The 144,179-nt window shown below is 42.8% G+C and overlaps 3 protein-coding genes across 5 annotated transcripts in view; 1 reads left to right on the top strand and 2 right to left on the bottom strand.

Moving 5' to 3' along the window:
• ctnnal1 (catenin (cadherin-associated protein), alpha-like 1) overlaps positions 1–1,193 on the bottom strand; it is an 86,651-nt gene extending 85,458 nt beyond the window's left edge. For 2 of the 3 annotated variants that reach the window (XM_015973306.3, XM_070547657.1), the window contains exon 1: positions 751–1,189. In XM_015973306.3, the coding sequence (XP_015828792.1) occupies positions 751–846 (96 nt within the window). In that variant the 5' untranslated portion in view covers positions 847–1,189. Of the gene's footprint in view, positions 1–750 lie in introns of all 3 variants that reach the window. The other variant, XM_015973305.3, reaches the window with a different exon arrangement.
• A 22,604-nt stretch (positions 1,194–23,797) lies between these two features.
• Positions 23,798–83,422, top strand: elp2 (elongator acetyltransferase complex subunit 2). Its single transcript, XM_015973308.2, has 22 exons — positions 23,798–23,957; positions 24,066–24,144; positions 24,510–24,580; positions 24,793–24,937; positions 26,088–26,162; positions 26,308–26,372; positions 26,477–26,543; positions 32,005–32,151; positions 32,395–32,490; positions 33,976–34,076; positions 54,209–54,340; positions 59,190–59,339; positions 60,198–60,389; positions 60,509–60,578; positions 60,785–60,880; positions 62,013–62,070; positions 70,538–70,610; positions 70,783–70,975; positions 80,177–80,298; positions 80,403–80,533; positions 82,331–82,444; positions 82,750–83,422. The coding sequence occupies exons 1-22, from the start codon at positions 23,826–23,828 to the stop codon at positions 82,946–82,948; spliced, it is 2,508 nt and encodes an 835-aa protein (XP_015828794.1). The 5' UTR covers positions 23,798–23,825; the 3' UTR covers positions 82,949–83,422.
• Positions 83,423–94,239: 10,817 nt separating this feature from the next.
• The window catches only part of gabbr2 (gamma-aminobutyric acid (GABA) B receptor, 2), a 297,532-nt gene continuing 247,592 nt past the window's right edge, over positions 94,240–144,179 (bottom strand). The window contains exons 14-19 of the mRNA XM_054744978.2: positions 116,925–117,035; positions 115,897–116,121; positions 113,122–113,304; positions 108,911–109,040; positions 103,338–103,455; positions 94,240–97,806 (exon numbers count right to left, since the gene is read on the bottom strand). Coding sequence (XP_054600953.1) covers positions 97,641–97,806; positions 103,338–103,455; positions 108,911–109,040; positions 113,122–113,304; positions 115,897–116,121; positions 116,925–117,035 — 933 coding nt within the window. The 3' untranslated portion in view covers positions 94,240–97,640. The remainder of the gene's footprint in view (positions 97,807–103,337; positions 103,456–108,910; positions 109,041–113,121; positions 113,305–115,896; positions 116,122–116,924; positions 117,036–144,179) is intronic.

The raw sequence follows: 144,179 nt of genomic DNA, 5'->3' as shown, positions 1-144,179 counted from the left end.
AAGACACCAGGGCGTATTGAGATTGGGCCATAGTGATCAGGCTCGTCATGTGTCACGTTTAAAAAGGACCAGGCAGAAACAAACTCTTATCTGACATGTTCCAGTCCTTCTCAGTCCAACAATTTCAAGAGCCCATTATTACATAGAAATTCAACTATGTGTAATAGAACTATTTATCCCAATTAACTCATTGACTCAAGTTCCACACTTTAAAAGGCAGGCACGAGGTAAGAGTTGTTGAAAGTCGGCCTTAAGTAGGTATTTCATTTATTGTGTTTATTGTAAAACAAAGCACGTGGCTCGGGAAGGGAAGTGGGGGCCACAGCTCAGCTCAGCTCTGGACTGGCAGCTTCTGGGAAAATTTTTATGGCCTTTGAAATAGTTGGGTGTGGGGACTCCCATAGGAGAGGGGGATTTCATAAGCCTTCGTTGTGATTTAGAGGCTGTTTTTGGCACACTTCTTAATCTAAAGAGGTCCTCACATAACACAGGCTATGCATCATGTTTCAAAACATTAAAAAGTTATAAAATCCTACTTTATTCAACTTAAATGTAGCTCTAGAGCGGTGTTTTCTGCACTGTGGGTTAAGGAAATCGCTGTTTACATTTAAAAAAACAAAGCCAGCTGTTTTTGCCGCACGCGGGGATGATTTCAAACGAGGCACGTGAAGGAAAACAAACAGGTAAACATGAAGAGTTATCCACCTCGAACTCAGCTGTGGCGGAAGTTTAAACAGAGGGGGTACTCACCTGCGAAACTAGAGGAATAAGCGTCTGCTCCACCGAGCGAGTTTTGATTTCCAGCCCGGAATCAAAGTTCGTGTTCCCGCACGGAGACGAAGCCATTCCCGCCGAGCTCTCCTTTCCTTTCCGCTCCGGCTGGCTGACGCACTAAATCACGACGCACCGGCAGGTTTTAATCCGATGTTAAGCAGCTGTAAACTGGTGCAACGGACTTGTAATTACACACCGAGGCGTCTCACCGAGTCACACTGCCGGTAACCGAGCGGCTCTTTGGACACGCGATGGCTTTGAAGTCCTCCCGGTTCGGTGGGTCGGTGGATGTGGCTCGGCACCGCTAATATCCATGTAGTTCACTCAACTACGGCAGGAACGGACTGCAGCTCACCACCACGCTGTGGGCAACCACACACACACACACACACACACACACACACACACACACACACACACACACACCTTCTTTACTCGGTTACAGAAGCATCAGCTTGCATCTGTGAAGTCTAAAAGTGCATTTTCATGCTCCACTCCAACAACCTCTCAGTATTTATAACCCATAGTGTTGAGTCGGGACCCCACTGTGGGTCAAAGTCCTGATAAACAATCTGTCTAAAAAATATGTGTTTTTTGTTTATTTAATTGAACAATTTATTATCTAAGTTATTATAACATTAGAAAAACCAGTTTCATTTTATTATGTAATTATTTCACAAATAAGTAAACAAAATTGGCCCTTACCACCTGCTCCTTCTCCAGTAGAGGGCAGTAGATGTGTAGAACTGGTAAATTTTTGATGAAGGTATTAATCCTAAAATTCTAATTTATATTTGTCCATCAGCTCCGCAAGGGAGACACAGGCATCGACAGTTTTGCTCTCTGACTTTTCTGTCGGGAGTGTTGCAAAGCAATCCCCCTCCAGGACAACAGAGGGCGTAGTGCTATTCTGGGTATCCTGCCACAATACAGTCGCGTATCCAGTCCACGACAGACATTGTTTTAATGTATTTCAGCAACTTTTTAACACAAACAGACTTGTCCCCCATCCACCTCTTCATGGGGTCGGCACTTCTGAACTCACATTTATCGTCTTTTCCGTCCACCAATAAAGTGTCATTCTGACCAATCACAAGATTGCGGTCTCTGTCACTTTAAACTATTAGATAAAAATTGGGGCATGTCTGCATCACCCTCTGCAAGCCCGTTGGAAAGCTCTTGTACCGACACATTATGGCATTGCTTGCCTTTATACCGACGCATACTGAGAAGTATAAATAAGGCTTAATACTCTATCTATCTGAATGCTTTTCAGCAGTGGTGCCCCAGAACAGTTTTGTAGGGGTGGCCATGGGGCAAGTGAAATTGGATCTTGTAGTAACTCAAGGAAAGTTTAGCATGTAGTGATGCAAGAAATGCTCCTTTATTCATTTTCATAAATTTATGTTTTGTACGAACATTAATACAACCTATTAAAGAACACTGGTCTTACCTGGGTAGGTAGGGGCAGCGAGGTGGCCAGCAATTTTGTAGGGGTGGCCTTGGCCACCCCTTGGGGGCGCCACTGCTCTACAGGTGTCATAGAAAGAGGGTTTTACAATTGGAAACCATTCTTTGAGCTTCTACAGGTGAAACTCTAAAGAATAGAATATGGTACAAAAGTTTATTTATATTAGTAATTCAATTAAAAAGTGAAACTACTGCGTGAGATAGGCTCATTACATGCAAAGTAAGATATTTCAAGATTATATTTGTTATAGTTTTGAGGATTATGGCTAAATGACCCTGGGCCCCCTGACCCCTAACATTTATTTATTTATTTATTTATTTTCATGACGGCATGGTGGAGAGTGCTCCTTTGCTTTTGAAAACCCCAAATCCAAAATCTCGATGAGAATATCCTGGAAAATGTTCTATTTTCTAGGCTCAAAGCGTCACACTCTAATCAGCTAATGAATCCAAAACACCTGCAAAAGGTTCCGAGCCTTTAGATGGTCTCTCAGTCTAAATGGCATTACTGGAAAAAAAACACAGCCTGTATACTCTCATTTTTTGAGTTTTATCTGGATTTAGCGCGTGAAACTTTGTTGGGGCTCACAATGACCCAGGAGCCCTGATTAATGACCAAACACAACTATTCTTCTCTTGCATTGTACTCCCTGGGTGTATTTTCATTGGTCGATTGCAGACAAGAGTTGTAGGTTTTCAAGCACTGCTTCAAGTCTGTTGGAGTCTGACTTTGGTCGTGAAAGTTCTCAATAAGCTGTTGCAAAACCGGTCACACTGGACAGCCGCAGACTTCCACACCCTCACGTTCACCATTTTTGTCACGATTCTGTTCACGACAAGAGATTTGCCTAGGAAGACAAAAAAAATGCACAGTGAGGTCCAGGCTAAACACACCAGAGATGCTTTTCTTTGCCAGTGCTACCTTTAAGTGGTGTTCCTCCATCTGGTACCTGGAGGAGCTCCTGTTTCTTGTAGCTTTTGGTTTGATCTCGAATTCCAATCTCCGGGGAGAAAATGTGCTCATTGTCCTCCCTGAGCATGCAGACACCAAACAAATCCAGTGATAAAGTAGCAAACCTTCCTTTTTATTTGAAGGAAATGTTTTTGTTTTTATGATCTGGGGTCAAAACGTGGGTGAATGATTGTGTTCTCATATTCTTAGGTAAACAAAATACTTGGTTCCACATTTCTTCTTTGGGCTGAAACTAAAATGCTCAGAAACACCAAAGAGAAATATGATAGGGCAGCTGCTGTTGTCTGAACTGGCTGGAAGATCAAATGTGTCTAAATTCTTTGTGCTCAGACTGAGAGAAAATCTTCTCCCACGGGGGTTTTGGACAGTTTTCTGACAATCTGACGGGAGAAAGTCAGCATTAACCACACAGATCATTTCAGACAGAGTTGGATGAATGAAAATGTCTCCTTCACATCACTAAAGGGGGGAGGGTTTAAACAGAACCTGTAGTTTTATGGTCTCATTGGGTCATTTTTATTATGTTCCCATGTTTTGCGTTAGACTTAAGAAGTTATTATTGCCTACCGGTCTGCCATTGGCCTGATCATTTTCACGTTATTCCAATCACAGCGCTCTACTGGTTTAGTGCAATGAAGCAGAACAACAAAGATGGCGGCTTGTTTTAAGTGGCTGAATTTGGGTCTTCTTGGACAGCGTATGGTGAACCGCCCCACCGACTGAGATTTGTAGCTTTGAGTATGTCACGTTGTTCTTTGTCCAATAGCGCGAGGAGACAGTTTGAAAGGCAACCATAGCTGCCGCCCCAAGTCAGAGCTCTGTCTGTGGGTTGTGGCCAGACTTTATATTCACATATGTGGGATAACCTGCCACCCTAACACATGTACACGCTAAGAAATTGTGAATGATTTAATTCAGTTCAGTTTATTTATATAAAGCCAAATTACAACAAGTGTCATCTCAAGGCGTTTCACTAAGTAAACCTTGCAATTGAACCTGATTATCAGTGTACTGAGTCCAGTTCATTTTTCAGATTAGTTCAAATTGTCTTATTTAAGTAAACGCAGCAGATTACATCGAGTCACAACACAAGTTTGTATGCTAATAGTAAGGCTTTACATTCAAGCAATTAGATTTAAAGGTCAACCTCACTCATGTTTGTAATACATTTGCATTGGTCTATAGTAGGAATGAATGTCTCGTAAGACGTTCTCTGGGGGAAAAAAAGCTCTAGTGCGCCTGTTTGAGGACATAGAAGTCAGCTGGAGGAGAGAATGGCAGAGCGCGGCAGGATTTGGAGTCTGAAAACCAGATATTTGGACATCTCGCTTCTGATTGGCTAACAGCAACACGACTACCACTGACTGTTTGTTCTGCAACGTTGATGTTTTATTTCCACAAATACCACACCTGGAGGAGTTCTCCTGTGTGGTGGAGTTGCTAATGCTAACAGTTAGCTGTTTCCTGGATGCTTAACCAACAAGAGCCTTCCCCATCATGAGCCAAGATGGGTGAGTCCATGAATGTTAAGAGACAGTGTGACGTAGATCTGTCCGGCTTTTTTTTTTGCTATTTTATAGCAGAAGCTGATGCAGCAGATAGGTGTAGGAGACTATTTTCATGTTCAACCTGCATGACAATCTCAAAGTGGCCGATTATAATCAGAAACAATAATTAAAAAAATGGTTTTTCAGTGACGTTGGCCTTTCAGGGAACCAGCTGACAAAACATTTAACTTCTTAGAGTGTTCTGTTAAGTATCTCATGTCTATATGTGAGCCAATCGGAACATTTTCACTCACCTGTTTCTTTAAGTAGCTCTAAAATGATTTCATGACTAATAGATTTATTTTCCAAACAGTAGAGCACATATGGTTGGTGAGCACTGTGTCACTGACTGTTTTTGCAGCCTGCTTCATCATGAGCTCAAACGCTGTCAGCGGTAGACATAGTCACCACGAGTCTGCCTCTGCGCTGCTTTAAAGCTGTCTGACACTCTCAGACTCTATTAAAAACCCCACAGCCATGTTATAGTATAACCCTCCCTGTTTACATTGGCTCCCCACCATTCACACACACACACACACACACACACTTACACACACACACACACACACACTTGGAGTACATCATTATAAATGCATGCAAGCGGACCAGACTGTGTTCCACACTGATGAATGGCTCTACTACTAGATGAGATCTGGGTGTGTTTTTGGTTATCTGGACTCCGGCTCCCTCCCAAGTGATAAGTCGATAACAAACTTAACTCAGGCTACTTGCAACATGCTCTATTAACTTGTGCTGGCGCTGCCCTGACTAGATAAGGTCGACAAGGAAAAATAAGATAAGAGTCCTGCAAAACTGCTGCAGAGGACAGATCCGTGAACAACTTGACAAATGGCTTCCACAGCCTCGGATACACGCATTTATACAAGCTTGTATTTTTAATCAGCCTCTCATTTGTTCTGCAAGATTCAACGTTTGCTTCTCTGTAATCTCCTCTAAGCACATTGCATTTTGAATATTTGCCTCCGACTCCACACAAGCGGCGAGTCCCTTTGTGCATTCCCATCCACGCAGTCTGAGGGTATTGCTCATTAAACAAGAGATGCTCATGCACGCCGCAACGGTGGCTAACAGCTGCTACAGTCTCTCTTTGTGTTTTAGAAATGCTGACTTCTCGTCCCCTCTGGGTAACTCCTCCAGCTCCAGGGACAGGATCTGCTGAACCTAAAGAGAAAGTCATTTTTCATGTTGGAAGATGTTAAATGAAGACACTCAATCAGATGCTCCCTGTTGGATACGTAGACTGGAATGTGGAAAACAACGGCATCCATTTGAAAATGACTCATTTATTTAGTGGGAAATAGTTTATATATATATACAGCATACTATTATAGGGGCAGCGAGTTTTTTAGTTTTTTATATATATATATAGATATATATAGATAGATATATGCTTTACAGGAGAGAGAGAGAGAGAGAGAGAGAGAGAGAGAGAGAGAGAGAGAGAGAGAGAGAGAGAGAGAGAGAGAGAGAGAGAGAGAGAGAGAGAGAGAGAGAGATGACTTGCAAGTTTTTCAGTAAGTATGTTCATACCTGAAAAGTCGTAACTTTCAGATTTGGAGATATTTGCAAAAAAAGAAGTTTCTCAGAATGCCCGACAGACAGACAGACAGACTATCGTGGCCTTCCCTGAGACCTGCAGCTGAACTCAGCCTGTTAGCGCGAGACAGTGACCAGAGGAGGCCTCTGTGGAGAAGAGGGGTTCAAACTGAGGTGAGGTGTCCCTTCTGGATTTGCAAGGTTTTTACATCCTGATCCACCCCAAAAAACATCAATGATTAACCAGAGTATCTCATCCAGGTTTTTGAAAATCTAATCTTCTGTAAGCAGTGGCGCTCCCAGATAATTGTCACTGGGGGGCCCAGTGAAAGTTTTGGGGTGACTCACCAAATTGGTCTCTGTGGCAACTCTGGGAGGTGTTTAGCCTTAAGCCATGCATTATTCCTTCATTATGTTTTATTTAAAACATTATGCATCTAACAAGTTTGCCTCAAATTTGGGAAACACAAACATTTCAGGCAAAATATCACGTATCTCCTTTTTCTTTAGAATATTAAAACCTGTTTTCTTTTGAATAACAAAAAAGCCACAAATACTATTGGGATTCTTTTTCCTTTTTATTGTGAACACACACACACACACACACACACACACACACACACACACACACACACACACACACACACACACACACACACACACACACACACACACACACACACACACACACACACACATATAATGATGTATTTATGAAATTATCTATTGAAATTATGTTAGACCAAATTTATTTATTGGCTAACACTTTTCTCTAGATTAAAGATGAATGTTTAATTTTATGAACATCAATGTGATTTTTTTCAGGGGAGCGAGGAGGTGGTCTATTCTGGGGGGGCCAGTGGAGTGGCTAACTATTATATTGGGGTGGCCATGGTCCCCCTTGTCCACTCAATGGGTGTGCCTCAGTATTTATGTCAATGAATGATTAACAGGCTTCTGATAATTGTTAAATGTGATAAATTAACCACTAAATCTGATGTTGGGGTAAGAATGGCTCTGACAGGTTCCTGCTAAAAATAATTAAATACATTTAAAAGGTATTTAATTTAAAGATTTTTCTCAGCAAGACTCAGTCACCTTTATGTAGATGGTGGCCAAGACTTAGAAAAACACAAATTATGTGAATAACAAAATGTAAGAGAGGAGGAACATGAAATGAGACGTTTGAGGAAAAGCTTTGGAGCCGACCAGGAGCGGGTCATCTGTCTGCTCGTTTTAAGCTGTCCTCTTGTCGAGGGGGCACCCACAGGAACAAAGCTAATTTAATTACATGTAAACAAAAGGGCAGCACTAAAGTGCAAAGCAGACACTCTCCTCAGAAACATCAGCTTCTCCGTTTCATTCTCATTTTCATTCAGATTTTGTTTGTAAGATAGCCGCCTCAGTAAGAAATAACAGCACATGTGAGGATCATTACAACTAAAGGTCATCAGTCATATTTAATTGCCTTCAGGCAATAATATGTAAACATTTTTGAAGCGTCAAGATTTTTTTAACTATTTATCCTTACTAAAAGCAAACAAACCCGTTGCGTTCTTGCTGCAGAAGAAGTCTGAATCATGATAAAGGTGCAAAAAGCACAATGTTGCACTCACAGCAGCTCACAACAGTGGTAAAATAAAACGGGTTCGAGCGAATGACAGTGTTAAACCATCAGTGATTCTCTGAAAGTTCTGCTCATTCTCCATACCTACCAGTGGTGCCCCCAGAAGTTTTTTATGGCGGGGCCAGAGAAAAGTTTGGGGTGGCAAGCCTAGGCGGTCCCCAAAGTAATTCTGGGAGAGGTAAGCCAGCGGCGGTGTGTTGCCTTGCTCCTCCATTCCTTTTCGTTTAAAAACCAAAAACATTCCCCTCAAACTTGAGAAACAAACATTTCAGAAAAATACATTTCAAAACGTTATTAGAATTATGACTTCAGCATAATTTTTTTTTTAATTTTATTTTAGAAGACTTGAATACATGTTGCTGTCACGATCTGGGGAAACCCAGGATGACACGAGGCTGGGGAAGATGTAAAGTAAAATCCTTTATTTTAGGAGTAACCAAAAAACAAAAGTAATCCAAAAAGCTGGGAGCCAACAGTCCAAAAATCCAGACAGAGATCTGGAGATCCAAAAATACAAGAGGCACAAGAAGAACTTGACAGAATTACAACAAACAACAATGGACCGACCAGACACAGAGACGAGACAGGGCTTAAATACACTGGGGCATGATGGGAGGCAGATGAGCTGCAGGTGTGTGGGGGGAGGACCAGGTGAAAGCAATGACTAATCAGGGAGGGAACTCACATGACCTAAGAAAAAACCTAAAAACAAGAAAAGCAACCACATAACTAATATGCTAAAGGGAAGGAGAACTACAAAGACTGGTGGGACAAAACATATAAAATAGACTAATAAAACGAAAAGCTGAAACTATAAACACTGCAGAGGGATGACTGACTTATCTGACGCCATAGCAGCCTCTCAAGGCTGCCTCAACACACCCCCACAAAAGGAGGAATGCCGACAGATGCTGTGTCCCGACCTTCACCCTCTTCCTTCAGGCTGACATGTCTGCAGGGACCTCAATGTGCTCTCTGTTCCTTATCTCTCCCTCGCACCTGTTGTTCTGCAGCTGGTCAATGCGCCGCATTGGCAGCTCCCATTGGAGGCTTCAGGATCCCGCCCACCCCCACCTCCCCATCGGACTCTGATGTTGTATACGTGCTGTCTGTGCTTCCATGTCGGGTGTTTTTTTGTATTAGAGTGCTACACCCTGCTGGTGTAACCCTGTTAATGCCTTTTTTTTCCCCTCCCTGAACTTTCCTCATGTAACACCCTCTTCATCTAACTATTAAGGTAGCGCGACTCATGTTGCGAATGACCGCAGTCACCAATTCTTGTTATGTGTCTTACCCACGTATGTCTGATCTTCGAATTGTGTGTACTGAAACTGAATTTCATTTCTCTGTATGTCCTGCACATGTGGAGAATATGACAATAAATGACTTTGACTTTGACTTTGACTGGAGAAGACTAAAGGAACACGGGACCTGAGAGATATGGTGGGGAGACCAGAGAACATGAAGCAAACCAGGATGGAGCTGGGGACAAAAAGGCTGGAGCTACAAACAGAAGACACATAAGTGAGACACAGACAAAAGACACAAGAGGGCGCTATGAGACACAAAAGGGGAATCTAGAGAGGGATGGAGGACATCAGGAGACACATGAGGAAAGAGGCAGACACAGACCAGGACAGTTGCCATCTTCACAAAAACATCCTCATAAACTAGAGTTATGCATTTGTGTTGTACATGATGAGTGTCACGATGGTCGACTGGGTACGGGAGTTGAACTTGGTAAGGATGTTTGATGTCTGGATTATTCGGTAGAGAACTCTGATCAGGGGTTTCAATGAAACGATGACTGAGTGAAGAGCCGGTGCGGCGTCTTCCATATATAGGCTTGGATGTGACTGGGAGAATGCCGGGAGTTCCCGCGAGGAGCTTGCTGGGAAATGTGGTCCAAGATGGAGGCCGGTTAGCTGGGAGAGGCCGGTTTGGGGGCTTGGGTTCTGACAGGACCCCCCGGTCCAGGGACGGCTCCAGAAGTCCCAGGGCGACCTCGGCGGTCCCAGAAGTCAGAGACAAGGGCAGGGTCCAAGATGGAGCGGGCCGGCTCACAGGAGCGTTCCTCAGGGCCGTAGTCCGCCCAATCGACCAGATACTGCCAGCCCCGTCCCCTGCGGCGAGCGTCCAGGATGCGCCGGACGGTGTAGATGGGCTCACCGTCGAGGAAGCGGGCAGGCGGAGGCGCCGGAGCCGGAGGCGGAAGGAGGAAGGATTCCACGTAGGGCTTGAGCCGGGAGATATGGAAGGTGGGATGGATGCGGAGACTCGCAGGCAGCCGCAACCGGTACGTGACCGGGTTGATGACCCTTTGCACGGGGTAAGGCCCAAGGAACCGGGGAGAGAGCTTCCTGGACCCGGCACGGACACGGAGGTCTGCCGTGGACACCCAGACCTTATCCCCTGGAGAATATGAGGGACCAGGACGGTGTCGGCGGAGGTGTTGGTGAGAGTAACGGGCGTTAGCTCGGGTTATGGAGGCCCGCGCCTTTATCCAGGCGTTCCTGCAGCGCCTCACCAGGGATTGAGCGGCCGGCACCGCAACTTCGGGTTCCTGGTGGGCAAAGACCGGGGTCTGGTAGCCATAGCAGACTTCGAACGGGGACATCAGAGTGGCTGAGGAGGTGTGGAGATTGTGGGATAACTCAGCCCAGAGGAGGCACTTAGGCCACTGCGAGGGTTGGGCCGAGACAAAGCAGCGGAGGTACCGACCCAGTTGTTGGTTTGCCCGCTCCGTTTGGCCGTTGGTCTGCGGGTGATAGCCCGAAGATAGGCTGACTGATGCTCCCAACAGATGACAAAAAGCCCTCCAGAACCGGGCCGTGAACTGGGGACCACGATCCGAGACCACGTCGACAGGAAATCCATGGAGACGCACCACATTCTCCAGGAACAACTCAGCTGTGCGTCGGGCCGAGGGGAGGCCCGGAAGGGCGATGAAGTGAACAGCCTTAGAAAACCGGTCAGAGACCGTCATGATGGTATTAAGGTCGTTGACTGGTGGGAGCCCTGTGACGAAGTCCAACCCCACATGGGACCAGGGGCGGCTGGGTACCGGAAGAGGTCTGAGGGTACCAACCGAGGCCTGGTTGGATGTCTTGGAGCGGGCGCAGACGTCACAGGCACTCGTATAGTCCTTTACATCTCTCTCCATACGTGGCCACCAGAGAGCTCGTTTGAGGAACCTAAGAGTCCGTGAGAAGCCCGCGTGGCCAGACAGGCGTGATGAGTGGGCCCAGGACAATGCCTCGCTGCGACAGGCCGTGGGGACGTAGAGCCGACCCGCGGGGGTCTCTGGAGGTGCTGGATCGTCTCGGAGGGCATTTTGGATAGCCTCCTCCAGTGGCCACCTCAGGTGGGCCAAGAAACGGTGCTCGGGGAGGATAGGTGCCGGCTCGGACGTGGGCGTTGGATGTGTGAACTGGCGGGAAAGGGCGTCCGCCTTCTGGTTCTTTGTCCCTGGGCGGTAAGCGAGATGGAATTCATAGGGCTCAAAGAAGAGGGCCCAGCGGGCCTGGCGAGGATTGAGCTGCTTGGCTGATCTGATGTGGGTCAGGTTCTGGTGGTCCGTCCAGATGATGAACGGCTGAGTGGTGCCCAGTAGCCACTGCCTCCATTCCTCCAATGCCCACTTTATGGCCAGCAGCTCGCGATCCCCTACGCCGTACTTCTGCTGGGTGGTGGAAAACTTCCTGGAGAAGTAGGCGCAGGGATGAAGCCTGTCGTCGGGCCCGGCTTGGGACAAGATGGCACCGGCGCCAACATCCGAGGCGTCGACCTCGACGACAAAGGGGACTGCATGATCCGGATGGCAGAGGATAGGAGCCGACGTGAAACAGGCGACTAGGTGTTGGAAGGCCCGAACGGCGTCAGGAGTCAGCCGGAACGGTTGGCTCGGAGGGCTTGGTCGGGTGAGAGAAGTGAGGGGTGCCACAATGGTGTTAAAGTCCTTAATAAAACGGCGGTAAAAGTTGCAGAAACCCAGAAAACTCTGCAGTTGTTTCAGGCTTGTTGGGAGGGGCCAGTCTCTCACCGCCTGGACTTTCTGAGGGTCCATGGTTAGTCCTTTATCTGAAATCAGGTAGCCCAGGAATGATACGGACCGCTGGTGGAAGGAGCACTTCTCGGGCTTACAGAACAGGTTATTGTCCAGGAGCCGGGTTAGAACAGCGCGAACATGGTGGAGGTGTTCGGCCTCGGACTTGGAGTAGATCAGGATGTCGTCCAGGTAGGCAAACACCCACCACCCCAACATGTCGCGGAGGACATCGTTTATGAGGCGTTGAAAAACGGCGGGGCTATTGCACAGCCCGAAGGGCATTACCTGGTACTCCCAGTGACCGGTGGGTGTGATGAAAGCGGTCTTCCACTCATCTCCAGGTTTAATACGGACCAGATTGTAGGCGCTCCGGAGGTCCAGCTTGGTGAAGATCCGCGCCTGGGAGATGGCGTCCAGGGCAGATGTGAGGAGCGGCAGAGGATGACGGTCTTTGACTGTGATTTTGTTCAGACCTCGGTAATCGATACAGGGGCGGAGATCACCCTCCTTTTTCCTGACAAAGAAGAAGCCTGCGGCACCCGGGGAGGAGGAAGGTTGAATGAAACCCTGCTGGAGGGCCTGGTCAATATATTCCTCCATGGCTCTGGACTCGGCGGGAGAGAGAGAAAAAAGGCGCCCCCGGGGTGGACTGGTTCCTGGTTGCAGCTTGATTTCCATGTCGTACGGGCGGTGAGGCGGCAGTGTGGTGGCGCGCCGCTTGTCGAACACCGCAGCCAGGTCCCGGTAGGGCAGTGGCAGATTGGGCGATGTTTGGCCAGTGTCACCATCCGGGCGGTCTGGCATGGATGTAGGAGGAGAGAGGTGGGCCTGGCACTGGGTCCCCCATTCCAAAATGCGGCCCTGGGACCAGGAAATCCGGGGGTCGTGGAGACGGAGCCAGGGAAATCCCAGGATTAGAGGAGAGGAGGGAGCACATATGATCAGGAACTGGAGGGTCTCTCGGTGGCCTTGGACAATCATCTGGAGTGGCTGGGTTCGGTTTTGGATCGGATAGGGTTGGAGGGGCCTACCGTCCACCGAGGTCACAGGCACAACTCTCTCCAAGGGGGTCATGGGGATCCGTAGGCGCTTAGCCAGATCCATGTCCATAAAATTGTCAGCGGCCCCCGAGTCCAACAGCGCGTGCATCTGAAGTGAGGTCTCACCATGAAGGAGGGTAACATGAAGAAGGAGTCGATTTGAAGAGGCGGGGGCTGAAGGTGACCCAGGCTGAGCGACCCCGATACTCAGTGGGTTCCTTTGTTTCCCAAACGTAATGGACAGTTCAGGCGTCTGTGGTGGGAGGAGCCACAATAGGCACAGAGACCCTCGCGCCACCGTCGCTGTCTCTCCTCTGGAGGAAGGTGGCCTGATTGCATGGGCTCATCAGTAGAAGCGGGTCCGGGAGCAGGCGTGGGGGAACGAGGAAGAGGGCCAGGTGCCCTGGATGGCGAGTGAAGGGCTTGGGCCGAACCAGAACCCGCTGATCTATGCGCAGCGCCAAATCGACCACTTCATCCAGGGTCTGGGGCAGTTCCTTTCCCGCCATCTCATCACGGATGTAGGTCGCCAGTCCCTCCAAGAAGACGGCTCGGAGGGCAGAGTCATCCCACCGCAGCTTGGCGGAGATGGTGCGGAACTCCGACGCATAAGCGCACACCGTGCGCTCCCGCTGGCGGAGCTTTAGGAGTTGTGTTTCTGCTCCCACTTCGCTGCTGGGTGGAACAAAAGTCTTTCTGAGGGCGGACACAAAAGCAGCATAGTCATTGCAAGCCGGTGATTTGGAATTATAAAGCGCAGTGGCCCACTCAGCCGCGCGTCCGGAGAGCAGGGAGGTGAGATGCGCCACCCGAGAGCGCGCAGTGGGGAAGCGCCCTGGCTGGCACTCAAACTGCATGTCGAGGGTGGCGAGTAGACCGTCTGGGCTCCCCGTCTCTCCGTTCCACCTCTCTGGGAGACTAAAGTGCAGCCCCTCTGTTGGTGGAGCGAGGGCTTGCTGCTGGAGAGCATGGAGGGCTGTGGATAATTGTAGGATGAGATCGGTCTGGGAGTTTTGTTTGGTGTGGAGCCGATCGATCAGGGCGTGGAGCTGAATGAGTTCATTTTCCATTTGCTCCGTCTTTCTTTTCATGCGCTCGAACTCCGCTGGATCTACGGACTCAGTCATCCTGTCACGATGGTCGACTGGGTACGGGAGTTGAACTTGGTAAGGATGTTTGATGTCTGGATTATTCGGTAGAGAACTCTGATCAGGGGTTTCAATGAAACGATGACTGAGTGAAGAGCCGGTGCGGCGTCTTCCATATAGAGGCTTGGGTGTGACTGGGAGAATGCCGGGAGTTCCCGCGAGGAGCTTGCTGGGAAATGTGGTCCAAGATGGAGGCCGGTTAGCTGGGAGAGGCCGGTTTGGGGGCTTGGGTTCTGACAATGAGAAGCAGCTACTTATACAAGTGTTTACATAACGTTTAAATTATTTATTCATTAACATTATATACATATTTAAATAAATGTCTTGATTAATGAAGATTAAGTTATGGTCTGTGTTGTAGCGGTGAGGATTAGCTACATTTATTACATGACCAATAGGATGTAATATTCCATATAAATATGATTGATCAATCAGATTGGTCTTTGATTATTTTATTTAATATTATTCTAGGTTATTTGACTATTCAGGGAACACACACTTCATATAAATTCAGACAGAGTCAAGAATATAGTTATAAAAATGAATTTAATTCAATTTTTCTAAACTAGTGATTATACATGACAAAGTATGAATAAAATGAGGTTTGTGCAAGATAACAATGAATGAAATGATGGAATGTCAGCTAGATGTTGGAGCAAAACCTTGTAAGTATCTGAGATATCTTATGACGTCTGGGCTGTAAAATCAGTTTGGCTGTACGGTTTGATAAGCTAGAGGTTATTCATAAAACCATCCGGCATCATCGTGCAGAGTCTACGATACCCTTGTGTGACGGTAACTCTTGAGCGGTCCGGGGAGGAGGAAGCCCGAGTGGTGAGTTCACGGGACGTCGTGGCTACACGAGTCTCAAAGAGTGGCAGCTCCGTTTGAATTCAGATCACCGGCCAGAAGATTTAGACGTTCCACGTCTGAGGTGTTGGAGTGTCTGGTATCACTCGCAAGCGTTGCAGAGCGACCTTGGTCAAAAGAGAGGATGGTTCCAAATACTTGCTCACCCGATTGGCCTAATCGGGAGGCTGGCGAAGAACTGAGGAATCAGGAAGTGATCCCTGCATTTATCAACTTTTTTGTTGACAAATAAGACTTTGACGAGTTTAAAGGCGTTACCGAAGGCCTCAGAGAATCAATCCGTCACCCAGACACTTAGAGGTTAACTCTTAGTGTGAAGTGAAAATGTTATACCAGTTATGTGGAGCAAAATGTTAACATTAATAATAATATTATGATATTATTGTGTTTGTACTGATAGATTAAATCACAGGAATCGACAATTACTGATCTGGTGTAATTTAAGATCTGAAATGAATCATTACAGGAAAAGTATTCATCGTGACCCACAATGTGACTGTCATGTTCCTGGGCAGAGGTGAGTCACACCTTCTCCTCTCACCAGACTCTGAGCTAATTCTCCACAGGTGAGGAGCAGAGGGAGCAGCAGCTGCAGGAGATTTCCCAATCAGGGACGCGGGTTCAAAAGGAGGATGGAGACACATCACTTTGCCGGATGATTGCACCAGTTTAGGTAGCACCAGCCACTCGACTCTGAACTTTGATCTTGTTAATTCGTGTTTTGACTCGCCTTCGACTAGTGGATTTATGACCTTGGATTGTATTTTGGATTTGGAATTGGATTATCCCTTACGCCTGTTTTTGTCTCGCTCAGGATCATCTCATCATCTACTCACCCTCGCTGTCTTCGTTTTCTGGAACATACTCATCACGTCCCATCCTCCTCCGCCGTTCCTGTTTGGCTTTCCCTCTGCTATCTCACCCCTCCTGGATCTCTCATCCTCTGCCCAGCGTCCTCACTGGCTTCCCCTCCTCTCCTGATTAACCTGAGCACCTCAGAGACTCGAGCCGTATTGCTCATCCCACAGGACTTCCCTGTGCGGTTTCAGTTCCCGTTTTTATAATAAAGACATTTTACTTTACTGCTTTGGACTACGTGTGCTGATTCTGCATGTCTTGGGTTAGACACTTACCTCGAGCCATGACAGAATCATCCGGCCACACATCTAATCCAGCGGAGTCAGCACTCGCGGATCTGGCTACCCGGATGTCCCAACAAGAGCAGACACTTCCCGTCCTCATGGAGCAGCTGAATATCACCAACCAACGTTATCAACGTTTGGAGACCGTCCTGCAGCAGCTTCAGGAGCAGCTTTCCTCTACAGCCTCGGGTTCCGTCCCCGCTCCAGCGACAGCCGCCGCTCCGGCGTTCGGAACAGAACCACACGCACACGCCTCGGGAGGTGTGGTTTCACCTGGACCGGAGGCGCTCGGCTCTCCGGAAATCACCCACTTCCGTTCGGCTCCTCCTCGGCAATGTCCGACCTTCTCCGGTGAATTCGAGGATTGCTTTGGGTTTCTGCTACAGTGCCGCCTAGCGTTTGAAGACTCCCCGAGGTCTTTTCCTACTGACTCAATGAAGATCTCGTTTATTGTTGGACTACTTAGAGGCAAGGCGCTTCGGTGGGCGGAGGCTAAGAGCAGAAATCCTAATTTCCTGTCTGGTTCTTACCCAGACTTTCTGGAGGATTTTAAACTGACTTTTTGCAGTTCAGAGACCACCACTGACATCAGAAAAAGACTGTTGCACCTCTCGCAGGGAAGAAGGTCAGTGGCTGACATGTCTCTGGAGTTTAGGACCTTGGCTGCAATGACATCATGGGGAGACGATGCCCTTAAAGCAGCATTCATCGAAGCGCTGAACGATCGGGTAAGGAACCAGCTGGCTCTGTGCCCCGAGCCATCAACCCTGGACGGACTGATCTCATTATGCATCTCTATCGACAAGAGACACAGGGAGCTTCAGAAGATACCATTCAGGGATCTGTCACCACCTGTAGCACATCGTCCATCCCATAGGTCTCCTCCTCTGGACTCACCCGAGGAGCCCATGCAGGTGGGACGTACCCACCTTACTCCAGAGGAGCGCCAACATCGTTACAGTAAAGGGTTGTGCCTTTACTGTGGAAAACCAGGACACATGGTGCACACTTGCCCTGCGGCGTCAAAAGGGCGTGCCCACCAGTAGTTCCGGGAGTTCTGGTGGGCAGTCATTCAGGTAAAGAGACCTCCCGTTTTCTTATTGACTGTGCTTTGACTGTTAACAGTCGTCGCCACCGGACGACTGCTCTAGTAGACTCAGGATGTGAACAGTCTTTGGTGGACCCTCAACTGGTGCGGGATTGGGGACTGTCTACTGTTCCACTGCTGGAACCTTTAACAGTGTCCTCCCTGGATGGGAGGCCCCTGGCCACAATCACCCACCGGACCCAACCACTCCAGCTCCAGGTCTCAGGTAACCACACGGAGATGATCTCATTATTTGTGTTTCCCTCCCCGCAGAACCAAGTAGTTCTAGGCCATTCCTGGCTTAGGGTACACAACCCGTGTTTGGACTGGAGATCAAGCCGTGTGGAGACCTGGAGTCCGGAGTGTCATCTTACCTGCCTGACCTCTGCTTCCTCTGGATCCAAGGACTCTGAAAAGACTCTTGCGGAGCCGCCCGATCTCACCCAGGTACAAGTGAGTACCATGACTTGCAGCAAGTGTTCAGTAGAGATCAAGCAGCCACGTTGCCACCTCACCGTCCATTTGACATTGGAATAGACCTGTTGCCAGGAGCTCCGCTCCCAACCAGCCGCCTCTACAGTCTGTCCAAACCTGAACAGGACAGTATGAGGAAATACATTACAGAGGCCCTGGCCAATGGCATAATCAGGCCATCCACCTCCCCTCTGGGAGCTGGGTTTTTCTTCGTGGCCAAGAAGGACGGGTCGCTTCGCCCTTGTATTGATTACAGGGGTTTAAATCAAATAACGGTGAAGGACAAGTACCCGCTCCCTCTACTCTCATCAACCTTTGAACCTGTGCAAGATGCCACTGTTTTTACGCGGTTGGATCTCCGCAATGCATATCACCTGGTCAGAGTCCGCCAAGGTGACGAATGGAAGACAGCTTTTAAGACACCCCTGGGGCACTTTGAATATTTGGTGATGCCCTTTGGCCTCACTAATGCTCCAGCGGTGTTTCAGAGACTCGTGAACTCAGTGTTGGGGGACTACATTAATGACTTTGTATCTGTATATCTTGATGATATTTTGATTTTTTTCTAGGTCCATTGATCAACACCAGAAACATGTTCGGATGGTACTCCAACGGCTGTTGGAGAACAGACTATTTGTAAAAGCCGAGAAATGTGAATTTCATGTTTCAGTAGTTAAGTTTCTTGGTTTTGTTTTAGAAAGTGGACGGCTGAGGGCGGACCCAGACAAGGTCCAAGCAGTGACTGAGTGGCCTACCCCTGCCACCAGGAAACAACTGCAGCGGTTTCTTGGCTTTGCAAACTTTTACAGACGGTTTATCCGCAATTACAGCCAGACCGCAGCCCCTCTGACAGCTCTAACCTCTGTTGTTAAGCCCTTTTCCTGGTCTCCAGAAGCCGAAGCTGCATTTAGGACTCTGAAGAGGAGGTTCACCGAGGCCCCAGTCCTCTCCAGACCAGACCCCAAGCAGCAGTTCACTGTGGAGGTGGACGCCTCTGACACCGGGGTTGGCGCAGTCCTCTCTCAGGTATCCCCAGAAGACCACAAACTTCATCCGTGTGCCTTCTTCTCACGGCGCTTGACACCCACCGAGAGCAGGTATGACGTGGGGGACAGGGAGTTACTGGCAGTAAAACTGGCTTTGGAGGAGTGGAGACATTGGCTGGAGGGGGCTGAACTACCATTTATCATTTGGACTGATCATAAAAACCTGATCTATCTCAAGGAGGCAAAGAGACTGAACCCTCGACAGTATAGGTGGTCTTTGTTCTTCTCCCGCTTTAACTTTGTTTTGTCCTATAGACCAGGATCAAAGAACACAAAGCCTGACGCTCTGTCTCGCCAGCACTCCTCTGAAGATGAGACGGCTCCTAGCACCATCTTGCCTGCCTCCTGCATCGTTGCTGGAGTAACATGGCCCATAAGAGACCAGGTCCTGGAGGGCCTTAAGGTGGATCCTGGCCCAGGTAACGGACCCTCCAACAGACTGTTTGTTCCCCAGGCACTACGAGGAAAGGTTATTCACTGGGCTCACACCGGGAGGTTCTCAATCCACCCTGGAGTAGGACGTACTGTGGCTCTGGTCAGGCGATCTTTCTGGTGGCCCTCCCTCTACAGAGACGTGAAGGAGTATGTGTCGGCCTGCCACGTCTGTGCCCAACAAAAAGGTACCAATCAGTCTCCAGCAGGCCTACACTGTTCCCTACCAGTGCCGTCCCGTCCTTGGTCCCATATTGCCTTGGACTTTGTTTGTGGGTTGCCACCTTCGCATGGTTTTAGTGTCATTTTAACTGTTGTGGACAGGTTCTCCAAAGCCTGTCATCTGGTGCCGTTAAAGGCTCTCCCTACATCTGCCGTCACGGCCCAGCTTTTAATTAAACATGTCTTTCGTCTGCATGGGATCCCAACAGAGATCCTCTCTGACCGAGGCCCCCAGTTCGTGTCTCGTGTCTGGAGGGAGTTTGCCACCGCCTTGGGAGCCCAGGTGGCTCTGACCTCGGGGTTTCATCCGCAGACCAACGGACAATGCGAGCGGATGAACCAAGAGTTGGGTGCCATGCTTCGCTGCGTCTGCGCCACCAACCCATCCACCTGGAGTGAGCATTTGGCTTGGGTCGAATATGCCCATAATAGCCATGTCTCCTCCGCCACAGGTCAGTCTCCCTTCGAGTCCTCCCTCGGATATCAGCCCTCTCTGTTCCCCCTTCATACAGATGCCACCATCACCACTCCTCAGTTCCTTCGTCGGGCCCGCCGCACTTGGATCACCACGAGGTCGGCTCTTCAGCGGACCGCGGAAAGGAATCAGCGACTGGCTGACCGACACCGTCGTCCTGCTCCCACCTACTCTCCCGGTCAAATGGTCTGGTTGTCGTCCAAGGATGTCCCGCTGAAGGCGACCACCAGGAAGTTCTCTCCTAGGTTCCTTGGTCCCTTCAAGGTCGCGGCGGTCCCTAGTCCGACGACCGTGCGGTTGGAACTCCTGTCGTCTCTTCGGATCCATCCTGTGTTCCATGTCTCCCTGATCAAACCCGTCGTTTCCAGCCCTCTGTGCCCGGTTCCGGCTCCGCCTCCTCCTGCTCAGCTCTACAAAGGGGGGCTGGTATATAAGGTGCGGCGCATCCTCGACTCTCGCCCCCGTGGTCGGGGTCTTCAATATTTGGTGGACTGGGAGGGGTACGGCCCGGAGGAACGCTCCTGGATTCCCCGGTCCAACATCGAGGACCCCTCTCTCATCTCGGACTTCGAGGCCTCCAGATCCGGTGCTAGGACGCCGGGGGGCGTCCGTTGAGGGGGGGGGGGGGCACTGTCATGTTCCTGGGCAGAGGTGAGTCACACCTTCTCCTCTCACCAGACTCTGAGCTAATTCTCCACAGGTGAGGAGCAGGGGGAGCGGCAGCTGCAGAGATTTCCCAATCAGGGACGCGGGTTCAAAAGGAGGATGGAGACACATCACTTTGCCGGATGATTGCACCAGTTTAGGTAGCACCAGCCACTCGACTCTGAACTTTGATCTTGTTAATTCGTGTTTTGACTCGCCTTCGACTAGTGGATTTATGACCTTGGATTGTATTTTGGATTTGGAATTGGATTATCCCTTACGCCTGTTTTTGTCTCGCTCAGGATCATCTCATCATCTACTCACCCTCGCTGTCTTCGTTTTCTGGAACATACTCATCACGTCCCATCCTCCTCCGCCGTTCCTGTTTGGCTTTCCCTCTGCTACCTCACCCCTCCTGGATCTCTCATCCTCTGCCCAGCGTCCTCCCCGGCTTCCCCTCCTCTACTGATTAACCTGAGCACCTCAGAGACTCGAGCCGTATTGCTCATCCCACAGGACTTCCCTGTGCGGTTTCAGTTCCCGTTTTTATAATAAAGACATTTTACTTTACTGCTTTGGACTACGTGTGCTGATTCTGCATGTCTTGGGTTGGACACTTACCTCGAGCCATGACAGTGACGCATTATTCAAACACTTTGGATTTAAACAAGTTGTTCATTCAACTGAATTTGATTATATAAAGTTGTAAAGTCATTTATGTCAGAGAAGACAGACTTTATTCAGAGAGGAAAAGATGAGGAGTCCAGCATCTTTGCAGCTTTGAGGCTCATGACGCACGCAGGATGTGTTAAGAATATTAGCTCAAGTTCATCTCTTCATATCGGCACCCTGGCGTCAGACTGACCTGTATGAAAGTGTTTGTTCTGCAAGTTAAAAGTTTTTGATTGAAAACTTGATTTTGATTAAATAATTGGCCGTTTGGTAGCTACAGTTCAAAAATGAATATGATTTATTAAAAGAGAAGAATCTTCCCTGCAGTGGGCAGTGGGATGGGCAGCATTTTTCTAAGGCTGGCCATGGTCCCCCCTTGGCTGCCCCTTAGAAACACCACTGTAAACAACCCTTTTGCTCTTCGTTTAACTTATTAAAGAGCAAGTCACCCCCTACCAGAGTCTAACTCCACTCCCACTTCATGTTTGAAAAATGCTGTTGCCTGGCAGACCGAGAGGGCGGAGCCGCTTTCAAATACGCACACAATGCTTCAGAGCGACATTGTGACATCATATGGTACCAGCTAACATCATAGGTACCTCTTAGCCAATAGCGATGGCAGATTTAAATTCAAATGCAGTGCAGAGTTTTTACCTGATGAGGATGCAACACTGACAGTTTAGGTAAATTTGAACTAAGATGCACTAAATTGTCAAATTATTGACTTTGCACGATTTGACACTCATTTATTTAGTGTATCATCTAAAAAAAAGCTGATTTGGGGGTGACTTGCTCTTTAAGTACTCAGTGATAACACATGAAACAATTCAGAGTTACATTCAAGTACATAATTTAAAATATTAAATCTGAGACGCAGAGATTATAATCCTCACCATTTCTGTGCACTTTCATGACTGATGGAAATTATGTGCTTTTTGTTTATTAAAAGCAATAAATGGCTTTAATCTAAGATACAGGGTTAAAAATATGAATCTGAGATATGGTGCAACACACATAAAACAACACTAATCAAACTTTTTTATGCGAAAAAAGCCACGAGAATCTTAAATAAATGAATTCAATTAAGTTGTGTGTTACCTTGAGGGGAAAAAAAGAACAAATTGATTTTTCCACCCAAAAGAAGTCAATACAAAAACAGACATGGATTAGTAGCTATGCTGGATGCTCGTGTTTTGGCTTTAATGTAACAAGTGTCTTCAAATTAATTACTAAGTGTTTTTGAAGAAGAAATAAATAACTATTATTGTTATGAAAAGTTTATCTATAGTATTTTCTCGAATAAATGTGATTTTTCAGTAACTAAACCAATAAATGGACACGCTTGAATAGATTAATTCTACATCAGCAGCAGAGATTTCACCTCTGATGGATGATGAGTACATGTCTAAAGTGCTGCCTGGACGATAGAGATACTTCACAGGGCCATCTGTTTGGTTGTGTCCCAGCTCCAGAACCTTAGAGATGATAATGGATCGTCCAGGATGAGAACGTCTCGCTCTGTAGAGTCTGTCTGCGGCTTGTTTCAAAGACGGCGAGGGAAGAGGTCAGCGGCATGGCGAACAAAATCTATTTTCTACCCAGGAGCTGATGACAGTGTCAGTTTTGTCTTTGTCACAGCACACACACACACACACACACACACACACACACACACACACACACACACACACACACACACACACACACACACACACACGCACGCACGCACGCACGCACGCACGCACACACACACACACACTTTTTTTATATCTCTTGTCAAATACTTGCTTGCAACTTTTTAGTACAACTTCTACATTTGTGTTTCTTTATTGGTGATTTATTCATCTTTTTTTAAGTATGGCTGCAATCCTGTTTGTTTGGCAGCTAACTCAGATGCGACCATGTCAGCCTTAATCTGATCTTGGCATGGGAATTACACAGAATGACATGTGCATGTTTTTATATGTGTGTGTGTGCATGTGTGCGTGTGTTTGCGTGTGTTATCTGAGCTTGAATAAGATCAACTATTTTTATCATCATGCAAAATCTAATTTGTCATTTATCTCCACATATCGAAGTCTTTTATTGTAATATTATTTTAAAGTAATAATTTTGAGGAAATTATGCACAAAATAGGTTTAATACACAGATTAATCTTTAGTTCTTTCAGTACGTTTTAAATACTCATCAGATTTCCGTTTCATTTCAATTGTTTCCATTGAAATAACACCAAATTCATCACTGTTCGGGATTTTTGGTCCAATAGAAAAAAATAAATCTCTGGTCCTACTCACTCAGAATAAGCTTCTTCTGATTTTTTGATTCTTTTCCGCCATCTACTGGACATTATTTAGAAGTGTAGCTTACTTTAAACGTCATAACCAATGTTTTTACACAGTGAACACTGATTTTTAAAAATAAAATACATCAGAATAGATGTATTGAATCAACTGCATTCAAATGTTAAATTATGAAACGAATAAACAAAATTAAACACAGATTATTTAATAATCTCGGCTAGGTGCTGTTTACCTACGGACTCTTTTTACAGTTACACCACAACTTTAGCTTCCAAGATGGCAGCGTCCGTGATAGAAACATGCCATGTAGCTTGTAGCGCAAACAGGGCACCAAATGTGGTTTCTTGGGGTCGCGGTGGTCTTATAGCCTTCGGGTCGTGTAATTCAGTGTGTCTTTACGACCCACAGGTGAGTAAATATGATAATTATTTACTTAATTTTGGCTCGCATCGATGCTAATTATTGCTTTAAAATGTTCAAAACAAAGCGAGTGAACGTTGTTTTCTTTGAATACAGGAGGGAAGAGTCGTTGGGTTGCTGAACGGACACACGGGGAGAGTAAATGCGGTCCGGTGGGTTCACAGAACAGAGAACGGTGAGTCCGGAGTGGCAAAATGTTTATGTATTTAGCAAAATGTGGTGCTAGTTTAGCTAGTTTCAGCTATAACAACAGGAATTATGGGGCTCTTGTTCCTAAAACGTTCCATCTAGTAAATCTAAGATGTCCAAACAAGGGAAAGGTCTCCCATTTTACTGGCTTATTTAAACTATCTGTAGTTTGTTAATCAGCTTCTGCAGTTGACCCTGTTTTAAGAGTCTGGCTGCATTCAACCATCAGGGCTGATGGGGAACAGGGTCATGACTCCTGGAGAGGAGAGGTGGACCATTTACTCATGAGTGGTGATTAAATGAAGCTAATATGTTGTTTTAATACTGGCAGAGCTGTTTTTGTTGCCACAGCACCAGAGTGTCACCTTGTCTCAGGAGGTTCAGACAGTCGACTCATCCTCTGGGAAGCTCAGCATGGAAAGGTACCAGTTTCTGACTAAAATGTGACAATAATAATTATAATAATGATAATGATGAATTAGATGTATTTAGTGCATTAAAAGGCATCCAAGTCTTTTTGACAGAAAAAACTTCTTTATCGTGTTAGCTAACTAACTTGTACTGATGAAGTATTTGGATTAATTTGCTTTTATGTTAATGGAGTGAAATGAAAAAAGTGTGGTGTTGTCTCCAGTTCATCCAGTCGGTGGAGTGTAAGGGCCACACTGCTGCGGTGTGTGCCGTCGATGCCGTTTACACGGAAGACTCCAAGGTCCTGGTGGCCTCCTCTGCTTCAGACTCCACAGTTAGGTTGTGGCTCTGTAGCGACGACAAAGACGGTGAGGAACCAAAACGAAACAAACCGTTATGTTTAAGAATTAGCTCGTTGGAGATCATTATTTCTACTTCAGAATCATGGTGACTGATCAGGTTTCAGACGTTTAGATACAGATTTTTTGTGTTTTATGTTTGTTTTTACTCTTTACTTTTCATGCTTTTTGATTCCTAATCTGTGCAGAAATGTTTTAAGATTTCTTCATTCGATCATTCTGAGATAGCTACTGGTTACAACAATGAACAGAAATGTCTGAGGCAGAGAAGTCTGCAAATGTTTCAGTTGACTGAATTATTCATGCTTTGACCCAGAAAGTATGAATGAATCTGTGTTTTCATTTAATGAGTGTTTCATCTCTTTGCAGAAGAATTTTTCAGTAAAATACATTTTTAATTGCATAAATTGTGGTTTTAAAATTGTAATTTAGGATTTTTTAATTGAAATATTTAAGAGGGCTTTTAAACCTTACATGATGCACACGTTAAACAGCAAAAAGACTGAATTTATTAATATTATTAATTGAAACGCGACAGCTGAGAGTCCGTGACATTCAGTCCGTCTCCTGCGACATTTTTCTGATGCAGACATTTTTTGAGTCACTCGTTAAAATGGTAAATGGCCTGTATTTGATATAGCGCCTTCTAGAGTCCTGGAACCCCCCAAGGCGCTTTACAACAGAGTCATTCACCCATTCACACACACATTCACACACTGGTGGGGATGAGCTACGATGTAGCCACAGCTGCCCTGGGGCGCACTGACAGAGGTGAGGCTGCCGAGCACTGGCGCCACCGGTCCCTCCGACCACCACCAGCAGGCAATGTGGGTTAAGTGTCTTGCCCAAGGACACAACGACAGCGACAGACTGAGCGGGACTCGAACCTGCAACCTTCCGATTACGGGGCGAGCACTTAACTCCTGTGCCACCGTCGCCCCTCAACAAGTGTGTTAATGCACACAGGTTTTAACTTTATTTTACATCCTAAATAAAAACACAACCTGTTATTTATGCTGTCGTCTGCAGGAGGCAGTGACTTTAAGTGTCTAACGGGTGTGTTGTGGCAAAAAGATGCAAAACTATAATTTCATCTAATTAATGTTATTGTGAAAAATATTGCTGCAGAACTCAGATTTTTCTGTTTTTTGCTCGTCAGCTGAGTGTCTCCATATTGTGTCATTCGCTGGTTTCATGATGGCCGTGTCTCTAGCTCTGCTGCCAGGCACCAAAGGTAAGTTCAGTGCATTAGCTACAGTTAAGTTGCACACACACACACACACACACACACACACACACACACACACACACACACACACACACACACACACACACACACACACACACACACATGTTCCTGTGTGTGTTTCTCTGTGTAGTTCCTGTACTAGCCTGCGGTGGAGACGACTGTAAAGTGCATCTGTACGCGCAGGCGAACGGACAGGTAAGCTCCAATCATGACTCTTTCAGAAAATAATGAACTAAATTAAATATTTAACGTAGTTGGAAAGGAGACACTGATTCCTCCTTCGTGTTTTTCCACTGCAGCTCCAGAAGGTAATGACGCTGCAAGGACATGAAGACTGGGTCCGAGGAGTGGAGTGGACATCTGCAGGTGAGTTTTGAAATATCCATCAATCAATACTTTATTAATCCCAGAGGGAAATTAGAGTTTCAGTACACACAATTCAGAGATCAGACATACATGGGCAAGACACATGACAAGAATTGGTGACTGTGGTCATTCGCTACCCTGAGTCGTGCTACCTTAATAGAGATAAGAGGGTTTACATGAGGATTGGTTCAGGTGGAGGGAAAAAAAGACACTTCAGAGTTACCCTCCAACCAGGAGGGCAGCTTTGCTCTGCAAAACAAACACCTCAACAGATATGCAACAGACTTCAGACAACACAACACAACATGAGACTCCAATAGGAAGGCGGGGGGGGGGGATCCTGTTTCCCCCAGCGAGAGCAGCCATCTACGGCGCTCATCTACTGTACAGTCACAGGTGGGAGGGAGATCTTGGGAGAAGCGCAGAGCACATTGACTCCTGCAGGTTGATGACCTCGCCAGGCTGAAGTCCACCAATCTGAAGGCGGGGGGGGGGGGGGGGGGGGGGGTTCACAGCATCGGTCTGCATTCCTTTGTGGGGGTTTTAGTTGCTTGCCGCTCAAGGCTACCAGGGCGTCAGATTCAGATAACAAGAATTTGTTTGGGTCAGGCTGAGATCATTTTCCTCTCTGCCTTCAGTCTTTAAACTGATCATTCCAGTCCTTCAGTGAAGCCTATTTTGGGTTTTTAAACTTGTCCATATCGTCTGGTGACTCTCTCCGAGATGACATCCATTTTGCGCACTAATACCGGTATCGCAGCTGGAACATTGTCCAGCTTACGATTCACCTCGAGTAACGTCCCAGTCTGAGAAGTCTCCACACGGACGGTGCTTGCCGTGGGTGCGGGTCGCCCTCCAATCACTCCCGTCTTCCTAAATTTCCAGAAAACCAGATATCCTCCCACTCCAATCAGGAGAAATCCAGTGATCATCAGGCCAAACATCCACACATCTTCGACATCCTCAATGGACAGCTGGGAGAGGCATATGATCTTCCACTCCTTCCAGGAATCCAACATAGTATACCCCGCCGGGTGTGTCCCCTCTGGACATGTGGGAGCCTCCCTGCTCCGTTCTCATTGTTGAAAAAATCTTATCGATCGTGTTGAATGACCAGTTTATCAAATCCATGGTTAAAAATGAGGTTCTTCAGAAGAAATGCAGAGAAGCACTCTGTGGGCAGACAGGACAAAGAGCCTTGGGGAAAAAAAGATAAGGGAGCGAAAGAGAAGCGTCTGTACTCCTCGAGTGCCAAGAAGAAAAAAAAAGGAGGGGGGGGGTGGGGGGGACAAGGACATGAGGGTAGGAACGTAGATCGACCGGAAAATAGAGAGCTTCTGACTCAGCTCTCTCTTCACCACGACAGACCGGTACAACACCCGCATCCCTGCAGATGCAGCACCAATCCACCTATCGATCTCACACTCCATCTTTCCCTCACTCGTGAACAAGACCCTGAGATACCCAAACTCCTCCACTTGGGGCAGGACCTCCTCCCAGCTGCTTCACATTCAGCTGCGAACCGCTCCAGCGAAAGCCGGAGATCACATTCTGATGAAGCCAACAGGACCACATCATCTGCAGAAAGCAGAGACCCGATCCTCAGGCCACCAAAATAGATCCCCTCCACACCTTGGCTGCTCCTAGAAATCCTGTCCATAAAGGTTATGAACAGAATCGGTGATCAAGGGCAGCCTTGGTGGAGTCCAACTCTCACTGGGAACGAGCCCGACTTACTGCCTGAATGTGGTTGGTGTAGAAGTCAGGTGTGCCTGATGAAGGGAGGGATGTCAGCACGGCGTTAGGCGGTGGTCCTGAGTCCAGGAAGTCCATCCTTCCACCATCAGGGACCAATGAAAAAAGAAACTGCAGCACAAAGGTGATGTCACAGGAAACGGGTCATCTTGTGCTGCATGCAGGGTTTTCTCTGGATGCTCCCCACCCATGATCCTAAAGTCCTGATGGATCTGCTCAGCTTACTTATCGTCATCATTAAAGTTTCTGCCCGACTGAACCTCAAACCTTTGTAGCCAGCTAAAAGGTTAAATAAACAAATAAAAGGCAAATGGCTCCGGTAACTGTACTGATTCCCTGCAGGGCCCTGCTGGTTATACTTACCCTAAAGCAATGTTTAGTTGAAGCTGTTTGTTTATTCATTTCCTTAATAATAATTATTTTACCTGCAACCCACCTCTAGAGGGCAGTTCTTTGCTTGAACTTTCATTTTCTATGGTTGTGTTTGGTGAACATAGCAGGTTCATCATCATGGCCACATTTGCTGTTAACCATCACTTATGCTAAGGCAGGATCTGAAGGTTATATGGAGCTCTTTTTTTGTCTGACTGGAACAATCAAATGAAGATCACGTCTGGTTTCGGATGAACGCTAATCTCCTTAAGGCTCATCTTGTTTATCTGCGCTGAGTCTCCTCTCTCTTGTCCTCCAGTCTGTGACTTTGAGTTGGATCGCTGCAGGAATATTTTTAAGGAAGTCTTACGACTAATGAGCACAGAGGAGGATTGAACCTTTGGAAAACTCGGACATGGCAGATCTTATTAAAATAATGTGTTTTCATGGAAAACATTAATTTAATAAAAATAGTTAGCTGAAGCAGCGTTGTGTCTCATGCTACTGATATTGGGTTAAAATGACAACAAGGATGTTCCATCTCTCTCCTCTGATGGAAGCGACAGACAGCAGAAGTGAATATTGTAAAATATTTAGCAAGCATTCTTTTATAATCATTTATCAAAGGCAGTGGTGTAATTTAAAATGCATATTCTATTCTGTAAATCACTTATTTTATCTTCTCTTAAGTTATTTTTTAACATAATTTTCATCTAAAACATTTGGAATAACTTTACAGAGTGTTTAAGGACATTTTTATTAAGACAGTCTCTCTGAAAGTCCAGGTCAGGTCACCGGTGTGTTCCTACTGGGACGCCCAGCATCATGGGACGCTGCAGAAACAATGTAATGTTTCTCCTGGAGCAGAAATCCCAACTAAACAGAGTTAGATGAGGAATTATTACAGAGTCGCATGGTGGTAGCCTAGTGAACTAGACCAAATTCTTGCTTTGCAAAGTTTGGTCTAGGCATGCTCCATTGGAACCTCCACAGCTCCTACCAGGGCTCTGGCTGGCCAATCACAGCTCTCTAGAGGGGTTTCAAACACGTAAAGAGCTGTGATTGGTCCATAATGGTGGGCCAATCATAGTGCTCTATCTGCTTAGTGAACAAATCACAGAGCTTTATCCGCTTTGTGGGCCAATCAGGGCACTCTATATGCCTGGTGGGTGGGATGATGCAACAGAGTGAAACAAGAGTATGTCACATTCATTGTCCAGTGGAATGCGGAGATCATTTGAAAGACAACGGTAGAACCCGCCCCACAACCGAGAGCCGTCAATGGAGCGTGGCCAGACTAAATAATACATTTATTTAGTCTGGCTTGCCAGGCTAGCATGGTGGCGCAATGGTTAGCACTGTTGCCTCGCAACACGAAGGTCGCAGGTTCGAAACTCGGCTGTGGCCTTTCTGTGTGGAGTTGCGTGTTCTCCCCATGCATGCGTGGGTTTCCTCCGGGTACTCCGGTTTCCCCCACAGATCACAACATGCCCTATAGGTTAAAAGATAATTGTAAGTCGCTTTGGATAAAAGCGTCTGCTAAGCACATAAACATAAACAGAGTAAAACGACAGAAACCAACCTATCCCAGATGTAAAACAGAACGCTACCGCAGGTCTTCCATCCCCTCCGCAGTAACAGTGTATAACTCTGGCATTATCCTGTTACGCAATAACATCAATGCAATATTCCGTTTGTATTCAATACTCGTTCAATACCGGATATTTAGCAGTATGCTGCAAACCCACGTTTTTATTTGTTTTTATTCGTGGTTTTTAGTGGTTGAAGGTTACAATTCTAGCTTACGGTCTATATGTACATATGTATATACACGTACCTTTGTTATTGTTTGTCTTCAGATGATTCTCTTAAGCTTTGGTGCTGCTGTAAGAAGCGAATTTCCCCACTGTGGGATCAATACAGTATTCTATTCTATGCATGCTGTGGTGTGTTTAGCATTAGCATCGCAGCGCCTCTAGAGAATACAAAGCTAGAAAAGTAGGAGCTTAAAACTCCCACGAAGCATTGCTTCAGCAGTTAAGGAAGTAAAGCCTTGTGGATTCTTTTATGATCTATTTGTTGATATAATTTTTTCCACGTGGAAGCCAGTCAGATAAGTTGCTCAGTGTCCTACTTGGTTTCAGTGTTGCTGCTGATAAAGTTACTAGTAATCAACTATTACCATGATAAAAGTTCTTCTGGCACCGAGTCATACCTACAGGTGTCAGAGGAACTCAAGCCAAAGCCTGGTTCTAGTTTATTACGAGTGCTGAATTTGCCCACAGCTGTTTTCCTTTTTTAGATTAATACACAAATTCAAAAAAAATATAAAATGTTTACTTTGCACCATAATGATTTTAAATTTTAAAACTATAGAGGTCGGCCGATATCGTTTGAATATTTTTTCTGACGCCGATATGTGCTGCAGATTTTTTGGGCCTATTTTTATGGCTGAAGTCTTTTTTCCACCTTATTTGCGTGCTAAGTGTCACTAAAGCTATCAGCTAATGCACAAAGTGTCTGAAACCAAATTTGTTTTTGAACTGAATAGTTAAACCTTAGTTTTTTGCTCTGCTCGGTGTTAAAATCAGACATCTAACTAAAGTTAAACTAATAAATGAACTGACCGAGCATTAAATATTCAAAACGGGTAAATAAAAATAAATTTTAGTTGAAAATAATTTTTAGAGCATTTATTATGCAGATGTTATTCAGGAATATAATCATACAATTACATTTTGTTCTGCTGCAGCACCAGGCTGCCCGCAGATGTGCCTGACTTTAAATCACTTTTACTAAGGAGGTATATCGGCTGATGCTACTTAATAAAACATATGGTGAATATCGGACGATATATCAGGCGGCAGATACCTCTAATTTACGATATATTTGATGAGAACTATTTATGACGTTTGTGCAACAATATGCATATCCTTTGGTTACAGCTAAGTTATGTCTTGCTTGTTTTTCTTTAGTTTCCAGTTTAGTTACCAGCCCTTTCCAAGTTTTTTCCTCACATTTCTGACTCAGAATCTAAACTGAGACAGGCTCCAGACTCCGACGATGACTCGACGATTGTTTAGAGAGGACATTAGTTTTTACCTCGTTTAAAATTCCACCAAATGCAGCCCAGCTGCCTTTTGTTGGTCCTTTTGTAATAGATAAGAATTGTTGGGAATTATTATATGTGGTAAGTCTTTTAATAAAATAAAAGAACAATGTTAATACACTTGTATAAAAATATCACAACACAGTACTGAGTGCTGATGTGAACGCCGTTTTTAATAAGAATGCCTCTGAGTGAAGGATTTTGGGTTTTCTCCTACGGATTCAGGGGCCGAGCTGTTATTAGCCAGCTGTTCGCAGGACTCGCTCATCAGAGTGTGGAGGCTGTGTGCCAAATCTGGCACAGACACCCACGCAGAAGATGATCACACCATCATCAAAATGAAAGAGGACGTTTTTGAAGTGAAGGATAGAGGTGAGCGGGCCGGTCGGGACTGATTACAAAAGAAAGTGTTAATTAAGCAAGAAGAGGGGCTAGATTTTTGAGGGGGGAGGTGTCCTACAGCAGACATTACAATAATACTATAAAACCTGTTATTTTAGTCTTAAAAATGAGTTTTGGATATTTATGAACTCCTGTTGTTCTACAAGCATGTTGTTTATTTGAAAAAACCAAAGTCTGTACATTGGAGATGTTTTTGGTGTTTTCCTGCTGCAGGATTAACCTCAGTATTTGCTGCATCTCTGGAAACGGTTCTGGCCGGTCATGAGAACTGGGTCTATGGAGTCCACTGGCATCCTCCTGTTTACAAAGGTACTTTTACCTAAAAGAACAAATAATGTGTCCTGATCTGTGATCATCAGTGTTGGATAGTAATGCATTAATAGAAATATTTTACTGTCACGCCATTACTTTGACCAGTAACTATTGTTACTTTATAAATAAGGTAACTCGGTTATCGTTAACTAAGAGCGCATTTGTTCATTACTAGCTGCCTGTACCACCTGGACATTTTAGGGGACAGACCGGCAGAAACAAGATGGCGACAGCTAGCGTTACACCCATGCTACATGAGATTTACCTAGCTAGTTTGAAGGCAGGGATCGATTCTAAACCATTGTATTCCAAAGAGCCCCCGTAATTCGATCCCTGCTTACAGTCGTAATCACGAAAGTAGGGAGGGGCTTAAAGTGAGATACATTTTTCTGCCTCTAGAGGGTGCCCTCTGACAAAGAACTCAGGACTGAAGCTTTAATGGGAGTATTTTTTTAAATATGTTCGTTAAAAAAGTAACTAAATAGTAAATTTAACAGTAATCCATTACTTTTTGGTGTAAGTAATTAACAAAGTAACTGAGTAACTTTTTGAATAGGGTAACAAGTAACCAACTAGTTACTTTTTTGGTAACTAGCATAGCTTTGGCTGTGATGCAGAATCAGTGTCTCATTGTGGTAACTTTACCTTCAGTTTGGGATTTTCAGTTGTTCCTGTGAGTTCAGGAACTTCTGGAAATCTAACCTGGTCAAGACAGAACATGTTTCTAGAAATAAGTCAAGTAGTGTATTTTAAAATGAAAGCAAAACAAAACAAAGAAGTGATCATTGCATAACATCGGGGTTTGTTTTAATGAAAGAAAAGGTTGTCTCCTAACGGTGGGTTTGCTTTTCTCTCAGCAGCGTCTTTATGAGAGAAGTTTCCGCCTAAAACAGAAGATGTTTTGTGCTGTTTTGGAAATATGAACTAACACTACTTTTATTTATTTTTAACAAACCCTTTAATTATAAACAATTTTCTGGTGTTTGGTTATAAAGAATGAGAGCGTCTGTGGGCGAGGCTCGTCAGATTCAACAAATGCACTGTGTTCATGTTTATTTCCACAGAAATTAGTAATAATTACATCTATTTGAGTTTAATTGAGGAAAAGATTCTTAGATCAAGATAACTTTTTTAATTTCATCTGCATTAGTGTTCAGATGTATCGGATTACATTTTCTATGTTAAGTAGTATGTATTTAACTAAAATGTCTAAATTAAAAATAGCAGTGCTGGGAATCCACTTCTTGCTAAGCAAAGTACAAAAATCTGTTTAAATTTATTCTTTTTCGTTTATTTATTAATGTTTAACTGGTATTTCATTAACCAGATGAGAATTTATAGAAAAAGTGCTATAAATCTATATCACATTAGAAACCAGATGAATAAAATACAAATTAATTTTGTGCTACACAGAGTCGACCAAACATCTGATTAGATCCCCAAGATTATAATTTCTGAGTGTCTGTTTGTCTCCCCCTGCAGGCGGTGAGCTGCAACAGCCTCTCTGCCTGCTCTCGGCTTCCATGGACAAAACCATGATCATCTGGGCTCCTGAGGAAGCATCTGGCGTCTGGGTAGAGCAGGTAGGCGTTGACAGACAGCCCTACGTCCTCTCCGTATGTTTCTATATCTTGTCCTTTTAGCCCATCAGCGACCCTGCACCAGTGTCCCGTCTCTGACGTCGAGACATCAGGAAAGGTTCAGACAAGCTAGCATTGTCCTCCCTAACCTCCCTCTCTGTCACTCTCCCTTGCTAAAGTTTGCATTTTCTTCAGTAAATAAGACACCAAATGGAGATTCTGGTGGAATCAAAACAAACAAACAAACAAACAAAAAGATAAAGTGGAGAGTTTGCGCAATTGTTGGACAAACAGAGCTGGTTGTTTCCACTTATTGGGTCAAGAGGTTGGACGTGGACAGAGAAGTAATCAGAAGAATCAGCTCTCAGGTTTTAGTCGTGACCCTTTAGGTTTGCAGGGAGTTTTTCTGCGTTAGCATGAAATTCTGAAAGATGTGAGCATTGATTAGTTTTGTTTGTATTAGTATTCTATCAAAGGAAGGTGTAATCTTGCTTTGGTTTGTGCTTTAAAAGCATTTAGACTCAGTGTCGGGGTTTCTCAGAAAGAGAATGAAGGACATTTTTATAACGTCCCACTAAAGGAAATTAATCAGAACACATGGAGGTGCTACCTATTAACAGCTTTTTTGAATACATTGAAATATTTATAAAATGTTACTAAATTACCACCACTGACTCCTAATTGTAGGTAATGTGTAGTTTTTATTTTTCAGTCATTTTTATTCTAGTTTTTGCCAGTTTTGGATAAAATTTCAGACTTTTTGTCAAATTTATAACAATAAAACAATCATTTTAGTTGCTTCATGTTCCCAACAACACCTGGTCGTATATGAAAGTTCATGTAGCCACCTAGACGTAAAACCGATCCATCTCCCACATTCATCTAGAAGGAAATCTTGGCTCCACGCCACCTCGTTTTCACCCAAAAACATGCCATGCATTGGGATGCACATTCATGCCAAACCTGTAGGTGGCGGTAGTTCTCCAAATCTTTGCTGAAAAACAATTCTTTCACAAACAGGTGGTGGTCAGTAACTCCGTCTTTTGCCTGTAGTCTTTTACGTAGAGCATTTGGGTTAGCAAAAATAGGTGCAAGCACAGGGCTCAGGTAGTGGTGTTGCAAAATCGTTAAACCCCGATTATTTTCACCCACAAGCAAATGCTGACATTAGAGGATTTTCAAATCTCCACTTTTGTTGGATTTTTCGAAAGAATCGTTTTTGATGCCGTTTATGTTCACATTTTAGTTGCTTCATGTTCCAGACTGTGGAAAAAAGCCTTTATTTCCTTGGTCTACGTCTCTAAGTATCATTCTAGTGCGATTCCAAGTGAAAATGTTGTGTTCTTGTGTCTAATTAGTCACCATTAGTTACAGCCCAGTAATACACTGGTTTCAGGTCTTGCTCCACACTTTTCCACTGCAGGAAATGTAGAAAAATAACGATGTATGTAAACATCAGGTTTATAAAGATGATAGACAGGAGTCTGTTTTAGTGGTTTTCTCAGGTAGAGTGCGCCTCCAGCTCCCCATCAATGTTCGGTGTAGGGTTGTCACGGTGTGAAAATGTAACCTCACGGTTATTGTGACCAAAATTATCACGGTTTTCGGTATATCGCGGTATTTTTTTAAACATGTTAAATTTTCAGGAAACTAAATAAACCCTGTATGTCAGGAAAATATTGTCCTCAGTTTGTGTCTAAAAATTGCCTACAATGTGTTATTTTGTAATTATGTTGTTTATTTGTTTACATTTTTTCCCCTTTAGTCTTTAAAATACTAATATTTGCCCATAACTTCTTATTTTGTCTGTTTGATGTCATCATTTAAAAATATTAGATCAGATGATACTCAGTACTCAAGTAGCCTTCTAATCAGATACTTTTTTACCCTTACTTGAGTAATAAACCCTATATCAGGAAAATATTGTCCTCGGTTTGTGTCCTTCCAGTGAGCTTTGCAGATGTGGGAAAATGTCATCAGGCAGTAATCATTGTTAAATTCATAATTATTCTCGGAGAGAGACCAACTCTTATCTGCCCCTGGGAGCCCCGTAATGCATAGCGTCATTTCAACATGGCGGTGTCCGCGACACGGTTTATATGCAGGTAGCGGCGCTGCGGCTGCTTTATATAGCGACTCGTTGCATTCTCCCTCAACCCAAATCCTCGGATCACGCATTTTAGCTAAAACGCTAACGTTAGCTTGCCTTGTGTTGACTGTAGAGTTGTGGGTGATGGTCACGCAGATGTGTCATGAGATTTGAAGCGTTGCTGCCTTTCACAGACACTTTTTCTGCACGTGCTGCAAACAGGATAGTCGTCTTCTATCAGCTGTCCCTCAGCATTCTTCAAAAAAAAAAAAATTTGTAAGTCGCTTTGGGTAAAAGCGTCTGCTAAGCACATAAACATAAACATAAACATAAATATCCAAAAAACGCCCGTACTTCCCACTTTGTCTTCTTTGCGGGATAATAAATGTCCTGAGTGCTGCCGTCTCCTCCTTTGGCCATTATTTCAGCTTTAGCTTCAAGAAAGTTTTGGTTGTAAACAACAAAGTGCGCATGTGCCGCCGGCAACTTCAGCAGATGATACGGTGGCTGGTAAGGGTCACCACGCCAACACCGCAGCCACGGTAATCCACCGAGATAATATAGTTTTTTTAAAACAAGATAGCTAATTATTCCTCTTGCTGAAAACATCAGATATGGGCACCAAAGACAAAAAGATAGAGTTCTTGATTTGACGCCTACTGGAGCACCAACCACTGCTCGTTCTGTGACAACACTAACAATAATAACAATAATAATAAATAACTAAACAAATGCTGCAAGAGCTAGTGCAACAAAAAAGATCATTAATAAATACAAATATTATATTTTGTCCATTTCTCTTTCCAAAATGTAATCGGTAAAACATTTTCTCCTCTTCCTCTCCTTTCCACATCGTCTCTTTGAGCTCCAGGCAGGTGCGAGTGTGTTTGGGTGTAGCTAAATTAAACACAACACACTATGCTCATGTGGTCATAGAAAAACGTTTTAATTTATTTTTTGTGGTCTGAAATGCAAAAAAGTAAAACTAACAAAGACACTCATACATTCAAGAGTGTGTCCTATGAAATAAGCACACACACACACATTTTGTTGAGCTGTAGTGCTCCCCTCGTCTCGTGTCGGCAGTGTGATTACACTCGCTGGTGATGAGACCGATTCCACGCTTGATCAGTCACATTTTTTTGCACCTTTGATCTCCTCATTCACATCCAGAGTGGAGCTCCAAAGACCACAGAGAGGAGAGCATGTCAAAGTCTCCAGTTTTATTCCTGACAAAGACGTGATGATTAGAGCCCGAAGCCACTGCTGGTGTCACCTTTTCTTTCCTGTTACATTAAATGAAAGAGGTCGGGGGGTGCAGCAAGCAGCACATCCAGTGCCAAAGGTCTTCTCCATAATATAACTCTGGTTTATTTTCTTGTTTTGGAGTAGTGTCTTTCTTAAATGTAAAACATGCCACTTGAGTCTCCTTTCATTGCCTTCTTTTCTGCTTTAACGCTCGAACCTTGCCATCAGTGGAAGCGTAGCACACATGTACATTAGTGAAAACTCAGGGAGGGGTTCTATGGTTGTCGCTACCGTCACAAATTAGGATTAAAGGTGCTGGGTCTGTTCTCAGTGGTGGTTGGTTTCTCAATTACCCAGAAACGTCCTCATTAAAGACCGAAGTTTTTGGCAGAGTAAATTGCACCGTTCTAAATGACCAGCCATGTTGGTCTTAATTACTTAATTTTTACAGAGAAGTGAGCCACATCTTGACTCTGATTAGAGTAATTGGTGAGGTCTGAAGGAAGGCAGGGTTAGCAGCGGGGTGGTCGGGACCTGCTACTGCATAACAAACAACATGCTAGCGGTAATTAACATCTGTGACTGACCACAGAGGGCCACCACAGCACTTTAAGAAATTATTAGTCTGTGTGTGTGTGTGTGTGTGTGTGTGAGTGTGCGTAAGGCTTGTTTTCAGGCCTTTGTGTGTATGTACTCTGGCAAATTTAAACAGGTCTCTAACCCAAATTGGTTAATACTTTTGAATAACATCAATGCACAATACAAACTAGACCTAAACAGTAACCATGTAATTACTTAGATTACATCTGGGCAATAGTCGGAAAAAGGAAACTATATTATAATTGTGTATAGGGTGTGTATTAGCCAGAATCTGGTGATACGACATAATATGATACTAAAATGGGGAGCCTAAATCGCCTCTCTTTCCGGTTGGCTCATGAGTCCCCGGAAAAACGGAAAATTTAATGCAAGTCAACGGGGCTAAAAGAGCTATTTTCTTATCCGCGGTGCCTTACGCCCTGGATCACACATATGTGTCACATATGTTTCAACCACGCCAGTCACGTACTTGGAGATTTATCAGCTTGTAAAAGTTCAAAATTAGCATGACTACAAATCAAACATCAGCACGTCGCATATGTGACGTCGCCACAGAATCTCCTCTCCCCTAGCATAGCTGCTACTTACCAGATGGCCAGATTTATGGTGGTTCTTTCCTCCTGAAGGAAGGATTTTAAGTTAGCTGAACTTACAGCCATTTTCCTTCTGTTTTTCTCCGTGTCTGGTTCAGTTACGTCACTTTCGTGAAGCGCATTTGTTGTCCTGGACTTATTTTCACACAAAACCTAAAATAACGTTTACCCCCGTTCAAAAATAAGTGTGTTCTTGGTATCAAAATGTGTCTTTAAAGATCACGGACATCATATGTGAAATCCATGGATCATAACAAGTGGCGTTAGAAAATAGCGTTTTTTAGCCCCATTGACTTGCTTTCATTTTTTCGTTCTTCCTGGAACCCATGGTCCAGAAGTAGATTGGCATGGCTTAGACTCCCCATCCAGATGATAATTATAATTTTTAAGACTGAATTTAATAGGAAAACACAGGCCAGACACTTCCAAGACACATCCAGTGTTATCACAAGATTACATTGCTCTGTTAGAATTAAGGCGGTAAAAGCTGCTGCCACCTAGCAGTCGGAGTGTGAATTGCAGGACAGAAATATGCAAACAATTACCTTAAATATGGTAAATGTTTGCATTTAAAATAATTATTTGAAATATTGTTTCAGTATCATAACATGAAATGCTGTGATGTTTTAGTATGAATATTTTTTCACATCCGTATATGTGTAGTACATATTATCTAATAATATTTATGAAGGTATTTATTCTGGTCAATAGATAGAGCTCAGATTATCTGGTTTATAAGACCTGACACATTTTGGTATTATGAGGTAAATCTTCACAAAATAACAAAACATGGGCGATACTGAATAAACGTTTAAACTCAAAGGAAGCAAAACACCTCCCAGTCTACCACTTAGCATAAAAGACTCGCAATCATACAGTTCCTTCAAATTCAAACTTAAACAATGGTTGAAGGAAAACCAAACCTGTATCCATCAGTAATTTGTCCTCACAATGGCGTTTTGTATGTTTTTCTCTCTTGTTTTCCCTAGTTTCCTAGTTTTAAATATAATACTTTACTTTCTTTAATTGTTTTTATTACCTGCCTAGGGACTGCAGATGTAAATTAGCACTGGTGCTACAATCTGGCATATTTACTGATGCAATTTATTGTTGAAGTTCATTAATATGCACTGTCCCTATGAAATAAATAAAGAAATGAAATCAGTTGGCTGAAGTTTGAAGTTCCACCCCTTTATGTAAATAAAGTAAAATATTTTCATAACTAATGCATAAAAATACGTGTATTTTCAGGGTTTTTTTATTTTTATTTTTTGCATTTGTTGTTTCATATAGTTCTTGCCTTGCTGTTGTATATTAAAATATTATTATTTTCAATTAAAATTAGTTGTACTTTGTTATGTGAGTCTTAAGAAAAAACAAGTGATTGAATGCATTTATTCAGTTTTAAACTGAGGTAGATAGAAATTTTCTATCCTTCACTAGATTACATTAGACATCTAAAACATCTGCTATGTTCTGTTATTTTTTTATTTTCTGTAGATGTTGCAGCAGAATTTGATAGAACATCAAAATCACATTTATAATGAGACATTTATCTTCATACAAAGAATTAAAGAAAAATTAAATTCAGTCATTAAAATCTTCATTAAGATTGTGATTAATAAACTTTTTTTTGCACCACATGTAAATAAAAGTGGATTTCTCTCCATTTGCCACCTCAGAACAGGAGATTATGGTCAGTCTCAAATATTTATAAATAGAGGACTGAGTGTGGAAAAGACTCACATTCGCTGCATCAGTCAAAAGCACGAGAGGCTCATTTAAAACTCGTGTGACTTTTCTAAGTGTGACTAAGCTAGTTTTGTTTGTCACCCTCTTGTTTCCCCCAGAGATGAAGTATGTCCTCCCATCTCCTTAGTCCTTGTTGTATTAGTGCAATAACACCACTGTCCAGCGATAAGGCTCGCCGTACCTTCATATTGTTCCCCCTCATAAACAAGACAGATGAAGACTTTTTGCCTCTGTGTGTTTTTTTCTGATTTATGGCTAGATCCCGTGTGCAGAATTTCAAAATCAATCTGCTTAATGTTGCATCTCTTTCTCCCGATCGCACCATTTATGTCCCTCCCTGGATGAATCCCCTCTCTTTATGTCTTTTTTAGTCCTTCTCACCAGAGGATTAGGCCACGCAGGGTAAAGACATGTTTTATTGCGGCCATTCATTTCACCGTGCTTCAGCACGTGTGGAGGCATTAGTTTGAAGGTCACCACTAGGGATGAGCGAGTACACCACTATCTGTATCTGTATCTGTTCAACCAACTCAATTATCTGTATCTGTACTCGGAATGGGCGTGGCATAACCCAGAAGTGGGCGTGGTTTAACTGGAAGTGGCTGTGGTTTACATCAATATATTATTTTAAGTCTGAAATTGATATGGATTGATCAGAAGTTGATATGTGTATTGTTTATTTTAGGGATGAGCCGGATACTTGTTTCAGACGAGTATTCGGTACCGATAAAGCATTTTTGACGAGTACGAGCATGAAACGAGTAAACCTCGTAAATATCTGTAATCGTGCTGAAGGAAAATCCTCATTGGGTAACTGACTGTCTTCACGCTCTGTGATTGGCCAGTCACATAGAGCGCCCGCCCCTCCCTACACACAAAACTCTAGCCGGCCGGGAGCGCAGTCCATCCGGCTCATCCACGCACACACACAGACAGTAACGGATCTCGCTGTGATTGCTTCACTGTTGCTCTTGTTTCTTCAGTTTTCCCTAGGTTTTCTTCAGCTCGCCTCTTTTTCGGTTGAATATTTAAAGTTACTTTTTTCGTAACTTACATGGTGCATTTGACAAGACAGAGCTGATGTGCTGCATCAGTCACTCACTACCTCCGCTCCGGTTGTTTTTTTATTTTTTTTAACTCCATCTCTCTCCCTCTCTATCTCTCTCAGACACACTCACCTTAATCAACATTGTTTTGTTTAACTTCGTGTGGCAAAATGCAAAGAACGTTAAGAAAAAAATCAGTTAAATCAAATTGAAATAAAAAAAATATAAATAAAGTTGTGTCTGGTTCTAGCATTTCATATTTCCTAGTTCCTACTGCATGAGTTCAGATGTATTAATCCATGCACTTAAATATTAATGTTCAGATTTTATTGAAACACTTGTTCTGAAATAGTTCCTTTACTATTATGATCAAAAACATTTAATCTCAATTCTGAGGCTGCTCTGTAAATAGTTTTCAAATAAACAACACACATATCAACTTCCGATCATTCCATATCAATTTCAGACTTAAAATAATATATTGATGTAAACCACACCCACTTCCGGGTTATGCCACGCCCATTCCGAGTACAGATACAGATACAGATAATTTAGTTGGTTGAACAGATACAGCTCATCTCTACTGGCAACCCACAAAGTATTTGTGGAATTGCAGCTTTTACAATTTTAACATTAATATAATTCATAAGCAAGCCAGGGACCGACCGTGATGGACCTCAAGTGACAAATGTGATGTGCATGTATTATCTCTTCAGTATTGATAATCTTATATTTCACTATGCTGGATGTGCATTTCTGCTCACCATAGTGAAATGCTAGATATTAATGATATTGTTCCTATGTAGGACTATGTGTGTTAAAATTACATTATTTATATGTAATGATGAGCTTCTCCATTATGAGATATCTGTTTCCCAGATATGAGAGTAGCACCTGGTCCTGGTGACCCAGCCGGTTACAAAAACTAGTAGGGATCCTAACTTTTGTAAATTTGTAAATCATCCAGTGTAATCATATTACGGTATAAATCCTCCCAGGTGAATTCTGACTAAATCGACCACTTGTTCAAATCTATGAACCTGGAGCATGGGGAAAGTAAAGGTCGGATCTAGGGCTGTCGCGGTAACCGCAAAAATGACATATCGCAATCTGAAGAAGCCCACCGCGCTGCATCATGCGCCACCGCGATTACTGAACTTGGTTCAACTCAATGATGCATGTTGAGAAGGATGGCTGCACTGGTATCAAAACGAAACGTTACTTCGCTCCTTTGGGAGCACTTTGGTTTTCAGTACGTCAGCTGCTGCGCAGCCAGAGTCCTTGGCCGAGACGGAGCTGCCACCAGCGGCAAAAAAAAAAAAAAAAAAAAACACTCGGAGACCTGCTGAAGTCCCGGACAAGCACTGCTTCTGCAACCGTCCCGAAGAGAGTTTGAGCCGAGCTGGAGCTCACTCGCTACCTGCAGGAGGAATGCATCCACCCTAAAGAAACCCCCCTGACATGGTGGAGCAACAACCGGGAGAGATTCCCTTTGCTCGCCAGAGTCGCACGCAAGTACGTGTGTGTTAGTGCAACGAGCGCACCATCCGAGAGGGTTTTCAGTGCTGCTGGAAATGTTGCCACCCCTCTCAGATCCTCTCTGAAACCGTATATGGTTAACATGCTGGTTTTCCTTGTAGGTAACAAGGACGTGACCGAGCTATAAAGCACCGTCATTCGTGTGTGTGAAAGTGAAATGATAGTCCGCCCGCCCCCCGGCGCGCGCGCCCGGTACATGTAATTTTTTATGCTTGATTTTAAACAACTAAACAAAATGGGGACTTGTTTCTTATTTGTTAGATGCTGCAGCCAAATTTGCATTTAAAAGTTTAACCTCCTGAATTTTGTTGTTTTTAAGTTCAGTCGGACTCCGACTGTCGGAGAAACAAACGTTACTGCGATCTGTGTTGTTACTGCCCTTTGATCTGCATTCAGTAAAGTGTTATTAAAGAAGGCACAGCAATTTTTTACCTTTTTTAAATGTGTAAACATTATGTTTAGATAGTACTGCAATAAAAAAAAGGGCTGCAATAATATCGCACACCGCAATATTAAGCCACCCTGAATCACCGCAGGGGGAATTCCTCAACCGCGACAGGCCTTGTCGGATCCCAAGCTAGCTAACTAACTTTTGTAACTACCATACTCAATTTGCCCCAACTAGTGGACGCCAGGCTAACCTGGCATAAAGAAAAGCAGCCTAAATCGCTACTTTCCCCCTCCGTTGAATATTTGTGTAACTCACTATTGACATCCACCATGGCAGACCCTACGTCAGGTGACGTGGCTGAAAAGGGTCAAATTGACTCCATCGTAATGCTGATGATATTAATGTGTAGATAAAAGACGGAAAGAGGAAAACACTGACTGCCTTTGGAGGACCACTATCCTGGTGGGTGAGCCAATCCTCGAAGTCAGAACAACAAACAGACTGAGAGCTGTTTTAGTGAAAAATGACAGTCTACAAGCAAAATCAATCAGTTCCACCCTAGAATATAGAAAGATGTCAATTTTGCAGCACGGTAAACACAGAAATTTGAAACAACACAAACAAGCCAATTAAAGCCGGGCGTACACTGTGCGACTTTTTCACTTTTTTGAGCCGATTTTTCACTCGTGCGAGAAGCCACGACATCGGGGCGAGTTTTGCGCCGAGCGGTCGTGTAGTGTACAGGGGGTTACGAGAGGCGATTAACACCACGTGACCAGCCGCCGATCAGCAGTCGTGAGGTCGCAGGGACTTCTGGTGTGTTTAATATTTCGCTCGTCCCTCGTGAGGGTATCGCACTGTTGAAGCGGCGCTGCGAGCAGCTGCGAGCAGCTACGATCCAAAAAGTATCAGAACCGCTCACGGCGCATGCGCGCGCAATCCTGCATCAACGCCGGCCGGTCGCTCGCTATTTCCCTAATAACACACGCTGTTCGTTTTTGTTTCTACACGTTTTTTTACTCACAAAGATTGTCAAGAAAGCGTGTTTGTCGTGTTCATGTCAAATTAAACTGATCACAAAACACAGATTCACTTTCTTTATTTCGTTTTCCTCATCCAACCCCCATAAATCCCTGTGTGTCCTGCAGCACTCCCGAAGAACAACAGGCAAGACAAAAAAGTCTGACGTGTTGAGTAAAAACTGCTATTTTTAGCACATTTTTAGGGCCGACGTGTTGCTACCAGACGTACAGTGTGAGCAGTCAGGTCGCATGCGAGAACTGGGTCGTGCAGTGTGAGCACATGACTCGTGAGATCTGCTCTGCGAGGAAGTCGTACAGTTTGAGCTGAAGCTGAACGCTGCGAGTGAAAAAGTCGCACAGTGTACGCCCGGCTTAAGGGACAAATGAGGCTAACTAGTAAACAGTAAAGCTGCCATGGCAAATTTAGAAAACAAATTAGCTTAAAACATTTTTTCATGCCTTTTAAAAATGTTCTAACACAATAAATAAATTGTGGAGATTAAAAAAATTCAATAAAGTGGTTCTTTGGCGTTTATCTAAAATCCTTTGCCAGTAACACGTTTCAGACCTAAAGCAATTATTCCGACATCATCCGGATGTCGGACTAGCCAAACCACTGCACTTCCCAGGGACCTGCATTCAAAACACACGTATTTATAAACAGAATGCCACTGGTGTGAGTTTCTCAGCTCAATAATATCAGAGAAGGAGAAACAGTCGGCTGCTACCACTTCTACTTTAGGACTAACTACTAGAGTCCCTATAAAAAAACACCATTTGAAGTCACGGACAACAAAAGACATTTGGACCTAGAAAACGGTGATGGGTGTTTAGTCCCATCTCTTTTCCTCTGGCGTTGTGGGTTACTAGTTCTGGCAGAAGCGTCACAGGGAAGATACCCGGTGAGGGGGGGGGGGGGGGGGGGGGGGGGGAGTGTGCCATGGCCGTGTTTGTGTTCAAAGCTTGTTTGTAGATTTGCTGTAACAGCTTTAAAAGAGAAATATAATTTCTAAAATCAAAACAACAACAAAATTGCACAATTTTTAAAGGTTTATTAAAGCGATGCTAAAGAGTTAACACTTTTAGCTATAGCTTTAAAACTGGTTTCAGTGATTTTTCACAAAATCTGTAGCAGCTTCACATTGGACAGCACTCTGTATCCCTCTGCTGACCAGAAACTACGCTTAACGGTTTTCTATGTAAAATTTGAATACCTTGTATGTATTTATGTAAAATACATAAATAAGCCCTTGAAAGTGAAAGCTGACCTGTTCTCTAGCGCCACCATCAGGCCAAACTGAAATCATCAGACCAAAGTTAAAATAAATGTATCTTGAAAAGTTTTGATACAAATCTTCTCATATTTTCTAACAACATTAATGATCACAAGATTATGAACCTTAATGGGTTTTGGTGATGATTTGACCTTTCCTGCAGCGCCACCGTCAGGTCAAACTTAAGAGTTAGTGTATCTTACAAATCTTTCATCCAGATCTTTACTAATTTAGGGTGCACATTCATGATTCTCACAGAATGAACCATAATGATTGATGTTGGCGACCCTGATGTTGGTGACCCCCCTTTTCCCTCTTGTAAACATATTTATTTATTTTCATCTGTTTTTTGTCACATAGTTAGAAAGTCAAACTCTCCCCTCCTCTTTTTTATCCGGGCTTGGGACCGGCAGTGGCAGAGTTAGAGAGTTTTTTTTTGTTTTTTTTTTTGCTTTTATTTTAGTTTATGATTTATTTATTTATTTGCCTTGTATATTTTGTTTTTGTTTTTTGTGTGTTGGGGGATTACATGTTTGAAAGTTCACCCATCTCTGAAACAGAAAATCATAATGAGAACATCAGTCTTTGGGGAGGCAGTGGCTGGTTTAACTTGTCACATTCATCCTGGACAGTGCTACCCGCTGCCACCAGGAGATGGGATGTCTTCTAATTAGCCTTTTCTGATTTGTTAGCAGGGAGGTTAGTTGCTAGGTTGTTTGTTTTTGTGCTGACGGAGACATCCCGGGGTTACAAATTTCTTGAAATGCCTCCACACAGAAACTTTTTCCTGTTTTGTTGTGTCTGAGTGCGGAGCGTCTCTCTGGGACTCGAGGCTTTCTGCTAAAGACTCGTTTTCAGCAGGAAGACTCTCATTTCCTTCTGCAGCGTCCACGTTCTGCTCACTGATCGCTTCGGTTTGCTGATCTGGGTTAAAAAGTTCAGTCTTCAGTCTCAAGATCAGATTTTGACTTTCCAGATTTGTAGTCAGTGACTCGAGTTCAGAGACTTGTTCCTTCAGTATTCCCAACTCTTCCTCATGCTGCTTTTTGCTTCTAAGCAGATCTAACTGGAGGTTAGCGACAGTTTTACAGAGTTTCTTTTCTTTTTCCTCCATCTGTTTTAGTTTGGTCATCAGATCATCGTGACCTGCACTGACCACGTCTCTGTTTTGGGCGAGCTCAGTCTCCAAACCAAGTCTGATCTTCTGCTCGTCTCTAAGCTGGTTTTCCAGGCTCTCACACCGGCCAGATGTTTCCTGGAGTTGCTGGTACAGCTGGAGTCTGAGCTTCTGTTCGTTGGTGAAACCTGTTTCCAGGTTTTCACAGATGACAGATTTATCCTGGAGTTGATGTTTGACTCTCTCCAGCTCCTCAACCACCTCCTGGTGAGAAGCAGCGTTCTCAGCGGTCAGGTTTTCCATGACCACTCTGAGTTCTGAGTTGCTCTGAGTCAGATCTTTGATCTGCTCTTTAAGATCTGAGTTCTCACCGACTATCGCCCTGTTAGAGTCCAGCTGAGCCTCGTAGCTAACTCTGAGCTGCTTCTCCATGTCCAGACTGCTGCTAAGTTCTTCACAGACGGATATTTTTTCATGGAGCAGCTGCTTAAACTTCTGCAGATCCTCACACATCTGTTCTGATTTAGTTTCTACAGCCTGACCACTTCTCAGCGTCTGACTGAGCTCCAAGTTCTTCTGTTTCAGATCGTTGATCTCCTTCTTGAGATTTCCGTTCATTGAACTCATTTGATCTTTAGTTTTTTTTTGAGTTCTTCCTCACAGGTCAGGCGGAGCTCGTTTTCTTTGTTCAAACATTTCTCTAAACTTTCACAGATTAGATTCTTCTGTTTGAGCTGATGTTTAAAATCATTTTGCTCTTCCAGAAGTTTCCTCTCTCCGTTCTTCAGATCCGTTTTAATGTTGTCCAGCATCTCAGAGAGGTCACCGTTCCTTTTCTTAAGATCTTTGATCTCCTTCTTAAAGTTCTCGTTAACAGTGACTTTATGCTGGGCGTTCTTCTGCTCCTGGACACTAACGAGTCTGAACCGACGTTCTTGATCTAAATCTGTTTGCAGATTTTTGATGAAAACATTCTTTTCTGAAAGCTGCTCCTTTAAATTCTCCAGCTTGTCAAGAAACTTCTTTTCTGCGTTGATTTTGTCATCTTTTTCTCTGCTAAACATGGCTTCTAAGTCCAAATGTCGTTCCTCCAGTTTTTCAAAGTTCTCGATCAGAACGTCTCTCGAGACTCCAGAAAAACGGGACTCGTCTGTCTCACCTTTTAGATCTGAGCAGATTTTTTGTAAGTCTTCATTCATGTTTTTCTGCTCCTGTAGCTGCTTTTCTAAAGCCACCAGCTTTTGTTGCTGCTCAACCAAACCGTTCTCCATCTCTTTAGTTTGCTCCTTGTAAAGCGCACACTGGTTCTCTGCAGCAAGCCGCTTCTCCTTCTCCTGATTGAAACAAGTATTTCTGTTCTGCAGTTTTTCTTTCAAATGATCCACTTGTTTCAGAAGGTCACAGGCGACAGATTTATCCTGGAGTTGATGTTTGACGCTCTCCTGCTGCTCAGCCAACTCCTTGTGAAAAGCAGCGTTCTCAGCGGTCAGGTTTTCCACGACCACTCTGAGTTCTGAGTTGCTCTGAGTCAGATCTTTGATCTCCTTCTTGAGATTTCCGTTCATTGAACTCATTTGATCTTTAGTTTTTTTGAGTTCTTCCTCACAGGTCAGGCGGAGCTCGTTTTCTTTGTTCAAACATTTCTCTAAATCTTCACAGATTAGATCCTTCTGTTTGAGCTGATGTTTAAAATAATTTTGCTCATCCAGAAGTATCCTCTCTCTGTACTTCATATCTGTTTTAATGTTGTTCAGCAACTCAGAGAGGTCACCGGTTCTTTTCTTAAGATCTTTCATTTCCTTCTTATAGTTCTCGTTGACGGTGACTTTATGCTGGGCGTTCTTCTGCTCCTGGACACTAACGAGTCTGAACCGACGTTCTTGATCTAAATCTGTTTGCAGATTTTCGATGAAAACGTCCTTTTCTGAAAGCTGCTCCTTTAAAATCTCCAGCTTGTCAGTCAATTTCTGTTCTACGCTGATTTTCTCACCTTTTTCTCTGCTAAACATCACTTCTAAGTCCAAATGTCGTTCCTCCAGTTTTTCAAAGTTCTCGATCAGAACGTCTCTCGAGACTCCAGGAAAACGGGACTCGTCTGTCTCACCTTTTAGATCTGAGCAGATTTCTTGTAAGTCTTCATTCACGTTTTTCTGCTCCTGTAACTCCTTTTCTAAAGCCACCAGCTTTTGTTGCTGCTCAACCAAACCGTTCTCCATCTCTTTAGTTTGCTCCTTGTAAAGCGCACACTGGTTCTCTGCAGCAAGCCGCTTCTCCTTCTCCTGATTGAAACAAGTATTTCTGTTCTGCGGTTTTTCTTTAAAATGATCCACTTGTTTCAAAAGGTCATTGATTTGCCTGCTTTTAAAATCAGCTAATTCCTGCTGAACCGTCTGAGGTCTAGGGACAACCGTCTCAGATCCAGAGATTTCCAGTTCAGCAGATGAATGAGTCTCATTAGGAAGAGACTCTTTCTCAGCATCAAAGACAGATGTTTGTTCTGGCATCTCAGACTCCATCTCTTTAGTTGTAGACAGTAGATCAGACTTTTCGTCCTCACCATCAGAACTAAAGTCGATGACTAAATCATAATCCACTTCTACGTTGTTGACACATAAGTCGTACCAGGACATGTGTGTGCTGTTCGTCATTTCACCGAAAGTAAGGGGTTGTGTGTGTGTGTGTGTGTGTGTGTGTGTGTGTGTGTGTGTGTGGACAATAAGTTTATTTATTTAGGACAGTGCATGTTAATGATCATAAATGTAAAAGCAGCTTACATGATTGCAAACATGCCAGATTATAGCAAAAGGCTAATTTCCATCTGTTGTCCTTAGACATAAAAAGACATAATAATTCATAAAAATGCATCAGTCATTCATAATAAAAACTCCATCACCAAACTTACACATACGCACCATTCTATTCACAAATAAAACATTAAAACTATACAACTCATACATGATCACACACTTGATTTGTCCATAACCAGTTTTTAACCTTTGCCTTAAACAAATTGAAAGTCGAGCATTCTCTAATGGGTTGAGGAAGACTGTTCCACAGATGGCCACCCTTGACTGAGAGGACGTTCTGCCCAAAAGCTGTCTGTCTATGTGGTATAAACATTTCTCCTCGAATTGTAGCTCGTGTAGTCCTGTTTGAGCTTTCTTTATGCCTAATGAACTGCTTTAGTGGTGGTGGAGCAAGGGAGTGTAAGACTTTATATATTAAACAGACTCTTTTAAGTTTCATTAAGTTATTGAAGTTCAGTAATTTATGTTTTTTAACACATGACAATGGTGGTGGGAAGTCGTTTTTTTGTCAAGTAATTTTAAACCTCTCTATTTTAAATGTTTGCAATAGTTTTAAGTGTTGTTGGACAAGCAAGTGACCAGGATGTCAAACAATAGTCCATATGAGACATGATCATTGAGTAAAAATAAGTTTTTGCAACATTCATATTTAGATCATTACGTATATGAGTAAAATTTCGATTAATTTAAGTGCCTGGGACACTTTGATTATATGACTCTTGAAGGATAATGTAGGGTCTAGAATGACCCCAAGGTATTTAAATTCTGGTGCTAGATCAAGCTCTACTCCATCCAGGAATGTATTTGACTGCTTCAAGTTTAATGGGCGTTTTGAAAAATCATCATCCGCATACATTTGAGCAAATATATTTGGACAGACTTCAGGTAAGTTATTAATAAAAAGAGAGAACAATAAAGGCCCAAGAAAAGATCCTTGAGGAACTCCTGTATCACAGTCTAAATATGGAGATTTAACCCCATCCCACACCACACACTGTTTCCTGTGTGAGAGATATGAGGCAAACCACTGAAGCGCCTGACTGGAGATATTAAACTGAGTCAATCTGGACAACAATATCTGATGGTTTACAGAGTCGAAAGCCTTCTTCAGATCTAAAAATACAGCTCCAACACAGCAACTCTTGTCCAGCAAGCTCTTCACGTTCTCCACTAACATACACAGGGCAGTATCGGTGGAATGATGTGCCCGAAAGCCAAACTGCAATGGATGTAATGAGGGTTGGGTGTTTTCTAGGTGAGCAGTGAGGAGTTTAACCACCCACTTCTCAGCTATTTTAGATACGACCGGGAGTGTCACCTAAAAACCTGAAAACAAGGCGAATATTCATTCTTTCTAGGTGAAACCTTACTTGTGTCAGCCTTTAGAAATCAGTAGGGATGAGCGAGTACACCACTATCTGTATCTGTATCTGTTCAACCATCTAAATTATCTGTATCTGTACTCGGAGTGGGCGTGGCCTAACCCGGAAGTGGGTGTAGTTTAACCGGAAGTGGGTGTGGTTTACATCAATACGTTATTTTAAGTTGCCATGTGTATTGTTTAATTGAAAACTATTTACAGAGCAGTCTCAGAGATGAGATGAAATGTTTTTGATCACAATAGTAAAGGAACTGTTACAGAACAAGTTTTTCAATAAAATCAGAACATTAATATTTAAGTGCATGAATTAAGAGAGAGAGAGAAGAAAATATCTTTTCTATAGCGCCTCTCAAGATAAAAATCAGAGGGCGCTTCACAAAAACAAAACATGTAAAATAGAAAAAATAATTTAGAAAATGATTCAAATCTATTTAAAATAAGCAAAAAATAGACAATTGTGATTAAAAATGTAAAGAAAGAGAGAGAGTGAATAGGAAAGAGGGAGTGGATCCTCCTCAGGAAGAGCAGAGAGAGAGGGGAAAAAAACCCGACTGGAGCGGAAGCAGTGACTGACGCAGCACGAGCCGTTTTCAGCTCTGTCTTGTCAAATGCACCACGTACGTTACGACAAAAGTAACTTGAAAGTAACTTTAAAAAGAGGCAAACTGAAGAAAAGATAGGAAGTACTGAAGAAACGTGAACAGTGAAGCAAGCACAGAGAGATCCGTTACTGTCTGTGTGTGCGTGGATGAACCGGACACGGACTGAGCAGAGCTCCCGGCTGCAGTTTTGTGTGTAGGGAGGGGCGGGCTCGCTATTTTACTGGCCAATCACCGAGAGTGAAGACTGTCAGTTACCCAATGAGGATTTTCCTTCAGCACGATTACAGATATTTACCAGTTTTACTCGTTCCGTGCTCGTACTCGTCAAAAATGCTTTATCCGTACCGGATACTCATCTGAAACGAGTATCCGGCTCATCCCTAGTCACCACCACCAACCACTGGCAAGCCTTGGGAATTGACATCACTTTTCTGCGTCCAACAGATGACAATCAACAACAAGCTTTCTTCTCTTGATATCAATCAAGCGAGGCTTCTCGTATTTCTTTCACATATGATTTAAGACACAAGCTAATTTGCGATAAAAGAGATTTAGTGTTGTTTTATCTGGATCCAAAGTGTACTGCAGCGATGGTCTGAATACATCTTCACTTTGGGGTCAATTTTTCTATGAGGCTTTATGTTCCAAAAGGATTTTTATTAATTTAAAGTCCTAAAGGCAGTGAGAATTTAACCACGTGACCTCACAGACTACAAATTTCAAACTGAATATTATTTTTCTTAATAAAATATATATTTTTCCCAAAGACCCAAATAGAAAAATCCTTTTTTTTTTCATAGATTTTTTTCATGCTTTGAGTCCAACAAGCAACACGCTGTTTAATACAGCTGTCCTGTGTTTTCTTTTTTTGAGTGTACATTGTCTTCTTTGTGTTTACTAACTTTTATTATAATAGTTTGTTTTTGTAAGTGTTAAAATACAATGTAATATTTCCAGCTAGTATTTCTGTTTTATATATGCACCCCTTTTAGCTTTTGAAAAGCTTCTCAAAATCTCAGATGGAGTTGTAATTGTGACACGTGTAACGTCCAGGAATGGTCAGTTTTCTTCTACAGTTTGACCTTTTCGGTGACCGGTCATCCACAGACATGAATTTGCCTCTCTGCGTCTCTTAATCTTCCAAGCTGCAGGAAAGATTTGCCACTGCGTGTTTACACTCTCTGATTGTCAACATCATGTTCCTTCCTCAAGGTTCCTCTCTGCCGAGCTGCGGCCTTATCTCTCCGCTTGCTTCACAGGACAAAAGAAGAACTTTTACAACTCATAAGTTAAATAATCATTAAATAATAATATGGTTCAATGAACAAATGTTAAATGAATACTAATATTGATGTTTGAATAATCTGTGCCTAATTAAATGAATTTTATTATTACAATGAAACATTTAGATGTTATGATCAGTAATGTTTGATTTAACAAGTGAATCATTATCTACACTCACACAATGTTCATAAGATATAAATTAAAGTTAACGTCACTGCACATAGATATTTTCTTACCCACAAATCAGAGCATCCTGTATCTGAAAGAAGGCGTGATGTTCTGAGGTTTGTTTGTTAACACCTCTTAACATGGCACGTCCCGGTTGGCCAAGTAAATCATAATATGAGAATATTAAAACAGAATCACTTGCGGAGTGATTCAGCATTCTGTTAGTTTGAGCAGAACTCCGGACTGGCCACCGGGGGGAAAACTCTAACCACTGCCTCTCTTGACGAGCTTTCGACAAGCTAAAAGCTGCCTACAGCTGACACAGCAAAACGGTTCCTTTGGCTATTCAGAAACAGCTGCTCTAGACCCAAACTAGTTCCAACCTGTGTGTCTGGCGCCATCTCGGGACTGTAGCGTCGGTGCTGCGGTTAATCTACTGAACCCCGGTGCCCAGAGATCATCATACCTTCCTGACCTCCGGATCCACGAAGAGGGTCTCCAAAGAAAGGGTCAGGTAGACACACATGATTGCGTCTGATGCCGTTTTGATAAGAACCAACTTCATAGTTTAATGCTAACCAAATTCTTTCACACCCAGAACTCAGTTCTTCTAGATACAAGGTTCTGATAAACACACACCATTCAATCACCATACATCACATCCTATCCACTTAGATTCATTACTTTCTGTTTGACAAACATGTTTTTGTTTGGAGAAAAAATAGAGAAAATAGTTTATTCAACTCAAATGAGTCTAGTTTTGGATAATTTGTCATCTGATTTGTCAGCGTTATATATATTTTCTCTAATTTTTTCCCCCTCAATTCTGTCCATCATTATAAGTATGCTAGTGAACAAATTTGAATGGCCCTACTGGTCTCCTTCCTCTTTTGTTTCCCTTTAATGTCATAATTATGTTTTTGCACAAGACCAAGGTGCTTGGGAAGTAAATGAGCCTCCTACAGGGCTGTTTTATGGCCTCTGGGATGAGATCAGGTGTTAAACTATGTTTAACTGTTTTTTTTAAAGAGAACTTCCTTTATTTAGCCGCTGTCCTCCATATGTGGCTCTTTGGATGTACATCTGGGTCATAGTCTCTATGTCTATGCCCTAGAAATCAAATGTTCTTCACCCACCTGATGTCGTAATAGCTTTAGAAAATGCATTGGAAATGTTAATGAGTTAATGGTTCTGATCAGGACCGACTATGTTTCAACACCAGGTGCGTGTAGGGGAGGTGGGCGGGAACACTCTGGGCTTCTATGGCTGCCAGATGAGTCCTGATGGCGCCATGATTGTAGCCCACGCTTTTCAGGGAGCGCTACATCTCTGGTGCAAAGATCATCACAACGAGGTAAGAGTCACGACTACATCTGAAGTATCAACATTTTTATATTCGTCAGAAAATCTTATTTTACCCAGTTATAACATTCACACGTTAAAGTTTTTTTTATGTCCAAATGTTTGTTTTGGTTTTAAAGTATTCCTAAATAAGTGTTCTGCATCTCCCTCCTACTGGTTGAAAGCTGAATTACAACTGTCGTAAACAACCTTGTTGCAGTGTGCTGCAGCTAGCGCTAACAACAAGCTAACACTAACACGATTCAACTAATACTAAAATAAACCACGAAGTGAAAAGATCCACATTGTTGGACAAAAAAATATTATTTCCTACAAGTCTAGTAGCAACAAAGCCAGGTCACCATCAGTTAATTTTGTTGCCTCCTTTAGCTTCCTAAAACTAGTGAAGGCCACACCGATGTTCACTCTGGTTTTAGCAGTTTGCTTCACCTCCAAAGACATAGTTCTCTCACTTTTAGTTACAGGCTCCACCATGATGCCAACAAAAAAGCAAATGTCTTCTTTTTCTTCTTCTTGAAGTTTTTATTGTCGGTGGACCAACTAAAAAGGCTAACTGCTTGCCTTTATATTAACCCTCACAGTAAACAACTATTACCGGGTAGAGGTAATAGGTAGGTAGAGACCTCCCACTAGTGTTCCTGTCTGAACTATAAAACTGTTTAGTACCCTTTCTGGTCAGCAGAGGGCACCAGAGTGCTGTAATATGTGACGTTGCTCCAGTTTCAGCCCTAAGAATCACTGAAACCGGTTTTTAAGCAATAACTGAAAGAGTTAGTGTTGCTTTAAAATCTCCTGTGATGTGCTCCGACTTGATATAATGGTCTACAATGTTTTAGTTGGAACACAATTTTCCTTATTTCCACACTTTTAAAACATGTTTTTGAATTCTAAAAACTGAGTATCCTTTCGAGACAATTTCAAATATAAAATCTTAAAAAAAAAAATCACAAGATTTAATGTTAAGGTCCCATGTTTTGGTTTTTGATTGGGGGAAGCTGTAGGCCTCAAAGATTTTCGTCGTCGTCGTCTTCCTCCGCTTATCCGGGTCCGGGTCGCGGGGGCAGCATCCCAACTAGGGAGCTCCAGACCGTCCTCTCCCCGGCCACCTCCACCAGCTCCTCCGGCAGGAACCCAAGACGTTCCCCGACCAGTTTGGAGATGTAACCTCTCCAACGTGTCCTGGGTCGACCCGGTGGCCTCCTGCCGGCAGGACATGCCCGAAACACCTCCCCAGGAGGCATCATGACCAGATACCCAAACCACCTCAACTGACTCCTTTCGATCCAGAGGAGCAGCGGTTCTACTCCGAGTCCCTCCCGAATGTTCGAGCTCCTCACCCTATCTCTAAGGCTGAGCCCGGCCACCCTACGGAGTAAACTCATTTCGGCCGCTTGTATCCGCGATCTCGTTCTTTCCGTCATTACCCAAAGCTCATGACCATAGGTGAGGATTGGGACGTAGATCGACCGGTAAATCGAGAGCCTGGCTTTCTGGCTCAGCTCCCCTCTTCACCACGACAGATCGGCTCAGCATCCACATCAATGCAGATGCTGAACCAATCTGCCTGTCAATCTCCCGATTCCTCCTACCCTCACTTGTGAACAAGACCCCGAGATACTTAAACTCCTCCACTTGAGGTAGGACCTCTCCCCCGACCCGGAGTTGGCAAGCCACCCTTTTCCGGTCGAGAACCATGGTCTCAGATTTGGAGGTGCTGATCCTCATCCCAGCCGCTTCACACTCTGCCGTGAACCTACCCAGCAAGAGCTGAAGGTCAGAGCTGGATGAAGCTAGGAGGACCACATCATCCGCAAAAAGCAGAGACGAGATTCTCCTGCCACCAAACTCGACACACTCCACACCACGGCTGCGCCTAGAAATTCTGTCCATAAAGGTAATGAACAGAACCGGTGACAAAGGGCAGCCCTGGCGGAGTCCAACCCTCACTGGGAACAGGTTCGACTTACTACCGGCTATGCGGACCAAACTCACGCTCCTCTGGTAAAGGGACTGAATGGCCCTTAACAGAAAGCCACCCACCCCATACTCCTGGAGCGTCCCCCACAGGGTGCCCCTGGGGACACGGTCATAAGCCTTCTCCAAATCCACAAAACACATTTGGATTGGTTGGGCAAACTCCCATGCCCCCCCCCCCCCCCCCCCCCCATCACCCTTGCAAGGGTATAGAGCTGGTCCACAGTTCCACGGCCAGGACAAAAACCACATTGCTCCTCCTCAATCTGAGATTCAACTATCGATCGGACCCTCCCCTCCAGTACATTGGAGTAGACCTTTCCAGGGAGGCTGAGGAGTGTGATTCCCCCCTGGAACACACCCTCAGGTCACCCTTCTTAAAGATGGGGATCACCACCCCAGTCAGCCACTCCACAGGAACTGCCCCCGATGACCATGCAATGTTGCAGAGACGTATCAACCATGACAGCCCTACAACATCCATAGCCTTGAGATACCCAGGACGAACCTCATCCGCCCCCAGGGCTCCGCCACTGTGTAGTTGTTTGACTACCTCAGCAACTTCTGCCCCCAAGATTGCACAGTCCATCCCCAGGTCTCCCGGCTCTGGCTCCTCCTCGGAATGCGCATAGGTGGGATTGAGGAGCTCCTCAAAGTATTCCTTCCACCATCCCACTATAGCCCCAGTTGACGTCAGCAGCTCCCCATCCCCACTGTAAACAGTGTGAGCGAGTTGCTGCCTTCCTCTCCTGTGGCGCCGTACAGTTTGCCAGAACCTCTTTGGAGCCGATCGATAGTCTTTCTCCATGGCCTCACCAAACTCCTCCCACGCCCGAGATTTTGCCTCGGCAACTGCCACTGCTGCACCCCGCTTGGCTATCCGGTACCTGTCTGCTGCCTCCGGAGACCCACAGACCAGCCACGCCCTGTAGGCCTTCTTCTTCAGCCTGACGGCTCCCCGAACCTCTGGTGTCCACCAGCGGGTACGGGGGTTGCCACCACGACTGGCACCGACCACCTTGCGACCACAGCTAGCAACAGCTGCCTCAACAATCGCAGAGTGGAACAAGGCCCACTCAGAGTCAGTGTCCCCCACTGCTCTCGGGACGCGGTCAAAGCTCTGCCGGAGGTGGGGGTTGAAGACCGTCTTAACAGGTTCTTCTGCCAGGCGTTCCCAGCAGACCCTCACTATGCGTTTGGGTCTGCCAGGTCTACGCGGCATCTTCCCCTGCCATCTGATCCAACTCACCACCAGGTGATGATCAGTTGACAGCTCCGCTCCTCTCTTCACTCGAGTGTCCAAAACATACGGCCGCAGGTCAGATGATACGACTACAAAGTCTATCATTGACCTGCGACCTAGGCTGCCCTGGTACCAAGTGTACCAATGGGCATCCTTTTGTTCGAACATGGTGTTCGTTATGGCCAAAGTGCGGCTTGCACAGAAGTCCAATAACGAAACACCACTTGAGCTCAGATCAGGCGGGTCGTTCCTCCCAATCACACCCCTCCAGGTCATGCTGTCATTGCCCACGTGAGCATTGAAGTCCCCCAGCAGGACAATGGAGTCCCCTGATGGAGCACTGTCTAGCACTCGTCCCAGGGACTCCAAAAAGGGTGGGTACTCTGAACTGATATTTGGCCCCATAAGCACAAACAACAGTCAGGACCCGTTCCCTTGCCCGACGGCACAGGGAAGCTACCCTCTCGTCCCCCGGGGTAAACCCCAACACACAGGCAGAGAGTCTTTGGGCTAACAAAAAGCCAATCCCAGCCCTCCACCTCTCACCCGGAGCAACTCCAGCAAAGGAGAGTGTCCAACCCCTCTCAAGGACTTGGATTCCAGAGCCAATGCTATGTGTCGAGGTGAGTCCGACTATATCTAGCCAGTACCGCTCAACCTCTGCCACAAGCTCCTGCTCCTTCCCCGCCAGCGAGGTGATGTTCCATGTCCCAAAAACCTGTTTTCTTGTCCGGGGATCAGACCGCCAAGGCTCCTGCCTTGGTCTGCCACCCGATCCACATTGCACCGGACCCTTCATATTCCTCCTGCGGGTGGTTGGTCCACAGTTGGATGAGCCCATGTATCTGGTTCGGGCTGGGCCCAGCCGGGCCCCATGGGCAAAAGCCCAGCCACCAGTCGCTCGCTCACGGGCCTCAACCCCAGGCCTGGCTCCAGGGTGGGACCCCGGTAACCCTCCGGGCCGGGTACTCAGACTCTTTGATTGTACATCCATGAAAGATCCTCTGAACCGTTCTTTGTCTCACCCTTCACCTAAGACCAATTTGTCATGGGAAACCCTACCAGGGGCACAAAGTGCCCCAGACAACATAGCTCCTAGGATCATTAGGGCACTCAAACTCCTCCACCACTATAAGGTGACGGTTCAAGGAGGCCTCAAAGATTCTATTAAAGTTAATTGGTTGAAGAATAATTACAAGAAATAAGACTTCACTTTTCTTATGTCAGTGTAAGGCAACTTGACTATAAAAATCTAGGTGTCTAAACATCCACAAAGCTCAAGGCAAAGATGCCACTCGAGTTCTTTTCTTTTGCTTGTGTTCTATCCTTTTACTACAGCCCACTTGTCTAACAGTCACACTAACAAGCGAACGGCAATGAAAATTTACCATCCATGTAGAAGCCGGTATGATTCAGTGGTTTGTCCTTGACCTGCTTAGCTGTGATGTGATTAAAGTAGATTTTCTGCTTCTCATGTGAACTTGTTTAGTAGGAGACACCGAGAGTGTAGATTCAGGTATGACTGGGTTTAAGTAACTTCCATTTTGGCTGTAAATCCAAGGATCAGTACAAACACAGAAGTACTGGTTGTTTAGATGTCAGTGTCATTGCTGTTCGTATCCAGGGAGAGTGGAGGCCAGGAGTTGTGGTATCGGGTCACTTTGATGTTGTCCAAGACCTGAGCTGGGATCCCGAGGGTGAATTCATCCTCACCGTGGGCTCAGACCAAACCACCAGACTCTTCACTCCGTGGAAGAAGCAGAACAATAAAGAGGTAAAGTCAGTCAACTTTAATGTGTCAAAGGTGTGGTCTATTCATTTAGTCAATACATTTTCTTTGGTCTCTAGTACGATTGAATGCCTTGTAAGTCGTTCTCAGGGGGATAAAATATACTGATGCACCATTTCTCAGACCTAAAAGTTACCAACATCACAGCTGAGCTTCAGACGGCAGGTTTTGGAGTCTCGTTTGCTGATATTTGACCATCTCGCCCCGGATTGGATAACAGCAATGCGACTCTACCACTGACTCTTGACATGGATGTTTTGTCTCTTTAAGTGTTGTGGAGTTGCTAATGCTAACGGTTAGCTTAAACTAGCTGAGACATCCGCTGCCGATAACCAGACATTAATACAACAGCCTTCCTTGTCGTGAGTCTAGGTTAGTGAGTCCATGAAAGCTAATCCACAGTGTGACGTAGATCTGTCCGGATTTTTTGTCCTAGATTTTCACCATCTATTTTCTATCAGAATTTAATGCAGGAGGTAGGTGTAGGAGTCTTATTTTCATGTTCAACCTGCATGAAGAACTCAGAATGACCAATTACAATCAGAAATAATCATTTAAAACATGTTATTTCTTTCAGCCACACCTTTAAGATCAGTTAAATATTGGTTTATTTGCACTCACATAATGTTTTTATTCATCTTTTAGACCCTCAAGGTGAGGAAAAATGCTCTTTTTGTCCAAAAAAAGGAAAATCAATAATGCAATTTGTTTAGATTCAGACCCTTATTTTTGGTAAAGAACCAGGATTAACACTGACATTTGTTTTAAAGAGGTTTCTCTGGCAACCAAATGGGAACATTACCATCTTCATGTTGTTCCTCCCTTTTTCTTTCGCCTCTTTAGATCACCTGGCATGAGATCTCCCGGCCGCAGATCCACGGATATGACATGCAGTGTCTGGCCATGGTTGGGAGGTTTCAGTTTGTGTCAGGAGCTGATGAGAAGGTCCTCAGAGTGTTTCAAGCTCCTCGTAACTTTGTGGAAAACTTTGCAACCATCTCTGGGGCTTCCAAAGAAAAGCTGCTGACAACTAGCGTAAGACTGGACTTTGTGAAAACCTTCTGTTTTATTTGAAGTCCTAATGGGACCACTGAGTCTAGTTTAAAAGCTGATGTTTAATTTGTGAATGTGTCTGCTTCTCCTGACGCTGCCAGGATGCGGCCAGCCTTCCAGAAGGAGCCAGCACACCTGCCTTGGGTCTTTCCAACAAGGCTGTATTTCAAGGTAAAATATGAGCCTGGCCCTGCCTCTGACTGCCTCACTGCTCGAGTCGGGGGCCATGTTTTATTTGATAATCACTTCTCTCTCCAAAATTTATTTCTCTCTGCACAGTGGTTCGAAACCGCTGTGCCCAATAGAGATTATAGTTAATTTGGCGGGGGGAGGACTTTGGTGCTTTTTTATTTAATGTTCAATAATAATTTTTGCAGGTGGCCTTGTCCCAAAAAACAACAAAGAAGAGGAGCAATTTAACAGCATATCTGACCAATACCAGGAGTCGTACTTTCATCCGCTCATCCTGACGGGTATAGTAAAGCTGAGACATCATTTATTCCCCAAAAAGTTGTTTAACTTGCCAAAAAGTCGTTTAGAAATAGAAATCCCATTTTGTGACCTTATTTCCATTCTTTAGTAGTCACAGCACACATTTCAGAGGTCCTGTCTGCTTGTTATGGGGCTCTACTTTTAAAAGACAACAAAACACAGCCAGAGGGAGGCTTAAAATGAAAGTACTTACTACCACAGCGCGCCTTTGTAGATGGAGAATATTTTAGATGCATGGACGAGTTAGACAGACATGCAAGGGTCACAGGGGAAAATTATTTATGAAACATTAAAAGGCAGAGGAAATAAATCATTGTATGTGCAAGTGAATAAAACACATCAAAGAAGTAAACAGCAGCACCGCTTAGAAAACCTCTGGGCTAGAGCGCGTCAGCGGCTGTCATCAGTGTGAGTGAAGCCACGACCTAATCTGCAATGCTAATTGGAATGCAGCCTTATGTGGCTGCAGAGTTTAAGTATCGATAACCATGGGCAGTGTTTGTAAGTGTGCAGACTGTTGTTAACACGTTTTTTCCACTTGTGAGACCGGCTTCTGTTGGCAGGCAGAGGAATGAATAGTTCATGCTAAGATGCAGCAACGTACAGGCCGAAGTTACAGCATTTAATACGAAGGTGAGCCGTTCTTGAGCACTCTGACTCGATCCGATCCCCTGTAGACCAGTGTAGAACTAACAATAAAGCTAAATATATATAATTATATGAACCCTAGAGCTTCCGTGTGCTCCGTGGAGTAGCTATATGAATGTGAATCAATGTTTAGTGGTGAACGGTGTGTTCTCAGTCTAATAAGTTTTAATTCAGTCTTTTTCTCTTTGGGGTACTTATGTTCTTTCCTCTGCCTTTAAATGATCCCCGCTCACATCCACACAGATATTCAGTGTCCTATCTGTCACTCGTTACCAGGACAGGGATTTTAAAAAGGGAAAATTACAATATACACTCGAGTGTAATCCTCGTTTAATACATTTGGAGCTGATTGTATTTGAATTTCAGAGCAGCTCGGTTTTCATAGCGCCTGTCTATGGATTTAGAAGTATAGTTAAGTCTTTTCTTTTTGAATGTGTTTCCCAATGGATGTGTGGGTGTGTACAGAGCCACCGCCAGAGGATCATCTACTCCAGAACACACTTTGGCCTGAGGTCCAGAAGCTGTAAGTATCACATTTGTTTTATTAAAGTCAGCTGCTAAAAAGTTGTGAATGTAGCATGCTGTTCTCCTGTTGGAGGTGCAGCCAGGGGTCAACCCTGGCAGAAAACACTTAAAATATGTGTAAATATGACAGCAACACACACTTTGATAGTGGATATGATCAAAAGCTATCCATAACAGGTAAAATAGTAATTATTTATTACTCCAAAACACATTTAATCAGGGCAAAAAGCCTCATCAACAGAAGCAATCATTTTCTTTTTGTCAGTTTTACCCAAAACGTCTTCAAGCTTTGGTTAATGTGACAGAAATGTTCTCTTCATATCTTCGTTTTCAGGACCAAATGCTGCAAAACTATACAAACCGGTTTTCCTGATCTTGACTGTGTTTGTTTTTGGTATTTTGTTCATAGATTTTTTTATTGAGTGAGTTGTTGGGTTGAGAAGAACCAATTCACTCAGATGTTGCAGAAATGCTTGACCCTCCGTAAAGGAGTATAAGACAAGGAACAGGCTGGAGCACACTACTCCATTAATAGGTTTTAATCAGAGGTGCAAACTAACATTTCAATGTAATTACCTTCTTAGAAACGTTAGTCTGCACTTCTGATTAAAAACTCTTAAATGAGGAGTGTGCTCCAGCATGTTCCTTGTCTGTTACTTCATGTCCTCAGCGTGTGAATGTGTGTGTGAATGGATGAATGATACATTGTAGTGTAAAGCGCTTTGGAGTCCTTACTCAGAGAGGCGCTATACAAGTGCCGGTCATTTATCCTAAGAGTTCTGACTATTTAAACTGGTTTTAAAACGGTGGAGGAAGGCTCTAATTCAGAATTGTCTCCAGCTGAAAACCTGTGGAGCTTCGCTTTATTCCTGGATGTAAAGGTGAACTTTGATCATACAGCATTTGAATGTTCTTTGTTGTCTTGCATAATAAACACAAGTGTGTGGCACCTAGAGTGAATTCATGATGATCTGATGCAGCGATGATTCAACTTTTAACTTTCTCAATTAGGGCTGCAACAAACGATTATTTGGATAATCGATGAATCGGATGGGGTCTCGACACGATTAATCGATTAATCAGATTACATGGGGAAATTTTTAAAAACTGCTAGGGAAACGTTATTTCTCTCCTTCCTTCACTTTATTTAACACAACATTATTAGAAAACAGTTCAATAGCAGAAAAACAACATGCCATCACCTAAATTGTCTTATAAGGTGTATAGACAGAGACCCTAAGCTACATCTATCTGTGACCTAAAATGCTTGGTCCAAGTTAAACAGCTTAAGGGCAATTCTCATCTGTTTTGTTTGATCTCATCTGTAGACATTTATTATAACTGGGGATGTCAAACAACTAATTTTTAAATGTAATTAAACATAGGCTGTGAATTAATCAAAATTGATCACTATTTCCAAAAATGACTGAAAAAATAAGTTGTCACACACTCCATGGAAACTTTCAGAGAATCCACAAATAGTGGCTTTCAAATGGTTTTGTTACTTTCTGCAAGTTTAGAAAAGAAGCAGATGAGACAGCATGTCTGATAATTTAGTTTTTCATCTGATAATATTAGAACATGTCAGTAATGCCTGTGGGGCTTTTATAAACACTGAATAACTAACACTACTGGAGAGGGCATGAATTACACAGAGGCTTCTGGGGAGCCCAGTTAGTGGTGGTGGTGGTGGTGTGGGGGGGGGGGGGGGGGGGGGCATTTTGCCTTGGCCCCCAAAATGTCTTGAAACGGCCCTGGGTGTGTGACTGAGTGTTGAAGGTGACCTGAATAGTATCAAATTTATAAATATTACATGTGTGTAACTTATTGTTTTATAGGTAAAAACGTGTAGTGGACATAAATCTACCTACATTTTACTTTTCAACACTGTTTTGTTTTCTTGTTTTTATTTAACTATTTTCCTGTCCTGTCTGTCTCTCATCTTCCTGCATCTCCTCTTAATTCTCCAGAAAATCTGTTGCCTGGATTCTTACTTTTTCACCTCATCAGTAACTTCTGAGCAGATCAAAGGGATCTCCTGACCGCAAAGCGCAGAGCGCGTTTTCGATGCTGCGTGAGGTGACATCACCACAGCACAGGTGATGAGCTCCGCAGTAGCAGAGCGCTGCAGGCACAAATAAGACAGAATATAGAGAACATGTGCAGACATGAACGATCGTGTGCTAATTATAGTTTTTTGGTTGCGCCACTTTGAGAATGGACCGTGCGCTGGAAGCAGCAGCCTGGATCGCTGCGCAACAACGCGCTGTGCCGCTCTCTGCTCAAAAGAGTCCAAAAATGATATAATATAGAAAACTTTTTTCCGGTTCCCCTGGACGTGTAGGATATACAGCTCCCCCATAATTCGATCCCTGCTCCTGGATGAAAAGCCGGACATTTTCATCAATACAAGAACCCGCAGTCCGGACGCGCCGGACAGAGAGTGAAAAGTGGACACGTCCGGGTAAAATGGAACGTACGGTCACCATAGTCCTCATAAAGCGGGAAATTATACAGTATTTTGCTCGTGCCCTGGGCAATTGCCCAGTTAATCCGGCCTTGGGCGGAACCGGTTCGCAGCAGCGCGAGTCCCGCCGCTCATCTAATAAGCGTCGCGCTCACGACTTTAGACTCTTTTTTTTTAGGAGCTTAGGGCATGTCTAGCCTGTGTAATAATCCGGGACTTGGATGAATCACTTTTGAAAAGTTTTTAATTTACCCGGACACAGAGTTCTCTTCTTCCTCGCTGATGATCCCGACATACTTGCGTTTAAGACGCTGCATCATCCCGTGCCATGCTAGGTCTGACCTAAACGTTGCAGGTAACGAATGTCTTCGCCTGATTTAACTGAAAATGCTCCCAAACTTAAAAAGCTTTTACTTTTTTGACTCTCGCTGCTTCTGCCATGTTCCTCTTCCAAACACCTGCTGGCTCTCCCTCGCGATGATCTGCCGGCTCTCCCTCGCGCTGATCTGTCTGCGAGCAACGGCGGGCGGGAAGGGGGGACGCTTTTGGAAGAGTTGTGCGACACAACGAATCGATGACGCAATTTGTTGCCAACGCTTTTAGTAATCGATTTTCATCGAATTTATCGATTCGTTGTTGCAGCCCTATTCTCAATTCCTTAAATCTTATTTATCATTCCAGTTCCATTACAGCTGATGTTTACTGCACTAATCGTTGTGACTCACATAAAGAAGGTTGGGTGATTTCCTCGCCCTGTTATTGTTAATCAATGATTCCTTCACTGGAAAGCTGCCATCCTCCATCACTTGAAAGCAGCAATGCTCCTGACCAAAGCAGATTAAGATGAATTATTTTTCACATTCTCTCTGAGTTCAGATGGAGATAATGTGATGATTAGTTCGTTTTATGTTTTGATTAATGAGGTCAATGTTCTCTGAATAACAGCTGATCTTACAAAGGATGTGATTCTATTACAAACTATTAATCCCCAACACTGTCAGCAGAAACCTTGACCCTATCATACAGTGGTTTTCTTCACTTATTTTAGATAGAATGCATAGAAGATCAAAGGCCCACCAGAGATAATATTGCATGGTCATCAATCAGTTGACCCTTAAAGCATGTGGTGCAAATAACTCTGCTATGTATGTAGTTCAGATAAACCTGAAAATAGATCATCTTTTTTTAAACATTTATGTAAATTATGGCTTTCTGTTGGGTATTTTTAAATCCTAGAATGAACCACACATGAGAGAAGTCAGTAGGTTTTTTTATGCTGTGAAGAGGCAGCGAACTGGCCAAAAGCCTGCAAAGGTCCATGTCTGATTAACTCTGGCGTGTTCTCGCTCTCCAGCTGGATTTATTGAAATACAGGCACCCAAGGACAAAGAACAACCCACCACTGTCCACACTTAACCAATAACACTGTTGCTTCTATCTAAGGCGGGACCTTCTAAAAAGGAAGTCTCAAGTTACAGGGGTGACTGCTAGCTTTTCTGTTGCCAACCAGAGCATTCCAGAAAGGAAGTCTTAATTTATAATTGACAGCCAGAAACTCAGTAACCATGGATACCTGTGTAGGGTTTGGTAAATTGAGTGCTTTAAGAGCTCAATATATATTACCTCTACTTATGACCAATGAGCTGTGATACTCAATATAAATATAGAATATCAACCTGCTTGGTCTTTACTGTTTAATCATAAGATTCTAGGATTCTTTGTTTTATTAAGGGATTGTAAACACTTTTTTATGATTCAGAAAACAGTCAGGTTTATAAAAGTAAGAATTTATTTTTTAAACAATTAAAATATGACAGGTTAACTCATATTTACTGTGAATGGATGGATCTAGATGGAGCAGGTGTAGTGTATGGTGCCTATATGTGAATGCGGAGTTATCAGAACTTCCATATCTAGGAGAGCTGGGTTCTGGGTGTAAAGAATATGGTTTGCGTTAAGCTATGAAGTTGATTATTATCAAAAGGCATCAGACGCTATCTGTGTGCCTACTTCACCCATTCTCTGAGACCCTCTTTGTGGATCCGAAGGTCAGAGAGTTCGGATGACCTCTGGCACCGAGGGCTGTAGACGCCGTAGTACCGACTCGTCAGTCCAGAGATGTCTCGGGTCATGACAGATGGATGGAACCGCACGTTTGGGACTCTAAGGAGTCGGAACAATATCAGCTTGTTCTGCAGGAACCGTTTGCTGTATCAGCTTCGCAGGTGCAAAAAAGATGGGTTAGAGAGGTTTTGCTTCAGATGGCCGGTCTGAAGCTTTCTCAAGAACTGAGCTGAACTGCTGAGCTGAACTGAACTGCTGAATCACCAGAGTGATCCAGTTTTAATGTTCTCATGTTATGATTTGTGTAGCCAACCAGAGGTTGGCACGTTGAGGAATGGTTACCAAGACAACCTCAGAAACACGCCTTCATTGATACCGATGCTCTGATCTGGGGTAAAGGACTATCTATGTGTCACGCGTTTGACTTAACTTTACTTTGTGCTTGTGTGAGTGCAAATGGTGATGACCTTGTCAAATCAACATGCTGAAACATGTCCTTGTACAAAACTATTTTTTGGACACTTTACTTTTCTGTTTCTGGTGCTGTGAAGCTTGGAGGATTTTTACTGCTATTTTTTAGCCTTTTGCACTTTTTGAGCATTTGTTATGATGTGTAACCATGGCAACAAGCTGGTTTACAATCGGGAGCAGCTGATTAACATTGGAAAGGCTGAAATAATACCTCAACTGAAGCCACAAATCCCAAATGAGCTAAAACACAAGAAGCGTGGGTGCAGAGCGGGAGCAAAACGGAGACAGAGAAAGAGGAAATTCAAACCATCTCTTCCATCGATCATAATGGACAATGTGAGATCACTGGCCAACAAGATGGAGGAACTCCAAGCCCTTTCAATGACTCAGCCAGAGTTTCGGCAGTTTCGGAACCGCTGGAGGAGATAATGCAAAGAAGGATTCTCCAGAGAATCAAGAAAATGATGGACAACCCTGAGCATTCTCTTCACAAGACTGTCCGACAACGGAAGAGTGTCTTCAGTCAGAGGCTTCTTCAGTTTGGCTGCAACACTGACCGCTACTGGAGATCCTTCCTGCCAACAGCCATTGTAATATACAACAACTCTTTGATGACTTGATTATTATTATTATTATTCTGAGCTACTACAGCAATCAATTTCCCTCTGGGATTAATAAAGTATTTTTGAACTTGAATTTGAATCAATCATTGACACAACATAACATTAATTTCAAACTTCAGTCACTCAAGCACAGATTAATTAAAACATTTCATTATATTAAGGCAGGCCGATTTAAAGGGAAAACATGTAGTCTCGTTTCTCCATTTTGACCAGATGTTGAATGGTCAAACAGTACCTAAAACCTGACCATTGTTGGACATTACACCTGTTGCCAGACAGGCTATTTCACCAACCCCCACAGTAGGGACTGCTCAGTTAATCGAATTTTAATCACGATTACGATCTGAGTTTTGAACGATTATAAAAACAAAACAAGCCGATTATTTGCTCCTCCCACTTGCGCTGCCCCGAGTTGCAAATGAAGCGCTCCTCCCACAGTGTTGCCAACTTAGTGACTTTGACGCTATTTCTAACAGCTTTTCAGACCCCCTTCTTGACTTTTTAAATCTTAAAAGTACCTAGCGAACACCTCAGAAACATCTCTGGTAACCCTTAGCTACTTTCTGGATAACTGTCGTTGACATTTCCTGCAGGTTACCAAAACAGTCCGCCTGCGCTCCGGACCGTTCTTCAGGACATTAGGAAAGGGAATGATGTAGTGATGTGTCAGTCGCTAAAGAAACGGCTCTCGGAGCCGGCTCCCTGTTGGAGTAACCAGAGTGAGTGACACACACCGTACCTGCGGACTCCTGAGCCACTAAAAACGGCTAAATGTGTGCGTGCGGCGCGCTAAACACACGTGCAGCTTGCCCGATTGCTGTGAGACCGGGTTGGGGGGTGGGGGTGCAGCTGTGGTTGGGAAAATTATTACATTAACTGATGGACTTGTAAATAAATAGTTTATAAATAAGGTAGAAATAAGATTCTCACGCTGATAAATAATAACTAATCTCTCTGAGGACACGGTGCTAGTGCACGCTCCTACAGCACCTTGACACGACTCAATAAATGTTATGCAACATTTTGTGAACATCAATTTATTTGCATTTATTTGTTATAAATGCCACTGTATAATTCATGCTGTCAGTATTTGCAAGATATTGGTATTTGGGTCTGTACTGGTTAGACTTAAATCAGTTAAACCAAGGACTATAGCCCTTGGGTCATAAACTATGAGCTGGTTGTTGGTTATTGGTCTTTTTATACTGGGAATCAGTTATTTTAGTGATCATCTTGTTTCTTATTTATTTTTGTCCTGATTGTGCCCTGAGCAATTTTATGACTGAATGAAAACAAATAAAATCAACATAATTTGAAAAATTGTCCTAAATAATCGAGATCTCAATTTCAGTCACCATAATTGTGATCATTATTTTTGCCATAATCGAGCAGCCCTACCCCACAGCATACCAGACAAACATCAGGGCTTATCAGCCGCATTCCACAGTCAGAGAGAAGAGGAGAAAGCCCTGTGGCTTACTTCACAATCATAAAATTAACATATGATTACTTAAAAAGGAACATTTAAGACAGTAATACATTAAAATCTCCAACACTTTCTTTATTATCATTGCCTTTTTCTGGAACACTGGTTGTCAACATCCCCAAAAAGCAGCTTGATTTATGTGTAAGATGCAGGGGGAAGTGACTAATATGGACAAACAAGGACTCCATGCCAAGATCTTATCCAAAATTAAATGCCACAAGTTTATTATTTTTATATATTTTTTCCATTTCCATCGAATAGCTGGCGCCAATGAGTGGATCCTGTTGGTTGGTGGTTGTTTGGACAATGCAGAAGTCATCCTGACAACATGAATAGGAACCTTTTTAAAAGAAAATTTAACTAAATCAACTCTATAAATAAATAACTTTGGTGCCATTTTCTGTAATTTAAGTAATAAAACGTTTCCAGATGGAATTGTTTGTGTTTGCTTTTCCTGAAGGCCGTACTGTTTCTGTAAAATGATGGATTCCCAAACACTCTTCTGTGTCATTTTCCCACTTCTTCATCAGCCAATCGGAATCGAGCTTTCTACCATCCCATGAGCCTCCTCTCTGGGGTGAATATATTGCCTCCATTTGTTGTCAATGCTAAATTCATTTACCAGTCAATCTGCCATAAGCATGACGTATGACGCGGCCTTTCGTTTCAGTCTTGGACAATGTGTGTGTTGAAAGCGTTTTTCTGCTTCCACTTGGCTTCACCTCTTGTATCATTTAGAGCATAATAGATGCATTAAAATGAGTAAGTGACCAAATAAAATTCATGGCATAAATAATTCTCTTGCCAGTGGAGCCAAATTGCTACAATGTTTAAAAGCTTCCTGGTAACAGAGGTTTTATTTTCCAAAAGTTTAGTTAATGGAAGACTTTGGCTGCTGCATCATCGTTGTCCATCACCGTTTGCAGAACAAAAAAGACTGTCACAAACCGATTAGTCTTCCAAATGGTAATTAACTATGTTTGGAAAAATTTCAAATCAGTTGATCTCATAGTTAATCGTTGCTCGATGACCGTCATATCTAACTGACCGTATTCCAGTGCTTCTCAATTATTTTCTGTGAAGACAGTCCTAGGATGCAATTTACATTTTGCGCGCCCCTCCGTTAATCAAATTTGTCATATATTATCATTCATAATCACACTCTTGAGTTCTAACTGATTGGACGATAGCTTACACTTTGTACATTCTGACGTTTTATAGATTCGACAACATTAACCTAATCGACAACATTTTCTCCCCTCACCTGTTTGCTGTATAGATTGCATGGGTATCCTCATATCTTCTGGTGCTTTTCAAGATTAGTTTGTGAAAAATTCCCTTTCTTCCTCTCCAGGTATGGTCATGGCTTTGAAATGTTCTGCCTTGCGTCTGATAGCACCAGGACGTTGGTCGCATCGGCATGTAAGGTCAGTGGTACAAGAACCAATCTGCGTAATTAAAATTACACAAATTTCCTTTTAAATGTGGTTTTAAACAAAAGAAAAGGGGAAATTAAAATGCAGTACAGATGGCACACACAAGAAAGCAAAATGATAACATTTTAAGTGGTAATTATGACCATCTACGTTGTCATTGAAGGCGTCTAAGGCCGAGCATGCCGCAGTGCTGCTGTGGAGTACAACCACATGGCGTCAGCTGCAGAGGTTGCAGTATCACACGCTCACAGTCACTCAGATGGCCTTCTCACCTGACGCACAGCTCCTATTGGCTGTTTCTCGAGATCGCACCTGGTCATTATGGAGAAGGAACCCGCCAACATCAGAAAGTTCAGGTGAGAAAAGGTTACAACAAATTTTCTCAGAAAACGTCACACATGTTTAATGAATAAGAAAGAATAATGTGTTTAAATACAAATTTCAGGAAGTGCCGACAGTAATTTTGGTCATTCCACCTTGAGAATGGCGATTAGTACCGATCGGCCGACGTTAGGGCTGGGCAGTAAATCGAAAATGTATCGTAATTGAAAATTCTGACTCTTACCAAGATAATTTTTCCCATTCAATAAATTTCATATTCAGATAATGAAAAGATGTGTGTAGGTTGGCAACGTCCATGTCCCTTTAAGAAGCTGTACCACCTCGAGTCACGTAAAATTGTGACTCAACATAATACATGTGACAGACCCATCTAGTGGATAACTTTAGTTTCTGCGCATACGTTATCGAGGTGAAATCCTCAATATATCGTGATATTGATTTTAGGCCATATCGCCCAGCCCTAGCCGAAGTCAACCATACAGCTTAGCATTCTACATTTAAAACGTTATTCTCTGTCATGGGTACATCTTTGTTTTTTTTTTTGTTTTTTTTTTTTACCATAATTAGTTTGATTTAAAAGAAATATATTTACATTTTTGGTTTCAACTCCATCAAGGTCTCCACTCAGAACATCAGAACAGTTCTATCACCGTTTAGACGAGACGAACAACAAAAGGTGGCAACACTCAAACGCTGTGCAGCTCATAGATGTTAATTAAAAATCAGTTTGACTATTTTTCAACAAAAACACAACACTGGGGGATCTTTTGGCAGCCGATTGCTTTCTCAACACAAATTAATTAAAATGAGGAAAACCCTCAGAGCACACTTGTGCCAATTTGAATTCAGAGTCATGCTGGTTTATTGGATGGACTCCACATGTTCGTACTCTGAAGAAAATGACGCATTGATAGAAATGTGTCCAATAAGCAGCTCAGAAAGGAGTGGCTATTTATAAAAATGCATTTAAAGTTAAAGCATGCTGCTAATTAAAACTGGATTCCTGTAGAGATTCAGGAACGTGAACTCTGCAGAATCTCTGCTTCACAGTTCTAAGAAATAATTCAGTCAGATTAGGAATTCAATAGATACCAGGGTAACATTGTCCAAAGTTAGATTTTAATTTATTAAATCAAATTGCTCTTCAAACCATATCTGGTGACAGTTCTATTTGAAAATTTGAATTTACTTTCCAAAAGGTGCAAGAGTACAGTGGTGATAGAGTACCAGTGGTTTCTCAGCATTTAAGGAGACCCAATCTGTTAGTCAATACGCCAGAACTTAGTTTCACTTGTCAATACCTCTCAAGGTGACAAAACTTGTGATGTTTGGTATGATAACCCCTCCTGAGTGGCAGATGTATCATAGGTATCTGATCATGAAGATGGCATTTCAGACGCTGGTTCATTTCCTGGTTAGTTGTGAAAAGGCATCAATCAGTGCTGTTGATATAGGGGATGTTTTATGTAAATATGTAACCACTATAGAAGCTGCAGTGGCTCTTTAAACAATCGACACACATTCTTTACACAATTGTTGTCTACATGTAATACTATGTATTTGTATGTATTTGTATTTGTCTTGGAACAACAGAGATGGACTATGTTGTGAATTATTTAAGCATACTGAAAAGTTGTGAGGGGAAGTTATTTATGATAGGCTCTCTAGTGGTCAAATGTGATGAGGGAAGCATGGATCTAATAAGTTGTGTTACAACTTTTTCAAATTTGACCAACTTTAGTGTCTGTGTTTGTTAAAGTTTTATCAGTTTTGTTTGCTTACTCATTATTTTGTCTGCTTCTGTAAGCAGAGGTAACCTATGCACGTAAAACTACTACGATACGAGGCTGTAACGTCCAGAAATGGTCAGTTTACACCTACATATTGACCTACACAAGGTCTGGTCACTTACAGACCTAATTCCACTATCTGAGTGTTTTTTTTTTTTTTTTTTCACCGTGTCCTGTCTGGCTGTGAAGCAAGCAGAATTGATGTGTGAATGCTGGTAACAAGTCTTACAGATTTACTCTCAGGTGGAGCATCAAAGCGTTTGCTTTTAGTGTCACGCCTGATACTTAAAACTTTATTGTTACTGTTGTTGAATGCTTTGTAATTCCGACCAGACACGGAGACAGAGGTGAAAGAGAAAGGAAAAGAAAAGGTGGGGAGAGAGAGGGGGGGGGGGGGGGGGGGGGTTGGTCCACAAAAATAAACAATGAACAAGAGTCTGCTTCTAGACCTGCAGAAAAAAGCAAAAAAAAAAAAGCAAAAGGACAAAAAAAGGGACACAACTACAAGACAACAAGATCAAGCTATCACTGCGTCAACTTGATGAAGAAATATATAATCAACATTGCTTAACTGAAGAATCACGATAATAAATCACAGTGCATTAAGTGCCCACCGTAGTCTTAAGACATGTGTTGAACGTGCCCAAGTCCATACTTATGAGAGCACCATGTGAGCACCTGTGTGTGTACACGCGCTTGTTTATGTAAGGTTTCTCTATAGGAGCGTCCAACAGAGAGTGTGAGGGACCACAGATCCGCCCCCCAAAGATGTGTAGGAGACGGGGGGAGCTCCAAGTCCCAGAGATCCAGGCGCTGCCCCAGAACACAGGAACCCCAAGGAGACTGCAACCAGAAAGGCCCCGGCCCCCTCGAGAGGCGCAGAGGATCGCCCCGGGGGGCCACAACCAGCAGCCGGCAGAGTCCCGGGAGACATCGGCGGCAAGCCAACAGGCCCGCCCGCAGCCTCCCACCCCCTAGCCGGCCGAGCCCAGGACCCAGCGACCCGGGACCCAGGGGCGACCACCCCCGCCGGGGACCCAGCAGAGCCCAGGGACCCAGACCCCACCAGGCAGCCACCGGGATCTATCAGGCAGATGCCAAAATCTTAAACCCCCAGACCCGGTTGCCACGAACACTCAGGCAGACCATGGCACAACCCCTCACACCAGGTGTGGCAGGGGGAGGGGGGACGAAGATCTATATCATCAAAAGAAGTTCCAGGAGAGGGGAGGAGTCAAAGGCCCCACCTGAGTGGGGTTTCAATCCTGTCTTGTAAAGCCCAGAAGATTCTGCAGCCCTTGTTGACATTTCAGGGGGAACAAGATGTCAGCTTATGTTCCCAATAGTGGTGTGCATCTCTACCTGCCTCACGATTCGATCCGATTCCGATTATCTGCCTAACGATTCGATTTGAGTCTGAAATGCATCACGATTCTTCACACAAAAATGTTCATTACTTAATAAAAGCAGTAGAATAGTTTTCAATTTCTTTTTGATTTCGAAATCCCTGAAAAACAGAACATTCATCTATTCACTATAGTGAGCAATACTTTTTAAAGTGTGCTGCCTATAATGACTTAAATAATATAAGAAATAATGTTTTCGGTAGAGCAGCTTTAAGATAGAATAGTACTGAACTTAAAAAGAGTAAACAAATACTGTGTTAAGTGATTCTTTCACATCCAGGATCCCAAAACCGAAATTAGCCCAGACATCCGATTTAAATGTAACGGGTACATCTTTGATTACTGGTAATGTTGGCCCTGTATCCCTGTCCGCCTTTTCTGTTTTAAATTGGCGCTAGGGCAACGCAGTGCGCATGTCATTGCAACTCTGCCCCCAGAAGTAATTATAAAACCTCAAAACTTTATTGTCCTCGCATAGACATAGACCAGGGGTCGGCAACCTGTTCCCATCAATGAGCCATTATTACCCGTTTCCCACAGTAAACAAAACACCGCAGCAGCCACGGCGTTGTGGGCGGGGCCTACCCTCAGACAGCAGAGAGCTGCTTTAACCAATCACAACAGGTGACAGCAGCCGGTACCGGTCGCTCGTGTACGTCAAAGTTATCTTTCATAAGACGATAATCAATAAAACAATTTATATAAAGTGGATCCAGAAGCTGTAGCCCGTCTCTGCCGACAATATTTAGATATTTTTCACCCTGTTGGTGGTTTTACTGAGCAGGTGCCACTTTTGTCATACGTTTCTTTTTAAAACATGTTTAGACTGTTCAGAATACAAATTCAGGCTCTGTCACGTTTGATTGTTGTAATTAAACTTTGTAGGTGGGGAAGGTCAGAAAAGGATCCGATCATTTTGTTTTTCCCTCATTTACAGCGACGGAGATAACGGTGCAGTGCGCCTGGCTCTGGTGTTAATCAAGTTAAATTATATCTCTTTGCAACAATTTCACAAGAAAACAGAACAGTTAAAAGCAGGGCTTGTGTTGACAGGATAGTTCCCGTATTTCACCGTTTATTTTGACGGAGAAAGAATAGAAAGAATTACCCCGACGCATGCAGACGAACTGACACTTTAGTCATTTCGCACAGATGTAGCTAAATCACTCAAGAAAAGATTCCCATCTGAACATCTGAGATGGACACCGCTCAGCGCAGCTCACAGTCAGCGCGTACATAAGGTGCACAGCGAGCTGAAGATGTGGAGAGGGGCTTGGAGCACGTCGCAGAACCAGAGCGCATGCAGGAAGGTTCCTCAAACTGAAGCGAGTGTTTTCCAAACCCGGTCTCTCAGAGAGACTTGTCACTTAGAAAATGTTCCCTGATTATGAAACTTTGGCTGAATAGTGCTTGTTCCTGTCTCCAATGTGGCGACACATCCAGGAGCTGAGGAGAGTCCCAGAATCTCACGTCTTCAGCTCAGAAAGCGCCTATGATTACGCACAAGCATGACGTGTCAACCCGGTCTCACAGTAAGACCGGGTTGGACCTGTTCAGGTTTGCGCAGACAATCTTTACATTTAGAATTGGCATACAGATGTAAAATTAATGCAGTAAAATATAAAGCTTTTTATTTAAATATCCATTCATTATTTTACAAGCACAGAGAGCCGCATCAGATGGATGGAAGAGCCGCATGCGGCTCCAGAGGGTTGCCGACCCCCGACATAGACATAGTGAGAAAATCTCATTATGTCACGTTGCTGCATCGATGCGGAATCATGCACGGCTGAATCGCGATGCATCTTAGAATCGATCATTTTTCCCACCTCTAGTTCCCAAACAAAGCCTTCTTTTGATAAGACTGCAGGATTGCTCACTCTCATGAAAGAAGAACTTTTACAACTCATAAGTTAAATAATCATTAAATAATAATAAGGTTGAATGAACAAATGTTATATTAATACTAATATTAATGTTTGAATAATCTGTGCTTAAGTTACCGAAGTGAAATGAATATTATTATTACATTGAAAGATTAACGAGGATGAAATGAAATATATGACTCATATATTTAATCAGCACACTGACTGGACAAGAAACATCCACCATATCTCAATGACGCAAGTTAAAATTAACATCACTGCACATAGATATTTTCTTATCCACAAAATCAGCATCTTCACATCTGAGGGAGGTGTGTATCTGAGTTTGTTGGCAATACTCCTTTACAGGGCAAGTTCTGATTTATCAGTAAACCAAGATATGGCCATTATTTAAAACAGCATCACTCCCTGAGTGATTAAGTTGAGCCTATCTCTGACTGGCCATCGGAGAGAAACTCTGCTCCCATCGCATCTTTGATAAGCTGTCAAAACCTGTTGCACGCTACAGCTGACCGCAAATGGTTCCTTCAGAATAAAGCTGAACCAACTTCGACTCCTTAAGAGTTATTCTTAAGACGCAAATAACAACTGTCGTGACCTGGAGACATCTCATGACTGGTCTAGTCGGCACTGCGATTTCTTCTACGAACTTCGGTACCTCTGGGGTCCCCGGACCTCAACACATGCCGGATCTTCCACGGGGGTCTCCGATCAGGGTACATAGACTCAACAGATTGCATCTAATGTGTTTTTGATAAGAACCAACTTTGTTAGTTTAATGCAGACCAAATTCACTCCCACTCAGAACTCAGTTTCTTCAGGTACGAGGGTTCTGATGACATCACATTCACACATCATCACACCTCACATTCTATCCACTTAAATTCATTCATCACATAAAGTGTCCTAGTTGTCATGTTTTAATTGTTTAGAAAATAAATTTCTTACTCTTTATAAACTTGACTCTCTTCTTGAATTAATATGAAGCGTCTTGCAATCCCTGAATAAACAAAGAATTCTAAAATCTTCTGGTTAAACATTCAATGAAAAATCAGACTGGATTTCCATATTTATATGGAAATTCACATCTTATTGATCAGTCAAAGTGAAGGGTAGTATACCAAGCCTAAAAGCACCCAAATAAATACATTTGTTACTTCTTACAAGGCTTTAACAAGTTCAAACTTCCATCTGTACCAAAATGAGACAACTTCCTTTGGAAACCTTTCACAATAAGCGCCATGGGGTAGGGCTAGGCTAACCCTAACCTTCTCATTTGTAGCTTAACAAAATAACGTTCTGTCTCTTCTTTCCACACAAGAAAAACTCCAAAATTTGCTTCATGCTTGGTGCATCATGTTTTTGCCCTGCAGACAAGAATCAGCCCTTTGTTCATTTATTATACAGCAGGTGAGTGGTCTTGATGTTCAATGGCAGAGACTTAAAGATTGTTAGCTGATAAACGTTTAATACTTAAAATAGGGTCTAGAACGTTAAAATTTGCCTTCTACTTCTATTCCCTGCATTTGCTGCCAATAGAAAATAAACTGGGAAATGGTTGAGCCAGAAAAAGACACACAGACCTACGTCACACTGTAAAGTTAGCATTCATGAACTCGCCAACCATGGGTCGTGACGGGATTAGCTGTTGTTGATTTAGCTCCCAGGAGAGAGCAGAGCATGTCTCGCTAGTACATGCTAACCATTAGCATTAATGTAGTGGTTCAATAGTTACATCTTACGTAGGAAACCATCAAAGGTGAGATTCCATAGAAAATATGGAATTAATTTGATGTATATTTGAATACTACCTTTAAACAGAAGATCGGAACTTTTTATTGCAGGGATTAGGTAACACTTCGTAATAACCCAGAGTCAAAAAGAGAGGGGGACAAGTTTAAAAGTTTAAGAAGATTTATTTCTAAACAATTTAAAATAAAGCTAACTAACTAAACACTCTATGTGATGAATGGATCTAAGTGTGAATGAGGCAAAATGGAGGGTGTAATGTGGAATGAGAAGCATTAGTTCTGTGTGGGAGCAAATGTTTTTGCTCTAACTACAGTCGAAGTTTCAAAAACCACATTCAGACGCTATCTTGCCGCGCTACATACCCTTGCGGAGACCTCCGTGGTAGATCCAGAATGCCAGGTCGTCGGACCCCCCTTTGGTACCGGAGCCGGTGAAACAGCGTACGGTATGACAGACTAGTCTTGGGATTGCCTCCAGGTAAGCGGCAGTTGTTTGACAGCGTCAGCGGGACCCTGAAGGTTCAGTGAGTTCAGCTTTTACTCTGAAGGAGCGTTGCTTCAGGTGTAGCTTGCAACAGGTTTTATAATCCAGCTGGTCAAGGTTCTTTGTGGTTAAAAAGTTACGAGTGGCCGGCTCGCAACTCCAGAACGTTTGAACTGAGTTAAGGGTGACGTGGGAATTTGTTTTATAATTCAGATGTTTTGTATTTATGGTCGAATCAGAATGTGACATCAAATAATAAACACCGCACAGATTATGCCACGCGTCAGAAAGGAAAGCTCTGATTGGAGAGAAAAAGGAATGCGTCATGTGATCTTAAAATTACGTGTGATCAGTCTAGTGTGTAGTTTATAGTTATATTACTTATTAAAATACTATCATTGGATTATAATATCAAGTAATTAATATTCTCATTTCACAGACTGATTTAACATTGAGCTTTACATGATTATTTGGACTAACAAAGTTATTTAATTATTATTTAATAGAGAAAATAGTTCTTAGCCTTCTTTCGTCTCTTGAGCTGTAGGGGGAGGCAAATAGCTAGTTAAGACAGTTTAGATGCAGAGGCATCAAAGGCCTTGAGCAATATCTCACGGAGATAAGTTCTTCATGAGGAGAGAGGACCTTTAGGTGGAAAACAGTCCCTTCATGACGCTACATTAGCAACCCCTCAACATGGCAGAACTTCTTCAGGCTTGTGTTATTTGTGGAGATAAAACATCCACCTTGCGGAGGGAATGGAGGCAGTGGAAGAGTCATGTTGCTTTTAGCCAATCAGACGCTAAACGTTAGCATATGTGAGACTCCAAATCCTGCCATTTTCTGCTCCCCTCTCCTCCGGCTAACTTTACTTCCTACAACAGGACCACCAGAGCCAGAGTCCAGTTGCCTTTTTGCTTCTACTCTGAGGATTCCCATGTCCTGGACACAGAATGATCTACCTGTCTTACCTTTTTCTGTTCACCTGCAGCAGCAGCCTGGAGGAGGGGGTGTGATGATGAGGGAGTTTTATTTATTGATTTATTCCACCAAAGGGAAGGGAGGGGAAGGTCGGGACTCCCGTCCGCTTTGGTTGGCTGCTAAATCACTCAAGGTGATTGTGAGAAATGCAAACAGTCTGGGCGGCTAGACGGGAGGGAGGTTTAACAAAGTCGGTGCACATCAAACAAACCGACTCACTCTGTTTACACATCTTCCGCCTGCCTGTTTTGTCTCAGCCCGTCTGCCTTCCCCAGCCGTGCTCTGCCCTCCCAGGTGGTTCACGTCATTTATACCTGCGCCCCCCCCCCCCCCCCTACATTTGTTATTTGCTTATCTATTTACTTTGTCTGCTGATCTTGTTTTCATGTCAGTGTGAGTGGACTAAACCACCATCATGCCCTTCAGAGTCCTGCTAATGGACGAAGGTGCAACATGTTTGTCCCGAACTGTAAACCACCCAATGTGTGTGTGTGTGTGATTGAGAGTGTGTGTCATTGTGGAGCCTGAGTACTGCAGCCCTACAGACAGGCAGCTGCCAGCAGCATACAAACAAGCTCTCCAGGGAAAACCAATCTGGGCTCTGAAAGGACGTAGGCCGGGGAAATGAACAGCAGCAGGTCATAAACCGAATCAGAAATAGAGGGCTTGAACGAGGTTCTCTGTCTTGTTGGGTTGTGTATTTGTTGCCCAGGAGAGGCGTTATGTGGCCGCAGAGTGGCGAGGCAAAGATCCAGACGTGCTGATGACACACATCAATAATCAGAGTTTAGCTCATCTTCTGCTGAGAAGGGAGATGAATGGAATGTGCCGTTTGGCTTTGGCTTCTGTTGCTCTGGTGTTGTGCTTGAATAAAATATTTTTGACATCCTTTTTTGTTCCTGGTTGTTTCCCTCCAGAGCCCCGGTTCTCCTTGCAGGCGCACACCGGGAAGGACACGGCCGTGCACAGTCGCATCATCTGGTCGTGCGATTGGAGCCCCGACAGCAAATACTTTGTGACGTCCAGTCGGGACAAGAAGGTCGTTGCAAATGTCTAAAATCTCCTAAATACGTTTCTTTGGAGGTATTAAAGTGAGGAAAGCATCTGTACTTCTAGTAAAGTCACGTATTTCTGATTTTGAAGGTGATAGTTTGGGGTCCATGGAGACCAGAGAGCTCTGGGGGGTCAGAGATCAAACCGTGCTCTTCGGTTTTGGACGTGGGGGATTCTGCCACAGCCGTAGCGTTCTGCCCCGTACTCTGCTCTGATGACAGGTACTCGCTCACATTTACACCTGTGTTGATGCTCACTAACGTGTTTTATCTGACGAGTTCCCCTTTTTGTTTATTTTCTGTAAGCTGTCTGGTACATCTGAGAATATCAGTTTGTTTTACACCTCTTGAGTTAATGGTGTGTTGCAACACACGGGACCAAACTCCTTTCTTCTTAAACAGGTGCTGACTAGACTGGGACGCGATAAGTTGACTTCAAATCACGTGTGAATGTGTTGATCCAGAACAACAACTGAATAAGCGTTCAGCTTTACAACCCAAGTTTTATATAAAGGATTTAATTAGAACTACAGTAAATTAGCACATTTTAACACGTTCACAGCTCCTGATCAAATAAAAGAGAAACGGTAAGAACACCCTTTAGGAGAACCGATGCACTGATTCTTACATTTCAGCAGGAAACATCTGGAGCTTCTGATTGAGTAGATTCAGCAGCTTTGGAAATCAAAAATAAGATTTTTTTGTTACTTGTTGTTTTTCATCATTGACTTTTTCTATTGAACATTCAACGATCATGCAGCTAAAGATAAAAATGAAGACAAACGGCAACATTTATAGAATCTTATTGTTTTATGTTGTAAACGTTTTACTGATCTGTCTAGATACTTAATAAAGATGTCTGATTAAACTGAATGTTAATCTGAATTACGATCTGGGTTTTTAACCATCATTAAAACAAAACTGATCTGAGTTTTGCTCCTCCTTCATGGCTTACTCTCACGCCGCTCCGAGTTACAAATCAAGCTCACCTCCCATAGCATCACCAACATAGTGGCTTTGTCACCATTTCTAACGGACTCTTTTTTTTTCTTTCTAAAAGCACCTAGCAAGCGACCTAGCGACATTTCTGACGACCCTTAGCTACTTTCTGTAGAACTTTGACATCAATATTCTTTGTAGACGAGCGTAATCCTAACCCATCAACCGACCAACCATAAACCTTTCTCTGTTGAACTCACTCACTCACTCACTCACTCACTCACTCACTCACTCACTCACAAAACCAGCAACCACAACAATGCCTAAAGCCACTGGTAATGTTAGGTGTTATCAACGTTAAGACGGCAGCTGTGGCTACATCGTAGCACATCCCCACCAGTGTGTGAATGGGTGAATGGCTGATTGTGTTGTAAAGCGCCTTGGGGGGTTCCAAGACTCTAGAAGGTGCTATATCAAATGCAGGCCATTTACCATTGAAAGACCGTCTTCAATAATCGAGATGCTAATTTCAATCTAAATAATCAACATCATGGTTTTTACTGTAATCCAGCAGCTTTAGTGCTTAATGTAGCAGCGTTGGTTAGCCATGCTCCGCGCTAAATAATGGTGTTAATCTGTGAAAGTAGTATTTAGAGCTTTGGCCTTGGTTAAAACAAACAGTTTAAAATTTTACTCTCACTAACCAGTTGCCTCCTGTTAACTGAACCCTATGAAGTGATTATACAGATGTTTGAAACAGCTGCTTCACACTTTAAACCCTCTTTGCTGAAAATCTAAATTCACACAAATTTTACACTCTGCCTACTTTTCTGGGACAGAAAACAAAAATAAAAAGGCAAATAGGGATTATTTTTAGAAATATGTTCCAAGCAAAGCACGACACAGCAGCTTCTAGGTGTGATGTCGGTCTCGTTTTATTAGTCACGACATTTATAACGCTATTAAATCTAGTTATGCTAAGAATGGTCTAAAACTGACCAAACGTGACTAGAAGTTTCTTTTAAGCCTCTGGAAAAGTCTGCTACAGTTATTATTTGGGTCTTCTGGTCCTCTCCACAGCCACCTGCTGGCCGTTGGCCTGGACTGTGGGCGGATCTTGCTGTTCAGGTGGACCCCTGGGCAGGACGTTGCTGCAGGAGGTGACTGGGTCCGCTCTGGTGAAACGGACAGCTCGTATCTTTTCAACACATCACCTGAAAGTTTAACGTCCTCCAGTGATGCTGTATGTAATGTTTAACTTATCACCCTAACAGTGGTGCTGCTGCAGCAGGTAAGACCAAAAAATCAACTAGTAGTTTTGGTTTGCAGTCTGGAAATTCAAACTAAAAATAAAGAATCCTAGAGGGATTTTAGGTTAGAAGCTTCCAGACTTTTCCCGACTTTTCGCCTGATGTCTGCCGTGTATTTTGCCTCTGTTTCCTTGAGAGTGTGGATCTGCTGTAGCTGTTTGTTTTCCTTGATCCTGAATCCTCTCACAGACAGAGCCACACGTTGGCCGTCAAGCGTCTCCGCTGGAGGCCCAGAGCTGGCCGGGCAGGCGTAGGGAACAACGAGGTGGACGGACAGACCGGCATCGAGAGAAAACTCAAAGAGGAGAGCTCCTGGGTCCAGCTAGCCAGTGCCAGCGCTGACCACTCTGTCAAAATCTTCAGCCTCAACAAACACCACCTACAGTGACACCATCATGTCCACATTGGGACTGTGTGCTGCCACAGAGGCCACAGCTGCTCTCCTCTCGTGAGCTGTTCAGTCTCTGTGACGGCCAGTCTGGTTACGGGTCAGTCAAAGGACAACAGCCGCAGCGCTAAAGCCCCGCAGTGTGTCTGCACACGGCTGAGCAGATCTGATGGGTGGGAGCAGGATGGTAAAAACACCACGACCTCCGGCTGGGACTCTGCTCGGACACTTCAAAGTGTTTTAGATTCAGAGAAGAACACCGTGTTGGAAATCCACACCGACTGCACTCGTGCTGGTTGTTGAAAACATTTGTGACTGAGTTCTAAAGCAAATCACAGAAGTCACCCGTTCCCTGTCTGGTGTCATTAACCACACAAATGGATTCATTGTCACAATATTTTTTTTTAATTTTTTTTTTATTTAAATTGAATGAAAAACATCACAAATAAAAGATGAAATAATTTCCCCAGAGAATGTTGGTTTTGCTTAATTCAGTTAGCTTCATATCCCAATGAGTAGAAAGCTATGAGCTAGCTATTTTATGACAGCACGCTAACGCAGTCATAAAATAGCTAAAGGTTTTTTCCAACATTTTATGAAAATGTAAACTTATCTGTGTTTAGAATAAATAATGTGCCAGTGTTGCTAATTTTATCCGATTTTAAGTGATATAGTCTCAAAAAAGTCAATATCCCTTTATTCGTACACGTTAAGAAGTGCTAGTATCTGTTGATGTTTAGGAGAGATTTAAAAATATGTTATCTGTAATATTTGTGTTTAGAAGTCTTTGAGGTAATTTTGCAGTTTTAAAGGTACGATACAGTGAAATAATCACAAAACATATATTTTCATCCGCTTGTTCGGGGTCGGATCACAGGGCAGCCTAAGCATAAGCCTTTTTTAGATGCAGGTAAATCAGCGTAATACTGCCATCACGGTGTCGTATGAAAGATGCATTTGTGTCGCCATGCATGGTGGTAAAACTGTTGCAACGCTGCACTTGTGAATGCACATTACACCTTGTGCAACATAGGATGGTGTCATGATCACATGAGGAGTTACTGCCGAGCTTCAGCCACAGTATGAAAAATGAAAGTAAAAACTGGCAGAAAGTTTCTCTTTTTCAACAGACACAGCTGAGATGATAAACTGGAGCGATGCAGAGCTCCGGGAGCTTCTCCATTAGAGCCGGAGCTCAGATCAGTTGACAGTTCACGAGGAACTGTAAGTGACAGACACCTTCAGGAGTGGCTTGTCAAAAAATACCTAATGCGGTGTGGCTTCGATCGTAATAAAAAGCAGGTTTCGTCCAAGATAAACGAAAGTCCGCGGAGACCGCCCCCATACCCCTTTTATGCCGCCATCACATCATTTTTTGTAAAAAGCACACAATTGCGCCACATTACCGCCACAATCTGACTACTTACAAATGACTTAAGCTGGAGATGAAGCCAACAGGAGCACATCATCTGCAGAGACCTGATCCTCAGGCCACCAGAAGGGATCTCTTCAACACCTTGGCTGCTCCTAGAAATCCTGTCCATAAAAAAACTACTGAATTGGTGATAAACGGCAGCCTTGGTGGAGTCCAACTTATCGCCGACAATGCAGACCAAGCTCTGGCACCGGTCATAGAGGGACCCTAAAAGCCCGTATCAGAGGGCCTGGTACCTCATACCCTTGATGCACCCCCCACAGGGACCCCCAAAGCCTGAAACTAGACTAAAACCATTATTTGACCTTTGGTGAGTGAACTCTATTTTTGTTGTTGGAGAATAAAACTTCCAGGCATAAAAGGTTGAAAAATAAACATTTTCAACAGTCAACTTCAGAAGCCAGAGTGACATTTTGATTTTCTTAAATAAAAAAGTTATTCAATCCATTTTTTTATAATTATATTCAAACAGCTTTGAACTGGGGAGCCTACAGATAACAGCCCGTTCAGATGCATTAGTGGAAGGTTGTCTGGTGTCTTTTAGAGATCCTTTATGGAAATCGTTCACGATTCTCAAGGACGATCCATGTCAAAGATTTACAGCAAGCTGCAGCCAGGTGCGCCGTCGTTTCATGTCAGCCATAAATAAATTTGCAGTTACCACAGGCTATAACTCAAACCTAATCACATGAAGAATCATCCGCGACCACACGTGCATCCACAGAAAATGTCCATCTTTCATAGAGCAATGAGGTGTAGGAACAAAAGTGCCATAAATCAAGGAATTTCTCCGCTTTTCCACAATTTAATTATGGGATCATCATCTGAATGACTGATGTTCTTGATTTCCATCATGATGTGAGGAGCTCGTTGCTCTGCCTAATCCCAGCGGTCCTCCCTAATGTGCCCTTGACCCTTACCGCTGATGGGGTTGGATTACTTTAACGTGGTGAGAAGGAGGGTCTGTAAGTCACAACGAGAAATCTTTAAAAGCTGCAGCTTGATGAGGAAATTGGTGACCAGTGGGTAGAGGAACTAAACCACTGGGAAGCTCTGCTGAGACCTGCTTTAGAAAGGGAGAAAATTATGGAATATTTGGCATGATTACGTTGTTATTCCCATGGCCATGGGTCGTACTTCTCACAGGTGTGCAGTCAGATTCTAACCTCAAAGTGATCTTTGTTTTATTCTCTAACAATCTAGATCAAACTAATGATGTTTGATGCTTTGGTTAGTTTAACAAAGACAAGGAAGGATGTTTTAGAGAGGAAGTAGGTTGGGTTTTATTGAAGGTGTGGAGTATCACTTTGCTTTAAATACCAGTTTTACTTCAGTTGTACTTAATAAATGTATGAAAGCACCAAAGCACACATCTTCGTTGGTAATCAGATGTCTGATCAAATGTTTTTATGTTACATCGGAGTTATTTCTCTTTCCACTTTAACTCATTCACTGCCATTGACGACTAAAGTCTTCATTTGAATTTTTTTACTGTTTGAGCATCGGAACGAGCCCCCGCGCTGAGAGAACAAACATCTCAGCCCTGAAGCCGATCTTCATCCGCATACGTCACAGATCACATGATCAGGAAGCAACACATCCATGTGTTTGGAGATCGTTTTGGGCCGTTCCTGTAAAAAAAGTGAGGCGCGAACCGGAAAAGCGTCTGCCGATCACAATTCGACAACGGATTATGAAAGAACGGATAACGCTCGATACACGCGGCTTCTTCCTGATGTAAGAGGTGAGTCTCCTCTTTGTTTTGGTTGTTTTGGCATCAACATCATGCTAGCGCGCAACGTTCTGTGACTCTTAAAAAAACAGTAAAAACGATGAGAAACGCTGGCAGCGAAGGGCTTTAGTGATCAGGAAACGGCTGGCAGTGAATGAGTTAATGCACTTTTTTAAAAAAAAAGGCACACTAGAAAGGCGTGCCTGTCTTGATCCAGTATGTGCTAAATGACCCTTTACATGGTGAATGAATGTCACTCAGACCCCCATCATACTCCCAGAATTTCGCACTTGCAACTTCAGAGTGCCGGTCCGGTCACTGTTGGACTTGGTAAAAGTGGAGCGGACATGCCTGGTGCTGGAGTCTGCTCCTAGCAGGTTTCCTGCATGTTTTAGATCATGAACATCTGATTTGTTACACTTAGTGAACTGCTCCTGTAGAAACTAATGAAGGCTGAGGAGGTACAAAATGCAAGCCACACCTGCACGTTTGCACTGCATGGTCATTCCTTTTGGACCCAATCCCTGGATGCAATTCTTTTTTCAGATTAATTTTAAGACATGTTCATTTTAGCTGACTTTGGACCCATCACAATGGCGATAGTAGGGGTGGGGCTCCCCTGCTTAAATCTGACTGGCCCCTTGAAGTGCCCTTGTCCTGTCACTCATCTGTCCTTTGCACGACGATCAGATAAAAGGTTGATGCAATCCAATTTCAAACACTGGAGGCACTAATGTGCCAAATAGGAATTTCCAGCATGAAATCTTGAGTAAGGATGTTGGACTAACGCTGTTGCCCCCTGGTGACCCCATTCTCGGAAAAATCCTAGCTCCGCCTGTGGCTCATCAACACTCATATCTTCTAATCCACACGTCAACTTCTTGAAGTGCCACAACCAATTAAACTGATGTAACATTTTCTTGTTTGAGGTCAACAAACTAGCTGATCAGATAACCCTAAACCTTTAGCCCTTATGCATTTCCCTATTTGAATGTAATCAATAAGTGTTTCAAACGAGATGTTGCATCATATTTGTGTATGCAGAAACCAAATTGTGTTTCAGTGTGTCCTCTGTCTCAGTATCCAAACCAACATGATGAAAACATGTTCATGCGTTTAAACTGAATGCAGCTCAGACGCTAGCCTCCATCAGATCTTGCAGGAGTGAAAGAAGATCCACGGAGCCTTCCCTTCACCTGACTCCCAAGTCAACTTCATCAACCTGCATCGCATTCGAACAGCGAGTTCCCACTGAGACAACAGAGAGAAGGTCATGCAGCTTTTACACACACTGCAGTGTCTCTTGTTTGGTTTGAATTTGGGAGCGGCAGCAGGATTTAAAATGCAGAGCCAACTTTACGTTCCGCTGACACGTGTCAACAAACGGTACGGTCAGCTGGCTGGTCATGTCTTGTGAAAGATCAGAAATGGAAACATAAGATTTGTGTTCATCCATATGGATGATGAGCTCCTGGAGGCAGTTAGCTTTGGCGCTGAGACGTGAAGAAGCGGGAGAAATCTCACTCCTACTTCATTCAAACATGCATTCCTCATGCCTACATCTGTAAGACAACACTGTTCAAAGGAAACTTCCCCAGATGTTTGTGATGTTGCACAAAACTCAACTAAAGGCAATGAAAAAAGTCAATACAGAAACTCAGTCTTAAGAAATAAGCTGTTTCTTAGCTTTTTGTCTCAAAGAGGCAGGGCTGTTGCTAGCTATTTTGGTGCCCTAAGCACAAAGGCTTCGTGGTGCCCCCCCCCCCCACACACACACACACATACAGAAAAAAAACACAATAACACAGTATATGCAAGCGCTTCACCTTAAATTTTCTTTAATTCTCTTGTATGCACAAACTGCTTATTATTTTCCAAAAAGTAGGATTGATATTTAGTGTGTGTGTGTGTGTGTGTGTGTGTGTGTGTGTGGTGGGTGGGGGTGGGGGTGGGGGGGTCATTTTGCCTTGGCCCCCAAAATGCCTTGAAACGGCCCTGGGTGTGTGACTGAGTGTTGAAGGTGATCTGAACTGTATCAGATGTATAAATATTACATGTGTGTAACTTATTGTTTTATACAGGTAAAAACGTGTAGTGGAGATAAATCTACCTACATTTTACTTTTGAACACTTTGTTTTGTTTTCTTGTTTTTATTAAACTATTTCCTGTCCTGTCTGTCTCTCATCTTCCTGCATCTCCTCTAAACTCTCCAGAAAAACTGCTGCCTGGATTCTTAGTTTTTCACCTCATCAGTTACTTCTGAGCAGATCAAAGGGATCTCCTGACCGCAAAGCGGAGTGCACGATTTGATGCTGCGTCAGTGATGTGAAATCACCGCAGTGCAGGTGATGAGCTCCGCAGTAGCAGAGCGCTTCAGGCACAAATAAGACAGAAAGTAGAGAACATGTGCGGACATGAACGATCGTGTGTTAATTATAGTTTTTTGGTTGCGCCACTTTGAGAATGGTCCGTGCGCTGGAAGCAGCAGCCTGAATCGCTGTGCAACAACGAAGCGCTGTGTCGCTCTCTGTGCTCTCTGCTCAAAAGAGTCCATAAATGATGTCATATAGGTAGAAAACTTTTTTCCGGCTTCCCTGGATGTGTAGGATATCCAGCTCCCCCATAATTCGATCCCTGCTCCTGGATGAACAGCTGGACATTTTCATCAATACAAGAACCCCCCCGGACGCCCGGACAGAGAGTGAAAGTGGACACGGTACATCTCCTTTCCTTTTTGTACTGTTTTCTCTCTGTAAACATGCTGTTAACTTGCTTTGCACATCTTCTAATTGAAATCTGTCTTTATCATATATATATTATTTTTCATAAGCTTGCGTTTGGTGCCCCTCCGCCGGCGTGGTGCCCTACGCGCTTTGCGTGGTGTGCGTGTGCGGAGCGCCGGCGCTGCAAAGAGGGATGCTTGTTCATGGGCTAGAGACCAACATTAAGTCCAGTGGTTTTGCATCTGCTGTTGTGAACGCTTGCTATAGGAAGTAGAGTTAACTAGCTTTTACATAGGAGTGTTCAGTGTAACAATACATCCATCCAAAATGCAAAAATCAACACAATAACTATTTATCAAACACACCTATTTTGAAAGTTTTCCACCACTTCCAGTTCATCACCAAGCATGTTAAACAAGGAAGCTAGCACCGTCATGCCAAGCGGTGAAAAAACAGGCATCCAAGTCGATCTAGCATGATCTAAACCTGGGAGCCTTAATCCTAGGTTACATGGACGAAAGACAACCGAACTCTGAAAGGAAGTTTGTTCCACTCGGGTACAGTAGGTGGCGACGTGCACATTTTCTTTTTTGCGTTCTTCTGCTTAGCTTGTATCAACACAAGTAAACAAATGCTGGTACCTACTGTTCTGTGTGATGGTGTGAAACGTGCTACTTTTTTTTTGCAATTAGAAGACTGCTTCCGCGCTCTCGTCACTTCCAGAAGTTACCGGCATCCGCTCGACTGAGCCGTTTCCATGCTGGTGAGGTCTGGTTCCTACTGCATTATCTCGGTGCTTCAGCACAGTTAGAACCACTTCAACTTCACCTAGACCAACACATTTACCTACATTAAAAAGAGACAGAGTTTATTTAGGACAATAGTTTGTTTTTCTCGTGCACTTGTAAACGCACTGATGATGAAATCGTCTCTCTTCTAGTAAGTGATTGTGCTCAGTCATTTGTAATTTAGTTTCATATCAAACGATGGATCCTAAATCGAATCAAATCGAAATGTGACTGAATTTCAGATATTGGCAAACATCCAATCATGTTCTTCTATGATGATTTATCATGTTGAGATCAAACAAGTAATTTACACCCCCCCTGTTGGATAACAACAACATTCAGGTGCATCATTTATGACTATGTATACGTCCGCTTTTGGAACTTGTCTCCTAACTTATTGTTCATTCAGTCAAATTAAAAGGAGGGAAAACTAGGATTTTGGCCAAATTCCAAACAATTGAATTCCAGAAACAAAAAGTGACTCTTCAGAAGATTTAATAAAGGCTTTATCCTCATTATGACTGGGCAATATAAATATAATGTTTTCATTTGTAGCACTAGATGTTGCTTCATGACAAAACAGGAAATTACAACGTTTTGTTTTTATGTAGCATTGCACTGATGTTAAAAAGGTGGAATGGTGTCAGGGTTAGGCTTTCAGGCTACAGAAAGAATCAAACACGTGTTGGATTTTGATATAGATGATCTATGATGGCCATAGAACGTTATTGTTGTGCAAATAACATGCATGTAGTAGAACTAATATGGGAGCTGTGGAGAAATGACATCAATCACGTCCTGATTGGATTGAAAAATGTTGTTTTTTCCACGACTGAAATACAGATTGTGCATACTAATAATAATAATTCAGTGCCAACAACTCGGGTCGTCTGCGATGCTGTTGCTTTAGTACGGTAGAATGCGAACGTTTTGGCAAGTGAAACAGTTTATAGCACGTGTCAGACTCAAGGCCCGCGGGCCAGATGCGGCCCGTGGAGCATTTTTATGTGGCCCGCGAGATAAACAACAAAAATATATTAAAACGGGCCCTCTGGTCATTTTTACCGTAAAGACTTCAACTCCCATGATGCTTTGCGGCGTTAGCGCGGAGCCGACGCGCCCCCTCCTTTGTGTTTTTCCCAGCGCCTGCTGCCGGTGTCTGCAGCTCTGCTGTCTCGGACAAACTACACTCCTCTCACTCAGCGCCGAGTTCACTCAGCTATTTTCTGACGTTGAAGCCCAGAAATGGAGATTCTAGCCGCTCAGTAATGTGTTCACGACTGAAAGAGAACGTTTTCCAACTAACGTCCAGACAGAGCCGATATAACTCCAGCGAGCAGCGACACACTCAAACCAGCACGACTCTGTGGTTGTGTTTCCTCCCTGACACACAACAACGTGGTCAAGCTGCTCAGACATGTTCAGCAGCACAAACCTATGTGAGCACCTGTTGTCATCTAATGTTGTCATTATTATGATGAAGATGAACAAAACAACAGGAGTCTCCTCCTCAGCTCAGATCAACCCCATGATGCAGGTATCTGGCTGGAACAGGTGAGCATCACAGTAAACCAGTGGAGCAAACTGAGCTTTAAATATGTTGGTTTTATGCTCTTTTTCTGCTCCAAAACATGAAAGTTAACAGGTGAGATGTTGCATTTTCATTTAAGATAAAATGATATTTTTATTTTGTTGTTGGCCCGTGAGAAAAGATTTAACCTACAGTAAACAGGAAGTGGAAAGGCTGCAGATAGATGAATAGAATAGAAAATCCCTTTATTGTTCCTCAGTGGGGAAAGCTAGACGTCACAGCAGCGATGACACTTATTACAGGAGAAAAAAGGAGAATAAAAAATAAGAAAAATGAATAATCAAGAAAACATAAATCCTGAATAGATTTTAAAAATGCTGATTATACCACAAGTAATGAATACCACTGATGCCTTTTATTTAAAACGGACTTGCTTGTGTGTAATTTGGTTATTCCACATTCAGTGTTAATGCAGAAATAAGTTTGTTTCCGAATTAAAAGGTTCAAAATTGCATATATGTTGATAAAGAAAATGTGCAAATTTGCCGTCACTTTTTCAAAAAATATTAAGTTTGGCCCTCGACTCCGTCCCAGAGTTTCATTTCGGCCCCGTGTGAGTTTGAGTTTGACACCCCTGCCTTATAGGATTTACAGAAGGTGTGCAGGAATTGCTTAAACACAATTAGGCAGGTGCAAAAAGTTGGGCACTGCTGTCATATAAATTCCAGAACATTTAGAACTAATTATTGGAACTCAGAATTGGTTTGGTAAGCTCTGTGACCCTTGACCTCTGTAGCGTTAATGATTAGCTACTTAATTATTAAATGATCAATAAGATGTGATGTTGCAAATAAATATGAAATATCAATCTGATTGGTCTTTGAATGTTTAATCAGAAGACTTTAGTTTCTTTGACTCGTTCAGGGAACACACACTTCATATTAATCCGGACAGAGTCGTGCACATAGTTTATAAAAATGGTTTTATTCTATTTTAATAAACTAAATGACTGTACACAACAAAGTGTGATTGAAATGGTGATGTACATATAACAGATGATGAATGGTGGAATGTGAGCTAGTTGTTTTAGGAAAACTTTATAAATGCTTGAGCTTGTGAAGTCTGGGTTGTAAAATCAGTTTGGCTGGATGGTTTGATGAGCTAAACTTTATTTAGTGTAAAAACATCCGATGCCCGTGTGCAGTCTACAATACCCTTGTTGACGTTGAGACCACGAGAACAGAAAGAGTTGTAGCTCCCTTTGAATTCAGCTTTCACCGGCCATGAGATGCAGCCCGGGCCTGCAGGTTAGATGCTCCACGTTTGAGGTGTTGGAGCCGTTGTGTCTGAAATCACGCCCGAGCGTTGCAGAGCGACCGTGACCTTTTAGGTCAAAAATGAGGATGGTCTCTAAATGCTTCACCCGATTGGCCGAATCAAGTGAACGGCGAAGACTGACTAGACCTAGCCTAGTGAACTAGACCAAATTCTTGCTTTGCAAAGAATGGTCTAGGCATGCTCCATTGGAACCTCAGCAGCTCCTACCAGGACTCTGGCTAGCCAATCACAGCTCTCTAGAGGGGTTTCAAACACATAAAGAGCTGTGATTGGTCCATAATGGTGGGCCAATCATAGTGCTCTATCTGCTTAGTGAACAAATCACAGAGCTTTATCCGCTTTGTGGGCCAATCAGGGCACTCTATATGCCTGGTGGGTGGGATGATGCAACAGAGTGAAACAAGAGTATGTCACATTCATTGTCCAGTGGAATGTGGAGATCATTTGAAAGACAACGGTAGAACCCGCCCCACAACCGAGAGCCGTCAATGGAGCATGGCCAGACTAAATAATACATTTATTTAGTCTGGCTTGCCAGGCTAGACTAGACCAGGAAGTGTTCTAGCTTTCATTAACTTTTGTTTATAAACTTTGACAAACTGGAATTTGACACGTTAAAGAGGCGTTAACAAAACCTCGGAAATCACGCCTTCGCTCAGAGGTCAACTCTCAGTGTGAAGTGGAAATGTTTTAAACATTTATGTGAAGTGTATGTTAGACCTTAATATTAATCTTATGATGTACGAGTTTACTGATAGATTCACTTGTAAAATCAACAAATACGATATAAGATAAAATAATAAAATATTAATTTTAACACAAATTTAATTAATGCACAGATAATTCAAACACTTTGGGATTTAACAAGAGATGATTATGACACTTATGCAATTATAAAGATTTAAAAAGTAATTTATGATTCACGGAAGATGAACTTAATTCAGAGGGAAGTGCAGAAAGTCTCTCCTTCCGCATGACTTTAGTTCCAGCCAAGATATGGTAGCTAGGACATTTATGTGTCCTTTGTCCGGCGGCGAGGCCCTGTGCAGTGCTTCTTGTATGGAGGCCAGACAGATGAGATGTTTGTGTCTGCAAATTAAAAGTTAATTTCTGGTCATTTGTGATGTCAATGGTTGCATGCTACATATCCATACAGGTGAATCCAATTATGAGAAAGAATATTAAAAGGGCCAATTGTACGTTTCCCTCCTCTGATTATTCTCTGAATGGCAGCAACACCGGGTCTCAAAACAACTTTCAAAAGCCCTGAAAACCAAGATAGTTCACCATCACGTTTTAGGGGAAGCGGTGTCAGAGCGAGATATTGCACTTCCATGCTCAGAAGCCATCAAACCTGAATGAACTAGAGATGTTTTGTAAAGAAGAATGGTCCAAAACGCCTTCAACCGGAATCCAGACTCTCACAGGGAGCTATGCTGTAGGAAGCGTTTCGAGGCTGTTTATTCCGCAAAAGGAGGATCTACTAAAAATGTAGTTAATTTGTTTTTTGTGGTGCCCAAATGTATGAATCTGCCTAATTTAGTTTAAACAATTCTTTCAAACTTTCTGTAAATCCTTTCAACTTCGTTTCACTTCTCAAGTATCACTGTGTGTGTGTCTTCTATGATATATTTAACAGATTTTTTTTACTGTAACAAAAAACGATTTATTAAGGAAAATCATGAACTTTTGCATCCCTCTCCAAACAAGAGTTATTGACTTCCACAGACAGACAAACGCGGATTTATTTTAATTAACACTTTATTTAATGATGATGTGAAAAGTAAAGGCTGCCCTTAACATTCAGACAACAACAACAAAAGAATGTTTTTCAAATCCCCGCCCTGTCCTCAAAACAACAACAAAAAATTGTTCAGGTGTCTCAAATGTGATGCTTTTTTTTTATTTTTATTTTTTTAACACAACTTCTTCATATCTAGACCTGCTGATCTGTACATAACATTGTTACAGATACTGTAAATAAAAAATACTTTAAAGAACCCTTGTGACATTTTTGTGAAATGTTTCCTAAAAACGAGAACGTACATAAGGATCTTTACATATACATATATTTATTTATTTATATATATATATATATAATTCTCTATTCTTTCCATAATAAGAAAACAAGTTATTGCCCCTCTTGAACAAGTTGCATTAATATAAGTTTTGTTCATCGTTTTAAAGTTGGGATTGAACGTGATGCCCACGTCAGAAATGACAAAACAGTAACAGAATGGACCTTTGTGTTTCTCCACTTAATAAACTTTTCATATCATTATATTTCTGCATTTGTAAGTTGTATTCTCCAGAGAACCTGACAATGAAACATACAAAGATATTATTATATATGTCACATCGGTTTTCCAACTGAAAAGGTAAACAGACCTGTGGCAAATACAAACCATCAGCATGGCGCTCTTCATTACAGGATAGTACGAGCCCTTGACCCACAATAATGGCATTTGAACATTATTTTTATCCATGAAAACAACTGAAATGATTGATAACAGAATACATGCATTAAAACGAAATGACACCTCGTGATCTGCTTTTGGGGTTTTGGATGGTTTAGAAAAAATAATTTAGTATTTTTGTAAATTACAGGGGTGGTTTCATTAAAATTAACCAGTAGCTGCTGCTTTAGCTTTATTGCTCTCAGTAAACAGGTGCTTAACCAGTTTGATAGGAATATGTCGAGTTTGTTCACTGAGAATCTTGGCGTTGACGGCAGGATTAACGAAAACTCAGAAGGGAATCAACCAAATTGCAGATGAGAAGATGGAACAGAGTGGGTTTGTCACAACAGTTGCAAAAACAGAGGTAACTCTGTGAGTTATACATTTTATTTCATGCCATCTTGAGAAAGCCAATACCAAATACTCCATACATGGACACCATCATCAGGGTATCAGCAAATTGTACACAATCACATATAATGTCATATATAAAATGTGCAGGTTGGCTGTTTTTTTTATTTTTTATTTCTCCTGAAGGAAGAACCAACCCTCTCGATATCGTCTCCCCACTCACATCTTCTGTAACTGTGATTCTCTGGTTGGCAAAGGTGCAGGAGGAACTGTGACTCCTTGGAGATTCTGTGCTCAGGGTTTCCCTGCTCCTGTGCGTGGCAGGGCCTGGAAGGGGAGGAGTGGGAGTCACCCCGATATGTCTGACAGCAGTTGGGTCTCTGCTTGTTTGTATTTCCGCTCCACCAGTGTTCACAAACGAGGGCTGGAAGCGGAGCTACGCCCCACACTGTCCCGTTCACAGACACGTTAAGTTGATCTATGACACATTGTACAGTTTTACAGATGTGTGGCCAATGCACGTTGCTGGGTAAGCGCAATCCTGACCCAGAGTACGTAGTGTGGGTCCTGCAGGCTACAAGATAAGACAACAGGCACAGCGTTTAACAAACGCCTTAAAAAATAAAAACCAAGACACCAATGGTGAAACAATATGCTGAGAACGAACCTTCTCACTGCCGATAAAAAAGTATTTCACCCCCCTCCAACAGAGTTCCAGTTTGCTTTCCTTCTGCACTTCCTGGTTTTGTGAAAACCAACGATACTCTTGAAAAAACGTTACACGCGACGCTTCATCGGGTTTACATTTCTGTAGCAACGAGGTATGTTCACTGTTGCTAAGCATGAACGATTTTTTCTGGATACTTGGTCTGATCTGTGAAAGAAAGCCCTGTGTTTGTGGTGCACCTCCGTGACCAACAGCTGTGGCGTCGCTGCATGGAAACTGAAGCTACAGTCACTTGGGGCTAAGAACTCCAGACCTCCACGAGTCTACTGCCTTTATGACTTTGGATGGAAATTCAGGTTTCCCACAGTAAACCTACATTTTTTCCACCGTCCCTCGTTTAGTTTTGTTTCTTCTGAATTTGCTTCATTCCTTAGAAACTCTTCCAATTCTAGGTCAATGACACCCCCAATGCTCTGAATGGTAGTTAGATATGACATCTTAGTAATCCATATGGATAAACCCGTGGGTTTCAATACGAATTCATGCATCCTTAGCTGTAAATCATATGGTGCTCTTTTGGCTTTTAAGTGAACATCTGTATTTGTGCATTTCCTATTATGTAACATGTAAAATAAATCCTGTGGTGTTTTATTTTTTGTTCTATTTTTCTAACACATACTAGGAGACCTATTAAAAGACATAGCATCCATTTTCTGTAAGACATGCCTTCTGAAGATAAATCAAACCAGCCGTAGAGTATGGAAGCCTCAGCTAAGCCTGACAAGGGGGCTCTAACATAAACTAGCAGCGGAATGATGAGCAAAACAGAAAAAAGAGCACTGTGAACCTACGTCCAGATTGGACAAATATGACATGCGTCTGTTTGATGCCTGTAACCTACTATAATAATAGTTACGCTAACAAATGTATTTGGTATTCCTCTGATGTATAGGAGACTTTGTTTTGTAGGTTTTCAATGGAGATGTTCATATCTACTTGCTTCTGTTACACAGTTCAAACTTAAAAACCCCTTTAATCATCCATTCACAGCATATACACATTTTACAGTACATCAATGTTGGAAACGATGATATTTACATGTCTGCACAGGGTTGGAAAGGGGGTGGTGTCTTTCTGTTTTGTAGGATCTTGCACATTTCTTGTTCTTTAACTAATATCCAATCTCTGAAGCACTAAAATGCTCAAGTTCGATGACATGCTCAGATGTAGCTGCAAGCACATACAGTACATACAACAGATAAAAAAATTTGACAGAAACAAATAATCCCCTCTGAAGCAGATAAGGCTACACATGAGATTAGAGCTGGTCCACCGCAGCTGTTGGACTGTCATTGTGTTTGTGCATTTGTATCTGTGTTGTCTGTGTCTGACTGTGCATACGTGTATAGGCCTAGATTGAGGGGAAGATGGCCAAAGGGATGTTAATCACAAACGTTTTTAAGGACCGACACTCAGTTCTCAAGAGACTGGGGGTGCAGAGGTATAATGAGTGAAACTTGGTCCCCCCTCATTCTGTTCTCCCCAAGTCTTATATGGTCCAAGACAAAATACGCACAGACGCTGACGATATCAGTCTATTCGTTGTAGAAAAAAAAGAACCATTTGTGTCTCCTCTGCAAAACACAAGGTGGGAGGGATGCCGAAGCTCACAGGCCAGAGACCATTACTCGGTAGGAGGGGGGCATGTGTCTGTGCCTTGGGCTGGAACCTGGGCTTCCATTCGGGCTGGTGCAGCTGGCATCAACCCCACCTATGGAAGGTAGGTATGCATGGTGCAGAATGGGCAGCTGCAAAGACAGTCGACGCTGTATGCTGCAAATAAAGAAATGGAAGGAAAATTGTTAGATCTTACAATTGTGTGTGGTTGTTAGTTAGACATTACAAAATCTGAAAAAAATCACCCATGTCTTTGTTGTAGCAATGCACCTTGAAAATAAGTCTTATACTGTTGGGAAGTCTGCTTACTCCTACTTACTTAGGAAAATTCAATAGTGGGTTGCAACTAGAGGTGGGAAAAATGATCGATTCTAAGATGCATCACGATTCAGCCTTGCGTGATTCCGCATCGATGCAGCAACGTGACATAATGAGATTCTCTCCCTATCGGGGGTCGGCAACCGTGGCTCTGGAGCCGCATGCGGCTCTTCCATCCATCTGATGCGGCTCTCTGTGCTTGTAAAATAATGAATGGATATTTAAATGAAATGCTTTATATTTTACTGCATTAATTTTACATCTGTAAGCCAATTCTAAATGTAAAGATTGTCTGCGTAAACCTGAACAGGTCCAAACCGGTCTTACTGTGAGACCGGGTTGACGCGTCACGCTTGTGCGTAATCATATGCGTGTTCTGAGCTGACGAGGATGTGAGATTCTGGGATTCTCCTCAGACGGCTCCTGGATGTGTCGCCACATTGGAGACAGGAACAAGCGCTATTCAGCCAAAGTTTCATAATCAGGGAACATTTTCTACGTGACAAGTCTCGCTTCAGTCGGAGGAATCTTCCTGCATGCGCTCTGGTTCTGCGATGCGCTCAAAGCCCCTCTCCACATCTTCAGGTCACTGTGCGCCGTACGTACGCACTGACAGCGAGCTGCGCTGAGCTCAGTGTCCAGCTTAGATGGGAATCTTTTCTTGAGTGATTTAGCTACATCTGCGCGAAACGAATAAAATGTCAGTTCGTCTGCATAAAACGGGAACTATCCGGTCAACACAACACAAGCCCTGCTTTTAACTGTTTTGTTTTCTTGTGAAAATAGATATAATTTAACATGATTAACACCAGAGCCAGGAGCACTGCACCGTTATCTCCGTCGCTGTAAATGAGGGAAAAACAAAATGATCGGATCCTTTTCTGACCTTCCCCACCTACAAAGTTTAATTACAACAATCAAACATGACAGAGCCTGGATTTGTATTCTGAACAGTCTAAACATGTTTTAAAAATGAAACGTATGACAAAAGTGGCACCTGCTCAGTAAAACCACCAACAGGGTGAAAAATATCAAAATATTGTCGGCAGAGACGGGCTACAACTTCTGGATCCACTTTATATAAATCGTTTTATTGATTATCTTCTTATGAAAGATAACTTTGACGTACACGAGTGACCGGTACCGGCTGCTGTCTGAGGGTAGGCCCCGCCCACAACGCCGTGGCTGCTGCAGTGTTTTCTTTACTGTGGGAAACGGGATGGGAACAGGTTGCCGACCCCTGGTCTATGTCTATGCGAGGACAATAAAATTTTGAGTTATTACTTCTGGGGGCAGAGTTGCAATGACATGCGCACTGCGTTGTCCTAGAAGCAATTGGACAGGGATACAGGGCCAACAGTACCAGTAATCAAAGATGTACCCGTTACATTTAAATCGGATGTCTGGGCTAATTTCTGTTTTGGGATCCTGGATGTGAAAGAATCACTTAACACAGTATTTGTTTACTCTTTTTAAGTTCAGTAATATTCTATCTTAAAGCTGCTCTACCGAAAACATTATTTCTTGAATTATTTAAGTAATTATAGGCAGCACACTTTAAACATTATTGCTCACTATAGTGAATAGATGAATGTTCTGTTTTTCAGGGATTTCGAAATCAAAAAGAAATTGAAAACTATTCTACTGCTTTTATTAAGTAATGAACATTTTTGTGTGAAGAATCGTGATGCATTTCAGACTCAAATCGAATCGTTAGGCAGATAATCGGAATCGGATCGAATCGTGAGGCAGGTAGAGATGCACACCACTAGTTGCAACCCAGGAAAAAACTAGCTAAATCTTCCCAGCCAATGCCGAAGTGCTGGACTCTTCGTTGGTGTTGTTTATTGGATTGGATGATTGATGTATGAAGAAAGATAATGAACATGGTCCTCTGTAGCAAGTGAAACAACCTCAAACAACAGTCTGATAACTTCTCCCTAGTCTGAAATCAGCTTGATCACACACTGCTGTGGGAAGTTACCTCATTCCTCAACCAGCATTTGTCACTAAACAGGCAGTGTGGTTCTGTTGGGTTTAAACAGCACTCCCAAGCTCATGTATCCCAAGTGCTAAATGGGGCCATTCCATCTTCTCCAATCCTAAATTATTCAGGTAGTCTTCAGAAAACCCTTCAATAAATCTAAAGGTCTTCAGTTGCTCTGTAGGGCAAACATTACCATCTTGGGGGATATACAATGAGATTGAATCCTGTGGTGACAGCACAGCACAGCGTTATCCAAGTCCCCTCTACATTTTGACCTTACAATCCAAATGTTGAAGGCAGAACACGGACTCATCGCCAATATGTCGTGTTTCTTCCAACTTCAACCATCCACTCCAGTAAACGATCCCTGAGTCAGTAGCAGAATAAGCTCTTTGGCGTTGGCACATGAAGTCAGGCTAGTTTTTTCTGGACGTAACTTACATGCTCAACTCTGCTGCTCAACCCACGATTGGCACCAATTTGGATTGGCTCATGGGATTTTCCAAAGATGTTAGATTTATTGACGAAGAGCTGAGCTACAAAGAAACAAATGGACCAAATTCAACTGTTGTTACTTTTGATAAAAAGATTAATTAAAAATGAAAATAATTTGAATAATTTGTCATCATTGAAAAGCCGTAAAGTTGGAGTCACCAGTGTGCAGAAAGAGAATGAACACAAAGATTACAGGTATTAGGTCCCAAGCATCTATCTGTGTTGTCCTGGTTTCATTGACACATTTAGAAGGGAATGATTGCACGTACCTTCTTGTACTTTATTGGCAATCGCCAGTTATTTAACAGAGTTTTGCTGGGACAATTTGTTTTTACTCATTTTGGTGCACTGTAATTAAGCTTTTGTCTTAAACCGTTAGGTTTAGTGAATATTTCTTTGGGTAAAAAAAAGTCCAAATAAAATTATAAATATGTAGGGATAGGGTGTCCTTGTAAAATGTTGGAACATTAATTAAAAGTTATTTAAAAAAAGTTAATCTTAGAAATAAAAGGCTACATTCTAGATATGATGATAAATAACAGAAAAATTAGGTTGGTAACCCTTTTGACAACCTATTATATTCATAATGTTGAAATCATTGTGAGACTGTCTAGTTCAATCAGAACAAATGAATGTTTGCAGCTCTGATCTAGTCAGTGGCCCCAACTTCAATCACTGTCCTAATTTCAACAACCCATTTGATCAGGACATCACGTTAATTCATCATGCTCCATGAGCTGCTTTCATGGAATATTCTGTTCCTAATAATTTCTGTGCATTGATTTGAAATCGCATCGCAGAATATCGATGACAAACCAACGGGAAACACCTGTGCTCAGTTCTGGAGCCTTGGTCATATCATCACACTGTTCAGGGTGACAGAAGGATTAGGAGACAAATCAGGAATTATTTGATGTTATGAGCAGAAAGATCAAAATATTGTATTTTTATGGGACTTATGGTACCAAATTTACAAAAAAAAACTAGCGGTGGGAAATCTAGAGTGACCCTTTTTGGTTTTGTTAATAAAATATGAGAAATGTAGTTTAAAAAATACAGATAAGATGGTTTAGAGGGTGAATATGAGCAATTTCCCAGTCTGATAAGTACAGATGCTCGATTTTCTTGCTCCATCAATAATATCGGCCAATATTAGCATTAAAATTTAATATAGAAAAATAATCCGTTTTCAGTCTTTTCATGTTCAACTTTTACATACCATACACATATTATACATCAAACTCTTCAGCTACTTTCAGTATATTATTCAGTATGCGTTCAATACCAGATGTACATTAACATGTCTGGGTCCTTCATGCTGCAAACTTCTGGAAACCCAAGTTTCCTTTTATTCATTGTTTTTGGTGGTTGAAGGTTGAAATAACAGCTTCTGACCTTTGTGTTTTTACCTGTAAGCTTGTAATTATTCTTCTTCCTTTTCTCTAAGTGCTGCAAGTCAATTTCCCCACTTTGGGATTAAGAAAGTCTATGAAATTTAATAAAATAACGTTTAATTTAATTTTATTTTAATAAACACATCTTAGCTTAGGGATAATGAGATTTTGCTGCTGTTGGAGTCAAACTAAACGTGGCACTTTTCCTATTACGAAACTAAACTGAAGTAGTTTTCACTTTGTTTATAAAAAGTTTAAAATGTAAGCACGCATGGTAACACAGGGGTGTGTGTGTGTGTGTGTGTGTGGGGGGGGGGACAGCATATATTGATATCTTTATTTAAGAGTCAACAATATCGGTGTATTGGATTTCGGGAAAAAAATTTCAATATCAAGCATCCCTACTGAAAAAGCCACCTCATGTCTATTTAACATTTAGCCATTGGAGCTTCCCTTCTTCTTGAGTCTATGTCCCACCACTCCCTCCCAGCTTTTGGGATCATCTGTCAACAAGAGCGTTTCATGCTTCAGCCTGCTGACACTTCACACAACGTCTCACCACCGCCAGTCGTCTCCAAGAAAACTAATGCTTATGTAAAAATTACAAGAGGGGGTTATGAAATCCAAGCTTGTGGAGCAAATGAATGGAGGGATGTCTCGTGTTGATCCCAACCAGATGGAAACACAAACATCTTTTAAAGGTAGCATCCATTCTGTCCCGTTTAAATCTATTCTAACTTCTAGTTGTTCGTTTGCTCTTCACCTTCTCTCTTGCTGCCTCTTCATCGCCCTTCCCTCGTCGTGATCAAACATTCATGTGGAATGGGAAAGGCTCTGAATGTTTCTTTACTTCTGTTCTCCTCCCGTCTATTTTCAGAGCTCCTTCACATGCAGCTGTTATATAACCTATGTGGGTCTCTACCTCCCCTCTTCTCTACCGAAACAGCGGTCTCTCTTAGTCTATCATTTTCACTGTAACACTTCCTAATTTTGCACTCTCTTTGTCTGCCTCTCTCTCCATCCAGCTGGCATCCCGCTCCCGGTTCTAGCAGAAAAAAAAAAACACCGTAGGAGGCAGAAATCTCAATGATGCATGAAATGTCCCCTCTCCCTGCTGATGAAGTCGTCACTCCTCTGTTTTGCTGCCTTATGAATAATAAATGAAACTGGATGCACATGTTTTATTGCACGAGTGTTCGGAGTGTCCGTGACATCAGCTTTTTCAAGTTGGGGCAACAAATCAATCAGCCTGCATGTGATGGAGAGTGTGTGCAGTGTTTCCTGCACACCGGCAGTTCACGAGTGCACATGTCTGGTGACAGGCGTGGGAGAGAGAAATTCAGAGCTGAGCCATGCTTTCACGGGGCTCCGTTGCCACAGCAACTGCCTGAAAGTTGCATGTGGTTGCTCTACATGTGACGTGCAGTCTGATGAGTTACAGGAAGGAGGATAGGATGCGGGAGCTTAGGCGCTATGGAAATATGAGCACTCACTGTTCAGGTGAGTTGATATCCTCAAGGGGACCTCTGCTTATTCTGGAAGGATCCATGGAGCCCCACTGTGCTTGTGGTTTCTGCTCCAGGTGGTTTTTCAGTATTGATTTCTCTCCATCTGCAACGAAACATGTGTAGACATGAAAGAAAGATAATGAGGCAACGTGACGTCATACTTTGCTTCTCAGTTGTTTTATACAAATATAAAAGCCAACAGGGAACTGGCGCTCAAGCAGCAAACAATGAAGAATGAGCTCATCGAGGCTATCTGGACGTTTATCTATGATTAGCGAATAGATGAACACATGTCCGAAGGTGTCACTCTGTGACTTTGAAGACACAAATCTAGGTTTACACAGCTCACCATCAGTGTGTGGATGGGTGGACGAAGTGTCGCCTACCTCAGCCATATTATGTAATTTTGGTCACAACCTTCATGGTTTCACATCTGGTATGTAATATATTGTGCTTTATGTAATTTCAATCTTTTCTATTCATTAATAACTCTGTGGACAAGAGCAGCTCAGTTCAGAGTCTTGATGTGGGTACGGAGTGTAGCTGACTGTCACATGTGCACATGAGATGCATCTAAGAAAGCACGAGTAAAACAGCAGCTGGCTGTCAAAACAAAAAGCACGATCAAATGTAAAAACCATGAAGGACATGTCTCAGCAGCAACAATGAGCTGATGATGAGCCAAATCTGTATGTTTGTCAGTTTTCTTCAACAGGGAGGACGCTAATTAAATATTTCAGTCACAGAAGATCGTAACTTAAATTAACCCAAACTACAGAGCAGCAGATCGCTCCTGGTGGCCCCACACGTGTCCCAGATACCTCCAGGACTTGCTGACCTGCTTTACTGAAGCCAGCACTGTTCACCTGCACGGGCTTGTGGAACTATTTTAGTTCTGCTTGCACAGCGAGAAGACCCAAACCTTTCAGATTTACGTTTAAGGCACTGGCACACATTTATGTGTTTTTGCTACAAAAATAAATTCTCGGGATTGAAGTGACCTCACGGCTTTGCAGCCAGGACTTTCTGCAGCTGTAAACCCTTGCAATGAGCTCACTGGCAAACTTAAAAAAACAAACAAAAAAAAAATTTAATCATCAGTTTAACCATAAAATCCTATTTAAGGTCATAAAATAAATTTCCTTTGGATGGATGCACATTTTTCTGGTTCTTATTTTTATTTGAACGTAGCAACACAAGTCTAATAAAATGATTATATTTTGCTCCTTTTCATCAATTAATCAAAAAAAAACTGAGTCTGTAAGAATAAACTGGGAAATGCTAATAAAAGGCAAGGTTTAAATATAACTTTTTAGAATAAATGTCACGGTAAAAAATGTCTTAATAACTGATATTCTTTAGAAAGAGAGAAAGTGTTGTATTAAACCAACATACAGAATTTTTTAATCCCGGTATTAATTTCATGTATACCAAGCCTTTGAATTAACATATTTAATGGTGCAATATGTAAGAACGGCATAAAAAATTACATCCTGTGGTCACATTTGGTTACTGCAGTCTCTTTTTCTATAGCAAAAATCACATTTCATTCCCGCTCTACGAGTTTCATGGCTGTTGCCCGTTACTGATCAGTGCCAGAAGATTCTAGATAACGAAGGCGGGTCATACATAGTAAGCTGATAGATTAATAAGGGGGATTGGTGCTCAAGCAGCAAACAATTAAAACATGAGCACTTTTGGGTGTTTTACGGTAGCTTGTTGTTATAGTTCTGAACAACTCATTAAAGGAGGGCAAATGCCACCATTGATTCATTATTCACCTCACACACACACATTTAACTGTAATATTGAGTTGTTGGTAATTGAAAAAGTAACTTGAGACATATTTAGGGCAGAGTATTTGCTTCTAATTCATCGTTAGCATTGTTAGCTCAACGTTAGCCTCTAGCTTGCTTCATCCGATTACAGAGTAAACCAAAAAGGTGCTGTGGCTTCTTCAGGAGTACAAGAAATAACTTCTGGTTCGCTCTCGTTTACTGGCTTCAGTTCTTTGAACAACTTTGGAGCTTTTGTCTGCCGGTGTTGAATTACCAAATGCTAGTGCTGCAGTATTAGCTCGGCACAAACTTGGCAACCTCACAAACTCTCTAATTGTAAACAATAGCTACTTTCCGTTGAGAATGAAATAGGTTTCTATGTAACCTTCCTTCCAGCGTTAATGACACATTTGACTGTTTTGGGATAAACTGTAGCATTCTTACATATTGCTCCTTTAATGTATTCTTCTTGAAACAATTGATTTTTCATCGTGTCTCTTAACATTTAATTGGATAAAATAATAATCACTGTGATTTATTGCCAGTTTAGCAGCAACGTGGTCTAGAAGTAGCAGACACAGAACTGTCAGTTTGTAACACTAACATTTAACTGAGGCTAAAATCAGGCCAAGGCTTTCTGACTGTCAGACAAACACACGTAATCTGTCATCAGCTGGTCTTCTCCAGCATCACCCCGTGCATTTGTATATTCAAGAAGACAGTTACAGAGAGGGAGAGAGGTGTAGCGCTGCCTCTAACCCTTTGTGAGTGAGTGTAATCACTGTTGACGCAGCGTACTTGTCTTAGAACAACCACTCATTCACAGCCGCCTACATGTTTAGACCAGCTCTATTCAGAATGCGGATGACTACAGCTAGGAGGCAGTGATGATGCATAAACATTCTGAGGCTGAAAAAAGTTTGCATGCTGCTGGTCTTAAGAGGAGGCCTAACGAGTTGCTGCTTTGCCATATCGAATCTCTTTACTGCCTTGGTCCTATCAAATCATGACTGAGACTTATTTTTCAGGTGGTAAAATCAGGATAGATCAGGATGAGTTGATCTGAAGGCAGATTATGTGCCGCAACTACCATGTAAATAATGACGTTGCCTCATTAAAAGACAATTATTCAGCGCTGTGAAAAAGTAGTTGCATTTGGGGCGTGTACTGGCAATGATCTGGCGATATCCCAATACAGGAGAAACAATACGATATGTTGCAATACTAAAAGCCAATTGATATTTTCAATTTTTAAGGCAGAATTTTTTTGGAAAACTCAGTTCCGACACTTCCAAGACACATCCAGTTTCATCGCAAGATCTCGATCCATCAGAGTGAAGGGTGTAAAAGCGGCTGCCACCTAGCGGTCAGAGTTTGAGTTGCACTACACAAAAAATACAGTAAATGTTTACATGTAAATTTTCAGTGAAAAAAAAAATCACACACTGCTTTTAAATATTGATTCAGTATCATAACATGAAATATTACACAACTTCAGTGTAACAACATTTTCTCACAGTCCTAATCTACACCATTTCAGGTTTCTTATATATATGTATATCTATATGTATATATATGTATGTATATATATACATATATATATACCCACATATATATATATATATATATATATATATATATATATATATATATATATATATATATATATGTGTGTGTATATATATGTATATATATACATACATATATATACATATATATACCCATATATATATATATATATATATATATATATATATATATATATATATATATATATATATATATATATATATATATATATATGGGTATATATATATACATATATATATACCCACATATATATATATATATATATATGTGTATATATATGTGTATATATATGCATGTATATATATATGCATGTATATATATATATATATATATATATATATATATATATACCCACATATATATATATATATATATATACCCACATATATATATATATATATATGTGGGTATATATATATATATATATATATATATATATATATATATATATATATATATATATATATATATATATATATATGTGTGTATATATATATGCATGTATATATATATGCATGTATATATATGCATGTATATATATATATATATATATATATATATATATATATATATATATATATATATATATACATATACATATATATAAGATGAGTTCAGTTTCATCATCCACACCCTGGCCTGATTAGTGTCTAGAATTAAGTCTGACAACAAGAATTAGGCTAAAAGAACTAAACATGAAACACACCGTGCCTCGTTCAGAAGAAGTTCAAGGCCAAAAAGGACTGTGACCCAAACCTTAATCCAGATTAAACAATAAGAGATGGTTTGGCATTGTTAGGAAGGTTCAGAAAAAACACATTGTTCAAAAACAAGGTTCAAAACAGAAACGGTTCATCCCATGTCTACCAAAATGCATCTTGATGATTTCTCAGAATTTGGGAAAAAATATTTTCTGGACTATTGAGGTAAAAGTTGAAATTTTCAGAAAGTGTGAAACGACTACTTTAAGAGAAAGACGTTCATTCAATCAGTCAAATGTGATGTGATGATGTGATGGCCTGGCTCTGCTTTGGAGCCATGAATTCTGCTATACACCAGGAAAACGTCTGACCTTTGACCTTAAACTAGCCATTCATTCTGGAAAACCCTCCAATGTGAATAAAATAAAATAATTCCACAAAGAAGAGTAGAAAAAAACTCAGGGATGTGTGAGGCTCCCTGACCCTAACCACGAGTTATCACAAACACTTGGCTCTAGTTGTTGTAGTCACTTTTCTAGCAAGTCAGATGAATGAAGGAAGGATTTTTCTGAAGTATTCCGATTAAAATTCCTTAAAAAATTGCAGGTCATAAATCCTCACAGATGGTAGCTCATGCATTCATTTTTTACTAAGTAGGACAATCCTGGCGCTCACATCGTATTCTGTCCCCACAGAAAACGATGCTCAGTTACCAGAGGATACCACGTAAATCAGTCTAACCTTGTTTTGGCTTTGCTGTCTAATAATCCACAAGTGATCCAACACAGAAAAATAATTTTTTTAGTTCCAAAGGAGTGTGTGTGTGTGTGTGTGTGTGCCTTTTGTGTAAAGAAGCAGTCACTTTAGTGTGTTCATTAACAGCCACGTGTTCATTGTGTAACCATAGTTGTATAGAAGAACCCATCAGAGAATGCCAACACACTCCACTGCCTGTCCGCCGAGTGAGCCCAGCTGTGTTGCCTTTCTACCTCTCCCCAATTCACACAAATCCATTAAACACTCGTGGGAGCAGCTTGCTGATGTGTGCACCATCTTCAGACATGCAGAATCTGGCTGCAGTGCATCACCTTCACTCCATGTCTCTTACAACGGCGCCTAATGCAACGTGATACTGCTGAGTTGCGATGATTCACCGTCTCAGTTTGAGGCAGCAGATTTCATCAAGTCAAAGCTGCAACGAGCTAAACAGCCGGTGCAGCGCAGAAGGTGGAGGGAGAATGAAGAGACAAGATCTGAGACAGATGCGACACGTAGAGATGGATCGTCTCAATTGGGCTGAAAGCTGGGGGGTTTCTGTATCTTGAAGGGGGATCTCTTTGGGGCTGGCTAGATCACCATGGCAACAGCAGCTTCAGAGTCATGATTTCAGATCGACTCCAGAAACATGAAATGGGGTTTTTCATTAGGTGGTTTACCATGAAAGTGAGCATTATTTTTACTGACTCATGACATTTTGCTAGCTCCTCACCTTTCCCGTCAGTGAAGTTGCGTATGCTCAGAATGTTATTGGCATCTGGGTAATGGTTCTGCTTGATGTAGGGCGTTTTCTCCGGTGTATCCTGCAGCTGCATGGTCACTTCCTCCAGCTCCTTGTCCAACTGTAAATACAACAAAACGAATTTATCATCAGTTTATGTCAAGGGGCCGCCTTTTATGGAAGCCAACACAGAAATGACAAAAGTTGCAGTTCCCCCTGTCACCCACTAGGTGCTGGCTTCAAAACAGAGACATTTCTCATCGACTCCTGTATTAAAGCTGTTACAGCGAATCTGTAAACAAGCTAGGATTTTAATGCAAACACGGTCACTGAACACTCACCCCTCTGGTATCTTCCCTGAGACGCCTCCGCCGGAGGAAACGAGATAGTGCTGAACACCAGTCGCCGTTTTCTAGTTCCAAACGTCTTTTTGGGACTCTGGTAGTTAGTCCTAAAGTTGAAGTGGTAGCAGCTGACTATTTCTCCTTCTCTGATATTATTGAGCAAAAACCTTTCACACAAGTGGTGGTCTGTTGCAAAATACGCGAGTGTGTAATGAATGGAGGACCAAGGGAAGTGTGGAGGTTCAGCGAGACCAACAACTGGATGGTCCAATAGTTGCTTTTATTCCAAATGTCTTATTGGTGGAGGTTTTGAGACAAATCAACTTTATACATTTTTTAAATATATTTTTTTAAATCTTCACACTATATAGCTATACTATGATAGAATGTTGTTAAGAGGCATGAAAACAAGTTTGAAGCTCATTTGATTTCCAAAGTTGCCATTGTAGCTTTCAAAAATGCCAATTTCATTGCAGGAATAAACAAGTTTAGAGCCTGGTTCAAAATCATTTTAGGTTTAAAAGGGAAAAAGAATGCAGTTCATCAGCTATCTAAATTACTGCTTTGAATCTAAGAAATGTTATTTTGGCTTTTGTCTTTCCCAGGATTCCTGATGCAGACCATTCTAACCCCTCTAACGCCAAGGACACACTGGCCGCGGAAGCGCCGCGAAACTGTGGCCGCCTTCATTCGGCGCCCTTGTTGAGCTATTCTATAAACCACATGGGCCGCGGAAGTGCCGCGAATCGCCTCGCGCCGGCGCTCCAGCCCGCTCCGTGCAGCGATCATTTCGGCGTCGGCTCTATTTTTTTCGCGAGCCGCAGGTGAATCGCGTCAATTCTGGCAGGAAGTCAAACCTAGACATAAGAGGCAGGCCGGTAAATTTAACAAAATAAAGCATTTCAAAATAAAATTCCGCAATAGTCAAATGTGTTCGTAATCAGACACTGCAGAAAAACCACACACACACACACACACACACATACACACACATCGAACTTGTGTGCGTGTGTGACCACGTGAAGGGGGAGTGGTTTTGGGTGTCTTTTCACCGGAGCAAACAGGACAGAGAGGCAGAAAGTCTGAGGCAAGCAGTTAAGATGGACGACTTTAAATTAATTATGGAAGTTGAGAAACACAAGGAGCTGTACGACCCCCGAAAAACATGATTGTTTACGTACCCATTTAGGAAGAAACTGCTAGGATACAGCTGCAGAATTGGAGCGGGTTCCAAGAGATTCAACTGGCAGAAACAACTCATACCATAGGTTCACACACACACACACACACACACACACACACACACACACACACACACACACACACACACACACACACACACACACACACACACACACACACACACACACACACACACACACACACACACACACACACACACACACACACACACACACACACACACACACACACACACACACACACACACACACACACAAACGTAGAGGGAAAGAGCTGAGAAAAGGCAGAGAGGAAATGGAGGACACCAAGTGTTTAAAAGAAAAACTACAGCTGAGCCGAGGCGCGCCTCGACTGGGACGTGTCTGATCTGAACTGAGGAGCGGTAAGCAGCGGCCAAATTTCGTGAGCGATTCGCTTCTCGGCGCTTCGTGGCCGGTGTGTCCCCGGCGTTATATCAGCCTTGCTGTGAAAAGAGCTGTCCCCCCTCCAGGACATGAATATGCTAATGAGCTGCTTGTTGATTGGTTGGTTTAAACCCAAAGGCCTGAGACACTGGAAACTGCAGATTGGAGGAAGAAGGGCTCCACATTGTGACGTTTTCATGAGAAGTTTCTCTTGCATTTTTAAACTTTCTAATTTACATAAAAAGCAGGTCACACACGGCTTTGACTTACTCATATGCAGCTTTTGACCACACAGGCAGTCTTTATTCACAGACAACAAGAACATGCTGGTTTAGATTCTTTGTCCCCTTTAACAGGTTTAGTTTGCGGTCATGACAACTCTAATGGGGGTCATTTTTTTGGTAACTCTTAATTTTGACGTAATTAAAGCTTGAAATTATGAATTTGATTTGCTTGACAGGTAGCTGGCTAGCACCAGCCTCAGCCCACGTTAAAAGACCACCCAAGAGGTCTCTGCTTCATTTATTTCGGTGAGTAAAATTATATTTCTGTGCATGGTTTCACTGGTTGAATAGGGGAAAATGCTTTGCATTTAACATTACATTGCTGGGTCAAAATGGGCTGAAAAATGGAGCGTTAGTAGGGCTGGATACCAAGACTCTGTACTGGCTCCGCCGCCACACTGCAGTCAGAGCCCCGCAGGGCCACTGGTGGGAAAGGAGGGAGATCAGTTTTTGGTGCCGTCTTCCTCTCTTCCACAGCTGCAACCCTGCAGATGTCTGACTGCTGCAGAGGAGCAGAGTAGGAGCTCTTGTTGCCTGGGCAGCCGGCTTTGATCGCTGCAGTCTGAGGCTGAAGCTCTGCCTGTCGCCTATGCAGATCTCTGAGGGATACAACAGAAACACTGCAGCTCATTGAGTTGAGTTTCTGGTTCAAAGCGCCCGAAAACCTCCATTAGCTCAGTAGCTGGGAGTAACGGCGGACTCATCCTCAGACCCTTGCTCTCAGCTCCACCTCTTTGATCATTTATGTATTTTCTAGTAGTGCTGAGATTTGTAAAATAGCCAAGATGGCGGTGGCGGGAACCACCCTTTAATTTATCTCCCGCAGAAATCTATAAGTGATGTCATGGAGGGTTTGTCCAGTATGTTTCCTCTGTGCTCTATGTTTGGTTTCTGTAAATAAACTGCTTCTGTGCATTTGAAGTGATAAACCGGATTATAGTTGCCGCTACATTTTGTTCTAGCTTTATAAACCAACCCGCGGGTAATAATAATAATAAAAAAAGGCCTGTATTTGATATAGTGCCTTCTAGAGTCCTAGAACCCCCCAAGGTGCTTTACAACACAGTCATTCACCCATTCACACGCCGGTGGTGATAAGCTACAATGTAGCCACAGCTGCCCTGGGGCGCACTGGCAGAGGTGAGGCTGCTCATCGCCTGCTGGTGGTGGTTGGAGTGACCGGTGGCGCCAGTGCTCAGGGTTAAGTGCCTTGCCCAAGGGCACAACAACAGCGACAAACTGAGTGGGGCTCAAACCTGCAACCATCCGATTACGGGGCGAGCACTTAACTGCTGCGCCACCGTCGTCCCCATAGTTTCGTTTCTGTGTGCCTCAGATTTCACCAAACCGTCAGCCTGCCACCACTTGTCTGAGTGCTCCGGTTCCCGGACGTCTCCGTCTTCTCCTGCTCTCGTGCTAAATCACTCCGTCTGTCAATAAGCTCCCAGATGTGATCCGTCTATCTCCAACTCTGCGTTTGGGTTTCACACACCAAGTGGACGACTGTGACTGCTGCTTGCAAAACCCACAAGTTCTTCCAAAAGTTTCTCACGACTCCTCGTTTAGCTACGATAAAACAAGAAGGGACAGCGGCAGGATTTCATCCGTCAGACCGGGCTACACACAGCTGAGGTGACTGCTGTGGGAGCTTCCTTTTCCCTTTCTAAATGCCATTCGTTGTGCAGATAAATGAATTTTATGAAATACGCATGCATCTTTTAAAGAGGCCAGAGCTACTTTTAACAATTACCTTAATGAGCGGTAATTAAGACTGAAAATCACTGATGAAACGGAAAATCGACCATCTGCAGAAAAGCTGTTACTTTAAAGCTTTAAAAGAGACAAAGGCTTTCTTTTTCTTTTGAACTTGTGATTAATTATTGTGTCTTTTAAGAAATCACATTGGAAATGTCTTCTTTCCATTAGTGTCTTAGCTTTCGGCACACAGCTCCTGTCCTGACTCTGACCTCAGTTATCCTCATCCGAAGGCGGTGGTTGTCCGTTTGAAGACCATCCAGTCTGGAGGTGTTGGCTTGGTTGACACTGGTGACTGAGGTGGAGGTTTTTGAATCTTCCTTCTTCTGATTTTGGGTGAACTTTAATCTTCGGTTCTGGGTAGCTGCATCTGGATTTGTTCTCATGGTGATTAACTAAAAAATGAAGAAGAGGGAAAGGTGTCATGCGGCAAATTTGTCGATGAATCCGTTGATATGGCGGAACTAAAATGTACTGTGCAGCCAGTGATTGGTTGCTTGACTCAAAAGGATGAGGCCTGTAACTTTTACCATAGGTACACTTCAACTGTCAGATGCAGAATGTAAAAAGGAGATCCATGAAATCACATCGTCTAATTTTAAGAGTTTATTTGTGTGATGGTGCAGTAAACAAGTTTTTAGCACCAATGTGGAATTCTGATACTCACAGAGCCGTCATTTCTTCTTTAAAAAGCTATTCTATCCTCCACTCATTACATTCATTCATGGCACCTGTTTAAACTCATTTTCTGTATAAAAGACACCTGTCCACACTCTCAGACTCCAACCTCCACCATGGCCAAGACCAGAGAGCAGTCCAAGGACACCAGGGACACACCTGCATAAGGAGGCAATCAGTGTGGTGAGAAGGGTTCAACTGTTGGGGCTAATATAAGAAAATTGATTTAATAAAAGATAACTGATAACCTCCCTCGACCTGGGGCTCTATGCAAGAGCTCACCTCATGGGGAACAAATGATCTACAGAACAGTGAGGAAACAGCCCAAATCTACACACAGGGAGCAGGTCAACGACCAGGAGAGCGCTGTGACCACAGCAACAACGTTTACTATTAGTAACACACTAGGTCTTACTGCGTTCCAAAAGTTCCCCTGTTTATGGCAGCAGATGTTTAGGCCAGCCTAAAGTTTGCCAGAGAACATCTGGATGATCCAGAGGAGGATTGGTAGAATGTCATGTAGTCAGATTCAACAGTGAAGCATGGGGGTGGAAACATTATGGTTTAACGCTGCTTTTCTAAAAAGAGGACAGGATAAAGAAAAGGATGAATGGGGCCATGTATAATGGCCTCCTACCATCAGTGAGAGCATTTAAGATGAAACATGGCCAGATCTTCCAGCATGACAATGATCCCAAACACACCACCTGTGCAACAAAGGGGGTGGCGACATAAAAAAGCTTTTCAAAGTTCTGGAGAGGCCTAACCAGTCTCCAGACCTCAGTCCAAAAGAGAATCGGTGGACTCAGATGAAAGTCAATGCTGCCTAGCAACAGCCCCAAATCATCACGGCTTGAAAGAAGATCTGCATGGAAGAATAGGACCAAAACACCAGCTACACATGCAAACCTGGTGAAGACCTACAGGACATGTTTGGCCGCTGTCAATGCTAACTAAGGTTCCATTACAAAGTATTGAGGTAAACTTTTGTTATTGACCAAACACTTTGTTCAGCTCGGCCTGGGCCGGGTGGGGACATCCCACCCCCATGCGGTCAGGTTGTGTTTACACATCCTTCTCAGGAATGTGGACACGGGCAGGACATAGACAGGCTCTGCTAAAGTGGCGAGGAGAAGCCAGTGGTGTCATTTCTAAGCTACACAAGTTAGTGAACAAAAGCAGGCAGGAGTAGAAATGGGTACCTTTGGCATTTGAATCGATCCGGTACTAATTCCCGGTACCTACGAATCGATACCGGTACTTAACGGTACCAATTTTAGATACTTTTGAGTGTTTATTATTTTAATTCTCTTTTATAATTATATATTTTTCTCAATATATAACCATATTTGATAAATATCACGATAAATAACATTCAACTGTTTGTATTAGCATCGTCCTTGTAGTTTTATAAGCTGATAATTAAACTGAAGCAAACATCTTTACTGTGAACTAAATTTACTGTGTATCTTCATTCCTTTTGCCGTCCTTTTTTATTTGATTTTTCCTACTGGGAAGTTAGAATTTCCCAGGAGAAAGCGAACGCACCATTAGCAGAATGTCATGTAGTCAGATTCAACAGTGAAGCATGGGGGTGGAATATGCTGGAACTGTCTGGGTTTCTTGTTAGTTAAACATTGGTGGCAATGGAAGCAAAACTTTCAAGCTAACGTTATCTTAAACAGTTCATTTAGCTGAAGGACGGGTACCGAAACGAGGCACCGTTTGAAACGATGTGATCAGTTGGTACTGTGGAATTCGGTCGGTACCTTAAAAAGTACCGAATTCGGTACCCATCCCTAATGAGCAGTGTTGCTTTTTGAGACTCTGACATGAAGCACACAGCTTCCTACTCTCTTTGAGCAGCAGTGCTGCCGTGGGTTCCTCTCCCATGCAAGAACGCTTACAGTAGACAGTCGATCCTCGCACTGCAGCTGTGATCGGTTCAAGCTGCAGTCAGAGAAGATGTTTCTCCCACTGCATCAGATGGTCAGTGAATTGCCCATTCGGGAAGCCGCTGGTGGCTGATTTTACTTGTGCCAATTAGAGGCTCAACGACCCTACCCCCTCCCAGACCGAGCTGACCATAGTCTAGATAAAGATGCATTTTCTGCATCATTATACAGAAAACATCTTTAAAATGATACAATGTGATTTCCTGGATTTTTTACATTCAGTCTCACATTTGAAGTGTACCTATGATAAACGCATCACACCCCTAAACTTTTCAAGTGGGACGGCTCACACAATCGGTGGCTGCCAAATACTTTCTTGCCCTACTGTACTTCAGCACACACTTAAATACTTACTTTGGGAACGAAGACCAGACAGAGTGTGATGGTGCTGCAGAAGATGATTACCAGGGCTACAATGCAGAACTGAACGTTGGGCTGATCCCGGGTCAGAAAAGACACCGCAGCTCCGATGATGCACATGATTCCGACATTGTACACACTCATCCCGATGTATTTGCTGTCATTTAGGGCAGGGATGCTCACATTCCTGGTCTCCCATGCCAGAAAACAGCCAAACAGCTGTCAGGAAAGAGACAGAAGAGTAAAAAAAGCTTTTAAATGCATGTGCAGCCGTCCTGAAGCAGCTAGAAGGTGCATTTGATGAAGCTTAAAGACACTTAATAGGCAAAACAAAATAAACGTCATTACATGAAAACGTCTTAAAGGGAGAATGCTTTAAAGGACACGTTTTGAGTAGATAGCCGTGTCGGTGTAATCTTGTGAGAGAATTGTTGGTTTGGTGAACATTAGAGCTCCAGAAGCAGCATGCTGAATAATTTACTGAGCTCTGAGTGAGATGGTCTGCCTACTTCCTTCAAAGTGTAAATGATCATTTGTGGAATGGAGAAACAAAACAATTCATTGGAAATTCATCAAAACTTCAGGTGCAGTCTCTGTTTATTTATTTACAGCTTATTGTTTGTGGTTTTGTGTCGTTATTTTTCTGAATTTCTCCTGACAGACTTTTAACCGCTCAAAAATGTTCTTTTTATCACTTTATTTTATTGTTTTTTGAGCATCCAGACTTTTCTGGCAGTAAACCGTCTGTTTAATCACTTTCTGCATCACTTTACGTTTTGTTGGAATAATCATGTAACAGAAGTTTTAGTGTTGGCTCTCTGTCATCACTCTGGTCAAGGTATTCCAACCTGAGATCCGCCTAAGCGCTTTCTGCAACAAATAAAATAATAACTGACCCTGACCCTGCTGCAGAAACTCACTTCAGAAGATGTGAAGTATTCCTCTAACGTGGCACAGAGTGTAAGTGGGTATTAACGTGTCCAGACTGTGATTGTGTGCTGTCAGACTGTGTGTTCTCTCACCATTAGCAGTCCCTTGTAGGCATAGACGATGCCAAGCCAAATGGTCATGTGGGTGTTCTCACAGTGCTCCAAGAAGGGACGGATGGCGATGTCCCGGCCTTGTGGGTCTGGCTGTTGGCAACGCAACAAGAAAGGGAGAGTGAGCACACAAATGTGCATGTTATGAAAAAAACAAGTCTGGAGTCTTAAAAACAAGTTTAACAGATAAAAAGGTGCAAGTTTGAGACTTGCAGAAGATTTTTATTCAGCAGCTGTGTGGAATGACAATTAAAGACCAGGCGTGCAGGTGGGAACCACACTGTCTTATCACAAATCAGCTCAAGGCCAATAAAAAATTGGGATTTTGATCCATTTGTTCATTTCTTTTGTATTTCAACACTGATTTATGCTGCTTGTCTTTCACCAGAGCTTGTGAAAAGCAACTTATTCTGGAAAAAACATAAAACCTGCTTCTTCTTCTTTTCAGCATAATGCCTTACTGCCTGTTGAAGCTCATTAACAGACAGATGTACAGTATTCTGCATCTCGGCAAAGGGTGCTCGAGTTGAAGTGTGTGTGTGTGTGTGTGTGTGTGTGTGTGTGTGTGTGTGTGTGTGTGTGTGTGTGTGTGTGTGTGTGTGTGTGTGTACTTGTCTATGCATCAAACTGAGGACCAATGACAGATTTTTCACTTATAAAGTGAGGACATTTAGCCTGTAGCAGTGTTACGGCGCTCTAGTCGTTAGTTTTAGAGGGATGGTGTGAGTGGAGTGTTAGTTAGGGTTAGGGTAAGGCACAATCCACTCACTAAAATGAATGGAAATCAATGACAGTCCTCACAATGAATGCAAGACAAAAATCTGTGTGTTTGTGTTTATGTGATACAAAATTCACTTAATAATAATAACCCAAGACAGTACATTAAGGTAGATTCGGTCCTAAAACAAACAACATTATCAGTCCGCTGTCCTTCATTGACACCTAAACATCCCTCTAGGTGCTGCAAAACACATCCTTTAGTTGTGAGTCTGGCCTGCATAATCTCCATCTGCATGTATAGATCACACGGTGCTTCACATTAGAATAAGTATAAATAAAAACACGGCGAGTGATGGTCCCAATCTGCAAACAACTCAAAATGTGAAGTCAGCTCCTTCACTCTCTCCAGAAACTCAAAGGAGGAGCAGATTAAAGGCGGAGGGATGCATCGGTGGCAGCAGGTTCACACGTTTTGTTGCTGCTCTCTCGTGACCCCCTCTGAGAGATCCCCAGGAACAGCGTGGTTGGTGTCACTCAAGTCTGGGAATATGCTGGAACCGTCTGGGATTCTTGTTAGCTTCAGGTGAGGCTTTGATAAAACACGGGTTGCTGATTTAAAAGCCGTAACAAAGGAGGAGACGAGTAAAAGTGGGTTAGATGATGACGCACAGCACAGTCAACGGTGTTATAAACATGCATGGTAGTTTCTCCTCTACCGAGTACTAACTGATTGTGTTTGATCTGGACATCATTTCTAATTAAAGATTAACTCAGGGAGTTAGTTTAGTTTAGTTAGCATTTTGAGTTCTACACGATACCACAGACTGCTAATTAGCTAATCCGCTATCAAAATAAAAGCAGAGTTGCCTCACATAGCTCTCTAGAAAATTATTTTTCTTTAATTTACAGCAGACAAAGTTGCATTTTATCAATTTCAAAGAAACATTGATAGAAGAACGGTAAATGACCTGTACTTGTGTAGTGCCTTCTTAGGGTTCTACAAACCCCCCAAGGCGCTTTACAACACAATCAGTCATTCACCCACTCACACACACATTCACACACTGAGGGGGATGAGCTACGATGTAGCCACAGCTGCCTGCCAAACCCTGGCGCCACCGGTCCCTCCGACCACCACCAGCAGGCAAGGCAGGTTAAGTGTCTTGCCCAAGGACACAACAGCAGAATTCTCTGCTGTCTCTGCTGTCGGAGCCGGGATCGAACTTGCAATCTTCCAATTACCGGACAACCCGCTCTACCTCCTAAGCTACTGCTGTCCCAACAGCTCTAACATTACAAAGTGGGCCAATTTTTATAAAAGAAATGCATTTGTTGTTGTTTTGCTATTTTAGAAACAAACTAGACTTTATTCTTATTTCAGGTCATTTTTTAACCATAAACAGCACTTATGAGGTAATGGAGTACAGTTCTGTTTGAATTGGCATCTTTGTCCTCCCGTACCCGGTAAAACGGACTTCTGCTGTACTTGCAAAGAACATACTTGTGCACTCGGGTACTGAGACATACCATTGTTCTATGTTAAAGTGTCCTGACACAGCAAGCACGCTTTCTTTGGAAATTGCATCGCAATAGTAATAAAAGGCATCTGGCACCAACAACCGCGACAATTTTAAAGTCACTAAAATCCCCTTTCTTCTTCATCTTGATGCTCAGTTTGATCTCTGGCAAGCTGTCATCATCCCTTCTATAGGCCCAGAGTTACTCCCATATTATTGATTGATTAGGTACTTTTAACCAGTATTTGACCAGAAGTACCTAATAAAGTGGCCAGTGAGTGTAAGTTCATCATGTGTTTAAGCAGTGGGATCAAGGTTCTCTCCCAGTAAACATTCCACTTTGTTATTTAACTAATGGTTGAACAACCACTTACACCAACAAACAATCCTCCAACTTGCAAGTCATTACATTTATTCAGAATGAGAAACACATTCTGTATTGGTGCTCGCTGCACTGCCATAGCTGCGAGCACCCCTGTGTCACTAACAACAAAATGATAAGACAACATGAGATATAATGCTTATTAGGCGTGGGTCTCTATTGCAGCAGAGCAAACGGGAGCGCTCAATGTCTGGGGAGTTGCCAGGCAACAGGTCTGTAGGCGGCAGGCGGCCCCAAAGCGGTGGTGATGGCAGTAAAAGTGCCAGTTTACAGTCATTTTTCACAGCATTAGCCTGTTAACAGGATCACCGTACGAGGGCTGCAGCATGCACGGTGCATCTTTGGAGAGATGGACCCAGATGACATAATGAGGGGAGTGATGGGGGAAATATGATCAGGAAATAAAGGGTGGAGTGGCTGGGAGAATATATATGGAAGCACTGAAATGAATGGGATAATATAGAGTCAGCTCAAAGAAAAAACAGGTGTTAGTCTTGTTTTGCTGAAAAAAACCTCAAATGCTGTTAGCATTTCTGACTGAACTGAGATTATTAGCTCTACACAGCAAAATGTAAAGTAGCAGAAGAAGACTATTAATCATTGTTAAAAGCACATTGAGTCTCTACTTAGCTTATGAAACATTGTTGGGGCTCACAATGACCCAGAAGCCCTGATATATGGCCAAACTCAAACACATGAACTAGTCCTACAATGACAACACTGGTTTTCCAGGCCCAGTGTTCGTGTCAACAGTAGCTTGGCCTAGCATTAGCAGCTCAGGCTAGCATTAGCAATAGTCCGGCCTGGTGGTTCTGCGGTTAGCATCAACGGGATCGGCGTTTATATAATTAGATACTGAAGTGGGTTGGACATGCAGACGTATGGAGGAGTGGCTTGCTTTTACATAATGAAACAGGTTTGATCAGATGGAACCGTTTCTCTCACCTATTCGACATACTGAGCGAGTACACCACTGTTCAACCAACTAAGTTATTTGTATCTGTATCTGTACTCGGAATGGGCGTGGCATAACCCGGAAGTGGGTGTGGTTTACATCAACATATTATTTTAAGTCTGAAATAAATATGGAATGATCAGAAGTTGATATGTGTATTGTTTATTTGAAAACTATTTACAGAGCAGCCTCAGAATTAAGATTAAATATTTTTGACCACAATAGTAAAGAAACTATTACAGAACAAGTTTTTCAATAAAATGAGAGGATTAATATTTAAGTGCATGGATTAATACATCTGAAGTCATGCAGTAGGAACTAGGAAATATGAAATGCTAGAACCAGACACAACTTTATTTATATTTTTTAATAATAATTTGATTAAACTGATTTTTTTCTTAACGTTCCTGGCATTTTGCCCCACACAAAGTTAAACAAAACAATGTTGATTAAGGTGTGTGTGTGTCTGAGAGAGATAGAGAGGGTGAGAGGGAGAGAGAGGGAGTAAAAAATAAATAAAAACCCCGACCGGAGCGGAGGTAGTGAGTGACTGATGCAGCACGTCAGCTCTGTCTTGTCAAATGCACCATGTAAGTTACGTAAAAAGTAACTTTAAATATTCAACCGAAAAAGAGGCGAGCTGAAGAAAACCTAGGGAAAACTGAAGAAACAAGAGCAACAGTGAAGCAATCACAGCGAGATCTGTTAATGTCTGTGTGTGTGCGTGGATGAGCCGGACGGACTGCGCTCCCGACCGGCTAGAGAGTTTTGTGTGTAGGGAGGGGCGGGCGCTCTGTGACTGGCCAATCACAGAGCGTGAAGACAGTCAGTTACCCAATGAGGATTTTCCTTCAGCACGATTACAGATATTTACGAGTTTTACTCGTTTCATGCTCGTATTCGTCAAAAATGCTTTATCCGTACCGGATACTCGTCTGAAACAAGTACCCGGCTCATCCCTACTAATTAGCATAGAAAGCAGCTCAGGCGTGGCTCTGACTTTTTGGTATGCTACATTAGACGCCCCAAGCTGCCTACATTCAACAACGAGATAACTGTAGATTTACATTCTACGTCCCTTTAAATGTGAGCTGCTGGCTCTCTAGTAAAAGAAAAATACTTTCATGTAATTTATTTATTTAGTTGCAAATTGCTGCCACCAGTTTTCAAGCATTCATATGAAAACGTACAGTTAGTAAACATTTGTTTCTGCAAAAAATGAAATGCGCTGTACCCACTCTTGCGGCACCAACTGCAGCAACGTACTGAAAGTCACCGCTCTGATTTTGGTGTTGCTTGCCCATAAATGTGCATTGCAGTAATGCAACGTTGCAGAGCAAATTGATGTGGAACTTATGTAAAATGCTTGATTAAAACAAAATACAGCCTATTATATAAGGAGTTTCCTCCTAAGAAAGCAACTCAAAGTCTGAATTATGATTGAGGCAATTATTGCTTATTTTGTCTTTCAGGCTCTTTAATCAAGCTGTTGAACAGGATGCTGTTCAGCTATTGCCAGTCACTTAACCACGCAACGGTGTCAGACCTTTTAGCAGGAAACAAAAGCAGCATGAATGTGTTCCTTGTGATGAAATATCCATCTCTGAAGAGCTTGAAGTTCTTTCAAGTCACTCTCACTGAACTGAATTAATTAGAAAACACAAGGCTGCATGAAAGGAGGGGAAATACTTTCAAAACCCTGGAATGTACGATGTAGAAAATAAAGTACAGCTTGACTGGTGGTTCGCTCCCTAATGCTTCATTTAATGCTGGCATGTTCCTTTCAAGTCATCTGAAAGCTTAAAAACACAAAAATTGACACCCACACAAAGAATGGTGCCGTTGCCACTTCCCTGACTTCATCACAGCTGCTGGGGCTCTTTCGGAGATACGGATCTCAGCCTTCGGCCCACTGGAGAGCACGATGAGGTGGAGCAACACATGAAGCAGGAAATGGAGGCCTCGTATGTCGTCACCTGCAGCTACTTCACACTGAAGTGTGAGTGAAACGCCACTTCTGGGGCCGACAGTTTACACATTTTACAGTCGCCTTGCATTTTGTGACTGGACGTGTGAGCGCGTGTGTGTGTGTGTGTGTGCGTGTGTGTGTGTGTGTGTGTGTGTGTGTGTGTGTGTGTGTGTGTGTGTATTGCTGATAGTTTATGTGCATTTGGAAATGCCATTAATGTAGTTACCACTAAAGTGAAATAATGAAGTAGCCTAGACATTAGGGCTCAAATCAGTGTTACGATACATCGAGCAGTTGACATCCACAACGATAAACTTCTGCTGGCTGCACCCGCCCACTGCTTCAACATGTGAATCATCTTCCATTTCCTCACTGCCTTTCCCTTCTTTACAGACCGGATAGTGTGGAGTCACATGACTTCCCAAAGTCATCTGACACTATCCCATCCAGTTTGTAGAACAGCATCTTAAATGAACACGAACACCAGCAACTTGCGCTCATTTTTACATTTTCTTTCAAATACCTAATTAGTGCAAAACGATGTCAGTATCAGTCATACGTTTTGGTATCTGATAGTTTCCCGTAAATCGCCCACATCTACTAGAAATCTAGACCAACCGTAGCCACCGGCTCGGCTGAGTGAAGGTCGGGCCAATCACAGCGCTTTGTGGAGAGACTGGGCGGGTTTGGCACCATTATGGCAGAGCTGTGACAGAATGAAACCACAACGATGGCGTCGGCTCAGGAACGACGCTTGTTTGAAACGGCTTTGGCATGAACTTTAGATGATTCAGACTTGGACTTTTCTTTGAGACAGTAGCTCAGGAGGTAGAGCAGGTTGTCCAGCAATCGGAGGGTTTATAGAATCAATTTTGGCTCCCAGCAGAGATTGCTGCTGATGTGTCCTTGGGCAAGGCACTTCACTCACATTGCCTGCTGGTGGTGGTTGTGGGGACAGGTGGCGCCACTGCTCAGCAGCCTAGTTTCTGTCAGTGCGCCCCAGGGCAGCTGTGGCTACATTGTAGCTCATCACCACCAGGGTGGGAATGTGTGTGTGCGTGGGTGAATGACTGATTCAGTGTGTTTACATGCAGCCAGTAACCCTTTTAAAACCCGAATATTCACAATAACCCGGTTCCGCAGGTCCATGTAAACACCGCCAAAAACCCGGATATGCTCATAACCGGGTACTACACCTGGGGTAACCCTTTTCTAACCCGAATGTTTGGTCGTGTAGACGCATATCGGGATATCCCCATCAAAGCGTGTGTTCTGCGCGTGCTCTGTTCACAAGGAATCTTGGTCTTTTGAGTAGCGAGACGTCTTGTATGCGCCAGAACACCGGAAGTAAACAACAAGTTGGGAGCAACATGGCGAGTCGCGGCACAGCACCACACTTTTGGAGTGACGAGGAAACTAAAGCGCAAACGAACGCGGTCGCTATCTCTTCCGAACTGGGAAACATGTTGGTGTTTTCACGGATACCGGAACAAGAAGAACCGGAAATGACGCATATTGCGTCTGGACGTAGTCCATACGTCCTGACGCTACCCCAATGTCCGCATTTAAATCGGGTTATGCAAGTTAGGGGTAACTCTTTCTATTTATGCTTGTAAACGGGTTATTCTGATCAACTCAGAAACCCGAATACCGACCTTAACCCGATCATAACCCGGATATTGGCTGCATGTAAACGTACTCAATGTGTTGTAAAGCTTCTGGGGGTGTTTTAGGACTTTAGAAGGTGCTGTATCAAATACAGGCCATTTGAGACATGGACGAGATGCCCCGTTGACTGATTTCCGCAGCAATGAACATATCACGTTGTTCCCTGCTCTGGTTGGTTCTAGTGTTAGGAAAGAGGCTAATAACAAAGAATAAATACCGACTAAAAACTGGTTCTGTGGAATTTTGACTTCAGCAGCAAGTTCTATTGGTGTGCTTTTCTGACCCAGAGTGGAAAATGACATGAAGACAATAGAGGATGTTTCCAACAGCAATCCCTGATCAAAAACACCACAGTACTGTAAATAGTTGTTTTCCTGAACTAAAATTTCATAAAACCTGACTCAAAATGACTGTTGTGGTCAGTGTGTTTCATGTGAATCTGGGCAGGATAAAATCTGTCTGCTGGATCGTGGTCCGGCAGGGACGTGTCACATTAATCTTTGTGGCACCTGCTCTCATTCATGAACTGTGTGACCTGATTTGAATTTGTCGCATGTCAGTTGTTTTTGTGAAACATGCTCTTAGAAAGTTCCAGGAAACACCATCTTTTCTGATCTGCTGTTCATCAAATGATTTAAAAAAATCTATATAATGACCCTAACCCTAACATGTAAAAATCTCAGTGGAATGTGAGGAAAAATAAAGAAAATAAATGTGAGAATAAAAAAAAACTCTGGCCTTTGGATATTCTGAAGTTGATTAGTTTTAATGAAGCCCTTTGCTATTTTCATTTATAACACGTTAATGATAAAAAAAATCGTGACGCCTGTCCTCAACACAAGGCAGAAGAACAGCTTATCTGAACATAAATGTGCAACAATGCTCAAATATAAAAGACAAGCGACAAACTATAATATTTTCGGTCCTTTATGGTTAGCTGAATTAGAAAGTCAGGCAGTTCTGATTTACTCCTGCTTTTATCAAAACCTACCGCTTCTCACACTCTTTTAAAATCTGCTGGTTTTTGTCCCAATTTATGCACACGGTCGCCTGAAACTCTTGCACAGCTATAATTGCTTTGTGCTTATCTTAAGCATACACCCAGTTTCCACTTCAGAATTCATATTCATCCTATTTTGGAAAGTTTACCTGCAGACGAGGAGTGTTCTTTTTCCTCTCCTTTGGTGTCCAGCTGGCAAGTGAAGCAACTCAGCATTAAGAAATTTACTTTTATTTTTCTAAAGCGGAGGGGGTCAGTTTTCCTCCTTTCAAAGAAGCTAAAGAGGGATCTAGTCACTGTTTACAATCTGTGAGCCCAGGGGTGGCCGAGTCTGTGCTGAGTCCAGAGTTGTTGAAAAAACTGAAGTCAGTAAACAGGAGCGACCCTGAAGTTGTTTCTTGTACCCCTAAGAAGACACAGCATCCTTTTGTTTTACTATCGGGTGCAGCCGGTTAGAGGCTAACGTTGGGCTAACAGTGAATTAAAAGCAAACTGTCAGCTCTAAAAGAATCTCAGACAACATTTTCAATGACCAAAAACATGATATTACAGTGAAATGTGTGAAATGAAAAATCTGTCTATTGTGGTGTTTTACTTACTTTAATGAGTTGTTCAGAACTACACCAGCAAGCTAACAGGAAGAAGACAAACAACCTCAGTTCTTCTAATATCCGAGGGATGTTACCATAATAAGTGTAGTAAGTGATCCCTACCGTAAAACACCCAAGAGTGCTAACACCAGATGCATTTATCTACTTATCAACTAACGGTGAGCGTGTCGTCTAGAATCTACTGGCTCTGATCAGTAACTGGAAACAGCCATGAAACTCACTGAACGATAATGAGAAAGTAACTTTTTGTTTAGAAAAAGCGACTGCAGTAACCACATTTGACCACAAGATGTCTTTCTTATTTCATTCTTACATTTTGCACTTTTAAAATCAAAATTTTAAGACTTAATATTGAATATCTAAAGATATTTTTTCAACTAAGATTGCTCATGACAAGAAAGTAAATAATTCAAGATGCTGATACGTTTTACTTGTAAAATCTAATTTTGGATTCAATATGCCGTGGATATCTCAGGAATCTTTAATGTGTGTGATGCCACCTCATCAGTGAACTTAAAGATGAACCAAACTAATCTTGGACTAATTCATTACAAATTATTTGTCATTATTTGCAATAACATAAAACATCATAAAAAACTGACTTTACTTAAAGAAATCCTGAGACCCATTCAGCATTTTGCTATTGAGTGTGTTGGTAAAATAACAATAAAAGTCATATAGAAGGTGCAAAAGTTTTTTAGGCAAAAATTACACAAAATTCAGTACAAATCTGGGAATTAAGTAGACATTTTACCCATTTGAAAATGCTAACTTTGCTTGGATTTAATCTAATCTACTAGAACAAACAAACTACCCCTTATGGAGTCTCAGAAACTCCAGATCTCCACCTCACATTACAGTAATATTAAAAGGAAGACATATTTTACTAAACTTGGCTTTTGGCATCCTTTTGTACTGCCATGTGGGTCCACCGCCTCAATAAACACACCAAACATGACAAAAAAAACTTCCATCAATTTTCTCAGTGGTAGTTTTAGGAATAACAGGACTAAAATGAGATGATTAAAAAAGTCCCTGTTTGTGACATCACAAGAGGGGCAAATAAGCATAGAAACCTTCCTATTCAACAATCCATCAGTGTACTGCTGATACATCTTAGCCTGTGCAGCTTGATTTTTAGGAATGAAAATGTAAAATATATTCGTCACATAATGTTTAAACTTTTAAATACAAATAAAACCAATATGACTGAATCTATTGAAAAAAGTTAAGTAGTTATTAATAATGTCTGTCCTAACTCGACTGATTCTGTTTTTACAAGCTCAAAGAACAAAGCCTCCAGCAACAATCTGGTCTCTTGCAGCATGGAAACCTAGCCGCTATAATTAGATGATGATAACCTCTCCCGATTTTCACACCTCAGCTTCCCCACAGAGGTGATTAGATTGATAAGGAACATTTTCTCCTTCCTGACGCCTGTCTGTGCAACAACAGTCAAGCAGCTGACACTTGATGAGGCTCACAACTCAGCAGATGACAAACACTGGATGAACCAGAGAGTCAGCTGTCATGGATTACACGATAATGTTAGGTTCAATTGGTCATCAACATCTGCACTTGTCTAAAATTATCTCGTGTGTCTTTAATGAGAAATGACTTCAGTGATTATTAGCACAAAGCGCCACAGAAAACCTTGAGTCTGGAGGTTGGGGTTGTTTCTGGTTATCATGTAGACCACATATGTCAGAGTCAAGGCCCGCGGGCCAGATGCGGCCCTCGGAGCATTTTTATGTGGCCCGCGAGATAAATATCAAAAATATATTAAAACTGGCCCGCTGGCCGATTTTACCACAGAGACTTCAACTCCCATGATGCTTTGCGGCGTCAGCGCGGAGCCGACGCACCCCCTCCTTTGTGTTTTTTCCAGCGCCTGCTGCCGGTGTGGGCAGTTCCACTGTCTCGGACAAACTACACTCCTCTCACTCAGCGCCGAGTTCACTCAGCTGTTTTCTGACGTTGAAGCCCAGAAACGGAGATTCTAGCCGCTCAGTAATGTGTTCACGACTGAAAGAGAAAGTTTTCCAACTAACGTCCAGACAGAGCCGATATAACTCCAGCGAGCAGCGACACGCTCAAACCAGCATGACTCTGTGGTTGTGTTTCCTCCACGACACACAACAACGTGGTCAAGCTGCTTAGACATGTTCATCAGCACAAACCTATGTGAGCACCTGTTGTCATCTAATGTTGTCATTATTATGATGAAGATGAACAAAACAACAGGAGTCTCCTCCTCAGCTCAGATCAACCCCATGATGCAGGTATCTGGCTGGAACAGGTGAGCATCACAGTAAACCAGTGGAGCAAACTGAGCTTTAAATATGTTGGTTTTATGCTCGTTTTCTGCTCCAAAACATGAAAGTTAACAGGTGAGATGTTGCATTTTCATTTAAGATAAAATGATAGTTTATTTTGTTGTTGGCCCGTGAGAAAAGATTTAACCTACAGTAAACAGGAAGTGGAAAGGCTGCAGATAGATGAATAGAATAGAAAATCCCTTTATTGTTCCTCAGTGGGGAAAGCTAGACGTCACAGCAGCGATGACACTTATTACAGGAGAAAAAAAGGAGAATAAAAAATAAGAAAAATGAATAATCAAGAAAACATAAATCCTGAATAGATTTATAAAATGCAGATTATACCACAAGTAATGAATACCACTGATGCCTTTTATTTAAAACTGACTTGCTCGTGTGTAATTTGGTTATTCCACATTCAGTGTTAATGCAGAAATAAGTTTGTTTACAAATTTAAAGGTTCAAAATTGCATATATGTTGATAAAGAAAATGTGCAAATTTGCCGTCACTTTTTCAAAAAATATTAAGTTTGACCCTCGACTCCGTCCCAGAGTTTCATTTCGGCCCCGTGTGAGTTTGACACCCCTGTTGTAGATGTTTCTGTAGTAAATAATGCCACCCTGCCAGTTTCCAACACATAAACATGTCTGTAAAAGAAAACACTCATAGAGATTGGACTTGTGGTGTGGACCTGATATTGAGTTAATCTTAATTCAAGATTTTTATGATTTTAGATTCTACTTGAAGACTCAACACTGCTGGCTCAGGACTTTATTTAGAGCTTGTTGATGTGAAACATTTATTTACTGAGAAGTGGAACATCAGCTGTCCTTAGTCCTGATCAAACTCAGGTGTGTCTGTTGGTTATCTTATCAAATATCTACAACTCTTGGGAAATAAGTCATAATTTCAGGAAAGGTTAAATTTTGACTCAGTAACTAAAACATTTAAAATTTAACCAAGGACTTGAGCCTTAAAGGAGACATGTTACATATATAAAATACAGATATAATAGTCATATATTCTATAAAACATGTTCATGAAATACCTTTTAAAATGAGCCATTTCAGGGCTTTGTCACTTAAAATAAAACAAGCTGGAGCTGGCCACGCCCACCCATCCCCCACTCAGGCTGCTATAAGCTGAGAAGCTCCGATATCCAAGAGGGGCTCTGAGTAGAGCTGCCCCTTCTCCTGCCTGGAGAGCTGAGAGGTAGTTTGATGCAACTTTCCTTTACTGTGATGTCACAAATGCGAAATTTTGAAATAGTTAATTTTAAGGAAATAATTCCTAAAACCAAACACTGACAGAAAACAAAAGGATGTTTCCCCCCCCCATGTTTGGAGTGATAATAGAGGTAGTAAAGACCCACATGGCAGCACAAAAGAATATCCCCTTTAAATGGAAAAACCTCCCCTCTGTTGCTTGTCCCATTGTGTATTTTTTAAGCCCCACCCCCTGTTGTGACCCTTTCCTGACAGATGAACATACCTCAGATTAAATGTTCTGCACCACGTCCTGTGTACTCTGGCTCCAAGAATACAACATGGCTGCTCCTCTAAACTCAATGTTTAGGGTTTCATTTGTTAAAAAATGAAGGTGGAAATGTTACATTTCTTTTTTTTTATTGATTGATGGAAAAAAAAACAATAAAGCTACCATTAGTACACACAACAGACTGACTAGTGCGATAGTAGTTTGTAGAACTGAATTTATTCATGGTGCCCCTCTGGGAACTTCCTGTGCGTGTAATGGTATCAAGCTATTTACAATCCGTGCTGAGAGCTGAGGAGTACAGAAAAGGGGAGTGGATGAGGGTGGATTGAAGGAAGTAACAGAGGGAGAGAGAGGGAGGAGTGAGGAAGGGAAGGATGCCCCCAGTCGAGGCTGACCTACATGCAGAGGGCCATGGTGGCAGGGCAGCAAGACGCTGCTGGCACTTAGAGCCATATGGGCCTAAGCCATCACGACGCCATGCTGTGTGTGAACACCAACTAACCGTGTGTGTGTGTGTGTGTGTGTGTGTGTGTGTGTGTGTGTGTGTGTGTGTGTGAGTGAAAGAGCTTGTGCCTTTGCTGTGGAGGCCTAGTCACACTAGACAGGTGACTAGGAGGCTTCACTCTGCTGCTGCATCTTCACAGATTTTATCATGGATCACTTAAGCGAACAAAAACAAAATGTAGAGCCAAAAAAATGGGGGTAAGAACTGATAATAAAAGGAAAATTAGCCAAACTTCAGGAGAAACTGCTCATTAAGATATTTGCATCAACTAGATTTGCATTGAATGCATTTTAACAAAAAACTGGCCTAAAAGAAAAGCATACCAGCTAGCTTATTATTAAAGTTAACATAAGATTGTTTCATAAGATGATATTACCACTGTTGGACTCAATGTGCGAGCTCCTCACCCTATCTCTAAAGCTGAGCCCGGCCACCCTACGGAGGAAACTCATTTCGGCCGCTTGTATCCGCGATCTCGTTCTTTCGGTCATTACCCAAAGCTCATGACCATAGGTGAGGATTGGGGCGTAGATCGACCGGTAAATCGAGAGCCTGGCTTTCTGGCTCAGCTCCCTCCTCACCACGACAGATCGGCTCAGCGTCCGCATCACTGCAGATGCTGAACCAATCCACCCGTCGATCTCCCGATCCCTCCTAACCTCACTCGTGAACAAGACCCCGAGATACTTAAACTCCTCCACTTGAGGTAGGACCTCTCTCCCGACCCGGAGTTGGCAAGCCACCCTTTTCCGGTCGAGAACCATGGTCTCAGATTCGGAGGTGCTGATCCTCATCCCAGCCGCTTCACACTCGGCCGCGAACCTACCCAGCAAGAGCTGAAGGTCAGAGCTGGATGAAGCTAGGAGGACCACATCATCCGCAAAAAGCAGAGACGGGATTCTCCTGCCACCAAACTCGACACACTCCACACCACGACTGCGCCTAGAAATTCTGTCCATAAAGGTAATGAACAGAACCGGTGACAAAGGGCAGCCCTGGCGGAGTCCAACCCTCACCGGGAACAGGTCCGACTTACTACCGGCTATGCGGACCAAACTCACGCTCCTCTGGTAAAGGGACTGAATGGCCCTTAACAGAAAGCCACCCACCCCATACTCCTGGAGCGTCCCCCACAGGGTGCCCCTGGGGACACGGTCATAAGCCTTCTCCAAATCCACAAAACACATGTGGATTGGTTGGGCAAACTCCCAAAGTTTAGTCACATGTCTTGTCTAAACTAGTTTGCTCTTGTCTCTAATTTTGTCTTCTTTCTTCTTTTGCCATTCTCACTTTTCCTCTTTTGTCTCCAGTCAGCAGTGGCTTACTTACCAACCCCCAACCTTAAGTCACATTTTAAAGTTGCGGAACACTGAAACACAATTTTTAAGGATTACTTCTGAATATAATTGATTACTCTGAGTTTAACATGCAGGCTGAACGTGAAAACAGTCTTCTACACCCATCTCCTGCATTAGCTTCTGATAGAAAATAGACGGTGAAAAGCTAGGAATTGAAAAGCTCTATGTCAAGCAGTCGCTTGGACTCACTCATCTTGCGATGGGGAAGACTGTTGTTGATTTAGCGTCCAGGAAACAGCATTGAATGTCTTGGCTAGTAGAAGCTAACTGCTAGCATTAGCAACTCAACCACACGGTAGAAGCTCCTGAAGACTTGTATTATTTATGGAGATAAAATGTCCATGTCGCAGAGCTAATGGAGTTAGTGGTGAAATCGCATTGCTGTTATACAATCAAAAGCCTATTTTACAAGACAAATCAGCATAACATCACCACACCGGAGTGTCTTATAAACGCGCCATGCGGAAAGGGTGATGTGCAAATTTACGGCATTCGTTCCGCCTTGCTTGGTAGTAATATTACATCGATTGTCAGTCTTATGAACGGCGATTGCACCTTGGCGCAACAGTGGGAGGTGTCATGATCACGTGGAGAGTTACTGCCGAGCTTTGGCCGGCCACTCTACAAAAAAATGAAAGTAAACATAGGCTGTAAATTTCACTTTTGTAAACAAAACCAACTGAGATGATAATCTGGAGCAATACAGAGCTCTTGGATCTTTTCTTGGTTAAAACTGGAGGTCAGATCACCGGAGACTTAACGGGAGCTGTGGGGGTGTTAAAAAACACAATAAGCATGTCTGAGCGTGATAAAAAGCCAGTCATGTCCATGATTAACCGGCACTGCAGAGACCGCCCCATACCCTCTTTATGCCGCCATTGCATAATCTAAACTACCTTAAAGTCCCCGATGCCACTTCAGCAGTGCAGCAAACTGACAGCAAACTCCAAATCCGGCTGCAGTAGATTTGTCTGGGTGCTCTGGGCTTTTTCTCCCCAGAGCACGACTTGCGTTCCTACCTTAGACCACTGCAAATGAGCAAATGAGCGTTCAACACCTTTAAACTATTTCTCATCTCAAACTAAACTAAACTGAGATGAGTTTCAGATGCTTGATATAAATGTGACTTATTTAATGTGTTTAACGTTCGAGCAACAAAGAATACAACACACACCCAGAGGGTATAGCAGCAATTTTGAGCGAAAAATAGTCAGATTCAGATTTCAGATTTCAGATTTATTGGCCAAGTAAAATTACATTTACAAGGAATTTGTCTTCGGTAGATGTTCGCTCTCTAAAAACATACAACAACCACAGTAAATGAGAATAAAAATACCTAAAAACACATAAGAACATGTATACCCACACACATGTTCATTTACACACACATATATACATATATGCATACCCACACACACACACACGCACACACGCACGCACGCACGCACGCACACACACACACACACACACACACACACACACACACACACACACACACACACACATATCCATAAGCATACTGAATTAGTATTAAAAACTATAGTAAAAGGATGGTAAAAGAATCTACAGATTCAGGAGAGAAATGGCTGAAGGAAAGAAACTGTTCTTGTGTCTGGTAGTTGTTGTGTACAGCGATCTATAGAGTCTGCCAGATGGGAGGAGATGGAAGAGAGTAGATGCAGGATGTGTGGCATCTTGGACAATATTCACTGCCTTTTTCCTGGTCCTGCTGATGTACAGTTCCTGGACAGAGGGCAGCTGGGCACCAATGATTTTTCCAGCTGTTTTAATAATACGCTGTAGTCTGCATTTGTCCATTTTTGTGGCTGACCCAAACCAGACAGTGATGGATGAGCAAAGTATGGATTCGACTGCAGCAGTGTAGAAGATGATCAGCAGCTCTTGAGGTAGGCCGTACTTCCTTAGTTGCCGTAAGAAATACATCCTCTGCTGAGCCTTTTTGACGATGGAGTTGATGTTTGTTTCCCACTTCAGATCCCTGGAAATGATAGTTCCCAAGAACTTGAATGAGTCCACCATTGACACTGGGCTGCTGGATATTGTGAGGGGGGGCAGCACTGTGGGAAGCTTCCTAAAATCCACCACCATCTCCACAGTCTTAAGGGTGTTAAGCTCAAGATTGTGCTGACTACACCAGACCACCAGCCTCTCAACTTCTCGCTGATAAGCAGACTCATCACCATCCTGGACGAGCCCAATGACAGTGGTGTCATCTGCAAATTTCAGGATTTTTACAGCTGAGTCATTAGAGGTGCAGTCATTGGTGTACAATGAAAAGAGCAGTGGAGAAAGGACGCACCCCTGTGGTGTACCGGTGCTGATCAGCCTTGTGCCAGATGTAACATTGTTCAACCGCACATGCTGGCTCCTATTTGTCAGGAAGCTGGAAATCCACTGACACATAGCAGGGGAAACAGTAAGCTGAGAAAGCTTTGAGGTGAGGATTTCTGGTATAACAGTGTTAAAAGCAGAGCTAAAATCCACAAACAATATCCTTGCGTAGGTCCTTGGTTGATCAAGATGTTCCAGGATGAAGTGCAGCCCCATGTTAATTGCATCATCCACTGACCTGTTTGCCCTATATGCAAACTGCAGGGGATCCAGCTGGTGGCCTGTGGTGCTTTTAAGATAGTTTCAAAATTATCTACGACATTGATCATTACCTTTACACATTTTTGTAGTTGACATAGTCGTGACTAATCCTGGCAGCATTGATTTATGCTCTGACTTCTTTAGCTTTTTGAGCATGTCTGTATTGTCAGACACGAGAAATCTGCAATCTTGTGTCTAAACAGAAAAACTTGGTGAGCACTGCTTCAGCACGAGCACAAAAACTGAAGTAAACCAGACTCATATAACACACACACACACACACACACACACACACACACACACACACACACACACACACACACACACACACACACACGCACGCACGCGCGCACACGTTCACACGCACGCACGCACACACACACACACACACACACACACACACACACACACACACACACACACACACGCGTGTGTGTGACTGCAGCTCCTTGGACTCCAGCATGGAGCTAAAGGCATCATTAGTGTAAAACTGCTAACCCTAAACATCAGACTGATCAGAATATGCGAATGGCGCATTATAGCCCTGCAGTCTGCTTGAATACAAGATGAGGGTTTACATTTATGTCTGCATTTCTTGAATTAAACTTTGCCAGAACACCAGCCTACAACAAAGCTCCCATCTGCACAATGTGGTGCGGAGAGCTCTGTGTTGGGTACCAGTCTAACCACCTTCTGTCGTTGTCAGTGAGGGAGGAGATAGGGATGTGGACCTTTGTGCACTTCAGGGGAACTGTGTGCATTTCTAGGAATGTGTTATGGTGCTAGAGATGAGGGAATGTGTGTAATGAGCATGGGCTATGGAGGAGGGTAAGCTTCTTTAAGTCATCAAAGTCAGGAAAAAATATTCCCTAGTCGTGAACACAGCTTGTTACTTCTTTGTGAATTTATCAGCTCAGATGGGGTCAAGGCCTTTGAACGTAGGTCACAGAAAATCAATTAACCTGGAAGGAAACAAGCGCTTGCTCGTGCCAGCTTCCATCTTTAAAAATCTCCAAACAGGCAGGTTTCACCTATTGATTTTTGACCATTTATCAATAAGATGACACGAGAGCTTGGGTTGATATTTTCATCACCACACGAGGTATGTTTCTCTCAGGGGATAAATCCAAGGCTCTGGATTTTATCTAGCTGTTGATGAAAAATCACAGTCCGAGCTGTTGATCAGGATGAGGGACAAGCTATGGGAAAACACACATACATTCTGAGAAAAGTGTCCAAATTAAATAGAAATTATTTGAAATGTAGTCGTCTGTACCACTGTACTAACAAAGGGTCTAACAAGGAATCCAAGGATTTTATCCCAATTCTCAACAGTAGTCAGGTTGTGGTAGTCCATCATGTAAGAGCAACTGCCGGTCAAGCTCCACAGTGCCGGGCATGAGCACAGAATGCTGCCGCTAGAGTCTTAACAAGAACTAAGAGAATGGAGCACATCACTCCTGTTCTTAGATCTCTACACTGGTTACCAGTAAACTACAGAATAGATTTGTGTATACTAAACAGCTTATATTACAGTGTTTCTATAAACTCTCACCACACCGGGACTTATTTTGAGCATACCGTATTTACCATCACCCTTCCCCTTGCTCTCACGGGCTCCCCCGGAAACCTGTGTGTTATTGAAACTCTGACAACATTAGTGCCATTTCAACTGAAACCTTGGTAAATTTATTGCAATTTATTCTCTCTGGTTGTCCGAGTCTTGTAATGCACTTTTTTGCTATCAAAATGTAAAAAAACAAACAAAAAACACTTTATTTCTTTAAGTAAAACAAATCAAATGAATCTAAATCAATAAAAATAATTGTCCTCCAACATGTTTCTACTGACAAGCTTTCATCAGGAAGACAAACATCAGTCAGAGCAAGCCACTTTAAACGCAGGAAATTTGTCAAATGGAATGCTACACCTGTCATAAGGGCGTGGCCTATCAGTCAACAATTGGATAATCCACAACAGGCGTTGCACTCCATTTGATGAACTGCTTGGTTTTAAAATATTTTTTTCAAGTGTCTCAGTCTGACTCACTGATGGAGACTTGTAAGCAGAATAGCTTGGTGCCACTGGCCTTTATTAATCTATAAATAAAAATGTTGAAATATTTTCAAAGGGAGAGTCTTGGAGTACCTTTTTGAATCTTCAATAGGGGTTTATCCCATCCAAAGAATCCATGAAGCCTTTTTACAAGCTTACCTCTTGTTTTATTTGTTGACAAGTAAAAATAACCAAAAATAAAATGTTATTTTTGCTAATGATGAGTTTCTCTGATGTGACCCGAGCTTTAAGTGATTCTCTTGTTCGTTGCATTTGTTTTTATTTTTTAGAAAAAGCGGTTTATGAGCAGCTGCAGGTCTACCCTGACGATAACAATGTGCAGCAACAATTCCAGTCTGGTTTTAAACCACATCACAGTACTGAGACAGCACTGGCTCTTGCGCTGAATGACCTGCTGCAGATTGTGAACCGTGACAACTCTGCTGTGCTGATCCTGCTGAATCTATCAGCAGCCTTTGATACAGTGGATCATGGGATCATTCTGTCTCGTCTGAAAACATATAGGGATCAAAGGTGTCACCCTCAAATGGTTTGAGTCATATCTCTCAGGGAGCACCTTCTCAGTACACCTCGGTGAATACATCAGTGGATTATGGGGTGCCCCAGGGTTTAGATCTGGGGCCGTTACTTTTTTCATCATACATGCTACCATTAGGGTTTATTTTCAGGAACTACAGGATGTTGTTCCACATCTATGTGAATAGTCCCACCTACCCCAGGTTGTGTTAAATTGTCTTAAAGATGTGCAGGCATGGTTAGACACAAACGTTCTCAAACTGAATGAGAAAAAAACAAAACAGCTGATACTGCGACCCTGTTTAAGGCACATCTGAAAACGCATTTCTATACCTTGTAATTTTGCTGATAACCAACAAGTCACATATTTCAGGTATTAGGTTTCATTTATGGCCTTTATTGCTTTTAGTCTTTTGTAATTTTGTGTCTTTTATTCTTTGTGACTTATTTATTTGTATCTCTACATTGTGTGCAGCACTTTGTGGCAACAGCTGTTGAAATGTGCTATAGAAACAGAATTTGACTTGGCTTTAAGCAGCAAAGCATATTTTTTTCAGTTTTTGAAATGAACCAGCGCCAGAAGGATCACAGTAAGTTCCTTTTGCCCCAGTTGTAAAGTCGTTCCCAACATTCCCAAACCTCAACAGGAGAGGTAACCCCAGGAAAGAATGTTCCATTTGAAAAACCATCAATCCCAGAGATTACTGGCTAATTTTCTGTCAACGAAAAGTCCCAAGTATACATTAACCATCTAGTTTTAATTATATCTTTTAAATGTACACGGTTACTGCAGCTCTTCAGTGCTACAGTGACATTTATGATGACCTTTTCCATCCCTTTTCCTCCATCATCCCTTGCTACACTCCTCCTCCCCTCGTTCTTAGTCCCCCTTTTCTCCCTAAGGTGATCATTTCTGATGTGGTTTAATACAAGAATGACCTTTGGTGCCACTGGCCCTTTATGGTAAATCCAGCCAAAGTAATTACAGACCACACAACACAGAAATAAAAGCCCGGCATAATTATGTCCCTAATAAGCTCTTTCCATTTTAGCTGCTCCACTACATTTCCCACCATCCTTTGTCAAACAAAGCGCGTGCCTAAAACAAATTTGGGTGTCAATAAAAAATAATTTCCGTTCCTTTTTCTTTTTGTGTGCTTCGTTGTTCTCAGTCTGAAAAAGGGCCGACCCGACGTGAGATAAGTTCCTCCTCGGGACACTGCAGGAAAAGGATCTGCCATGTTAAACACTAATCAAACAAGCAGGCCTGCTGCAGTCGAACATGCCACAAGCAACACAACCTGTTCGCCAACAAGATTCATTTGCATTCAGATACTTTCAGCTCCAATAACATCAAATGCTACAGTGCGTCAACACAATACGCACCCAGACTACGAATGATCCATGTAACCTCGCTGTAGATGTTCATGTCTTCTAAACTTTTCCTTCCTGTTAGTGGAATTCCCAGTGAGGACAAATATTTCTCATGGAAAACAAGAAGCATATCTGTGCTTCCATGAGAAGGAAACCACACTTTCCTTCTTTTGAGAAACGTGTCTCTGGGTGTCTCTTTCTCTGCAGCCCTCCCCCAGTCCCTGCAGCCAAAAGCAGTAATTGAGTCCTTTGAGGGTCTGAGTTGCCATGAGTCCTGTGTTGTGACTACCTAATTGGCTGTGTTATTCACAAGTAAGCCACAGCAGTCTGCGCTGAGTTAGTGGCAGAGACCTCCGAGTTCTGTTTATCCAAGGAATAGGATTTGAGAACATATCCTGACTTTTAATTTAGCACTTTAGCTTCGTTGTCTTTGCATTTATTCTTTAATTCTTCACAAAATACTTCATCTATCATTTTTATCTTCTTATAACTGACTACAAACTTTTATGTCAGGCAATAGACTCTACATTTCGTACAGACACCACTGAAACTACAAGTCCCAGAATGCACAGTTTTTGTTACTGTCTTTAGTCACCAGAAGAGAAACATGTGAACATCTTTATCTGTGATTAAAAATCAGTGGTGTTTGATAATGGCTTTCCAACAAATATAAGACATACCGACAACATCTAACTTTTAATTTCTGAAGCAGGGTCCTTGTCCAACACATTCTCACACCCTAAGCATCGAAAAATGACGTGTGTGACCAAGCGTCAAAATACGACGATCCTGGCGCCCCAGCGTTTCGGGAGAGGACGCGCTGTGCCAGAGCGTCGGCATCCGACGCCCGCGGTGAGACGGACATTTTAACGATTTGTGACCTAATAAACCTTCTTCTCACCCCCATTCTAACCTTAACCAGCTTGCGCATGCAAAGCTTCATTGAAAGTTACTGAGTTAAGGTTAGGATGGGGGTGAGGGGAAGGTAAAATCGCTAGAGGTTCCAGGTGAAATGTCCGTGTCCCTGCGTGTCCCAGCGTGTCCTCTCCCGATGCACTGGGGCACCCTGATCATCATACTATGACGCTTGGTCATACGTGTCATTTTTCAACGCTTAGGGTGTGAGAATGTGTTTTGTCACTCCTGGAAAATGCAAAAATTAAGCTAAAGGCAGGGTTGTGAAGGTGGATGGTTGAGACCCGACAAGCTCTGAGACAATGTTGCTACAAGCTAAGTGAGCTAACCAAAGCTAGCGAAGCTTACTGGGTGCTTTCAGCCAGAAAACTGCGACATTGCTACCCTCTGACTGCAAGGCTGAACCACTTTAACGTGAGCCCGAAGTTGAGGCCTTCCCTGGAGCAATTATAGGGGCAAGCTGCTATCGCTAGCACTGACGGCTCATCTGCTACCTGTCAATCAAAAGGACATGCCCCCTAATTATTAACCCTAACCCTGTGATCACATGTGATCATGTGATCACACATGATTACGCATAGCATTCTGGGATGTGCACTGCCATGTTGGAAGGTTGAGGAGTGTAAACAAACCATGAAACAAACAGCACTGTTACATAGAAGCAGCAGATTTGGGTGACAGAAAGTGTTAAACAACATTATAAAATCCCAAAAAGGATGCAGAATAAACAGGGATAGGTTGTATAAAACACCGGGGACCGGTATGCGGACAAAATTAGTGTTATAAATGGTTTTGATCCATATGAAAAACACAAGACTGGAGCACCAATGACATATTGTTCCCACTGCAGTTCTGCATAACGGCCATTTTTGTCACGAACTCCTCCGGGTAACTACATTTCCCAGCATTCTTGCCACCACTTCCCAACATTCCCGCCACCAATGTGGCTTGCTGACGTCATCACGCCGATGCTATTTATGGAAGCGCCGGCGTTCATTCATTACTCAGTAATCGTTCCAACCAGACTTTGAATCGAGTTCTCAGGCTTACCAGCCCTCAAACCCAACACAAGAATCCATCCACGCTGTCTACTACCAGTAAGCCAGCTTCCTTATCCTACCGGAACTGCTACTCAGTCTCGGCTCTCTCCGAGCGCTGTCTCGCCGTTCCCAGAGTAAAGCTGCGTGCTCTGTTTAACCCAACGATATATGGCGCGGTATGGGGGCCAAAATTAAGACTACTGCCCAGCAGCAGGAGGCTATATAAATTCTGAAGCAAACTACTGACCTGATTAATGATAAGCTGGCACCGGTAACTGAGAGGCTGGCGCTGCTTACTGAGGAATAGCACCTTTATCGGCGTTTCGAATAGATACGCTAGGGACAAGCAGCCCTCGGCTGGTCATTGACTGGTTCACACACTCCCTCTGCTGTCTATTAGCATGGATAGGCTAGCGTTAGCCTGGACGGGCTGGTGTTAGCATAGGAGAGGCTAGCCATTAGCATGCCTAGGCTGGCCACTAGCTGGATTTCCTACCTCCTTGATGGACCATTAGCATGGATAGGCTGACATTAGCATCGGAGAGGCTAGCCATTAGCGTGCCTAGGCTGGCCACTAGCTGACTATTGACTCCCCGAGACTAATGGCTAGCCTCTCCTATGCTAATGCCAGCCTATACATGCTTAAGGTCCGTCAAGGGCGTAGGAAATCCAGCTAGTGGCATGCCTCTCTGTGTGTGTGTGTGTGTGTGTTTTACATGCATGTCACTGTTGAAGGAAAGAAACGATGTATAAAAAGCGTACACCGTCTATAACTTACCAGAATGAAAATACTCCAGAAGGTGATGTTTGGTCGCCTTATTGCTGCGATCCAAGTGAGCCGACGAGACTTTGTTATGCTAGCTCTGTGGTTTTGCCAACAAGCAGTAAAACGGTGAGAAGTTAGCTTGTTTTCTGCCTTTATTCCCCTGGCGATCATGTGCACAACAGAGCAACAATTTACTAGAGTTGTTTAATTTAACCGATCAAATGAATAATAGATTAATTTAAGCCACAAGAAGGAGACTGAGCGTGCTGTTTACAGTAGTAACAAGGAACAAGTACGGACTCCCACGCCTTCAAAGGGGCGGCCACGTCAGTGATGATGCCACCATCACAAGCCCTATTACATCTAAATGAATGAGTTAAAAAGATTCACACCAGCCAAAGTTGTAATGATGATAAACTTGACCTACTAAACCTAAAATGTTTATTTTTGCTTTGAAGTTAGCATTTTTAACATAGGAGTTAATGGGAACTTGCTATTTTCTGGAGCCAGGCCCTAGTGGATGAGACGGGATCTGTAGTTTCTGCGTTGGCTTCACAGTTCTCTCCTTGTTTCAGGTATTGCATTTGATTCTGTTTCCTTTAGTCCTGAGATGTTTCACAGATTTCTCTGATCTCAAATCTCAACGAACTTGAGCTAAAAGAAGATGCCAGATAACCGGTTTGGGATTTCGTCAGAGCTGCAGAGTGTCTGCTTTAATTTATAGTAAATATAGATAACTTTTGAGCTTTCTCCTGATATTGTTGCTTTGCACGTTTCAGTTTTCAGTTTATTTTCCAAACAGTTTTTATAAACTGTGCAAAAACATTTTCATTAGAAATATTAAATAAGTTAGGAAGACATTGATCAGTTTTATGAATTGCCACGGGAGTGGGGAAGTCTGGATTTCCTTCTTGGATGTCATCATGGATAACAGATGAATGTACTACGAGGACTTCCGTAGAGCTCTCTGCTCTTTTCCCATGACCATATGCTTTAGAGCCAACTGTGTCATGACATAGCTAATGGCTTATTAGGATGGGTGCTTTCTGCCTAGCTATAAGGCTTAAGTGTGTGATAGTGTATGGTGGCTAACAGGAGCAGTCACCCCTCCCATGCTCTGAGGCGTTATCCCAGCTGACCTTAGTGACAAGATCAAGGTATTACTGTGAATAAATGGCCAATTAGCTCAATTTTAAGTGCTCACTGTTTTGATAAAGTTGAAGGTGTATCCACCCCAAATCTGCAATAAACACACCTCAGTGGAACTTTTATTATCTGGAGCTTTAATATTGCTGACAGTGTTGCTACATAGCATTTTATTTCATTTTTTTGTGATTGCAGAACCCCATAAGCACCTCCTGGGGACATCTTTTCCAGTCTCCTTCAAATCTCCAATGTATTGCTTGTTCTTCTCAGTTAGCCCCACATTTCGCTAATCTTCCTCAATTTCCATCTTGCACAGCCTCGACTCGGTTCTCTCACATTCACATCACTCTTTCTACCTCTCCTGCCTCTATTCTCTCCATTTTCTGCTCCCAGCCGCCCACCCTGTGGGGTCCGGCTTTGACCTTGCAGAGAGACCTAATGATGAAAGAATGCAAAATAATAATGCTCAGCTAGAGCTCCATGATGCACTCAGAGAGGAGGAAGGAAGCGTGCATACGCGCTCGGATGAATTACACAAACGTTGGCATCCAAACAAATGTGCACACTCAGGCACAGCTGCACAGAAACAACTAGTCACACGTGTCAATGTGGTCAGTTAGCTACACTGGAGGCAAGTAGGAGAGAGTTTTATTGTAGGGCCACCAATGGTCGCCCAAAGAAGCTGACACAATGAGTTCAATGCCACTGGCCTAAAATGACAGCCCTATAAGCATCTTGCAGACTCTGAGTGCAACAAACACACAAACATGACCTAGGTGAGTCACATGCTCCGGGGGGCATCTCTCCACCTAGCTAGATCTTGGCTCTGTCAAACACATTACCTTATGTTTGGCAACCGCTGCCCAAAGGGAAACAGGGAACTCTGCAGGCCTGTGATGCTTCTGCACGGCGACAACTCCAGTGCAGTTTGAAGAAAAAGTTTCCTTGAACAGCTTTGTTGTTGTTTTGATAACTGAGACTGACACTGTGTGTGTGTGTGTGTGTGTGTGTGTGTGTGTGTGTGTGTGTGTGTGTGTGTGTGTGTGTGTGTGTGTGTGTGTGTGTGTGTGTGTGTGGATACAGTACAGCTTGATCAGACCGCTGCCTCATCAGCAGCAGGCAGGAACTCTATAGAAGTAAAAAAAGTCAATTACTTCAGCCGTCACTGTGCCGCCACTGCCTGCCTCCCCAAGGACGGCGAGCAGCCACGGTGAAGAATGCTGCAGCAGTACCAGTCACACCAGAGGAAGACCCCACCTGAGCCATGGAGGTGAGCTATGGTCTCTGACAGAGGAGAGAGGCCCAGTATTGATCACTAAACTGGAATGAGCACCCTTGGCGTTATTTTGGATGTACGAGTAAAGACAGAAAAGTGACAGAGTAAAGGAAAAGCCTCTGACCTCCTCAGTGAAAGGTGACTCCGTCGGTCTGTGGAGGGATTTTGTGACACATTTTTATCTACTTTCTCCTAAGAATGAAGGATCAATCCAAAATTCCACATTTGTAGAATAACTTTGTTATTGTGCTGAGTCTAAACAATGTTCTATCATCTAAAACACCTAGGCTTTCTTTATTCAGAGAATTTGGCACCAGGATGCAACTACCTGTTGAGTATCTCCGACAGCTAATCGACGAAAGGAAAACATCAAAAGCAGATTTTGTCTCTTTGCATCCAAGTCTTACTAAGAAAAGCAATTAAAATACAGTTTTACACAATTAAAGCAGATTTGAGAAGATTTAATGGTTTCTAAAAGAAAATCTTTGTTGTTGTAAAAGACAGAGACACACACACACACCTCTAAATCATGAACATGTGTGCAGACACGATTTCCTTATTTGGTAAGATTTTTTTTTTTACTAGCAAAATACCTCAAGCGTTTATTTTGTCTATTTATTCAACTGCTGCTTGGCCACAGCCTCTGAGGGACGAAACATTCAACATGGCTGCCACAGCTGGTCATTAAATTAGCATTCTGGATATTAACAAACAAACAAACAAGCAAAAAGATGCCCGAATGTGACTAGAAATCAATTGTTATAATGAAGGTGAAGCCCTATGGCATTCGTAAGCCTACATGCTTGATAGCATCACTCTATCCCGTAGATTCAACATGGACTGGCATTGCCTTATTGGTGTTAGCTGGTGTAGCTGCCATCTTGGATGGGTCTCTATTCGCACCCAGTGCATTATTTTCTGCAGAGGAAGGTGTTTACCCAACTTAAAAACACGTTTTATTAGGCCTTTCACAAAATCAGACTCATGGTATTGTCATGAGCTGGTGTGAGTGTT

The sequence above is a fragment of the Nothobranchius furzeri genome, chromosome 19 (assembly GCF_043380555.1).
Source record: "Nothobranchius furzeri strain GRZ-AD chromosome 19, NfurGRZ-RIMD1, whole genome shotgun sequence".
In the NCBI taxonomy this organism is placed as follows: domain Eukaryota; kingdom Metazoa; phylum Chordata; class Actinopteri; order Cyprinodontiformes; family Nothobranchiidae; genus Nothobranchius; species Nothobranchius furzeri.
Note: the sequence above shows the minus strand (reverse complement) of the source record. Positions and strands in the feature narration are given on the sequence as shown.

Coding starts and splice junctions, on each gene's coding strand:
- elp2 (XM_015973308.2), top strand. CDS start 23,826: ATGGCAGCGTCCGTGATAGAAACATGCCATGTAGCTTGTAGCGCAAAC. Junction 34,077..54,208: donor CTGGCGTCTGGGTAGAGCAG/GTAGGCGTTGAC, acceptor TTTCAACACCAG/GTGCGTGTAGGGGAGGTGGG. Junction 60,579..60,784: donor CAACAAGGCTGTATTTCAAG/GTAAAATATGAG, acceptor TAATTTTTGCAG/GTGGCCTTGTCCCAAAAAAC.